Source organism: Coregonus lavaretus (genome assembly GCF_964263955.1).
Source record: "Coregonus lavaretus genome assembly, chromosome: 27".
Classification (NCBI taxonomy): Eukaryota; Metazoa; Chordata; class Actinopteri; order Salmoniformes; family Salmonidae; genus Coregonus; species Coregonus lavaretus.
In genome coordinates, this window is record NC_140014.1 from 4,648,092 (window position 1) to 4,792,270 (window position 144,179).

General features: G+C 42.9%; 2 protein-coding genes across 5 annotated transcripts; one reads left to right on the forward strand and one right to left on the reverse strand.

Moving 5' to 3' along the window:
• The first annotated feature begins 20,151 nt into the window (after positions 1-20,151).
• Positions 20,152-30,395, forward strand: LOC311103115 (ERO1-like protein alpha). Its single transcript, XM_084144651.1, is given in 16 exon segments — positions 20,152-20,376; positions 21,633-21,752; positions 21,843-21,926; positions 22,141-22,185; positions 22,327-22,397; positions 24,134-24,207; positions 24,491-24,611; positions 24,821-24,868; positions 24,870-24,877; positions 25,130-25,156; positions 25,573-25,665; positions 27,515-27,761; positions 28,445-28,514; positions 28,668-28,754; positions 28,957-29,093; positions 29,270-30,395. Coding segments are annotated over 16 exon segments (1,377 nt in total). The 5' UTR covers positions 20,152-20,292; the 3' UTR covers positions 29,331-30,395.
• Positions 29,717-102,144, reverse strand: LOC311103116 (G protein-coupled receptor 137Ba-like). Of its 4 annotated transcripts, XR_014610062.1 has the most exons (9): positions 101,472-102,144; positions 72,386-72,435; positions 70,435-70,675; positions 65,519-65,668; positions 52,145-52,270; positions 51,025-51,226; positions 50,706-50,877; positions 41,940-41,995; positions 38,101-40,293 (listed from the first exon to the last, which is right to left on the reverse strand). XR_014610062.1 is itself a non-coding variant. In XM_084144654.1 (8 exons), exons 1-7 carry the CDS (start codon positions 101,856-101,858, stop codon positions 41,976-41,978), a joined length of 1,176 nt encoding a protein of 391 aa, XP_084000780.1. In that variant the 5' UTR covers positions 101,859-102,144; the 3' UTR covers positions 38,101-40,293; positions 41,940-41,975. The 4 variants fall into 4 exon arrangements, 3 of the variants coding, with proteins under 3 accessions (XP_084000779.1, XP_084000778.1, XP_084000780.1); XM_084144654.1 differs by lacking the exon at positions 50,706-50,877; XM_084144653.1 differs by lacking the exons at positions 41,940-41,995; positions 50,706-50,877; positions 51,025-51,226 and adding an exon at positions 29,717-36,032 and having other exon boundaries at positions 38,064-38,188.
• Between the last annotated feature and the right edge of the window lie 42,035 nt (positions 102,145-144,179).

A 144,179-nucleotide genomic window follows, 5' to 3' on the forward strand; every position in this document is an offset into this window, starting at 1 on the left:
ATAAAGCGAAAACAGGTTTTTAGAAATGTTTGCAAATGTATTAAAAATAAAAAACAGAACTACCTTATTTACACAAGTATTCAGACCATTTTGTTTCAGGGAGGTGACCAAGAACCCGATGGTCACTCTGACAGAGCTCCAGAGTTCCTCTGTTGAGATGGGAGAACCTTCCAGAAGGACAACCATCTCTGCAGCACTCCACCAATCAGGCCTTTATGGTAGAGTGGCCAGACGGAAGCCACTCCTCAGCAAAAGGCACATGACAGCCCGCTTGGAGTTTGCCAAAAAGCACCTAATGGACTCTCAGATCATGAGAAACAAGATTCTCTGGTCTGATGAAACCAAGATTGAACTCTTTGGCCTGAATGCCAAGTATCATGTCTGGAGGAAACCTGGCACCATCCCTATGGTGAAGCATGGTGGTGGCAGCATCATGCTGTGGGGACTAGTCAGGATCGAGGCAAAGATGAACGGAGCAAAGTACAGAGAGATCCTTGTTGAAAACCTGCTCCAGAGCACTCAGGATCTCAGACTGGGGTGAAGGTTCACCTTCCAACAGGACAATGACCCTAAGCACACAGCCAAGACAACACAGGAGTGGCTTCGGGACAAGTCTTTGAATGTCCTTGAGTGGCCCAGCCAGAGCCCGGACTTGAACCTGATCTAACATCTCTAGAGAGACCTGAAAATAGCTGTGCAGCGTCGTTCCCCATCCAACCTGACAGACCTTGAGAGGATCTGCAGAGAAGAATGGGAGAAACTCCCCAAATACAGGTGGGCCAAGCTTGTAGTGTCATATCCAAGAAGACTTGAGGCTGTAATCGCTGCCAAAGGTGCTTCATCAAAGTACTGAATACTTATGTAAATGTGATATCCGTTTCTATTTTGAATAAATTGGCAAATTTAAAACCTGTTTTTGCTTCATCATTATGGGGCATTGTGTGTAGATTGATGAGGGGGAAAAAACAATTTAATCAATTTTAGAATAAGGCTGTAATGTAACTAAATGTGGTAAAAGATAAGGGGTCTGAATACTTTTAGAATGCACTGTAAATATAGCTCTGTAAAGTAATGAGCAACCATTTTAGAAAATCATGGGACATATAGTCTGGATGTTTGCTATTTTATGTCAATAGTATTGCTGCTTGTAGCCTATAACTGATGCTTTGTGGTCTTATGCTGCTATCTATTGGAAATGTTTAGCAATTAAAAGTTATTAATTAACATAACAACATTGGCGAGGGAGCAGAGAAATAAAGTGTATTTGTCTTATTAATTCCTGAGATCAGTCTCAAACCTGCCCCACCTATCCCCCGCCAATTGCTGATTACTAGGTCACACCCAGTTCAAACCACATTTGAAAAAGAAAACAGAAAATGTGGCTTGTTTATCAAGTGTTCTGCCTGTCAATAATAAATATAATAAAATAACTAATAGCAAAACAAACATGTAACATGCTATAATAACTATAATGGTATTTACTAACATAATATGATTACTAAAATAGTTTCTAAAAGTGTTCTAGGCTACCCTACCCTAGAATTAGGGTGAGGGGTTAGGGTTAAGGCTAAAATAGGTTATACCTAGGGTCAGGGCTAAAATAGGTTATACCTAGGGCTAAGGCTAAAATAGGTTATACATAGGGTTAGGTTTAGGGTTTTTAAGGCAAATAAACAGTATGGGTTTATAGCTCTGTTTCTCCTCCCTGTGGCCTTCTGCAGGTACTACATACCTAATTCGCAACACTTGCTAGAGCCTAGATAGCAACTGTGTCCGATCTACAAATCAATGAGCTAGATCGATCCATTTCGTTTGCAACTCAGTGAACCTGCGCAGCATTTGCTCAATCCGATGCCTACGAACAAACAGATTTTGACGCATATCAAATTACCCAGCAGCCATTTAGAAACAACACATTTCTTAATAAAAAAATGTATTCTGGCTGTTTTTATCGGACAGGGACGCATTTTGTTTAGGTTTTACACATTTTTCAAAACAAAAAAAACATAACCAGAAAATGTTTAAAGTTTGATGGCCTGGTCAACCCTGCTGCCTCTGATCTGACGGACTCACTAAACACATGCTTCGTTTGTAAATGATGTCTGAGTGTTGGAGCGTGCCCCTGGCTATCTGTAAATTCAAAAAACAAGAAAATGGTGCCGTCTGGTTTGCTTAATATAAGGAATTTGAAATAATGTATACTTTTACTTTTGATACTTAAGTATATTTTAGCAATTACATTTACTTTTGATACTTAAGTATATTTAAAACGAAATACTTTTAGATTTTTACTCAAGCAGGATTTTACTGGGTGACTTTCTCTTTTACTTGAGTCATTTTCTATTACTTTACTTTTACTCAAGTATGACAATTGGGTACTTTTTCCACCACTGATGCTGAGTGTGAATTCAGAGCCATTCAGTGTCTAGCCACACTAAAATTTTACCACAACATACCCGAGAGTGTCCTGTTTAGCAAGGGGTGGACTGTGTTTAATTTCATTGTGTTTAAAAAACACAGTTTGAGATCATTATGAGGGGATTTCGCCGGTTTTATGATATTGATGATTTGTCGCCACCACAACTAGAGATAGTCTGTTTAAATTTCTACAATTGTAGCTAGATGGAGGACTACAGCTCCATCTAGGGTGCGTTCGTAAATTCATTTTGGCTATCTACTCTGCGCTCTGGCAATGTCGTTTGAGTGTGCCAGAGTGCAGAATAACTGATGCATTTATGAACGCGCAACACCCGTTGAATATGACAGGTGTCAGTACATCCAGACACAAATGAGAGAACACCTCACTCTGACCATTTTACTCACCCTAGCAGAGGTGGTTAGGCTGTTTTCATGTTATCTAGAGCGTTGGTGAATGTAACTGTGCTGCTGGAAACAATTCAATTGTTATTTATTTATTTATTTATTTATTTAACCTTAATTTAACTAGGCAAGTTAGTTAAGAACAAATTCTTATTTACAATGACGGCCTACCAAAAGGCAAAAGGACTCCTGCGTGGACAAAAAAAAAGAAATAGGACAAAACACACATCATGAGAAGAGAGACACCACAACAGTACATAAAGAGAGACCTAAGACAACAACATAGCATGGCAGCAACACATGACAACACAGCATGGAAGCAACACAACATAGCAGCAGCACAACATGGTAGCAGCACAAAACATGGTACAAACATTATTGAGCACAGACTACAGCACAAAGAAGATAGAGACAACAATACATCATGCGAAGCAGTGATTGAGTCCATGATTGAGTCCATGATTGAGTCTTTGAATGAAGAGATGGAGATAAAACTGTCCAGTTTGAGTGTTTTTTTGTAGCTCGTTCCAGTCGCTAGCTGCAGCAAACTGAAAAGAGGAGCGACCCAGGGATGTGTGTGCTTTGGGGACCTTTAACAGAATGTGACTGGCAGAACAGGTGTTGTATGTGGAGGATGAGAGCTGCAGTAGGAATCTCAGATAGGGGGGAGTGAGGCCTAAGAGGGTTTTATAAATAAGCATCAACCGACGTTTAAGAACACCGGTCATATTCAACAGGTGTTGCCTGTTCGTAAATTAATCAGTTATTCTGCGTTCTGTCACACTCAGACTAGAATGCTTAGAAATCGGAGTAGATAGCCAGAGTGAATTTACGAACGCACCCTTGGCCAGACCATTCAGTGTGCGCTCCAAGATTGAACCGCTCTGAATTTACTAACGGACAATCTGACAACACTCTGAATTTACGTTAATTTACGAATGCACCCCTAGTGGTCGCGTTGGAGACAACAGTTGTTGACCACTGTAGTATTGCAGCTAACCCTAACCTTTTTCCTAACCTTAACCTCTTTCTCCTAACCTGCTACATTAATTCACCTAACCTGCTGTCTCGACCTCAATGCTCGGCTATGAAAAGCCAACTGACATTTACTCCTGAGGTGTTGACCTGTTGCACCCTCTACAACCACTGTGATTATTATTTTACCCTGCTGGTCATCTATGAACATTTGAACATCTTGAAGAACGATCTGGCCTTAATGGCCATGTACTCTTATAATCTCCATCCGGCACAGCCAGAAGAGGACTGGACACCCCTTAGAGCCTCGTTTCTTCCTAGGTTCCTGCCTTTCAAGGGAGTTTTTCCTAGCCACCATGCTTCTACATCTGCTTTATAAATTCAATTGATTGATCATTAATTCTAACTTGTCACGCTAATTCACCTAACCTGACGTTAATTATCCTAATCTGCCACCTTAGTTATCCTAACCTGCTATGTAAACAAACCATCTGTGGCGACAAATCATCAGTATCACCATACTTGTAAAATGTTGTCCGAGGTTGCAATAGTAACCAAGGAGGGTGGGGCTTAGCAAAGGGTCAAATTGACCAGTCCTTTATCAACATTTGGTTGTTCTTGTATTTCCACAACTACATTTCTTTAAAAAAGAAGACCCTACCTGTTAATCGGTGTTGCCATTATTTTGTGAAGGTCACAACTGTAGGCATGTTCAATGGTAGAAATGAAGGCTATGCTTCTTGCTCCAATGGTTCTTCCTGGATATGTAGTTGAAGAGGTAAATTGGTGTTGAGATCTGATTGGCCAGGTAAATTACTGTACACATATGATTAGTCAATTGCATTTGATTGGCGTGTGACCAAATGAGTACAGTTCCTACCAATGGTTCTTGCACTCTGTAGAATGTAGTCTCCATCCCTTTTCTGCCTGAGCAGAATGTTACATTTGTTGCTGGATCATGACCTCTACGTGCATTACGGAGTATAATTTGCTGGTGTCAAACTATATATGAAAACATGATACATCTTTTGAAAGCGCGCTTTCGAATGACATGACATACAATAGCATCCAATCAATCAAATTGTAATCAGTCAAGAAAAAACACCTGTGAAAATGTGAATTTTATACAAAAATCGCTGCTTTTTTCAGATAGGGGGCAGAAAATGTCTACATTTGTGGACAAGATGCTGAGGGAGGTCTTGGAAATCAATGCTTTGGTCATGGAGAGGGCCCACAGAACGGCACCTGCAGCCCAGAGTAGGCCTGGAGCGAATGACACACAGAGGCCCAGCGCTATCATCGTGCTCCTTCTCAACTTCTCAACGAAACAGGAGATAATGCAGCTGTTGAGAACTATTCTACAAGGACAAGCGCGTATCTATCTTCAATGACTATTCTGCAGAGCTGTTGCGGAAGAGAAAAGATTACGACGGGATCAAGAGAGAATTGGCAGCCAAAAACATCACATGCTCTGATGTTCCCTGCGAAGCTGCGCGTCGCCCATGAGAGCAAGAGCCACATCTTTGATTCTGTACCTGATGCCGAGTACTTCATGCGCTCCGTTGGGATTACAACACCTTCCAGACCCGAGGACAGGGTCCGAAAAAATATGCAGACTATGTGGCAAATTGTTGGTCCTAGAAGGAGTGAGAGAGAAGGACTCAAGGCCCAAGAAGTAACAGTAGCCTAAATCTACCACGGAACATTGTCCAGTCCACATTGACTACTGAAGCGACCCCTTCTTCTTAAGGACTTGAAACTACCTGGATTTATGATCATAATTGGGACCTTATTGCTGGACTAATTCATAAATCGTTGACCTACAGTTTGTCGGGATGATAAGGTAATTATTTAATATGGAAAAAACAGAATAGCCTGCTTTCCTTATTCCCACTTTCTCTTTTAGTAGGCTATAGAGTAAAGATACTTTGTTTTATGACAATTACATATAGGCTACCCAAGTGTAGGTTACTGAAAATATTAGCCTAACATTTGCTGAGCCTTTATTGATTTAGACAAAGCTTTTGGATTACATATAATTCCAGCATTTAACCCTTACTGTTTTGGACAGCCTGCTTTGGAACGAGAGACAGTTACTACGACTGCCCGCATATGCTTGTATAAATAAATAAAAAGCGTTCTGTTTTCTTATAGCCTAATATTATTTGAGTTGGGAAAACATTTAATAGGCTATGGGGCTATATTTCATAGTTTATAACAGAGTGCAGGGAATGTCTCATCCATGCAGGTTTGTTTATGGGCTCTTCCCCTTTTTTTGTTTCTTATTGATTTATTTTTGCATCTAGGCTACTCTTTAAATGATAGGTCGCTGAAGTGAAATTGTCTAGTGATAAATATTAGGTCAGATATACTATAATATAGGCCAAAATATCACTTAGTTTCCACAATTGCCCCACTATTGGGTCTTGTGAGGAACCCCCCTTGTTTAAAGAACACCACCCCACCAAGATCTGCCACCCAGGAATGTGGTAGTCTTATGTGTTATACTTTTAATTTCACTGTTTGGGCTCCCTTCGTTCTAGTGGAGACACTTATTTTTGTGTTGATGTTCTTGTTGTTTCTGTGTGTGTTCTGTATTGAAATGAAAAACAAAGGAGCATTCTGTCTGCAGTTATTGGTATAAGGAAAAGGTCAATTCAAATCAAGGTCTGTAGAGTTTTATATTGACACTTTATACTGACAAGGAAATCACTTAACATTTTGATTTATAATGTGAAGGGCTTAAATCATGTGATTAAATGGGGAAAAATATTGACACAGCTAAAACAAATGGATGTGACATTGCCCTCCTCCAGGCGACCCACTTATCAGACGAGGAGCACAAAAAGCTTAAACGGGAATGGGTAGGTCAGTCTTTTACATTGAAAGATAAGGTAACTAAGGCCTCCCGAGCGGCGCAGCGGTCTAAGGCACTGCATCGCAGTGCTAGAGGCGTCACTACAGACCCGGGTTCGATCCCGGGCTGTATCACAACCGGCCTTGATCGGGAGTCCCATAGGGCGGCGCACAATTGGCCCAGCGTCGTCTGGGTTAGGGGAGGGTTTGGCCGGGGGGCTTTACTTGCCTCATTGCGCTCTAGCGACTCCTTGTGGCGGGCCGGGCGACTGCAAGCTTACCTCAGTCGTCAGGTGAACAGTGTTTCCTCCGACACATTGGTGCGGGCGGGTGTTAAGAATCGCGGTTTGGCGGGTCATGTTTCGTTGGGGAGTTGCAGCGGATACAACATCGAAATTGGGGAGAAAAAGGGTTATTATTCAGTGCCTATTATTTGGCATAAATTGTACTTTTGCTAATTTGTATGCACCAAATGATGATTCCCCGCAATGAATTAATAGATGTTTCTTAGAGATTGCTAAGCATTCAAATACACATTGTGTAGTTGGAGGTGACTTTAATTGCACATTATCTCCACATTTGGACAAGTCACGACCAGGTGGTCCCATATTAAAAATGTCTAGAGCAGTTCAATTTCACTGTGATTGATATTTGGAGAAAGTTAAACCCAACAACAAAATATTATACTTTCTTTTCAAGTCCTCATGGCACTCTTTTTTCTCATCACTCAGACCTTAGCTCATCAGGTAGAAAACGGTATTATTAATAACATCACCATCTCAGATCATAGTCCGGTATCCCTAAAATTAAAGTTAAAAGATCGACAACCTGGTGGAGGCTAAACGCTTCTCTTCTTGGATAAACTTGTTTTCAAAAGGTTATTCAAGCTGAACTTACAATGTTTTTGGAATTTAACTCAACAGAAGGTATCAGCCCAACCCTTTTATGGGAGAGTGCTAAGGCTTATCTTAGGGGTCAAATCATAGCCTATACATCTCTGCTCAAAAAAGTATGTATGCAAAAACAAGAGAAGATTTCTCTCTCTATCTCCCAATTAGAAGAAAGACATAAGAAACAAGGGGATGGGGACACTAATTCAGTTGACTCAGTGAAAGGGCAGCTTAATACGCTTCTTCCTTATAAAGCTTAGGGTTCTATACGATTTGCCCGAAATAAATACTATAGTCAGGGAGACAAACCAGGGAAACTTCTTGCACTGCAACTTAGAAAGGATGCAGCTGAACTAAGTATTCCCAATATCAGAACTGTGCAGGGCAAAGTTACTTATTGTCCCAAATAAATAAATAAGACATTTGCTGAGTACTACGAGACCCTATATAAGAAACCTAAAGATGTTTCCTCTCCGGAGGACTTTCACACATTTGAAGCTGCCAGAGCTATCGCATGAAAATAAGGAAATGATAGACGCCCCCATTACTGCCTCTGAGATAGAAGCAGCCATCAGAAGCATGCAAAAAGGGAACTGTCTGGGTCCCGACGGGTTCCCCTGTGAGTTCTATAAAACATTCAGTATAGAACTAATACCGCTGATCAGAGGGGTTCTTCATGAGGTTATAGAGCGCAATAAATACCCAGATACAGTGGGGGGAAAAAGTATTTAGTCAGCCACCAATTGTGCAAGGTCTCCCACTTAAAAAGATGAGAGAGGCCTGTAATTTTCATCATAGGTACACGTCAACTATGACAAACAAATTGAGGGGAAAAAAATCCAGAAAATCACATTGTAGGATTTTTTATGAATTTATTTGCAAATTATGGTGGAAAATAAGTATTTGGTCAATAACATTTTTTTTTCTCATTTTGTCTGTCATAGTTGACGTGTACCTATGATGAAAATTACAGGCCTCTCTCATCTTTTTAAGTGGGAGAACTTGCGCAATTGGTGGCTGACTAAATACTTTTTTCCCCCACTGTACTTGGTGTGAAGCAACCAGTTAAAGAAGCCAGGTAAGGACCAACTAGACTGTGGTTCCCATAGACCAGTACATTTACTAAATTGTGACTCTAAAATCCTTACTAAGAATTTAACAAAAAATATTTGAGGAGGTAGTAACAAAATTAATCAATCCAGATCAAACCGGGTTCATTAAAGGACATCACTCAACGTTGAATATAAGACGACTTCTGAATATGATCAATTACTCTAAGACCCAACTCAAAACAAACAGTTATACTATCTCTCAATGCTGAAAAGGCATTTGACCGCGTCGACGGTGTCTTTTAGCAACGTTAAAGAAGTTTGGTTTTGGGGAACACTTTTTGAAATGGATAGAGTTGATATATTCAAGTCCAAAATCATCTGTTAGAACGAATGGGAATAAGTCTCATTCCTTTTTTTGCTACAATGAGGAAATCGTCAAGGAGATTGTCTCTCGCCACTGTTATTTGCCCTTAGTATAGAACCTCTGATGGAAGCTATTCGAAGTGCCATAAACATTCATGGTCTGCAGGTGGGACCAAATGAACACAAGATATCTCTGTAAGCAGACGATGTCATCCTGTACATAACAGAGGCTGAATATATTCAGATGAATAGGTGAATATGGTGCAGTGCATATATGAAGTTGGTAAAACTATTGCAATGATGACATTTGGGGATGTACACTCAAGTATCAAAGACAACTACGCATTTAAGTGGACGTCAGACTATGGGAAACTATATGCGTTGAACTACCCCCGTGATTAGTAAAATCACTGAAGATCTAGACCGTTGGATGCCCATCCATATATCTCTAGCTGGATGGGTTGCTTCAGTGAATATGAATGTCTTAAAACAGTCTTGGTATCTGTTTTCAATGCTTCCAGTTAAAATTCCTGCTAAAAACTTTACTTGCTTAATGCAGCAATAGGCACATTTTTATGGCAAAATAAGAAGGCTCGTATTAGTTATAAAAACTACAGCTGTTCAAAGAATTGGGTGGGCTTGGCCTCCCTAACCTTAAATCATATTACTGGGCGGCGCAACTTAATCACATAGCATCATGGATTCAACAACCGAAGGATTTGTCATGGCTTGAAATTGAGTCAATATTGTGATATGCCTTTACATTGTCTTCTCTTTATAGCAGACCCTATTTCTATTGACAGGATTAAACAAAACCCAAGTATTACTCTTACATTGAAGACATGGAGTGAGGTTAAACAGCCAATATAAACTGAGCAATGACATTTCTAGACACTCGCCTATATTCCACAACCCAGCCTTCTTCCTGCTACTATGTTCCAAGTATTTAGGGAATGGAAAGAGAGAGGGGTTTGTAGTCTCTCAACTAACTATTCAAATGCTCAATTTTTAAATAATTTCAAGAAATCCAGGAGGAATTAATTATATAGGTACCTTCAAGTAAGGCAATTCATTATTTAAAAAAGATTGTTACAAAAAATGACTGAGCCGCTTACGCCTATTGACGAGATGATTTAATTACTTTATCAAGGGGAAAACATTGGAACCGTTGCAAATTTTTATCACAATATCCTTAACATGCAAATATTATCTTTAGATAATCTTAGGAACTCATGGCAGGTTGAATTACAGGTGCAGATGTCAGAGGAGAGTTGGGGGAGTATATGGAAAACACTATGTAAAGCCACTACAAAGGGAGTTGTAACTGAACAAGGGTGTTTCAATTCAAAGTACTACATTGTTTTTTTATGAGCCCTGATAAACTTAATAAAATGAAAAAAGGAATATCCGCTACGTATTGGAGGCAGTGTTGACAAATAGGTACTTTATCACATATTTTGGCAATGTCCGAAAATCCAGTCTTTTTGGTGTGAAATTCTCCATGTTATACAGTACATCACAGGTATTATTATTCAACCAGACCCATATCATCTCCTTCTAGGTATTGTTCCCGTGGATACATTCCAATCCTCTCCACTTAAATTGATAGATTATCTTTTAGCAGCAGCAAGGACATGAGTAACAAAATGCTGGAAAAATGAACATGCACCCTCAGAATATATGTGGTTAGGTCTATGCAGGGAACTTGCTGACATGGAGAGAATTACATCAATCTTGCAACATAGACAGCATAGGAATGAAGGTGTTTGGTCAGAGTTCCTGACATATCGTACTGGTCTTATCCTGTAATTTCTGGGGTTTTTGTTTGTTTCTGTTGTTTTTCTGTGGCTTTATCCATATTGTATTCTTATTCAAGCTCTTGAAATATTTGCTCTATACAGCCAAAATGTTCCCTTAACATGTGAATGTAATTACGCTGTTTTGTAATGACAGCAAAGATATGTTGTGTATGTATGGTACATGTTCTTTACAAGCTCAAATAAAAATGTATAAAAATAAAATTAAAATACCTTTTACTGTGAACAATTTACAGCTGTTTAAGTGGCTGATGGTATTGTTCCGTGAATAGACACTTTCTTATATGGGTGGTATATTTAACACATCTGCACCAAAACAAATTACGAATGGTAATTAGTCTTACGAATGATAAGGAAAGACAAACAAGTAACATAACTTTATTGAAAGAATAAGGTTAGGGGAATACACTGTCATTCAAACCTGAAAACAAAGTGCAAGTTACATCGCTGTCATAACCATAACATTATACAACATTCATCTCAGGGATATTGTAATGAAAATGGATTTGGAATGACATAACATGATAAGAATAAGGCATTTAATAACAATAATTGGCATTTACATGGCTGTTCATCCATTCCACTAGGCCTATAGCCTTTTACATGAAGAGTCAGAACGGGAAGAATTTAAAAGCCGAACTCTATTTTAGTCTTTACATTTCCAAGGCCATGAGTCATGAATGAAACATTCTGGCATGCAGGTTGTATGGGATAAAGAAGGGAAACAAACAAACACACACACACACACACACACACACACACACACACACACACAGTGTGCATTCGGAAAGTATTCAGACCCCTTCCCTTTTTCCAAATTTTATTACGTTACAGCCTTATTCTAAAATTGATTAAATTATTATTTTTTCTCAATCTACACAAACAATACCCCATAATGTCAAAGTGAAAACTTCTTGCAAATGTATTAAAAATAAAAAACAGAAATACCTTATTTACATAAGTATTCAGACCCTTTTATGAGACTCGAAATTTAGCTCAGGTGCATCCTGTTTCCATTGATCATCCTTGAGATGTTTCTACAACTTGATTGGAGTCCACCTGTAGTAAATTCAATTGATTGGACATGATTTGGAAAAGAACACAACTGTCTATATAAGGTCCCACAGTTGACAGTGCATGTCAGAGCAAAAACCAAGCCATGAGGTCGAAGGAATTGTCCATAGAACTCGGAGACAGGATTGTGTCGAAGCACAGATCTGGGGAAGGGTATGAAACAAATTATGCAGCATTGAAGGTCCCCAAGAACACAGTGGCCTCCATCATCCTTAAATGAAAGAAGTTTGTAACCACCAATACTCTTCCTAGAGCTGGCCACCCGACCAAACTGAGCAATCGGGGAAGAAGGGCCTTGGTCAGGGAGGTGACCAAGAACCCGATGGTCACTCTGACAGAGCTCCAGAGTTCCTCTGTGGAGATGGGAGAAACTTCCAGAAGGACAACCATCTCTGCAGCACTCCACCAATCAGGCCTTTATGGTAGAGTGGTCAGACGGAAGCAACTCCTCAGTAAAAGGCACATGACAGTTCGCTTGGAGTTTGCCAAAAGGCACCTAAAGGACTCTCAGACCATGAGAAACAAGATTCTCTGGTCTGATGAAACCAAGATTGAACTCTTTGGCCTGAATGCCAAGCGTCACGTCTGGAGGAAACCTGGCACCATCCCTACGGTGAAGCATGGTGGTGGCAGCATCATGCTGTGGGGAGGTTTTTCAGTGGCAGGGACTGGGAGACTAGTCAGGATCGAGGGGAAATATGAACAGAGCAAAGTACAGAGAGATCCTTGATGAAAACCTGTTCCAGAGCGCTCAGGACCTCAGACTGGGGCGAAGGTTCACCTTCCAACAGGATAACGACCCTAAGCACACAGCCAAGACAACGCAGGAGTGGCTTCGGGACAAGTCTCTGAATGTCCTTGAGTGGCCCAGCCAGAGCCCGGACATGAACCTGATCGAACATCTCTGGAGATACCTAAAAATAGCTGTGCAGCGACGCTCCCCATCCAACCTGACAGAGCTTGAGAGGATCTGCAGAGAAGAATGGGAGAAACTCCCCAAATACAGGTGTGCCAAGCTTGTAGCGTCATACCCAAGAAGACTTGAGGCTGTAATCACTGCCAAAGGTGCTTCAACAACGTACTGAGTAAATGGTCTGAATACTTATGTAAATGTGATATTTCAGTTAATTTTTTTATTTCTAAAAACCTGTTTTTGCTTTGAGATTATGGGGTGTTGTGTGTAGATTGAGGAAAAAATACAATTTAATCCATTTTAGATAAGGCTGTAACGTAACAAAATGTGGAATAAGTCAAGGGGTCTGAATACTTTCCGAAGGCACTCTATACTTTCCCATCTCTCTCGCTCTCTCTGTAGGACAGTGTGGTGGACCGTTGTGAGGAAACTGTAGACATGTCACCTGTGCACCAGGTAGTCAATAGAAGCTGTCCCTATGGTGACATGCTGCAGACAGGGCTGACCTCACAGGACAAACTCTCACAGCCCAGGTGAGCATAATACAATAAGCCAGGGTAACAGGACAGGCAGGTGAATATTGACTGGCACACTTTTAGGAAAAAAAGTGTGGGGAACCCTTTTTGGTGCTAGGTAGAACCCTCTGCAAAGGGTTCTACTTAGAACCCTCTATGTAGGGTTCTTCATAGAAGCCCATGTACAGTGGGGGGAAAAAGTATTTAGTCACCCACCAATTGTGCAAGTTCTCCCACTTAAAAAGATGAGAGAGGCCTGTAATTTTCATCATAGGTACACGTCAACTATGACAGACAAAATGTGGAATCCAGAAAATCACATCGTAGGATTTTTAATGAATTTATTTGCAAATTATGGTGGAAAATAAGTATTTGGTCAATAACAAAAGTTTCTCAATACTTTGTTATATACCCTTTGTTGGCAATGACACAGGTCAAACGTTTTCTGTAAGTCTTCACAAGGTTTTCACACACTGTTGCTGGTATTTTGGCCCATTCCTCCATGCAGATCTCCTCTAGAGCAGTGATGTTTTGGGGCTGTCGCTGGGCAACACAGACTTTCAACTCCCTCCAAAGATTTTCTATGGGGTTGAGATCTGGAGACTGGCTAGGCCACTCCAGCACCTTGAAATGCTTCTTACGAAGCCACTCCTTCGTTGCCCGGGCGGTGTGTTTGGGATCATTGTCATGCTGAAAGACCCAGCCACGTTTCATCTTCAATGCCCTTGCTGATGGAAGGAGGTTTTCACTCAAAATCTCACGATACATGGCCCCATTCATTCTTTCCTTTACACGGATCAGTCGTCCTGGTCCCTTTGCAGAAAAACAGCCCCAAAGCATGTGTTTCCACCCCCATGCTTCACAGTAGGTATGGTGTTCTTTGGATGCAATTCAGCATTCTTTGTCCTCCAAACACGACCAGTTGAGTTTTTACCAAAAAGTTCTATTTTGGTTTCATCTGACCATATGACATTCTCCCAATCCTCTTCTGGATCGTCCAAATGCACTCTAGCAAACTTCAGACGGGCCTGGACATGTATTGGCTTAAGCAGGGGGACACATCTGGCACTGCAGGATTTGAGTCCCTGGCGGCGTAGTGTGTTACTGATGGTAGGCTTTGTTACTTTGGTCCCAGCTCTCTGCAGGTCATTCACTAGGTCCCCCTGTGTGGTTCTGGGATTTTTGCTCACTATTCTTGTGATCATTTTGACCCCACGGGGTGAGATCTTGCGTGGAGCCCCAGATCGAGGGAGATTATCAGTGGTCTTGTATGTCTTTCATTTGCTAATAATTGCTCCCACAGTTGATTTCTTCAAACCAAGCTGCTTACCTATTGCAGATTCAGTCTTCCCAGCCTGGTGCAGGTCTACAATTTTGTTTCTGGTGTCCTTTGACAGCTCTTTGGTCTTGGCCATAGTGGAGTTTGGAGTGTGACTGTTTGAGGTTGTGGACAGGTGTCTTTTATACTGATAACAAGTTCAAACAGGTGCCATTAATACAGGTAACGAGCGGAGGACAGAGGAGCCTCTTAAAGAAGAAGTTACAGGTCTGTGAGAGCCAGAAATCTTGCTTGTTTGTAGGTGACCAAATACTTATTTTCCACCATAATTTGCAAATAAATTCATTAAAAATCCTACAATGTGATTTTCTGGAATTTTTTTCCTCAATTTGTTTGGTACCCTTCCCCAGATCTGTGCCTCAACACAATCCTGTCTCCGAGCTCTACAGACAATAACTTTGACCTCATGGCTTGGTTTTTGCTCTGACATGCACTGTCAACTGTGGGACCTTATATAGACAGGTGTGTGCCTTTCCAAATCATGTCCAATCAATTGAATTTACACAGGTGGACTCCAATCAAGTGTAGAGACAACTCAAGGATGATCAATGGAAACAGGATGCACCTGAGCTCAATTTCGAATCTCATAGCAAAGGGTCTGAATAGTTACGTAAATAAGGTATCTGTTTTTTATTTGTAATAATTTAGCAAAAATTTCTAAAAACCTGTTTTCACTTTGTCATTATGGTTTATTGTGTGTAGATTGCTGAGGATTATTTTAAAAAAAATCTATTTTAGAATAAGGCTGTAACGTAACACAATGTGGAAAAAGTCAACGGGTCTGAATACTTTCCGAAGGCACTATATAATATACACTGAGTGTACAAAACACCTTCCTAATATTGAGTTGCCGCCCCCTGCACTCAGAAAAGCCTCAATTCGTTGGGGCATGGACTCTGCATGGTGTCGAAAGCCCATGTTGACTTCAATGCTTCCAAAAGTTGTGTTAAATTGGCTGGATGTCCTTTGGGTGGTGGACCATTCTTGATACACAAAGGAAACTGTAGAGCTTTAAAAACCTGCCAGCGTTGCAATTCTTGACACAAACCGGTGCACCTGGCACCTACTACCATACCCCGTTCAAAGGAACTAAAATATTTTGTCTTGCCCATTCACCCTCTGAATCGCACACATACACAATCCATGTCTCAAGGCTTAAAAATCCTTATTTAGCCTGTCTCCTCCCCTTCATCGACACTGATTGAAGTGGATTTAACAAGTGACATCAATAAGGGATCATAGCTTTCACCTGGTCAGTCGATGACATAGAAAGAGCAGGTGTTCATAATGTTGTGTGTTCACAAACACATATAAATAATTTTCCATACACACAAAAAGTTTATTTCTCTCAAATTGTGTGCACTAATTTGTTTACATCCCTGTTAATAATCCATCCACCTGATAGGTGAGGCATATCAAGAAGCTGATTAAACAGCATGATCATTACACAGGTGCACCTTGTGCTGGGGACACTAAAAGGCCACTAAATTCTGCAGTTTTGTCACACAAAACAATGCCACAGATGTCTCAAGTTTTGAGGGAGTGTGCAATTGACATGCTGACTGTAGGAATGTCCACCAGAGCTGTTGCCAGAGAATGTATTGGTAATTTCTCTAGCATAAGCCGCCCCCCAACAACGTTTTAGAGAATTTGGCAGTACGTCCATCCGGTCACACAACCGCAGACCACGTGTATGACATCATGTGGGTGAGCGGTTTGCTCATGTCAACATTGTGAACAGAGTGCCCCATGGTGCCGGTGGGGTTATGGTATGGGCAGGCATAAGCTACAGGCAATGAACACAAATGCATTTTATCAATGGCAATTTGAATGCACAGAGATACCGTGACGAGATCCTGAGGCCCATTGTCGTGCCATTCATCTGCCGCCATCACCTTGTGTTTCAGCATGATAATGCACAGCCCCATGTCGCAAGGATCTGTACACAATTCCTGGAAGCTGAAAATGTCCCAGTTCTTCTATGGCCTGCATACTCACCAGACATGTCACCCATTGAAGCATGTTTGGGATGCTCTGGATCGACGTCTGCGACAGCGTGTTCCAGTTCCCGCCAATATCCAGCAACTTCGCACAGCCATTGAAGAGGAGTGGGACAACATTTCACAAGCAACAGCCTGATCAACTCTATGCGAAGGAGATGTTTCACGCTGCATGAGGCAAATGGTGGTCTTGCTCCCTCAACGTGAGCAAGACAAAGGAGCCGATTGTGGACTACAGGAAAAGGAGGGACGAACTCGCCCCCATTCACATCGACGGGGCTGTAATGGAGCGGGTCGAGAGCTTCAAGTTTCTTGGTGTCCACATCACCAACAAACTATCATGGTCCAAACACACCAAGACAGTCGTGAAGAGGGCATGACAATGCCTATTCCCCCTCAGGAGACGGAAAAGATTTGGCATAGGTCCCCAGATCCTCAAAATGTTATACAGCTGCATCATCCAGAGCATCCTGACCAGTTGCAACACCACCTGGTACAGTGGGTAGTGCGTACGGCCCAGTACATCACTGGGGCCTAGCTTCCTGCCATCCAGGACCTCTATACTAGACGGTGTCAGAGGAAGGCCCAAAACATTTTCAAAAACTCCAGCAACTCAAGTCATAGACTGTTCTCTCTGCTAACGCACGGCAAGCGGTACCGGAGCACCAAGTCTAGGTACAAAAGGCTCTAACAGCTTCTACCACCAAGCCATAAGACTAATGAACAATTAACAAATGGCTACCTGGACTATTTACATTGACCCCCCCCCCCCCGTTTTTTTTTGTTACACTACTGCTACTCGCTGTTTATTACATTTACATTTTACATTTACATCATTTAGCATCTATGCATAGTCACTTTACCCCTACCTACATGTACATATTACCTCAATTACCTCGACTAACCTGTACCCCCGCACATTGACTCGGTACCGGTACCTCCTGTATATAGCCTCGTTATAGTTATTGTGTTACTTTTTTAACTTTATTTATTTAGCTAATATTTTCATAACTCTTATTTTCTTAAAACTGCATTGTTGGTTAAGAGCTTGTAAGTACGCATTTCACTGTAAGGTCTACACCTGTTGTATTCAGCGCAAGTGACAAATACAATTTGATTTGACAACTGATCACTTAGCTATATCTCATTATAAGAATGTGTCATGACGTGTCGCCATGCATCAATTACAGTATTGTGATATTGTGACTTGAATCATTAGTGCTGTAACCTTTCTGTGTCAACCCAGTAAACTGTGTGCGTGGGTATAACTCCTGAGTGGCGCAGTGGTCTAAGGCACTGCATCGCAGTGCTAACTGTGCCACTAGATCCTGGTTCGAATCCAGGCTCTGTCGCAGCCGGCCGCGACCGGGAGACTCATGGGCGGCGCACAATTGGCCCAGCGTCGTCCAGGGTAGGGGAGGGAATGGCCGGCAGGGCTGTAGCTCAGTTGATAGAGCATGGCGTTTGCAACGCCACGGTTGTGGGTTCAATTCCCACTGGGGGCCAGTAAAAAAAAATAATATATATTCACTAACTGTAAGTCGCTCTGGATAAGAGCGTCTGCTAAATGACTAAAATGTAAATGTAATGTATCTCCTGTAGAAAATGGCCCTCATGTTGAACTCTAGCTTTACATTTACATTTTAGTCATTTAGGGTTAAGTGCCTTGCTCAAGGGCACATCGACAGATTTTTTCACCTAGTCAGCTCAGGGATTAGAACCAGCGACCTTTCGGTTACTGGTACAACGCTCTTAACCACTAAGCTACCTGCCGCCCCTAAGCTTTCCATCCTCCTTGAACCCATCTGTTCTTATGGTGTCGTCCTCACATCGGATCACAGCATACTAATTTGGTGCGACACAACACAGACAATACAATTAGTCTCAATTTCACTGGAAAGATGGAAATCAAGGTTTGCACAGAATAAGATCAAATGTGATCAGTCAATGCAGATACAACCACCATTCTGTAAGGTGGTCATGTCCGTTAATGATAATATAATAACAATGTCCCAGTGATGTGTATACCCGTCTGTTTAGGCTGGCTGATTCCAGAGGAAGGTGGTCATTAGACTGGGCTGGGAAAGACACTGTAATTTATGTTCTGGAATCATCTCAGGTATCTTCCACTATAAAAATATAACACAAAGACAGAAACACAACTGATAAGTTAGCTTAGCTATACCTCATAAGAATGTCATAAGTCTCCATGCATAAATTACAGTATTGTGATAAGCAGATTCCATGTGAGGCTAAGTTATCATGCTATCACAACATCCGACCTCTTACCTTCTTTTCCATTCTGTCCCCCGACTACACTAGCTAGCCATTCGACCACATGCGCATCCACTCAACCTTCCATAGCAGTCTGCGCAGTGCGCTGTAGCTACACATTGTGCCTCCACTTCTCCACAGCAGTGTTGCCAACTCCTCAGTAAGGAAAGTAGTTATTGGCTGTCCTAAAAGTCGCTAGAAGTCGCTAAATGACGTCATCACATAATTTGCATAATTGGCCATGTGCATGTACTTGTGATGGATGCTTTAGGAGAGAGGAATAAAAAAAAAACTAAATATGTTTAGAACTACAAATGAACTTTCTTCTGCCGATTCATGTTTTACATTTACATCCCACCCTGAATGTAAGCCAGGGCGGGATCAGCCAGCGGCGGCTTCCCGCATGCGCGATTCATTTGCAGTCTGGACGTGGAGGGGTGAACATCTCCTGCTCTGACTGCAGCTGGGAGGGACTGCTGCGTGAGGACTGGGCCGCCTGTGAGTGCTTTGGGACGGGGGTGACGGCAGCACCCGCTGCTCGTTGAGAAGAGTAAAAACGATACGTGCTTTCACGTCAGTCTCCAAAAGTCGCCAATAATACCAGAAAAAGTCGCTAGATTTGTCACTAGTCGATTTTTTGAAAATGTGTCGCTAGAGGGGTCTGAATACACGCTAAATATAGCGACAAAGTCGCTAAATTGGCAACACTGGTTTGCACTGATATTTCCAGTTACAATCGTCCACTCTGCTCCCCTAGACCTAGCAATCGGCGCTTCTGGTTCTCGCTAAATGAGCAGTTTGATTCTTCCGTTACAATTGACAAACGTCACATATAACGCCTCATACAAATGGTCACGTAATTCACGTAGTCGAGTGAGGCAAGCAAGCTTCCGGTTGCCTCACTCGACTACGTGAATTACGTGACCATTTGGTCCACAATAGTTTAAACAATGTCAGATATCCTGAGGTTGTTGGAGATATGTACAGGTGAGCCTTTTCCATTGTATGCAGTGAATATTACAACTTCAACGGATAACCAATAAGAAAAGCGTCTACTAAACGCCAGTCAATTGCTCATAACAGAGAGGAAGAGGCGAAGCGAGAGATTTCACTATAGCCAAAATCTGTCCAAAAATAAGCCCAATGTGTTTCTATGGGTTTATTTTTGGACCTGATCTTGTAGCCTGCCTTCCTGCCTTTGGGACAATGACTCCCATTGTTAGGGCGGAGACATGAGCGTCTTGTCATTATATAAAATAATCTATGAGCATGGGATGAATCATACCCTTATCTCGGTGTGGCCGGATCATTTTCCTCAAAATTAACTGCAACAGCAACGTTAGGCTTCAATCTCTTTTAAAACGTTTTAAAAGTGTGGAGGATTACAACTATATTTGCAACGGAATGACGCTGTGTGTTTTTCTGGGTGTTCTTTCAATGTATTACCTGCAGGTGTCGAGCTCTGCTGAGCACGGGTGTTTCTGCCAGGTAATCAATGTTATACGGCTTCCAATATTTTGCTGCTGTCTGCTAGACATTTCTATTTGTTCGATTTTTGTTGTGCTATGACGAATGCCTCCGAAACTTCACTTTTATGACACATTCTGGGATATTTTCTGATTTTCAATTAATAGCCTACCCATTGATTCTTGAGGAATATAACATATAAATGAGCTGGTACAACTACTGTCTTACTATATAATAACCTAAAATAGGTTGTATGACTCCCATTATGTTTTGTTGTTCTTAGAGTCGCTGTAAACAATGTATAACTTAAAAATATGTTTACAACAGGGATGGGCAACTGATCAATCAACAGTTAAAGGAAAACTCCACCCCCAAAATATTTTGCATCATAAGGGGATGATTTCTGTATTTTGAAAGTTACACAACTTTATTGCTGATAAGCTAAACATTTCGGGACTATGTCAACAATGGACTAATGAAACAAATACCAGAATATCGTTTTTGGGTGGAATCGTCCTTTAAAATAGTAGAATACACAAGGTGCAATTTTGGTTGTGCATCAGCTGTTTTTCTCGTAAGGTCAGTCACTGACAGTCACTCAATTAGCCCATGTCAGCAAAACATGTTTTATAGATTGGTAAATTAGTCTAGCCAGCTATCTAAACTTGTAGTAATCATGGTCGAATTACTGACCAGGAGGGCTCCCATTGATTTTGTTAGTCACTCTCACACATATATATATATATATATATATAACATAACATTTCTCTCCACCCTATGGCAAAATGTGTAAAATTGCAGGAAATTAGCTTTAAAACAGAAACATTTGATCTGCGCCCCATGACAAAATGAGTAGAATTGCATGAAATTAATTAGAAAATTGCTAAATCTTCTCTCTGCCCCATGGCAAAATGTGTAGAATTGTAGCAAACTTGCCTCATGGCCCAATTTTTTTTTATCAACTGTCAAGAGGGGGGCCTCTAAAATATTTTTCTCGCAAGGTGGGTGCCTCCTCCTTAACAAAATTTCACTTAGGGCCCCCAAAAGGCTAGGAACGGCTCTGACAGCATGTGTGAGTATGCAGACCAGTGAGCCACTGCGGCCCATCATGAGTTCCAATTTTTTTGGGGGGGCCCCCACCCCCATTAAAGTTGTTAATACCTGGTTTACAACTATCATGTTTACATCATGGACTGGCAGTAGTCTATGAATTATAGGCCCTACAGTTGAAGTAGGCCTACAGTTTATGAAGTACACATTCTTTATTTTAACCACAGGTGACCGGTAGCTTGGATGACTGTGCTTGTGATGTGGAGACAATTGATGCTTTCAACAATGAGCAACTCTTCCCCAAACTTCAGAAGCTACTTGAGTCCGACTATTTCAGGTTTTATAAGGTAAGTCAGACTTCTCACACCTGCCATTTCATGTGTCCCAACTACAGAATGTCATGATAAAATCTCTATGATATCTACGCCTTTGTTTAGGTGAACCTGAATAAGCCATGTCCATTCTGGACAGACAAGGGCCTCTGTGGTCATAAGAACTGTGCTGTGATACCATGTACACCAGTGAGTATCTTTCTAACATTGGCCTACCTCTGTCACTGATCAAATACGGATTCATATAAGTTGAGTGCATAGCAATAGAACGGATCTACCGCTTATTAGACTTGCTTTCAATGAGAATGACTGATCTATAACTCACATTTCTATGTGCATTTGGTCGGGTCGCCCATAAAGATGCATAGTGGACCTTTTTTAAGATTGTACTCCTGCTCCACAGAATGAGGTTCCAGAGGGACTCAAAACAAATGGCCACCACAGTAAGGTAATATGATTAGGAACTTAATGAAGGGGAATTATTTGAAATGATTAAAAGGGTCATATCACATAGCTACTGTAGTGCACTTAGGCAATTTAAATATGCTAAAACAGTTGAACTAAGTGTTTTGTCTGTGTATGCGCGCAGTACTCAGCTGAAGCGAACAACCAGGAGTGTGAGAAGGCTGAGAAGCTTGGAGCAGTGGACAGCTCCCTCAGGTAAGTCACGAGTTTTATGCCGAGTCTGATGTAGCGTGGCGGCAGATTGACGAGGGCGGCATTTTAAATAATAAAACCTCACATAATTCTTCCCCAAAACAATGACAATTTCTCTCAACCAGTGGCATATGGGCTTTTTAGGTGAGCGCTGATGTCGCTCTGTGATAAGCAGGGGCGCAAAATATTTTGCTTGTCCATTCCCAGCGTGCCGCTCCAGGGTGCTGTTGGAGAGACTCATCGCTGCGGTGCTCTACCAACGTTTCGGCAATTTTTTTTAATCAAACATAAATCATGTAGCAGATATAGGATATGGTAGAAAGAGGATATGGCCTTTTCTGTAGCCTACAGGCTGGAGATAAAATGTATGCCAATGTAATGAGACAGACACTTTTTACATCATGCAGGTTTCGCCGATCAAATAGCCTAACCTAAATGGCGCCCAATCAAATAAAAAATGCGCTGGGCCTCCCGAGTGGTGCAGCGGTCTAAGGCATTGCAGTGCTTGAGGCGTCAATACAGACCCGGGTTCGATCCCAGGCTGTGTCACAACTGGCCGTGACCGGGAGTCCCATAGGGCGGCGCAACAATTGGCCCAGCGTCGTGCAGGTTAGGGTAGGGTTTGGCCGGGGGGGCTTTACTTGGCTCATCGCGCTCTAGCGACTCCTTGTGGCGGGCTGGGCGCCTGCAGGCTGACTTCGGTCGTCAGTTGAACGGTGTTTCCTCCGACACATTGGTGCAGCTGGCTTCCGGGTTAAGCGGGCGGGTGTTAAGAAGCGCGGTTTGGCGGGTCATGTTTCGGAGGACGCATGACTCGAGCCTCTCCCGAGCCCGTTGAGAAGTTGCAGCGATGAGACAAGCTCGTAATTGGATCGCAATTAGATATTACGAAATTGGGAAGAAAAAGGTGTGCTGACATGTTAACAATCAACATATCCTAAAACCAGGTCAAAGTAAAATGGACAAATGGAATGGACAATCAGGCAACTCGCAACTGCTGTCCAGGAGTTTCAGCCTGTGGGTTAAATTGTCATGACCAGTAGTTTAAAGTTTGTATCTGTACATTCTTGACAAGCTTATCATAGCGAAAAAGAATATACTTCTGCATTTCCCGCTGTGTAAACACATTGATTCTCATTGCAAATATGCTCAGGATAACTCCTGATTTAAGTTGGGTAGCTGATATTCAGAGATTAAATAGCCATATTGATTAGTCACAGTAATCAGGACTAATAAAGCCAATGCAACTGCCTGTTTTAGAAACGGTGGGCCTACCACATGGATGGGCATTCATAAAATTCTATTGCGGGCCAACACTGTAGGCTACACCCCAGTAAGCACAGACAGACGTCTTTTGGACATAGATTTTTTGTTCTGGTCTGGACCAAATCTGAACCAATCATGGATGTCTATGTTTGGTTCAGATGTCTATAAATTACGTCTTTTCAACTTTCATTCAGAACCGAAAATGAACCTAACTTCAACATCCGGAAAATACTTATTTTTCAACATCCGTAAAATACGTATTTTCACCTTTCATTCAAAACCTAAAATGAACCTAACTTCAACATCTGGAAAATACGTATTTGGCTTATTGGGACTATTCTAGTTTTGCGGAAGGCAGCTATTATTTTTTGTCTCTCCTAGGGCGGCAGAGCGGCCAGGACCGGGCCTGATACTACTTCACCCCTTGTGTTGGATCAATAGCTTGACATCCCTGTGGTTGTTTCTCTGTGCAGCGAGGAGACCAGGCAGGCCCTTGTGGAATGGAACAAGCATGATGACGAAGCAGAGCGATTCTGTGTGATTGACGGTAAGCTAAACATGTTCTCTTCTCAGTGAAGGATTTTGTAGAATTTAAATATTTTGAACGTTAAACTTGTCCAACTATCTGTGAAGGACTGCTAGACTTTTAACATTTATTTGTGCCTGCGGCAACAGCCTTTCATTCAAGAGGGATGTTAAAGGGAAGACATTTTAACATAAATCTTCCATCCTCTTAGCATCCTCTTGTGCTGTAGGCTACAGTATGGTAGAATAGATGCAACAGACTCATCCTCTTAATGAAGGTTAATTCATATGCTGTTTATTCTAAGATGAGGAGTCTCCTGATTCCCAGTATGTGGATCTACTGCTAAATCCAGAGCGCTTCACTGGATACAAGGGGCCGGAAGCCTGGCAAATCTGGAACAGCATCTATGAGGAGAACTGCTTCAAGTAAGACTTGGTTACACGTTATAATAACTTTCATGAATAAGTCATTTTAAATGCTTTATACATGTCATACATGCTTATGAGTTGTAATGCTTATAAATGTTCATAAATGCTTCTCTTGGATGTGAATCAGTTGCCTCTTAAACAATGAAACGGCATTGCAATTTAGATTTTGGATGTTTACAGTAGGCTACAATATGATTTTTCCTCAGACCATACACTGTGAAGCGACCTCTAAATCCTATGGTATCTTACAGTGGTAAGTCCACGTGATTTACCCACTGTAGTAATTCCATGATCTCCAAATGCAATAAATACCTTTAAAGAATAAGTGTCAAGAATATACAGTATATATTTTGTGTTGCAACCAAAGACGTTCATTTATCTTTGTTTCTTTCCACTCACAGGAACTGATGGTAAGTATCATGTTGTTTACAATTATAGTTATTTTGGACCATGGAATGTTTGTTCATTGAGCTCAATGAGTATCCCATAAAATCAATAATCTCATGTCTTTGCAGGGAAGACATTTTACAGTTGGCTGGAAGGTAAGCATTTAAACACTTGTAACATTGACCAAAACTCCTTCTAAACCATTATCAGGAGAGCGGCAGGTAGCCTAGCGGATAGAGAGGTTTGAATCCCAGAGCCGACAAGGTGAAAAATCAGCCGATGTGCCCTTGAGCAAGGCACTTAACCCTAATTGCTGTGGATAAGAGCGTCTGCTAAATGACTTAAATGTAAATTAATGACTTCCACTCTTTGGCCTATGAATATCATGAAGGACAATGTTCTGACACATTTACCCCTTTCACACTATTGTGCCGTGCCGAGCTATCTTGGTTACGCATCTACCGTGCTGGAAAAGGACAGTATGAAAAGAAAATATCAGAAGTCAACCTCATAGTGTGAAAAGGGCTGCTAGGTTGACTGACCAATGAGCCTCAGTTGTCTATCCTCCCAGGCCAGTGTGTGGAGAAGAGGGCTTTCTTTAGGCTGGTCTCTGGGCTCCACTCCAGCATCAACATACACCTGAGTGCCCGGTACCTCCTGGATGGTGAGTCACTCACACACACACACGCAAACACACACACACACACACACACCTCCAGAGAGAGGAAGCTGGTTGGTACACTACATGACCAAAAGTATGTGGACACCTGCTCGTCGAACATCTCACTACAAAATCATGGGCATTAATATGGAGTTGGTCCCCCCCCCCTTTGCTGCTATAACAGCCTCCACTCTTCTGGGAAGGCTTTCCACTAGATGTTGAAACATTGCTGCGGGGACTTGTTTCCATTCAGCCACAAGAGCATTAGTGAGGTCGGGCACTGATGTTGGGCGATTAGGCCTGGCTCGCAGTCGGTGTTCCAATTCATCCCAAAGGTGTTCAATGGAGTTGAGGTCATGGATCTGTGCAGGCCAGTCAAGTTCTTCCACACCGATCTCGACAAACCATTTCTGTATGGACCTTGCTTTGTGCACGCGGGCATTGTCATGCTGAAACAGGAAAGGGCCTTCCGCAAACTGTTGCCACAAAGTTGGAAATGCAGAATCGTCTAGAATGTCATTGTATGCTGTAGCGTTAAGATTTCCTGTCACTGAAACTAAGGGGCCTAGCCCGAATCATGGAAAAACAGCCCCAGATCATTATTCCTCCTCCACCAAACTTTACAGTAGGCACTATGCATTGGGACAGGTAGCGTTCTCCTGGCATCTGCCAAACCCAGATTTGTCCGTTGGACTGCCAGATGGTGAAGCGTGATTCATCACTCCAGAGAACTCGTTTCCACTGTTCCAGAGTCCAATGGCGGCGAGCTTTACACCACTCCAGCCGACACTTGGCATTGCGCATGGTGATCTTAGGCTTGTGTGCGGCTGCTCGGCCATGGAAACCCATTTCATGAAGCTCCCGACGAACAGTTGTTGTGCTGACATTGCTTCCAGAGGCAGTTTGGAGTGTTGCAACCGAGGACAGACGATTTTTACTACGTGCTTCAGCACTCGGCGGTCCCATTCTGTGAGCTTGTGTGGCCTACCACTTCGCGGCTGAGCCATTGTTGCTCCTAGACGTTTCCACTTCACAATAACAGCACTTACAGTTAATCGGGGCAGCTCTAGCAAGGCAGAAATTTGATGAACTGACTTGTTGGAAAGGTGGCATCCTATGGCGGTGCCACGTTGAAAGTCACTGAGCTCTTCAGTAAGGCCATTCTACTGCCAATGTTTGTCTATGGAGATTGCATGGCTGTGTGCTCGATTTTATACACCTGTCAGCAACAGGTGTGGCTGAAATAGCAGAATCCACTAATTTGAAGGGCTGTCCACATACTTTTGTGTGTGTGTGTGTATGTATATATATATATATATATATATATATATATATATATATATATTTGGATTTGTTATTTTAGTCCTTCTCATTCTTCAATGCAGTAGTTTTCTTCTCCCTATAACTTTATTCAATCCGAACCGCTATGTGGATTTTAGGGGTAAACTTATGGATACTTGTTTTGCCTTTTGGTTAAATACCTAATCCAGTTCCTATTGAATCTTTAATCGACGTTTCTGCATGTTGCCCAGATGAACTGTTATGCACATATTTACTTTTCACCTCTTTTTGTCTGCAATGGAAATATTCCATGGGAATATATATTGCAATATGTCCATTGATGAGGGGTGTATCAAAGAACCTGTAAAGAAACAACTGCTAGCCCCAAACCCCTCCCCCCTAGACAGATAGATCTGAGAGGATTGGACAAGATGTAAGCAAGCCTATCAGAGGGCAAGGTGGAGCTATACTGCTTAAATCAAATCATCTCAGCTCTACAAGTGTCTAGGGGGTATTGGATAGTGGTTGTTTCTGGACAGGGCCAAAGTCTCACCTCCCTCCTCCTCCTCAGACAACTGGTTCCAGAAGAAGTGGGGTCACAACGTCTCCGAGTTCCAGCAACGTTTTGATGCCCAGCTGACCAACGGTGAGGGCCCAAAGAGGCTGCGCAACATCTACTTCCTCTACCTGATCGAGCTGCGTGCCCTGGCCAAAGTCCTGCCTCTTCTCCAGCGCCCCTCCTTCCAGCTGTACACTGGCCAACCCACCCAGGACAGACGACACAAACGCCTGCTCCTAGAGCTCCTCCAGGTGGCCAAGTGAGTGTACAGCAGGCAAAGAATTACTGGGTCAATCCAATTATGTACAACCACTATACAGAATGTATAAATATGTCTTTGGTTTCCAGATGAATTAACAGTATATTGATACACCATGTTAAACAAACAACATTATACTATAGCAGGGTTCCCCAACTGGTGGACTGCGGACCACATTTTTTCAGCAGGTGGTTTTATTTGGCACCCCTAGTTTTCGGATAAAAAAATATTAAAAAAAAAAAAGAAATATGTTGGACATAAAAGACATAAAAACACCAGGAAATCAGTTTCAAGTGATTGTCATTTTAAGAAATATCTTCCCAAGTGTTCCCACGCATAATAGAGACAAGTGATCATAAACAAAGGTAAGCAAGGTTTGAAATGATTGTTTTAGTCAAACATATCGGTTTGGGCTTCTTGCGGTCAATTTGCAATCTACAAATTATTTGTAATTATGTTCCGGCCCCCTGACCATCTGCTCAAGAAACAAATTGGCCCCGCGGCTGAATCTAGTTGATAATCTCTGTACTATACAGTATTATTCATGCAGTCTTCACAAGCACTCCATATATGCTTCATAAATCATGTGTAAGCAAAATCATATTACATAAAAGGTGATGTACTCTAAAGGGTATGTGCTTGTGTTGTATCATCGCAGTGAAACACTCTTAACACCCCTTCAGGTCTTTCCCTTTGCACTTTGACGAGACGTCTCTGTTTGCTGGGAATAAGGAGGAATCTGCCAATCTCAAGGTCAGTATGCTATAGGCCTACAGTATAGTACTCTTAGAACACATTTAACTCTCTGGACGTTATGTAGTCATGTCTGTTGAACTACTCAACCACTATCTGTGCTTCTCTTTCTGTTGTTATTTCTCTCTCTCTTTTTCTTTTCGTTGACGTCAGGAGGATTTCAGGCTGACCTTCCGCAACATCTCCAGGATCATGGACTGTGTGGGATGCTTTAAGTGCAGGCTCTGGGGCAAACTACAGGCGAGTGAACAGGAGAGTCCTCTTAACTGTGTGTGTGATATTTGACTGCTCAGACCTTTATTGTGGTGATACAAAGATCTATTTTAGTTAGTGAGGTAATGTTGTTATTATACTGTATTGTAGAGACCTCGACCAATGTAGAGGGATTGAGGTGACTTGGGTTGTTATGAATGCTATAAGTATGCTCTCTCACTCCATGCAGACTCAGGGGTTAGGCACAGCCCTGAAGATCTTGTTTTCCGAGCGACAGATCGAGGCTCTGCCCAAATCCAGCAGTGCCCGGCTCACTTTCCAGCTCAGTCGCCAAGAGATAGTGTCCCTCCTCAATGCCTTTGGAAGGTACAATAGTCCCTGGCATAGAATTAGATATACTAGAAAAGACATGCCAGTTCAAATCAACATAATATATATGGCCCCCAGTCCTTTTAACTTTCAACCACTCTTAACTCTACTCAAACCCATTTCATACAGCAACTTCCCTGTGTAAAATAAAAGGTTTACATTTTGTTTTTCAGGATTTCAACAAGCATCAGAGAGTTGGAGAACTTCCGATCACTGCTGTCTAAGGTCCGGTAGCCTGAACCCACACATCCCTACAGAGAGCCACATACCCACAAAAGAATGACCAGGCTGATTTGAAATTATTCAAAATGCAACAACCGCATCAGCATGTAGCTGCGGTGTTTGGGGCTGCTGAAAGACACAAGTGAAAGTCCTGACAAGTGACTTACAAGGGATCTAACTAAACAAACAAAGGAACATGGACAGTAGCCAATCCCCTTTGAGCTACTTGGCAATTAGGGTGTTTTCACACCTAGTTTTGAGCTACAGTTCGAATCAGAGTTCGAGTATTTGTTCCATTGTATTTTTTTAATTTGGTCCTGTTGGTTTCATTGCCAAATGTCAAATGAACTAAAATTCCTAAACAAAACCACCTGTCCATGCAAGTCATTTGTTTATTGGACAAAGATGCTCACGTTAAATCAATCTATGATTATCATGAAGCATCACTTGTGTGTCCCAATCTTCATATTATTTTCACTTTGGTCTTCCAAAAACATGCAGCAATAGCTGCTCTAACTGCTATGTGAATAGGCAATATTCAGGAGCCTATATCCCCAGTATAGCCCCATCTACCCTAATCTGCATCAGATGCACTCATAAATGCGCTGCAACTCAGAGAATGTTTCAGAGATAACAAGTTGTGATGATGCGTGCATTTCATCAAATGGTCGCAGTCAAACAACCATGAATAGTGCGCGACTCTGGTTATTTTCCTGTGTTTGGTCTGGACTGCGTTCTCACCTGCAGCGAACCTCACCACGGTACGAATTGAATCGGAAAAACCGCTCCAAACCAATTGAGTGTGAAAGCACCCATAGATACTGTATCAGGGTAAAAAAAATATATATACTTTGCACCATTTTGCTTCCACAATGGGTTTATTGGCGAGTGGTTGACTATGTTGCCCACATCAAACATACATATGTAAAACACATTGACCAATCATTGATAGAAGTTTGACACTCCTCAGGGCCTTTCTAAGTGCTTATCCACTTGTTTCTCAATAGCCGATTGGCTGTAAGGCAACTGAATGTAATGTCATGTTTTCTTTGAAAAAATAAACATTGGCGTGTCCTACACCGTCTACATAAAGAGTGCACACCCTTTTGGTGAGGGAAAAGATAATATACAAATGAAAAAGAAAGTTGCACACATCTCTTCTTGCTGTAAGAGTAAGTAGCTTTGTCAGAAAGGCCCCGATCTCCTGTTTCTGTAGCAGTTTGATGAACAAGTAGACCCGCTGGACAGGACGCTAGTCTATCACAGGGACTTATGCTGAGTGCCAAGTAGAGAGCCATCCGGTCCTATTTCTAGAGTCTTTGGTTATGGCTTGCTCAGTGATTGAACTCCCAACCTTCCAATCTCAGGGAGGACACTCTAACCACAAGGCCACTGAGTGGTGATCCACTTGCTGTGGATTTATTGAATCACTTTTTCAGATAAGAGCCTTCATCAGGGTGACACTGGATTAACCAAGGCTCTTTAGCCGAAATGTTGGTCAAATAAATCCACAGCAAGAAGATGAATGTGCGACTATCTGTTCCCTATCAAGGTCAGCACCATGGGTAGCCTTTGAAATTATACACATTTATCAATGCCGTTTCCAGTCCTCCAGCACGTCAATAATTATACAGCGAGCTCCAAAAGTATTGGGACAGTGACACATTTGGTGTCGTTTTGGCTCTGTACTCCAGCACTTTGGATTTGAAATGATACAATGATTATGAGGTTAAAGTGCAGACTTTCAGCTCATTTGAGGATATTTTCATCCATATCGAGTGAACAGTTTCAAAATTACAGCACTTTTTGTACATAGTCCCCCCATGTTAGGGGCCACAAGGGTTTTTCTTTATTTTTAGTATGTTCTACATTGTAGAATAATAGTGAAGACATCAAAACTATGAAATAACACATATGGAATCATGTAGTAAACAAAATAAAATATTTTAGATTCTTCAAAGTAGCCACCATTTGCCTTGATGACAGCTTTGCACACTCTTGGCATTCTCTCAACCAGCTTCATGAGGTAGTCACCTGGAATGCATTTCAATTAACAGGTGTGCCTTAAAAGTTAATTTGTGGAATTTCTTTCCTTCTTAATGCGTTTGAGCCAATTAGTTGTGTTGTGACAAGGTATAAAGAAGATAGCCCTATTTGGTAAAAGACAAGTCCATATTATGGCAAGAACAGCTCAAATAAGCAAAGACAAAAGACACTCCATCATTACTTTAAGACATGTTTAACACTTTTTTGGTTACATGATTCCATATGTGTTATTTTATAGTTTTGATGTCTTCACTATTATTCTACAATGTAGAAAATAGTTTAAAAAAATAAAGAAAACCCTGGAATGAGTAGGTGTGTCCAAACCATTGACTGGTACTGTAAGTTAATTTGTCCCAATACTTTTGGTCCCTTCAAAAGGGGGGACTATGTACAAAAGTGCTGTAATTTCAAAGCGGTTCACCCGATATGGATGAAAATACCCTAAAAATAAAGCTGACAGTCTGCGCTTTAACCTCTAGTGGATTTGAAATGATACAATGCCTAAGTGCTGGAGTACAAAGCCAAATCATAAAATGTGTCACTGTCCCAATACTTTTGGAGCTCACATTTGTTTTTCACCAGTACACAAACACATTTGTTTTTTTTATAATGCATTCCACTGCTAATCTGCTGTGGGTTTCCTCTGTTCCAAGTGACGCAAATGCTGTCTTTGATAACCCCTCACACTGACTGTATTGACCACATGCTTAGGAATCCTCGTGAAGGACGTTAATTGTGTTTCTGGATCAGAGAGGAATGGGAAAACAACAGTCGATTGAAAGGCCGTCTTCTGTGTCAAAACACACGGGAGCTCGAGCCCGATCTGATTTAAAACACAGATAATTCAATAATAGTCGAGGAGGGTTCAGCCAAGACACAAAACCCGATTTCGACGTCCAGTCGTCCACAGGCGAAAGAACTATGTGAGCGGTTAACGTTGGTCAGTACTAAGGAATGCAAACCGTTAACTCCTACCGCACCGGTTATGGTTGGCACCATCAGAGAAAGTGGTCGATTTATATTTATGGTTGATTTATCAGTCGCAGTGACAACCAGAGGATTCTTGAGCCTTGAGAACTGGGTCATGTTCATTAGACACAGAAGAATACACACTGAAACGGGATGAAACTACCTGGACATCCAATAAGAAATGCTAATTTTCGTTTTCCGTTGCAAAACAATTTAAAACAGCCATTACATGTCCTGATTAACACGACCCTGATTTGCTCTTTTTCTACGTGTTGTGCTCTTGAATGCAGCCTCGTTCTGTATGGGAGATCTGTTTTTATACTGTTTCCAAATGAGGTCAGAAACAGGTGACCTCTGATAGATACCACAGCCATATTTAACAAAGACCAATGGGCAAAGTCATTTATTGAAGAAATTGCCAAGAGCCTTTCCAGTCTAAAAGCAGTTTGGCCAACTAATACGGGCTGGTAAAAATAAAAGGTATTTGTGGAGAAAATCATGATATTTGCTGCTGCAGGGCTTTTTAGATGTCAAAAACATATCTTAGATTCATGTGAAGACAGCTCTCATTGCCTCTCATGCCATTTCACTCACATCCTCAAAATACTGACCAATAGCCGAAAGGGTCAAGTACTATGACCCCTTCACCTCTATCAAATCCTTTTACTGTTCGATTGGGGGTGGATTAACCAAGGTTGACCTTAAGAACATACACGCACACGCATAGTTTTGTTTTTTAAACAGTGCAGTAAAACTTTATTTTAACATGGTAGTGCTTGCATATACATCTTTAGTTATCTATGAAAGATAGGTAAACGTGTTATATTCATTGGCCACCAACAAAGAATAAGAGACAATTTATAATTATTATAAAAGGCTAAACATGCTCTTTGCGAGACAAGAGCTGAGATGGCAATATATTTCACAGAAACAAAATAAGATTAATAAAAATACAATACTTTCAACTCCTACATTTGAATGCAGTATCTCCCCAATCGTTGCTGTTAAAGGGTAATTTGTGTTCATGCTGGATAGAATGCTTGATGTTCTTGGATATGAGGGTCAAAATAAAAAGGTTTTCAGAGAACCTCTGTCAGTATTTTCCCATTGATTATAGCTGCCTGCTCACTTCTGCTTACTAACAGATTTGCTGCAACCGTCACACACGTATGCTACACATAAGCTAACAGCAACAACAAAATAACAACTTAGTTTGAGACTCCAAAGCAGGTTAAGGGAAAGATTATTTAAACCATCTGTTTGTTACTACTCCCAAATCCATGACCCTGCGGAATCCACCTCTAAAATGATTATAAAAAATAAAAAAAACAGGCTAGCTGGAATTGGCTTTTGGCCCTGGGAGGGTGAGAGAAAGTTCAACCTGAGGTTACACTTTCTCACTTACAGTCCCACTGAACACTTCCTGTATGAACACCAAAGGCCAAAGGTGCCATTAGCCCCAAACACAGATGTGATTGCATTTGCCCACTGATTGTGTTTGTCAGCTGATATTCATGGAAGGTAAGAAAACAAAATATAAAAATCACATTTTTAGAGAGCAATTCCCCTTGCCCTCTCTGAACAAGTTCTTGCAAACAATACAAAACCCTGTTCAACAGCGAAAAACAAAGGAAAGACAACCAAGAGATTTCTTACCTCCTACCTAAACCATTGATGTGCATATAAGCAAGTTTAGCAAACACATACTCACACAGAGACGAACACACAAACACACACACACTTGCCCTGTACACCTGGGCAGTACCACTAAATCGACATAAAACAATTCTAAATTAGTAGCCATGGGGTATAACAAAAACAAACATGGAATTCAGTTTAAATGGAAATAAGTAGAATGACATATATACAGCATTTTGTGCTAGACGTTTTCCAGGTGGAAAAACATTTACAGTAACATAATGGCACATTTCCAGGTGTCCCTGTATGATAGTGTAACCTGGTCATAGATCTGTCTGCGCTGTCCTACTAACTCTTATGGCCAATGGCTTGAATATGACCAGAGGAGTTGGCAAGACAGCACAAACACATTAGGGACTAATGATGGTGAGCTTGATGGCGTAAACAAGCACATGGATACAGCTACTGTATACTATTATTATTATGTTAGGGGAGACTGAGGGATATATTATAGTCAAGATAGAGAGGGAGGGTGTATTTAAGCCTGTCTATCCCTCTCTGATGCCGATTAGCCTGGCCCCAGTTCTGTTTGTGCTGTCTAGTGACAAGAAGAGTTGGCAAGACAGCACAAACAGATCTATAAAACATGTTGATCCGATCCACATTTGGTCCGTACGTTCACTTTACTGGGTCCAGAGCAGAACATTCATTCAGAAACATTATGTTCCCCCAAAGTCTATGCTCCATCAAGGGCCTCTCACCAAAACGGAGGCCCCCAGGAGCAGGTGTACCATCCTGGGATTGTCCTGCTAGGCAAGCTGGAGGCTCGAGACTCGTTTTTAGGCCCGGCTCTAAATCTGTGCGCGCTTTGGAAAAAGTGGCCTTCCTCTTTCACAGTCTTTGACAGCGGTGAAAGATTGAAACGCACAGTGTTAACACTTCCCACGGTGTCCCAGTGCACGTTAGGTTTGAATACCGAGGGCATTGCCCATGATTATAGCCTCGATTGGTGTTGGTTTGGAAGGGCATCGTCATGGATGGCTCATTGCACAGGTATCAACTAATCTTCTACAGGGAAGTGAGTCAGGGTCTAGAGAACACACAGGAACATCATGATAGTCAGATTGTATTAGGAGCCGAGTCTCCAGGATCTTGTCCTCAGAGTGTGAAGTGAGGGGATTTTTTAAGTGCAAATGTCACCTCCAGACTCATGGAGGGGAGTCTATGTGCAAAGGTGAGGCGGGGAGAACTGTCCAGTGGACCGAACCAAAATAGGCAAGGGATAAGGGGACTAAAACATAAGTGCTGGTCCACGCACTTGTCTGGTCCCTGAGAGTGATAGAGGACTTAATATTCGGTCTGATGTCCGACAAAATACAGTATGTGTGTGTGGAAAAGCTGAGATGCACAATCCACAATTCTTTCCATACAGACACTTACTTATTTTCCTCTACAGACTCTCCCCAGTTTTCAGGAATAGTAGAATGTTCCAGGACTATGGAATTAGAAACATTGGAAAGCTTTTTTAATAAAATAAATATCACTTAACTGACCACTCCCTAACCACCGCTGACCTCAAATGACCTCCCCTCGTCTGGGCCCGTCTGACCCCAGAAACACCAACTTCGTCGCCATGGCTACAACAAGCTGAGCAGGTAAGTAGAGCTGGTGGGGGAGGGGACAGGTCGATAGCTGGAATGAGGAAGTCACACAGTGTCAGTCACAGGGTCGCCAGGGTAACCAAGGGTCGTAGCCATGTAGCTGAAGGTCAGGACCGGCCCTTTCCTGAGTGAAGGATTGTTTTCAGGGGTATCTACTGGGGCCGGTGGGAGTGGTTAGTTCTGAGGAGTGCAGTAGTGATTTTGGGGGGTGAAATAGTAGTTCTGGGGGGTGGAGTAATAGTTATGGTGCTGGTCGGTCTGGATGTTTCCGTAGGCTAAGAGGAGGGGGGCAGTGGAGGTCTGGGGGCCGTTGGGGAGTTGGGGGACCCCCGTCAGGCTGCCGTTCCTCTGGGTGGAGCCGTACCAGCTGGGGCCCAACTGGGGCGTCGAGGACAGGACACTACTGTGGGATGGAAGAGACAAAGTTAACTCAGCATTGTATGGGAGATTTAGGATGTGACAGGTGTCTGTAGGGGGGATATACTGTAGGTTGTTATAGCTGACTGTGGCTGGAATGTAGGGTGTTATGTCTGTGTGTGGGATATATGATGTTAGGGGAGACTGAGGGATAAAGGATGTTAGGTGACTGTTTGGGGATATAGGTTGTTACAGGTTACTGTACAGGCGATATAGAATGGTTTTAGGTGAATGTATACGGACAATATAGGATGCAATATAGATGACTGTGTACAGGGGATATATACTGAACAAAAATATAAACGCAACATCAAGTTTGCAGACGACACAACAGTAGTAGGCCTGATTACCAACAATGACGAGACAGCCTACAGGGAGGAGGTGAGGGCCCTGGCGGAGTTGTGCCAGGAACATAACCTCTCCCTCAACGACAACAAAACGAAGGAGCTGATCGTGGACTTCAGGAGACAGCAGAGAAACCACGCCCCCCATCCACATCAACGGGACCGCAGTGGAGAAGGTGAAAAGCTTCAAGTTCCTCGGCGTACACATCACTGACAATCTGAAATGGTCTACCCACACAGATAGTGTGGTGAAGAAGGTGCAATAGCGCCTCTTCAACCTCAGGAGGATGAAGAAATTTGTCTTGGCCCCTAAGACCTTCAAAAACTTTTACAGATGCCTGCCCTCCAGGACACCTACAGCACCCGATGTCACAGGAAGGCCAAAAAGATCATCAAGGACATCAACCACCCGAGACACGGCCTGTTCACCCCGCTATCATCCAGAAGGCGAGGTCAGTACAGGTGCATCAAAGCTGGAACTGAAAGACTGAAAAACAGCTTCTTCTCAAGGCCATCAGACTGTTAAATAGCCATCACTAGCCGGCTACTACCCGGTTACTCAACCCTGCACCTTAAAGGCTGCTGTCCTATGTACATAGACATGGAATCACTGGTCACTTTAATAATGGAACACTAGTCACTTTAATCATGTTTACATACTGTTAAACTCATTTCATATGTATATAGTGTATTCTAGTCAATGCCACTCCGACATTGCTCGTCCTAATATTTATATATTTCATAATTATATTATTTTACTTTTAGATTTGTGTGTATTTTTCGATACTACTGCACTGTTGGCGCTAGGAACACAAGCATTTCGCTACACCCGCAATAACATCTGCTAAATATGCGTATGTGACCAATACAATTTCATTTGATTTGTAAAGTGTTGGTCCCATGTTTCATGAGCTGGAATAAAAATACCCCTACATTTCCATACGCACAAAAACCTTATTTCTCTCAGATTTTGTGCAAAGATTTGTTTACATCCCTGTTAATGAGCATTTTATCCTTTGTCAAGATAATCCATCCACCTGACAGGTGTGGCATATCAAGAAGCTGATTAAACAGCATGATCATTACAGAGATGCACCTTGTGCTGGGGGTAATAAAAGGCCACTCTAAAATGTGCAGTTTTGTCACACAACACAATGCCACAGATTTGTTTTGATGATGAAGTTTTGAGGGCTTATGCAATTGGCATGCTGACTGCAGGAATGTCCACCAGAGATGTAATGTTAATTTCTGTGCCATAACCCGCCTCCAACGTCATTTTAGAGAACTTGGCAGTACGTCAAATTGGCCTCACAACCGCAGACCACACCAGCCCAGGACCTCCACATCCGGCTTCTTCACCTGCGGGATCGTCTGAGACCAGCCACCCGGACAGCTGATGAAACTGAGGCATATTTCTGTCTGTCATGAAGCCCTTTTGTGGGGAAAAATTCATTCTGATTGGCTAGGCCTGAGGCCCCTGCCCAGTAATGTGAAATCTATAGATTAGGGCCTAATGAATTTATTTAAATTGATTGATTTCCTTATATGAACTGAAACTCAACAAAATCTTTAAACATGTTGCCCTTATATTTTTGTTAAGTATATGATGTTATAGGTGACTGAATTGACAATATAGGTTGTTATAGGTGATAAAGTAGCCTGTTACCCACCTCGGTCGATCTGCTCTGCAGTTGATGCTCCTGGAGAGGTCGTCATCGCTGTCATATCTCCGGGGGTTGTCAAAGAAATAGGCCCTGGAACTGAAGCTGTTGCTGTTGATCATTCCTCCTGGTGCCTGGGGAAAAGGACACACTTTCAGTTTAATAAGTACTTTCTGACAAGAAAAACATGCCTTTATATAGACTATGTGCTTACACCATAGTAATAACACTTGAATTATCCTTGTAAGTACATCGTTTTCGGTACATGTATATGGGACCAAATCGTTTCCTACTCATTTGTGTTTCGAAGTTAGTGTAGTTGTAACTTTCACCTGTCTGGTAAATTAATGTTTTCAAACTAGATGAGATAAGCGGATAACAACTTTAAAATAAAGGCCCCTTAGAACCCCATGCTGTTTTAAACTACCCTGAACTGAGGCAGGCAAACATTTGACTAATGTGCATTCAAACACATATATGATTCATGTGAGCTCCTTGATTGGCTGGTTTACACAAAGTCAATGGCCGTACTTCACTTTTACGTCACAACGTAAACACCACGTTGCACTCTGGGATCGATAGGGGTGTAAATTCTTAACATCTGCGGTAAACACTGAGGTGAAACTCGTGGTCCGGAGCCGACACAACAGCATGCCCAAAGTAAACTGCTGTTTACCGTACTGGTCGGTCAGACTCCAAACGACACAACGTTACATTTCACCGACTACTCCAAAACAGCAAGCAATTTGGAACACTAATTCGGAACGACAGACTAAAAAGTAGTAAAGTTATGTAGCCTGTATTTTGAGCAGGGTGCCAGGTCATACGACCAGAATACGCCAACAATATTTCCCTGGTCCAAAGATTAGCCTGACATAATAGAAACACACAACCTGACCTACCCCAATGCACAAATTTCCCTGACTGAACCCCAACTTGACCCATCGACTGTAAAAGGATGCAGCTGCGCCCAGACAAAGAGGGCGATCTGAGGTAAGTTAGTTTAACTGCTTGCTGCTGTTAGTTAGCTAGCTAACATATATATTTGTACCTAACCAGGTTGCTTAAGATGCTCCTTTTGCAGCCAACAATATTATTAAAACACGCATCATGAAGCGGGTGTTTTTGCTTTATCCAGCCCAGTACCTGAACGTGGATTGTGCCTGGCTTTATCAATGATTGAGCTGCCTTACAATACACAGCTTCCAAACCACATTTTCTTTATTTTTCACAAATGTTGAGTAATGACCAAGAACTGCAAGAGAATGATTAGGTAACTAGCTAGGTACTCTGAAAATAACAGGCTATTCTAGTCCACACGTTATGGTGACTTACCTTTAGTGACTTACCTGGCTTTAGAGTAGTTCATGAGTGAAGAGAGGCTGTCATAATAGTGCCATACAGAAAACTGTCTGAGGCAGGGATGTGCAGCCCCCATTTTGAAGGCCCTCGGATCAGTCTAGGTCTCAACTTACTGTTGCGAGTTAGGATAGTGCATTAGCAGTTTCTCTTGTTATATCAGTCATTGATAGTCAGTCAATTAGCCCATGTCAGCTAACCTGTTTTAGATTGCTAAGTTAGTTTAGCGGCCAGCTATCTAAACTTGTTATCATGCTTGAATTACTATCCGGGTGGCCCCCATTGACTTTGTTAGTCAAATATCATTAAAAACTGCAAACATTTCTCTCCAGCCTATGGCCAAATTTGCAGAATTGCAGGAAATTAGCTGTAAAACAGCTCATTTTCCTCTCAGCCCCAAGGCAAAATAAGTAGAACTGCACAAAATGAACTCTAAATCTTAAGAAATGTATCTCCGCTGTCAAGAGGAGGCCACTAAAATGTTTTGCTACGCATTCATGAAGTCATGCTACCTATCACACCTCAAAAAGCAGGCTGGACAATGTGACTTTCATGAGTTCGGGGTGTTGATGTGCAGGTCTCAGGTTTGATTCCAGTTTGGGGCAAGGACGAGATTCTTGTCTGTTTCACATGCATTCGTTATTACCAAAGTCGTTAAAAGGGAAATAGGATTAGGCCCAAGCCTCGTAGGCCTAATAACTTACCTCTATAATAACACCTTGTGGTGTAGGTCATTTGTGTGCACATGCACATGCATCTGTGTATATTATATTAGTGACCTAGTGTTATTGATTCTGAGAGAAGCAAGAATAATATCTCCTCAATCTCTTTCAGGCTCCTCCTGGTTCCGTGCAGACAGTGGGAGAAGGCACCTCAAGTGCTGTGGAGACAGTAAATGATGTAAGATCAGTTAAACATTAATTGTACTGTACTACAGGTATGTTGCAGGTTGTATTTTCCTAATTGCAGTGTAAAGTATTTGAAATAGCTTCTGTTCTCACTCAGAACTGGTGTGTGTGTATGTGAGAGAGAAACTGGTGAGAATTGGTGTTATTGTTTCTGAGAGGAGCAGAAGAGGAACACCTTCTGTAACTTTCAGGCTCATCCAGGATCATTGCACACAGTGGGAGAAGGTACCACAAGCGCCATGGAGAATGTGAAGGACGTAAGAACCGTTAATCATTGTTTTCTGACTATACAATGCAAAATGAAAAGGATCAAACTTACATAAGGAGTCTAATTAGTTGAATCAAGGCCCTTAATCTCTTTTTTTAGGCTGATGTACGCTACTACCCCTCCACAAAGCTACGGGTCAGCGACGACCTACACCAGCTGCTGAACAGCATCATGACCTCCTTGACTGCCGCAGAGTGTCTAGATGACATTTCGAACTGAAATAACTGTTGGTGGTAACCAAGCTGTTAATGGGGGTAAAAGAACAGCTTGACACTGTCCACTCCATATTTGATTGCTGGCACACTCTCTAACCGGGATGTCCTGATGTAAATGATGCTCCTGATTAACCCTGCACTCTTCTCCTTTCCTGCACATCTTTTGGCTAAGCTTGTTGATATCCTTCCTTTCTTGTTCTGGAACCAAAGCCTGTTTCTTGCCTGGCCAATGGTGTCGTTTCGAATCTTATCCCTTTGCTCCCTTGTCACCTACGAATACAGTGAACACCATTTTTTTAAGGACACCAAATGTCCATGGTACATAAAGGTGTGGCTTGCATGATCTACTACATTTACATTGACATTTTAGTCATTTAGCAGACGCTCTTATCCAGAGCGACTTACAGTTAGTGAATGCATACATGTTTTTTCTTCATACTGGCCCCCCGTGGGAAACTAACCCACATCCCTGCCGGCCAAACCCTCCCCTACCTTGGACGACGCTGGACCAATTGTGCACCACCCATGGGTCTCCCGGTCGCGGCCGGCTGCGACAGAGCCTGGACTCGAACCAGGATCTCTAGTGGCACAGCCTTAGACCACTGCGCCACTCGGGAGTTACTACACAGCTCTACTGTGTCCTAGCTAAATTCCCAACATGTCCCTAATCATCCCCCACATTCCTAATTGGCAAATATCACTCCTCATCTCTCCACCTGATAGCTGATGTGTGGTGAGCATTCTGGCACAAAATGGTTGCCGTGCATTGCCCAGGTGGGTGGCACACATTGGTAGTGTATGAGGTGAGTTTCCCAGTAACTATGTAAAGCGCTTTATGTACCTCAGTTGGAAGAAAGGCACTATATAAATCCAATCCATTATTATTATTATTATTATTATTATTATTGTGTGTGGCAACTCCACACCTGAACCACAGTGCAATGTGCCTGCTAAGTCTTGTCTTATTGAATAGTCACTGGTCTGCATTCCATTGTGGTAAAGGTGTGGAGGTGAATAATGTTTAATCAAGCAAGCCACACCTTTATGCACCGTAGCCATTATGCATCTCCAAGAACAGTGTTAAATGGGTCAATTATCCCTGTGTTGGATGTCAAACTAAATGGAGTTCACTAACCTGTAACTAGTCTTAATCTCTCCTTTGCTGGCAGGGTCAGTGCTTGAGTTCAGGATCTGATAGAAGAAACACATGTTAATATTTCATCACTTTAGTTAAAAGGGATACTTCGGAATTTTGGCAATGAGGTCATGTATCTATTTCCCCAGAGTCAGATGAGCTTTGGCTCGCAAAACTACCTCTAACTTCCTTCATACTGGACACAGAGACATACAAATGGTATCCACAAATTCATCTGACTCTGGGGAAGTAGATAAAGGGCCTCATTGCCAACATCCCGAAGTATTCTGTGATGGAAATGTGTATGTTTGTGCTTTTCTATTAACCAATTTCTGTGTTCTGTTTGTGCTTTTACATAACCAATTTCTGTGTTCATGCAAGTGACTGATTGAACGCCTGGGAGAAATCCTCACTGTAGTATCTGCAATTTGTCAGTACGCCCAGACCCTTGTTTTGAGAATGATATCTCAGTTTCAAGGTCTCAGCTTGGAGAGAAGAAGCCTTGTGAGGTATTGGTCTGCCACATGCATGAACCAGTATTGGTCGGTCACATGAATGATAGCAAACGTTAATGATAAATGAATTATGAATAATGAATAAGGTAAATCATGCAAATATGACTTTCCGTGTAAGTATATAAGAGAACTAACGGGACTGCCCCGTGAGAGCTCCTGATCGACATGTGTACATATGGTGCATTGAGTTGGTTGTAACCTCTCCCGCATGTTGATAATAAACAATGATTCATTTAAGATTGACTTTGAGTGTCCCTGTGTGTAAGAATTTCCACAACAATTTGGCATCATGAAAAGAACAAGATGATTGATTATGCCTGCGGATCTTTCCAGTGGGGGTCTGCAAGGAAAACCGGTGGCGCTTTTATGAAATGTGAGGGAAATTCCCGTCTGACCAAAAGATGATGAGACCCTCCCAGACCAGACCCTTTAGTGAGCTTCCCAGGAGGAGACACATCATCCGCAGACAATTGAGGCACGGCAACTGATTTCAGTAAGTCCATTTAAATGAATCTGTATAAAAATTAAAATATATGATACAAAATAAAATCAAGGTGAGTAAAGCATAAAAAGGTACCTATTGTCTTATAGAGAGAAGGCTATTCACCAGTCTTATGAGAAGACTAGAGCGAGGGCGTAACGGTACCATGGAAAGCCCCGCTGACAGCTGTCTGTAGACATAAGAAATGTCTACGTGGTCTGCAGCCACTATAAATAACACAAGGTGTTTTTGAATACGGGCTGTTATTTATATGTAGAGGAAGTAGCGGCAAAATAACCATTGAAGATACATATGGTACATAGCAAGTAACGACAAGAGAATTGTTGAAGATGCACATGAATAATAAGGGAGATTACCGAGTGTGTTTGGGAATAGTACTAAGTGAATGTGAAGGTTGTGTGATTGTGAGATATTACATATTAAGCTGATTGAAATTTGGATAATAAATGGATTGAAATGAGTACTATTAAGATAGAAATTTGGATTGAAAGTTGGAAATTAAGCTGATTGAAATTTGGATAACAAGATTGAAATATGGATAATAAGCTGATTGAAAATTGGATAATAAGAGATTGAAATGTAGCTATAAATTACTTAGTGAATAAGAGCTGTCAGGGTACTAGCTCACGTGTGAAAGAGGTGACTGAATACCCCAACCAGTTCTGTGTGAGCTAAGTTTTTCGATCTGTAACGTTATCTAGGGCTCTGTCCAACACTGCCCGTTGGATCTACAGGTAGAGGATAACATGTTTCAGAAATCTCATTAGAGTTGTCTCAGAGGATAACATGTCTCGATTAGTGACGAGGATAACATGATAACATGTCTCATTAGAAGATAACATGGCTCATGACTTTAGATTACATGAGGATAACATGACTCATCAGTGGAGTTTGATGGTATAACATTATGTATTTGGAGATATGAAAGGAGAAAGTACTATTCCCGAATATGCTGTTAAATAGAACACTAGAGTGAATATTCAAACCCCTGTATGAATAGAACACTGGTGTAGAGGGGGAATTTGTGATGTAACACAAATGTATACTGGGTTACTAGAGATAAAGTAACATAACATTGAGTATAATGGGTTACTAGAGATCTGATGAAGTAACAATTGAAAAAAAAAAAAATATATATATATATATATATATACATTCAACTTGCACACCCACACGTAGACGTATGTAAGTGGTGTAAAAAGTATTCTGAGAAATGTTCAGGGTGGTCCCGTTTATCATTTGATAAAGATAAGGTTATGGCATTTTACAGGACTTGATTTACCCTAACCAATAAAACTATAAATAGAACCAATGAATGTTGAGCATGATTTTCTGTTAACTAAACTTAAGGCTACAATTTATTGTACTCCCAATGGCGTTTTAGTTGATATCCCAAATGATGACGTTCTAAACCAATTTGTCAGTAGGCAAAATGGAATGCTCCATCTACAGGGGACTGATAGAGAGTGCCAACCCAGTTAATACATATTGATCCCTCCAAAGCATTACATGTTAATCTTAAAATAATATACATTTAATAAGTGGAAGCAGAAAGTGAATATCCAACAGAAATGTGAAATAAATATATAGAGTAACATTGTTAGTGTAGACTAAAATGAAAACAATGCCTTCCAATATAAAGAAAGTTATTATGTTTGTGTTGTTTTGTTTTAAACCTTGCAATAGGGGAAAAAGCAGAACATTGTTTGAGAGTGATCCAGGTGTATTAGCAGTAGTGATTGAGGTCTTCCTATTGGGAAGAAGGGAGTCCTAGTTGAAGGAAACAAATATGGAGACTAGTGAAAGTAACAAAGTCAATGGTAATTGGCTTTCAGATAGCATTCTAATAATGCGATGTCTTAGTAATTTGAAGAAGTAAATGTTTCAATATAAGGTCACAGCATTCTAATAATGCAATGTCTTAGTAATTTGAAGAAGCAAATGTTTCAATATAAGGTCACATGACGAACAGAGGGATTGAGCATTGGGACTGATATTAAATTAGAGGTCGCTCACTCTTCAAGGCCTGGTCCACTGCTCTCGTGTTTAAGTCATCTGTTGTTTGGGTTAGAGATAAGCTTCCTGTGGAACAATAGATAGCCACCAGTACACACTGAACTCAAACAAGCTGTAAGAGAGACAGTGGGAAAATTTGGGACAGAGGTATGAATAATTGAATAAGACACGTTTTTCACAATTTACTTCTCAATTCTATAGTTTGGGTAGGACCAGTGATTTAAGAAAGAAGGTAACATCATCTAAACCAATAATCTGTTTCCATTACGTAGAACTGTGTCCAGTGATTTAAGTAAGTAATGTCATCTAAAACAATAATCTATTTCCATTACGTGGAACTGTGTCCAGAATAAAGTAGATCCAAGTAAATGTTTTAAGTACAGAATATTGAGCTGATAAGCCAGCACCAACTTTTTGAAGGTCCTAGCAGATTTGTTACACTACAGGTTCATTTTCTGACTAGTTTATGTCCCAAGGACAGTTTGTACAGAATTGTATTTCAATGCAACAGGTCAAACTGCCAATTATTACAAGAGAGGGGCTCTGGGATTGTTTACTTTAGAAGGTGCCTATTCAGCTTGACGGGACACTGTATCATCTGATATCTGAAGTATAATTCTGTATACGACTGATTGAATGTCCGCTACCAAGTTCTCTTTCATTTTTATCAATGATTCTGTATCTCTCCCTTTGAAAGTCTTCCAGCTGTTAAGGGAGCACCCAAATTAAGTAAGGCCTAGCCATTTTGTTTGTGTTTACCCTACAAATTTTACCACACACATGCCAGCACCCACACACAACCCACCTGTTAATGAATATTTGTTAGTGGTTAATACTCGGTTTGAATTATTGTGTGGGGTCTTTTAATTTTGGGAGGTTTTAGTGGGTTTTTCACGGGTTAGAAAGGATGCTTTACACAAATGAAATTGTCTGAAGTTTCTATTGTCAGAGTTTTGGTCGCACACATGTAAATTCTCTTGACAAGAAATGTACTGAAAAACCCAATGTAAACCTGTTACACAAATGTTTGAAATATCTTTCAATAATGTCTGAGGTACAGGAAAACAAACACTCACTTAATAGGGCTGACTGACCTCTGACCTCTGTTCTGACTTCCTGGTGAGGCCTGATCACCCTCACTAGAAAGACTGGACACTTTGGGTGATTTAAATGGGCTATGTAAACACTAATAATTAGAAGAAGTTTAGAATTTATCAATAGTCCTATGTGTGATTCGGACCACGAGATGGACAGAGAGAGAGCGCTGCCCCTGAATGAGGGACACCTGTCTCTAGTGTATTTTACCATTACCTTACGGGATACAATTATTTCCTTATGGAGTTATCAAGAGTTGTAATTCTAATTTGATTTGTTATTCTAATTTGTTTATTTTTGATTTTACAGGCAGTGTTGTTTTTTTGGAGCATGACTCATGATGTGAATCATGTCTCCAAAAGCGGGAATTACCAGTCCCCTGGGGCCCTGGCACTTTGCCACCTCGAGTGATATAAACTCAGCAAAAAAAGAAACGTCCTCTCACTGTCAACTGCATTTATTTTCAGCAAACTTAACATGTGTAAATATTTGTATGAACATAACAAGATTCAACAACTGAGACATAAACTGAACAAGTTCCACAGACATGAGACTAACAGAAATGGAATAATGTGTCCCTGAACAATTCAAAAGTAACAGTCAGTTTCTGGTGTGGCCACCAGCTGCATTAAGGACTGCAGTGCATCTCCTCCTCATGTACTGCACAAGATTTGCCAGTTCTTGCTGTGAGATGTTACCCCACTCTTCCACCATGGCACCTGCAAGTTCCTGGACATTTCTGGGGGAAATGGCCCTAGCCCTCACCCTCCGATTCAACAGGTCCCAGACGTGCTCAATGGGATTGAGATCCGGGCTCTTCGCTGGCCATGGCAGAACACTGACATTCCTGTCTTGCAGGAAATCACGCACAGAACGAGCAGTATGGCTGGTAGCATTGTCATGCTGGAGGGTCATGTCAGGATGAGCCTGCAGGAAGGGTACCACATGAGGGAGGAGGATGTATTCCCTGTAATGCACAGCGTTGAGATTGCCTGCAATGACAACAAGCTCAGTCCGATGATGCTGTGACACACCGACCCAGACCATGACGGACCCTCCACCTCCAAATCGATCCCGCTCCAGAGTACAGGCCTCAGTGTAATGCTTATTCCTTCGATGATAAATGCGAATCCGACCATCACCCCTGGTGAGACAAAACCACTACTCGTCAGTGAAGACCACTTTTTGCCAGTCCTGTCTGGTCCAGCGACGGTGGGTTTGTGCCCATAGGCGACGTTGTTGCCGGTGATGTCTGGTGAGGACCTGCCTTTCAACAGGCCTACAAGCCCTCAGTCCAGCCTCACTCAGCCTATTGCGGACAGTCTGAGCACTGATGGAGGGATTGTGCGTTCCTGGTGTAACTCGGGCAGTTGTTGTTGCCATCCTGTACCTGTCCCGCAGGTGTGATGTTCGGATGTACCGATCCTGTGCAGGTGTTGTTACACGTGGTCTGCCACTGCGAGGACGATCAGCTGTCCATCCTGTATCTCTGTAGCGCTGTCTTAGGCATCTCACAGTACGGACAATGCAATTTATTGCCCTGGCCACATCTGCAGTCCTCATGCCTCCTTGCAGCATGCCTAAGGCACGTTCACACAGATGAGCAGGGACCCTGGGCATCTTTATTTTGGTGTTTTTCAGCGTCAGTAGAAAGGCCTCTTTAGTGTCCTTAGTTTTCATAAGTGTGACCTTAATTGCCTACCGTCTGTAAGCTGTTAGTGTCTTAACGACCGTTCCACAGGTGCATGTTCATTCATTGTTTATGGTTCATTGAACAAGCATGGGAAACAGTGTTTAAACCCTTTATAATGAAGATCTGTGAAGTTATTTGGATTTTTACGAATTATCTTTGAAAGACAGGGTCCTGAAAAAGGGACGTTTTTGCTTAGTTTATGTGTATTGCTGTTGTTGTTTTCTTTTCTTTGTTTTTGTCTTTCTTTGTTTTTGCCAGATTGGGTCTGCTGGATGGTCGGGATTTCTCCCTAAGGATTAGCCCTCTAACTCCCTGACCCTGTAAATCTGCGGTGAGATCGCCATGATGATAGGGGAGTATAAGCCAATTTTGGGAATAAAAATGGTTTCAACTGTGTGTTGTTATTCTCTTTGTTATTCTCTTTCTCTTTATTTGTTTTAGAAATCTGTATTAAGAATATTGGTAGTAGTAATAATTTGTCATACAGTAAATAATTTGTCTGGATTTCCTGAATCAGGTAGTAGTAATAATTTGTCATACAGTAAATAATTTGTCTGGATTTCCTGAATCAGAAATGCCCTAAACTAAACTGTTGTTCTGGTCTGTCCTCTCTCGAGGTAATGGCGAAGGTGACCACAGATGGTATCTAGATGCATGGAAGGGATAATTTGACCAAGAACAGTGTGAACCTCCAACCCCCCTACCCAGCTGAAGCAATGGCGACAATGGCGTTCAGTATGGTCCTTCAACACTTCTACCGTGAGACCTGAGTCTGAGCCAGCAACCTGTACACAGCATCCAGTCAAAATTATCAACTGCCTTTTCTCTCATGCTTTTTCTCTCAGGAGTGCGACATGAGTCCACGTGGAGTGAGCATGGAGAGAGATCCTGTCAAAACTTGCTGGTGTACTGGTAGGAAAATGGACAAGACATAATGGACTGTAAAGGACAGTGGCGGCTGAGGTGAGAGACATTATCAAGGGCCATCCCCTTTAAACATGTGCCATTGGGAGGACGAACTGAAACAGTATCTGAAGAAGAACATGAAGAAACGCCAGAAGGATGAGTGCCGGGAAGGAGGGGTGTGGTCAACCTTGCCCGTAATTGATTTGGCTCATCCAAAATGGTTTATTTGGGGTATCAGGTTGATTGTGGAGGTCTGCACAATGCGAAATGTATAGTAATTTAGACTAAGAATGCATTGAGATACCAATCTGTTATTACCACAAGTGATGAGAAAAGTTAACGCTACATTTCATTTACATTTCAGTCATTTAGCAGACGCTCTTATCCAGAGCGACTTACATGAGCAATTAGGGTTAAGTGCCTTGCTTAAGGGCACATCGACAGATGCCCTTTCACCTAGTCGGCTCGGGGATTAGAACCAGCGACCTTTCGGTTACTGGCACAACGCTCTTACTCACTAAGCTACCTGCCGCCCATGCTAGAAATATAAGATGAATATACTGTATGTCAATGTAAATGTACATCCTGCCAGTATCGGTGTGTGCTAAGTTGAGGGTCTTAAATTAAAGTGATAGAACCAACGTGAAGCACTAAGGACTGTCATTCTGAATTTGGGTTGGATAATTTATCAATAGTTATAATTATGATTTGGAAAGGTGAGGCTTCTAGAGACAGAGCTATGCCCCTAAAATGTGAGGAGAGCCACTAGATTGTAGCTTGGGCTAACCTTGCTCCAATCTCATTCTTATCAAGGTTGGTATGAAACTTTTATAACGTGTTCTCTCTCTCTTCCCTGTGAAAGTCAATAGACCAAATTCAGGAGATCTCTAGAAACGTAGAGAAAATTGCAAATGCTAAAAGAATTGCGTAAATTGGCTCTGCAAATCGGGAGGCTCTTGACTATCTTTTGGCAGGTCAAGGAGGCACTTGTGCAATCATTGGCGATGTATGTTGTACTTTTGTCCCAGATCACTCTTCTAATATGACTGATCTCGCCGAATACATTGCCACCGTTGTTAAGAATAATTCCCACAACCAAGAGTGGACGCCTGCAACTTGGTTGGAATCCCTGTTTGGAAGTTGGGGATCCCAAATTGCCAAATGGGCTGCAGCGTGTGTGTTTGTCTAAATTGTGTTATTTAACATGCTGTGTATGTGTGTGATAAATTCACTCCTGTTAATAGAAGTATAACTTTTATTATGATGATAGTATTACCATACTAATTAGATTGTATAACCCAGTATGAAGGGTTTGAAATGATGAAGTGTCTGGTTTTTTTCTGTGTTGATTTCCCTTACTTTAATAGGAGTATAGAATATTTTGATATAGAAGCTAAAATCTAAATGCTTACATTAAAATGTAATGATTATTATCAAACAAGTGATAAGAGGATGGAATGTGATGGACATTTTTATGTTTGTGCTTTTCTATTAACCAATTTCTGTGTTCTGTTTGTGCTTTTCTAATAACCAATTGCTGTGTTCATGCAAGCGACAGATTGAACGCCTGGGAGAAATCCTCACTGTAGCATCTGCAATTTGGCAGTACGCCCAGACCCTTGTTTTGAAAACGATATCTCAGTTTCAAGGTCTCAGCTTGGAGAGAAGAAGCCTAATGAGGTATTGGTCTGCCACATGCATGAACCAGTATTGGTCACATGAATGATAGCAAACATTACTTATAAATTAATTATGAATAATGAATAAGCGAAATCATGCAATTATGACTTTCTGTGTAAGTATATAAGAGAACTAACGGGACTCCCCCGTGAGAGCTCCTGATCGACATGTGTACATATGGTGCATTGAGTTGGTTAGAACCTCTCCAGCATGATGATAATAAACAATGATTCATTTAAGATTGACTTCGAGTGTCCCTGTGTGTAGGAATTTCCACGACAATCCCTTTAAATAAATTACAACGTCTTAAACTTCACCAGGAAGCAATTTGATGGGACAAGATGAGATAGTAGTCTTACATAGAGTAGTCCGGTGTCATGGTGTTTTGTCTTTAGGATCCACAAGGCCTCTGTTGTTTTGGTCATGTTAGGCCTTGGTCATTTACAGGCTTTGTACTGGCTGTACCCCTCCGATGCCCTTTTCCTGACCACTGTCAGGCCATACACACATGTTCATGCACATGTCGCGCGCCTAAAATAATGGAAATTAAAAGAGGACATTCTTACAATATTTTTGTATGATTAGCCTATTTGTAGTTTGCTAGGATGTGGGCCGGCCCAATCAATATTACTATATTTACTGTATAGGAAAATCACTGACGCAGGTCAGGAGACTTACCTATTCTTACTAGTATTACTAGTATTTTTCTTCGCCTTTCTGGAGGGCTGGTGCCATCTCTGCTCCTGGGAAGTGCAGCTTGGGGGTGCAGTGTTGATGTCGGTGCTGATTGTATCCAGAAGGCCAAACAGAAGTCCAGCCACATGATTGCACTTCTCACCTGCCCCAGCCACACTGGTACAGTGGGCCCTTGCCACTGATCCTGTGTTATGGATGACCAGTCCAGTTTGGTAGTTTTTTTCTTTAAATGAGGCAAGGACTTTGGCCCTGCCATGAGTAGCATCCTGCACATTGTTGAGTTCCACCTCACTCACATGGGTTGACCTAAATACATTGTACCCCTCCTGAGAGGCTTCTCCGCCACAGGTAAAAACACAACATTTACATCACTCTCCTCCCCAGACTTAACTTCCTCCTCCTTGATTCCTATCATTCTCTTTGTGAGGAAGTCCACTATTGAGCTTTAGGAGAATTAGTCTGGGATGTTCAATGTATTACCCCCCCCAATTCCCTGCCTTTGGAGGGGGTATACTGTCCTTGGCATAGGGGTAGCTTATCTCCTTATCTGGATCAACAATACAGAGGGGCAGGCCACTATTCTCAAGATCCCCTACTCTAAAATACCAGATACAGAATACTTAGCTAGGCTATTTGCTATGGCTTGTGTTTAAGTCTATAACATTGGACCTGGGTATAAGACAGAATTGTGTTGGACAAATGGTAGGTAGAGTGAGAAGACAACCGTTCATTGGTAAAGTTAGCTAGCAAGCTGGCAACGGTGAACTCCGTTAGATAACGTTAGCTAGCTAGCTACGCTACCAGTATAATCAACCAGCTAACCTTGTTACTAAACATTTATTAGACTCGCTTTTCAACTATGAAATCCCTCTACATTGTAGCCAACGTATGAGACACTTGTCATCATGATCTTCTCTAACTGGTGTTGGAAGGGATCCCCCTTCATGTCTTTTTCTCAAAGTCTTAGCGCAGACATTTCAGCTACCTATTGAATTGCTCTGTTTACCTTTTGAATTTGATGGAATTTACCCCCCTATCGATCCTAGAGTGCAACGCGTTGTTGACATTATGATGTAAAAGTGAAATAAGGCTTTTGTCTTACTAGGTTCTGATTGGGCCTCTGTACCCTGAAGAAGACCACAACCAGACTGGTGGGCAGCAGCTCCCAGAAAAAGAGGATGATCCCAAAGATAATGTAGGCCTCTCCACTGATCTTCTCTATGTCTGCCTGTTATGACAACACACATATATCCAGCAATTAGAGAAATGAAACAGACAAACACACACACGCACACACCAACCAGAAAGATTAAACACAGAAAGAGGCAGATGTTGGGGGACAACAAGACAGCGACACTGACAGAGATTGACAGCATGTATACAGAGGGATTACCATGATGACAGGATATTTACACAGACACAGTGATGAGAGTGATGAGCATGTATACAGCTTAGAGCAAGGATAAAGACGTAGACAAGTATGTCGACTGAGAACAAAATATACCTTAAGATTATCCCTCAGATAATCACAAATACACACACTGACACAATGGTGTATACTACAGCCTGATAAATTCAATCAAACCAAGATGGATAGATTAGATAGTAGACAGAGAAACAGAAACAAAGACACATGAGTGTGTGTGTGCTTAAATGTGTCAGACAGACACATTTAAACTACATTTAAAGCAATAAACCAAGACAGACAGTCAACCAAACACACAGTGGCCCCAGATGACCTATGGGAAATATGGAAACCTCCAGTACAGGGGTTGAGCCCAGATCTAGGTCACTAGCACCAGGCAGCCCTGGGCTGTGCTCCCCCTATAGACAAACAAACAAAGAGCCCATATCCTCCCAAATCCCCTCAAATGGATTGTTGCTGCAGCAGCCACAGAGCTCTCAGCCACTCAGCAAACAGATCTGGATAGAATGGCTCTGTCATCAAAGCCTGATGGACTGAGTGAAATCAAGCCAAGTGTCAATTTAGAAGGGAGACAAGGGAGAATGGTCGTAAATATGGGATATATGTACAGATTCACACAGAGGGACCCATATACACATACTGTACATACAGTGCCTTCAGAAAGTCTTCACAGCCCTTGACTTTTTCCACATTCTGTTGTGTTACAGCCTGAATTTACAATGGATTAAATTGAGATTGTGTCACTGCCTACACACAATACCGCATAATGTCAAAGTGGAATTATGTTTTAAGAAATGTTTACAAATTAATAAAAAATGAAAAGCTGAAATGTCTTGAGTCGATAAGTATTCAACCCCTTTGTTATGGCAAACCTAAATACGTTCAGGAGTAAAAATGTGCTTAACGAGTCACATAATAAGTTGCATGGACTCACTCTGTGTGCAATAATAGTGTTTAACACAATTTTTGAATGAATACCTAATTTCTGTACCCCACACAATTATCTGTAAGTTCCCTCAGTCGAGCAGTGAATTTCAAACACAGATTCAACCACAAAGACCAGGGAGATCCCGAGTTGAACTCATAGTTGACCAAAGTTACCTCGCTAACTTCCGGTAGACAAGATGGCGTATTGAATACACAACGGTGCGAATCACCTCAAGATAAAAACATAATATTCAATATCAGTAAGATAGACTAAATATTAGCACTTCATACACTACCGTTCAAAATTTGGGGTCACTTAGAAATGTCCTTGTTTTTGAAAGAAAAACTATTTTTTTGTCCATTAAAATAACATCAAATTGATGAGAAATACAGTGTAGACATTGTTAATGTTGTAAATGGCTATTGTAGCTGGAAACGACTGATTTCTAATGGAATATCTACATAGGCGTACAGAGGCCCATTATCAGCAACCATCAGTCCTGTGTTCCAATGGCGCGATGTGTTAGCTAATCCAAGTTTATTATTTTAAAAGGCTAATTGATCATTAGAAAACCCTTTTGCAATTATGTTAGCACAGCTGAAAACTGTTGTGCTGATTAAAGAAGTAATAAAACTGGCTATAACCAGAATAGAAAGAGGAGTGGAAGGCCCCGGTGCACAACTGAGCAAGAGGACAAATACATTAGTGTCTAGTTTGAGAAACAGGCACCTCACAGGTCCTCAACTGGCAGCTTCATTAAATAGTACTAGCAAAACACCAGTCTCAACGTCAAGGCGACTCCGGGATGTTATAGGTAACAATCCTACGCATGAACTGCCAACATTATTACGCATTTAATTGATAATGATGGAAATTAAGATATGCAAGATATTTGAATAGATATATATTTTTAAAATAGCTATATATATATAGCTGCTCAAAAAAATAAAGGGAACACTAAAATAACACATACTAGATCTGAATGAATGAAATAATCTTATTAAATACTTTTTTCTTTACATAGTTGAATGTGCTGACAACAAAATCACACAAAAATTATCAATGGAAATCAAATTTATCAACCCATGGACGTCTGGATTTGGAGTCACCCTCAAAATTAAAGTGGAAAACCACACTACAGGCTGATCCAACTTTGATGTAATGTCCTTAAAACAAATCAAAATGAGGCTCAGTAGTGTGTGTGGCCTCCACGTGCCCGTATGACCTCCCTACAATGCCTGGGCATGCTCCTGATGGGGTGGCGGATGGTCTCCTGAGGGATCTCCTCCCAGACCTGGACTAAAGCATCCGCCAACTCCTGGACAGTCTGTGGTGCAACGTGCCGTTGGTGGATGGAGCGAGACATGATGTCCCAGATGTGCTCAATTGGATTCAGGTCTGGGGAACGGGCGGGCCAGTCCATAGCATCAATGCCTTCCTCTTGCAGGAACTGCTGACACACTCCAGCCACATGAGGTCTAGCATTGTCTTGCATTAGGAGGAACCCAGGGCCAACCGCACCAGCATATGGTCTCACAAGGGGTCTGAGGTTCTCATCTCGGTACCTAATGGCAGTCAGGCTACCTCTGGCGAGCACATGGAGGGCTGTGCGGCCCCCCAAAGAAATGCCACCCCAAACCATGACTGACCCACCGCCAAACCGGTCATGCTGGAGGATGTTGCAGGCAGCAGAACGTTCTCCACGGCGTCTCCAGACTCTGTCACGTCTGTCACATGTGCTCAGTGTGAACCTGCTTTCATCTGTGAAGAGCACAGGGCACCAGTGGCGAATTTGCCAATCTTGGTGTTCTCTGGCAAATGCCAAACGTCCTGCACGGTGTTGGGCTGTAAGCACAACCCCCACCTGTGGATGTCGGACCCTCATACCACCCTCATGGAGTCTGTTTCTGACCATTTGAGCAGACACATGCACATTTGTGGCATGCTGGAGGTCATTTTGCAGGGCTCTGGCAGTGCTCCTCCTGCTCCTCCTTGCACAAAGGCGGAGGTAGCAGTCCTGCTGCTGGGTTGTTGCCCTCCTACGGCCTCCTCCACGTCTCCTGATGTACTGGCCTGTCTCCTGGTAGCGCCTCCATGCTCTGGACACTACGCTGACAGACACAGCAAACCTTCTTGCCACAGCTCGCATTGATGTGCCATCATGGATGAGCTGCACTACCTGAGCCACTTGTGTGGGTTGTAGACTCGAGTGAAAGCACCGCCAGCATTCAAAAGTGACCAGAACATCAGCCAGGAAGCATAGGAACTGAGAAGTGGTCTGTGGTCACCACCTGCAAAACCAGTCCTTTATTGGGGGTGTCTTGCTAATTGCCTATAATTTCCACCTGTTGTCTATTCCATTTGCACAACAGCATGTGAAATGTATTGTCAATCAGTGTTGCTTCCTAAGTGGACAGTTTGATTTCACAGAAGTGTGATTGACTTGGAGTTACATTGTGTTGTTTAAGTGTTCCCTTAATTTTTTTTAGCAGTGTATATTGAGGTGAGAGCATTGGAAATGCTTTTGGCGGTTGACCTGCTTCTGTTTTGTGGGTGGCACTGTGTGCTGTTTTCGATGGATGGGTCCTGGCCTCTCGGGGGGCCTAGGAATCCGGGGGGACGGGGGTGGTATGCCGATCACTGGGATGACGGCCCAATTTGGGATGGGGAGGGGCTTTAGCAGGGGGAATAGTGGAGAACAATTGGAGGGTTACTTAGTAGCAATGCAAATATCATGGTACAGCTATATGGACACTCAATCACTATGGTATTTTTTATTGGTAAATTTACAAACATATATAATGATGAATAGATTTGAAACTTGTAGGTCATTATGGTATGTGGTGAAATAAGTATAGCCAGTTATAATTGTAATGGTTTAGCAGATAATAACAAAAGAAGAACAATATTTACATGGCTCAAAGAGAAGAAATATAATATCTATTGTTTACAGGAAACTCATTCAACAATTCTAGATGAAGTTGCGTGGAAAAATGAATGGGGGGGGGGCAAATATACTTTTCCCATGGGCAAAGAAACTCAAAAGGGGTGATGATATTAATTAACAGTATTTTAATGGACCATAAACAAATATGGCTCATTAACCTTTACTGTCACGTTCGTTGAAGGACGGGTCAGACCAAGGCGCAGCGTGAAATGCGTACATGTTTATTAAATGATAAACACACGACAAAACAACAAACCAACGAAACGTGAAGTCCTAAGGCTAAACACAAAACAAGCCTACTCACGGAACAAGATCCCACAACTAATGCATGCCAACAGGCTGCAAGTATGCTCCCCAATCAGAGACAACGAGCGACAGCTGCCTCTGATTGGGAACCACACCGGCCAACATAGAACTATACATACTAGATCCCACACATAGAAAAAGCACAACAAGGAATATACACACCCTGACTCAACATATAAGCGTCCCCTGAGTCAGGGCGTGACAGTACCCCCCCCCCCCCCCCCAAAGGTGCGGACTCCGACCGCACAACATAAACATAACAGGGTAGGGGCCGGGTGGGCATTCCGCCTCGGAGGCGGATCCGGCTCGGGGCGTGACGACCTCTCACTCTCCGCCTCCCTGTTGTGCCCCTGGTCTGGTCTGGACCTCGGCGCGCTGCTTCCCCTCTCCTTCCTCCCACGATACGCCAGGCCCTGTCTGGACCCTGGTGTGGGAGACCCCGAACCTGGAGAGGGGCTGACATCATGGTCAGGACTGGAGCCGCTGACCGGAGCTGGATCAGGCACCGGTGGAGCGGACTGCTCTGGCTCCGGAGTGGAGCCGCTGACCGGAGCTGGACTGGACCCCGGTGGAGCGGACTGCTCTGGTTCCGGAGTGGCGCAGCTGACCGGAGCTGGATCAGGCAGCGGTGGAGTGGGCACGGGCCGTGCCGGACTGGACAAACGCACCACTGGTCTGGTGCGAGGAGCAGGCACGGGCCGGACTAGGAACATGCACCACTGTCTTGGTGCGAGGGGCAGGAACGGGCCGGGCCGGGCCGGCGACGCGCACCACTGGCTTGGTGCGAGGAGCAGGAACGGGCCGGGCCGGCGACGCGCACCACTGGCTTGGTGCGAGGAGCAGGAACGGGCCGGGCCGGCGACGCGCACCACTGGCTTGGTGCGAGGAGCAGGAACGGGCCGGGCCGGCGACGCGCACCACTGGCTTGGTGCGAGGAGCAGGAACGGGCCGGGCCGGGCCGGCGACGCGCACCACTGGCTTGGTGCCAATAGGCTGCCTAAGTATGGTCCCCAATCAGAGACAACGAGCGACAGCTGCCTCTGATTGGGAACCACACCGTCCAACATAGAACTATACATACTAGATCCCACACATAGAAAAAGCACAACAAGGAATATACACACCCTGACTCAACATATAAGCGTCCCGAGTCAGGGCACATTTATGGACCAAATAATGATGATCCACACTTCTTTTACAATATATATAATAAATTATCCACCTTGAAAGCAATAAAAGACTCTATTATTATGGTGGGAGATTATAATACTGTTTTAAAATAGCTCAATGGACCGTAAAGGAAATCACACTAAAACTATCATCCTCATGTTCTTGAGGAAATTGTGAATGTCATGGATACATTAGAACTAGTAGATATATGGAGGCTTAAATATCCTGATCTAGTGAGATATACATGGCGGAGACTCAATCAAGCTAGTCATCTTGACTTCTTTCTTATGTCATTCTCATTGGCACCAAAAGTTTTAAAAGTGTTGATAGGGGACAGAATGCGGTTGGACCATCATATAATTGACATATCGTCAGTCGTGGTCAAAAGTTTTACGAATGACACAAATATTAATTTTCACAAAGTCTGCTGCCTCAGTTTTTATGATGGCAATTTGCATATACTCCAGAATGTTATGAAGAGTGATCAGATGAATTGCAATTAATTGCAAAGTCCCTCTTTGCCATGAAAATGAATTTATCCCCCAAAAAACATTTCCACTGCATTTCAGCCCTGCCACAAAAGGACCAGCTGACATCATGTCAGTGATTCTCTCGTTAACACAGGTGAGAGTGTTGACGAGGACAAGGCTGGAGATCACTCTGTCATGTTGATTGAGTTAGAATAACAGACTGGAAGCTTTAAAAAGGAGGGAGGTGCTTGAAATCATTGTTCTTCCTCTGTTAACCATGGTTACCTGCAAGGAAACACGTGCCATCATCATTGCTTTGCACAAAAAGGGCTTCACAGGCAAGGATATTGCTGCTAGTAAGATTGCACCTGAATCAACCATTTATTGGATCATCAAGAACTTCAAGGAGAGAGGTTCAATTGTTGTGAAGAAGGCTTCAGGGCGCCCAAGAAAGTCCAGCAAGCACCAGGACCGTCTCCTAAAGTTCATTCAGCGGCGGGATCGGGGCACCACCAGTGCAGAGCTTGCTCAGGAATGGCAGCAGGCAGGTGTGAGTGCATCTGCACGCACAGTGAGGCGAATACTTTTGGAGGATGGCCTGGTGTCAAGAAGGGCAGCGAGGAAGCCACTTCTCTCCAGGAAAAACATCAGGGACAGACTCATATTCTGCAAAACGTACAGGGATTAGACTGCTGAGGACTGGGGTAAAGTCATTTTCTCTGATGAATCCCCTTTCCGATTGTTTGGGGCATCCGGAAAAAGCTTGTCCGGAGAAGACAAGGTGAGCGCTACCATCAGTCCTGTGTCATGCCAACAGTAAAGCATCCTGAGACCAATCATGTGTGGGGTTGCTTCTCAGCCAAGGGAGTGGGCTCAATCACAATTTTGCCTAAGAACACAGCCATGAATAAAGAATGGTACCAACACATCCTCCAAGAGCAACTTCTCCCAACCATCCAAGAACAGTTTGGTGACGAACAATGCCTTTTCCAGCATGATGGAGAACTTGTGGTCAATCCTCAAGAGGCGGGTGGACAAACAAAAACCCACAAATTCTGACAAATTCCAAGCATTGATTATGCAAGAATGGGCTGCCATCAGTCAGGATGTGGCCCAGAAGTTAATTGACAGCATGCCAGAGCAGATTGCAGAGGTCTTGAAAAAGAAGGGTCAACACTGCAAATATTGACTCTTTGCATAAACTTAATGTAATTGTCAATAAAAGCCTTATGGAATGCTTGTAATTATACTTCAGTATACCATAGTAACATCTGACAAAAATATCTAAAAACACTGAAGCAGCAAACTTTGTGAAGACCAATAGTTGTGTCATTCTCAAAACTTTTGACCACGACTGTACATTACTCTTACAGAATTTCCACGTGGGCGAGGATATTGGAAATTTAATCAAAGCCTATTGGATGATAACTTGTTTTTATCTAGGACAGAGGAAATTATAACAGATTTTTTCCGACATAACATAGGTACAGCAAATCCCCTTATTGTATGGGACACTTTTAAAATGTGCCTTTAGAGGCCATGCAATTCAGTACTCATCTCGAAAACAAAAAGCAATTTAGGTCAAAAGAGTCCATACAAACAAAGGAAATAGAAGGTCTAACAGAACAGATAGATAGCAATAAAAACAGTAAGATAGAGACTCAGAATAAATTAGAGGAAAAACTAAAAGAATTTGAGAAACTTATTCAACAAAGATCAAGTGTAATATATTATAAAAAATAAAGCAAACTGGATGGAATATGGGGAAAAATGCAACATAGAAATGCTACCAAAAATAATTTACTGAAACTGGTTACAAATGACGGATTTACCAAATTATATTTTGAAGGAGGAAGCGAAGAACTTTAAGCATATGTTTCGTTTCAGTTGCCTCAATCTCCTCTAACTGAAGCTAATTGTAGAGATATTTTTTCTATTGATAATGTAAAATTAACAGCCATACAGAAAGACTCATGTGAAGGTGAAATTATAGAGGAGGAAATTCTGGATGCAATTAAAGACTTTAAGTCCGGGAAAACTCCAGGGTTGGATAGCATACCAGTCGAGGTATACCAAACCTTTTTTGATATACTCAGAGGACTGTTATTAGCATGTTTTAACCACTCCTATGTAAATGGTAGATTATCAGACACTCAAGAAGAAGGTCTGATTTCATTATTACTGAAACAGGATACAAGTGGAAGATATAAAGATCCAGTCCATAAAAAAAATTGGAGGCCCCTTACACTTCAGTGTTGTGATGCAAAATGTATAGTGAATAGAATTAAAAAGGTATTGTTGGACGTTATTCATTCTAATCAGACAGGTTTTTTACATGGACGATACAATGGAGATAATATAAGGCAAGTACTGGAAACATTGGGACAAATCTGGGAAACCAGGCCTGCTAGTCATAGCAGACTTTGAAAAGGCATTTGATAAAGTATGACTGGGGTTAATATATAAATACCTGGAGCATTTCAATTTTGGAGAATCTCTTATAAAATGGGTTAAAATCATGTATAGTAACCCTAGGTGTAAAATAGTAAATAATGGCTATTTCTCCGAAAGCTTTAAACTGTCAAGAGGAGTGAAACAAGGTTGTCCACTATCGGCATATCTATTTATTATGGCCATCGAAATGTTAGCTATTAAAATCAGATCCAACAATAATATCAAGGGATTAGAAATCCAGGGTTTAAAAACAAAGGTGTCATTGTACGCTGATGATTCATGTTTCCTTTTAAATCCACAACTTGAATCCCTCAACAGCCTCATAGAGGATCTAGATACATTTTCTAACCTCTCTGGATTACAACCAAATTATGATAAATGTACTATACGTATTGGATCACTAAAAACTACAATTTTTACATTACCATGTAGTTTACCAATACAATGGTCTGATGGTGATGTGAATATACTCGGAAAAAATTCAGATTACAACCTCTCACTTTCAGTTATTTGAAAAGGAAATCATCTCTCAAATATCACTATTTCTAAAGAAATCCATAGAAAATTGGTTGCAATTTCAATTTAATCCTCTTGAAATGACAGAAGAAAATTATGCAACAAATAGTGGTTGAACTCAAATATACTAATTCATAGAAAATGTTTAAAAAAGGTATAATCTTCATAAATTATATCTTAGGTAGGACAGGTGGAGTTGTGTCGCACATGCAGCTAACAAAAACATATCGAAATGTCTGCTCTACCCAAAATTACAAACAAATAATTGCAGCATTACCGCAAAATGGAAGAGGAAAGTGGAAGGTGGGAAAAAGTAAGGAACTTGTCTGTCGGCCCTGCATTAAAGAACATAATTGGGATAAATAAAAAAGTATAACAGTTTCATTTCAGGACCAAAGGATTGACAGCCGTCCCATATAGATTGCATGTCACGATCGTTGAGAAACGGGTCAGACCAAGGTGCAGCGTGAAAAGCGTACATGTTTATTTAACTCAATAAACATAAACAAAACAAGAAACAACGTAACATGAAGTCCTCAGGCTAAACACATACAAGGCTAACACGGAACAAGATCCCACAACTAAGGTAGGCAAACAGGCTACTTAAGAATGATCCCCAATCAGAGACAACGAGCGACAGCTGTCTCTGATTGGGAATCACACCCGGCCAAACATAGAAACAACACATCTAGATCCTAAACATAGAAATTTTAACATAGATCCTCACGCCCTGACCAAACCAACTAAAGACAACCAGCTTCTCAAGGCCAGGGCGTGACATTGCAAAATAGTTGGGAAGAGATTTTTGACGTACCGATTCCAGGGCAAAGTGTTTATGAACTGATGCGCAAAACGAAGCCGGATTCAAAACTTACAATTTTTCATTTTTAATTATTATACAAAATTCTTGCTACCAATAGAATGTCATTTATATGGGGGATACAATCTTCCCAGCTCTGCAGATTTTGCTGCGAAGAGTCATTAGATCATTTGTTTTGGTACTTTCCATTTGTAGCTTGTTTTTGGACACAGGTCCAGGAATGGCTTAAAGATTGCAGTATTTACCTGGAGCTAACCCTGCAGATAGCACTACTGGGTGATCTGAAAAGTCATAGTCAATCGATCAATAATATAATAATACTTTTAGCAAAAATGTTTCTTTTTCATTTACAATCTGTAGAAACAATGAGAATAGATGGGTTCAGAACTTTTGTAAAACATCACAGTACAGTTGAAAAATATATGGCAAATAGAAATCCAATATGGATGGTGTTAAGAGATAGATGGGAGGTGTTGAATGGAGTTGAAGGATGGGACTAATAACAACTAACAACAACAAGATAACTAATGTAAAGCATACTGTGTCCATAATAAGTATATAGGTTATAGTTTGAGAGCTTTTGTGAAAGAGCACAGTTGGAAAGATATAGCATATAGAAGCAAACCGGATGGACATCATGAAAATGATCGGAGAGGTTGAGGGTAGTGGAAGTTCAGGAGTAAAAATAAATAAATAAATAGAATTCTTGTAAAATTGACTGTGTCCATAAAATATATATAGTATGTATAAGCTGGAAGTAGAGGCCTAAGCATTGTTGTTCACTAGTTTACTCCAATTAGGGAAGGGGTGGTGGGGTTGGAAAGTAATAAAGGGAAATATATTTTTTAAAAGGATATGTATGTATGTATGTATGTACAGTGGGGAAAAAAAGTATTTAGTCAGCCACCAATTGTGCAAGTTCTCCCACTTAAAAAGATGAGAGAGGCCTGTAATTTTCATCATAGGTACACGTCAACTATGACAGACACATTGAGATTTTTTTCTCCAGAAAATCACATTGTAGGATTTTTAATGAATTTATTTGCAAATTATGGTGGAAAATAAGTATTTGGTCACCTACAAACAAGCAAGATTTCTGGCTCTCACAGACCTGTAACTTCTTCTTTAAGAGGCTCCTCTGTCCTCCACTCGTTACCTGTATTAATGGCACCTGTTTGAACTTGTTATCAGTATAAAAAGACACCTACCTGTCCACAACCTCAAACAGTCACACTCCAAACTCCACTATGGCCAAGACCAAAGAGCTGTCAAAGGACACCAGAAACAAAATTGTAGACCTGCACCAGGCTGGGAAGACTGAATCTACAATAGGTAAGCAGCTTGGTTTGAAGAAATCAACTGTGGGAGCAATTATTAGGAAATGGAAGACATACAAGACCACTGATAATCTGGGGCTCCACGCAAGATCTCACCCCGTGGGGTCAAAATGATCACAAGAACGGTGAGCAAAAATCCCAGAACCACACGGGGGGACCTAGTGAATGACCTGCAGAGAGCTGGGACCAAAGTAAAAAAGCCTACCATCAGTAACACACTACGCCGCAAGGGACTCAAATCCTGCAGTACAAAACGTGTCCCCCTGCTTAAGCCAGTACATGTCCAGGCCCGTCTGAAGTTTGCTAGAGTGCATTTGGATGATCCAGAAGAGGATTGGGAGAATGTCATATGGTCAGATGAAACCAAAATAGAACTTTTTGGTAAAAACTCAACTGGTCGTGTTTGGAGGACAAAGAATGCTGAGTTGCATCCAAAGAACACCATATCTACTGTGAAGCATGGGGGTGGAAACATCATGCTTTGGGGCTGTTTTTCCTGCAAAGGGACCAGGACGACTGATCCGTGTAAAGGAAAGAATGAATTGGGCCATGTATCGTGAGATTTTGAGTGAAAACCTCCTTCCATCAGCAAGGGCATTGAAGATGAAACGTGGCTGGGTCTTTCAGCATGACAATGATCCCAAACACACCGCCCGGGCAACGAAGGCGGCATGGTGGCGGCTGCATCATGTTATGGGTATGCTTGTCATCGGCAAGGACTAGGGAGTTTTTTGGGATAAAAATAAACAGAATAGAGCTAAGCACAACAGGCAAAATCCTGGTTCAGTCCGCTTTCAAACAGACACTGGGAGGCAAATTCACCTTTCAGCAGGACAGGCCAAATAAACACTGGAGTTGCTTACCAAGATGACATTGAATGTTGCTGTTGCTTAGTTATTACAGTTTTGACTTAAATTGCCTTGAAAATCTATTGCAAGACTTGAAAATAGCTGTCTAGTCATGATCCACAACCAACTTGACAGAGCTTGAAGAATGTTTAAAAGAATAATGTGCAAATATAGTACAATCCAGTTGTTCAAAGTTCTTAGAGAATTACCCAGAAAGACTCACAGCTGTAATCGCTGCCAAAGCTGATTCTAACATGTACAAACTCAGGGGTGTGAATACTTACAGTACCAGTCAAAAGTTTGGACACACCTACTCATTCAAGGGTTTTTCTTTATTTTTACTATTTTCTACATTGTAGAATAATAGTGAAGACATCAAAACTACGAAATAACACATGGAATCATGTAGTAACCCAAAAAGTGTTAAACAAATCAAAATATATTTTATATTTGAGATTCTTCAAATAGCCACCCTTTGCCTTGATGACTGCTGTGCACACTCTTGGCATTCTCTCAACCAGCTTCACCAGCTTCACCAAGTGCTTAGAGTGTTACCATTTACATTTACATTATCCAGAGCGACTTACAAATTGGTGCATTCACCCTATAGCCAGTGGGATAACCACTTTACAATAAATAAATAAATAAAAAAATAAAAATATTTTTTTTACCAGACACAAAACACACACACAGAGCCATGTAAAGCCAGACATATTATATAAGCATGAACACACACAAACGAGTACACATATGCACATTGCACACACATGGACTCTTAAATTGGGAATACACGTGTGCACAGTTAAGAAACAGCAAAAACCAAAACAATCATGGAGATGTGTGTGAAAAATCAACCATGCAACTACTGCAGAATGAATGTGACTGCCGATTAGTTACAGACATAGGCTAATCACACACACACACAGACACACACACACACACACACACACACACACAGAGTGTTTGCAGACTAATCAGCCCTATAATAGATGATTAAATATGTCAGACAGCAGTTGTATGTGTGTCTGTGTGTCTGTATGCGTGTGTTTGGCAGGCAGCACAGCACAGCACTGTGAGCTTTGGATATCTAGGACAGCAGGGTTCACTGAAGGTTTAACAGGCCTGACTCACACATGCCCCTAGTCCTGTCACAGTGACTTAACTTGAACTATCTTCATGATCATCATTATCACCATTTTACGTGTGTGTCTGCATGCATGCTTGTGAGGGTGCGTGGGTGTGTGGTTATCCTACCTGGTCAGAGACGTTGTACCAGCTGTAGTTGAAGGGGCTGGGCCGGTCCTCTGGAGAGAGAGCCACCACCACCAGGTTATAGCAGGCCCTGGACGTGTACAGGAGGATGACTGCAGCACCTATGGCTGTAGCCTGGCACACTGACGTACCCTACAGGGCGAGGCAGGAAGGAAGGAGATGGGGAGAAAGAGAGAGAAGTAGAGTGAGTATTGTTCATGTACTGTATGTTACACCTCTAGCGCATAGGTATGTATGTACAGTTCCTTCAGAAAGTATTCATACCCCTTGACTTATTCAAAATGTTGTTGTGTTACAGGCTGAATTCAAAATTGATTACATTAAAATGTTTTACCAATCTACATACAATACCCCATAATGACAAAGTGAAAACATGTTTTTAGAAATGTTTGCAAGTTTATTGAAAATTAAATACAGAAATATTTAATTTACATAAGTATTTACATCCCTGAGTCAATACATGTTAGAATCACCTTTGACAGCGATTACAACTGTGAGTCTTTCTGGGTGTCTAAGAGCTTTGCACACCTGGATTGTACAATATTTGCACATTGTTCTTAAAAAAAGTATTGTCTTGCCATAGATTTTCAAGCCAATTTAATCAAAACTGTAACTTGGCCACTCAGGAACATTCAATGTCGTCTTGGTAAGCAACTCCAGTGTATATTCGGCCTTGTGTTTTAGGATATTGTCCTGCTGAAAGGTGAATTTGTCTACCAGTGTCTGTTGGAAAGCAGTGCTTAGCTTTTTGCATGTGCTTAGCTTTATTCCGTTTCTTTTTATCCTAAAAAAACTCCCTAGTCCTTGCCGATGACAAGCATACCCATAACATGATGCAGCCACCACCATGCTTTGAAATATGAAGAGAGGTACTCAGTGATGTGTGGTGTCAGGTCCTGGACTGTCTTAACAGAAATTAAACCAAAATATTTAGGCTGACTTCATCCAGTGTCCAGAGAAATGGATTTGTGCAATATGCAAATATGTGCATATTTAATGAGATATCACCTAATTTCAGTATTATATTTGTGTCTACATTCAACTGGTAAAAGTTGATAGTGATATGATTAAGGGGAAAAAATTACCCTATGAGGGTGTGGTGCCTGGCCTGAAGTAATTGTCTCTTCCAATTTTGTGGCAGAGCCGTGATGAGTTGGTTATCATTTTGTAATATATAAAATATTATACCCTTCTTGGAAAACAAAATCTGTACATATTATTTGCTGTAATACTAGATCAGCCTTTTCTGGAGGATGAAATTGAAATTGTAGCCAACTCTGTATGACTTCATTTAAAAAGGAGGATACTTTAAACAGGGATCCATTGTCAGTCCACCGAAAATGTAAGGTTTTAATCTGCAAAAAGGCAAAGAGCCCACTCTTAAACATATTGTAGGATGGGCCTCTCTTAGTAGCTTGATAGAAAACCTCCTGAGGCCCTTTTTAAGGTCAACGGCATCATTTACTTTACCAGGACATTTAGGTCAAAAACCTGGTTGCCTCTGCGAGCAGGCTGAAGCATGATCATAAGTGGATCTTCCTAGCACTAGGGATGTAACAATTCACCGATACGCATTGGTCCCCGATTCAAATGTTTAAGATACAAGTGCATCGGTCAGCTGACCCCATTGGTCAGAAAATCGATTCAAACATTACGAATCGGCAGTTCAAATGTTTTTGCTCATATTACATGAATTCTACCCTCTGAAAATACCTCTCATCTTTTGTGACAACTGATGCATCCTCTCCTTCAGTGTTGAACTGCATTTAACTGTATTGACAGTCATTGATCTACAAGTCATTTTGCATACCAAACAACCCCAGGCATATCAGTAGCCTAGTCAAACTGCACACCGTGCCCAGCTTCGCGCTGACCAACGCGAGATATGCGGCCTGTTCCTGATCTCCACGGCACCTTCAGCATTCAAATGCTAAAATGGCTTGAGTGATATTAGGCTTCATTAGTTGAGTAACAACCTTTGTAATTTGCTAGGATATTGTTATCTATGCTCTGTTGAAAATTGTGTTTTACCGGAAAAGTAAGCTACCATAGACAACGCTCATCTGGCTATAACTCTGCTGAACAGTGTTTACAATAGCTTTTATTTTGATTGTTCAGGTTCACAATCAGCAATAGTTTTGGTAGTTTTGCTTTAAACAATCAGTGCATTCGGAAAGTATTTACACACAATACCCAAGCAAAAAAAGGGTTTTAGAAAAGTTTGCAAATGTATTACAAATAAAAAACGGAAATATCACATTTACATAAATATCTTTCCCCATTCTTCTCTACAGATCCTCTCAAGCTCTGTCAGGTTGGATGGGGAGCGTCGCTGCACAGCTATTTTCAGGTCTCTCCAGAGATGTTCAATCGGATTCAAGTCTGGGCTCTGGCTGGGCCAGTCAAGGACATTCAGAGACTTGTCACGAAGCCACTCCTGCGTTGTCTTGGCTGTGTGCTTAGGGTCGTTGTCCTGTTAAAATGTAAACCTTTGCCCCAGTCTGAGGTCCTGAGCACTCTAGACCAGGATTTCATCAAGGATCTCTGTACTTTGCTCTGTTCAGCATTCTCTCGATCCTTACTAGTCTCCCAGTTCCTGCCACTGAAAAACATCCCCACAGCATGATGCTGCCACCACCATGCTTCACCGTAGGGGTGGTGCCAGGTTTCCTCCAAACGTGGACCTTGGTATTCAGGCCAAAGAGTTCAATCTTGGTTTCATCAGACCAGAGAATCTTGTTTCTCATGGTCTGAGAGTCCTTTAGGTGCCTTTTGGCAAACTCCAAGTGGGCGGTCATGTGCCTTTTACTGAGGAGTGGCTTCCGTCTGGCCACTCTACCATAAACGCCTGATTGGTGGAGTGCTGCAAAGATTGTTGTCCTTCTGGAAGGTTCTCTCATCTCCACAGAGGAACTCTGAAGCTCTGTCAGAGTGACCATCAGGTTCTTGGTCACCTCCCTGACCAAGGCCCTTCTCCCCCGATTGCTCAGTTTAGCCGGGTGGCCAGCTCTAGGAAGATTGGTGATCCCAAACTTCTTCCATCTAAGATTGATGGAGGCCACTGTGTTCATGGAGACCTACAATGCTGCAGAAATGTTTTTGTACCCTTCCCCAGATCTGTGCCTCGACACAATCCTGTCTCGGAGCTCTACGGACAATTCCTTCGACCTCATGGCTTGGTTTTTGCTCTGACATGCTCTGTCAACAGTAGGACCTTATATAGACAGGTGTGTGTCTTTCCAAATCATGTCCAATCAATTGAATTAACCACAGCTGGACTCCAATGAAGTTGTAGAAACATCTCAAGGATGATCAATGGAAACAGGATGCATCTGAACTCAATTTCAAGTCTCATAGCAAAGGGTCTGAATACTTATGTAAATAAGGTATCTGTTTTTTGTTTTAAATAAAAAAAAATACATTTCTAAAAACCTGTTTTCGGTTTGTCATTATGGGGTATTGTGTGTAGATTGATGAGGAAATGGTTTTATTTAATCAATTTTAGAATAAGGCTGTAATGTAACAAAATGTGGAAAAAGTCAAGCAGTCTGAATACTTTCCGAATGCACTGTATATGGCCATTTTTAGATATACAGGGTAAAGTTGATAATTTCAAATTGAGGACAGCAATCACTTTTGCGAGGCACACTGCATGGCCGAAGCGAGAGGAGAAGAGAAGATCATTCCGTAAAAACTTCCAAACAGTGAAAACCATTTGATTTTGAGATCCAAAGTTGTGCTATATATTCGTTGGCTACGTCATAGCTCATATATAAACGGTAAATATTGATACATTACTAGCTCAAACACTTAATCTGAACAAAGACCAGGGAGGTTTTTCAATGCCTCACAAAGAAGGGCACGATTGGAAGATATGTAAAAAAAATAAAAAAATAAACGCAGACGCTGAATATCTCTTTGAGCATGGCAAAGTTATTAATTCGGCTTTGGATGCACCCAGTCACTACAAAAATACAAGTGTCCTTCATAACTCAGTTGCCAGAGAGGAATGAAACTGCTCAGGGATTTCACCATGAGGCCAATGGTGATTTTAAACCAGTTACAGAGTTTAATGGTTGTGATATGAGAAAACTGAGGATGGATCAACAACATTGTAGTTACTCCACAATACTAACCTAAATGACAGAATGAAAATAAGGAAGACTGCACAGAATAAAAATATTCAAAATCATGCATCCTTTTTGCAACAAGGCACTTAAGTAATACTGAAAAAAAAAATGCCAAAGAAATTAACCTTTTGTCCTGAATACAAAGCATTATGTTTGGGGCAAATGCAACACAACACATCACTGAGTACCACTCTTCATATCGTCAAGCATGGTGGTGGCTGCATCATGTTATGGGTATGCTTGTCATCAGCAAAGACTAGGGATTTTATATTTTTACAAATTAATGGAATACAGCTATAAGCACAGGCAAAATCCTAGAGGATTTCTAGCAATGATCAAAATCAACTTGTCAGAGCTTGAATAATGTTTTTAACAATAATGGGCAAATATTGTACAATCGAGGTTTGCAAAGCTCTTAGAGACTTGCCCAAAAGGACTCCCAGCTGTAATTGCCGCCAAAGGTGCATCTACAAAGTATCGACTTAGGAATACTTATGTAAATGAGATATTTCTGTATTTCATTTTCAATACATTTGCTACAATTTCTAAAAACATGTTTTCACTTTGTCATAATGGGGTATTGTGTGAAGTATATATATTTAATACATTTTGAACTCAGGCTGTAACACAACAAAATGTGGAATAAGTCAAGGGGTTTGTGACTCATTTGTTAGTTGGTTAAGTGGCTAATTGGTTGATTGATTAAACTATGTATTAGTTAGTTTGTTGATTGATTGATTAAATGACTGATTGAGGACGGTCCAGTACCTTGGACTCGAGGTAGACATTGGCAGAGGACATCTTGGCGATCTTGAAGATGCACACGGCCAGCAAGATGGCACAGAGTACGAAGAGAGTGTCATTGACCAGCACCCGGGCCAGCACCACCTGCCGCACCTCTGCCTTGCCCACGTCGCCCCCAATGCCACCCTGCACCAGCATGGCGCATGTTAGGTTCACCACAAGGAAGAAAAGGCTGGCAAAGATGAACGCCAGACGAATGAGCACCCTGTGGAAAAAAAAAACCAATTTTAGGTGGTACACTAGTTTACTACACACACAGGGCTCTAAAGTACGACAAAATATGTACTTGTTATAATGATAAGACTTCCCTGTAGCATTGTTTCCTGAGCGCAGATTCATTAGTGTCACACAAACAGTTCAAGATATCTGACCCATATTACCGGGGCAATATATATATATATTTTCACCTTGTTTAGTCATGTTTGGTACCTCATTAGCTAGCTAGCTAACAACCTGGTAACTTCATCAGTATAGCCAAACATTTGGAGGCACAGAGAAAAAAAAGGAAAAGGGATAGCTTCTTCGGGAGAGAGGTCTCATCACAAACATGACTCTCTTATAGACAGTGTACGATTTTCAATGCAATGCATCTCAATATGAAAATAGTGCTTTTACATAATGTAGAAACCTAATATTCCATAAATGACTAATTTCAATGACAGGTATTTATTTGTATCAACATTTTAGCTTTTTATAATAAGCTAATGTATTTACAGGGTTACACATATGAGTTTCTAGGGCACAGCATGTGCTTTAGAAGTAGCTAGAATTAATACAGGCTGTATTTCAAACGATTTTGGGAGCACCAGTGCTATCAATTCATGTTTTTTAATTAGAGCCCTGTACATACAACGTTACAATAATACTACACAACAACAAAATTGACCATAAACTTGAAACACCCCAAACCCAATCCCATCCTACTGCATTGGCTCACTCAATCTTCCCAGTTCCCCCTCTCTCCTTCTCCCCTTCCTGTTCTCCCCTCTTCCTTTACACCCTCCCCCCTTGCAGGATGTGTGTGTGTGTGTGTGTGTGTGTGTGTATATGAGTGACTGTGTGTGTGTGCGTGCATGTGTATTTGTGTGTGTGTGTGTATTAGTGTGGTGTGTGTGAGTGAAGCGGGGGATTGTAGAGTACTGGGATGGAAATTGGGGAGGAGTTTTGTGTGGTGGATTTGGGGATTTGAGCTCGCAGCTTTTCACTCCGCATCAGACATTAAATCGGCTGATCAAAGTGCTTATTAGTCCAGACATTTTGACCCCACCTTCCCCGTCCACATCTAAAAGCCCAGGGTGGAGACAGCTGAGACGAAGCTCAGGGGGCATTATTCGATTTCATCAAGGTTATAGGGCACTCTGTTCCACTGTCTCTACAGTAATACCCTTCAGTCGTACAGTGGAAGCCAGAGTCATAGATACTGTACACACAGAGCTTGGCCAACTTGGTTTTGTATCTAGGGCTTGGAGTATCTGAATGAGAGCCATGTTGGCACCAAAGGTTTGAAAGATCCCATTCTAGTAAGAATGTATCAGAATGTTGTTGTCATGTTATGTTAGTCCCATAGAGTGATTTGCAATTGGCAGAAATGGTAGCAACTGCAATGCATCTACCTTTTTTCACTTTTAGTAACAGATGACCAGTACATTTTGGGAGGTTCCGAGGGGGTTTGACAAGGTCCCACATAAGACTTAACTGTTGTGTGTTGCTTCAAACAGCCATTGCATTTCAACTCTCATTTCTTTTTCACCAAAAAACAACATCCATTCTAATACACCAGCTTTGAGTTGGGTTATTGGACATTTGATGCCCCCCTGCCCAACATCCTCTCTCCTACTTTGTCCCTCGCCCCACCCCACTCATCAAAAACCCATTTAGACTAACACAGATACTGACTCAGCAGAATTCCACTTACTTGTATTTGTTAAGCTCCGGAGAATATTTGGCTTTGGCTTTAAACATTATCTGGGGAGACAGAGTGGGAGGGGGGAGGGACACATTGTTATTAACAGTTTACTCAAAATTAAATATTCACACATTGATATTACTGAGGAGAACAGAAAAGCATGTGCGACTGGCCGATATGTGGTGGCAGCAGTCTGACTCAAAATGGCCGCCAATGTGAATCACAAAGATGGGTGCCGGGCTGGTGGGCTCAATGACTGTATACATGAATGGACAAAGCCATCGATAATGTGACACCATTCGTTCCTATTTGAAAACTCAATAGTGCATTTGAAGGCCAGGAAGTCGCTTAAGATGGTGTCTCATGTGGGAGATTTATGTAGACATAACATGCGCTGTTTGAGCTACTCCAGGAAGTGACGTTGCAGGTTAGCTCAGTGCTGCCCCCTCTCATTGAGTATCTCAAGTTGAAGGCCGACTGGGTACTGCAGGCTGCCATTAGCAACTAAATTATCCCTATAACTTCTTCTGTGTGCAATTTTAAAATAATTGGTTCAAGGGCATACATCTGGTGTAATATAAGTAATTATTGGTACCATGATTGTCTTCGTAATTTTTATTTATTTCCATGAAGATTGACCACGAAAATTGCCATTTTCACATTCACTATAATGAGGGATCCTGTTTTCTGCAAACAATGCCTGTAATACCGCGGCCATCCTTGAACTTTGTGGCTTCAATGAGAGGGGGCAGTCATTGTCCCCTGGGTGGGCTACACACATTGGTTGTGGACGAAAGGGGGTAAAATGTTAAGCGTTAAATACATGCAATCTGTATCAGGTCTTCAAAGGACTTTTCACACTACTGAGCCGAACAGAGCCAAGTCCAACCAAGCTGTACTGAGCTGGCCTGATTACGCATCCACCATGGTTGCTGACAATGTGAAAAGAAAATATCCGAACCAACTCAGTTTGGGATGGCACAATTGTGTGAAAAGGGTACAATTCTGTGGACAAAGGAGACCCCAACATCTGCGGACCAACTGTGTCTGGATGTCGGGGGACGCAGGCACCGATGGGGTTAAGGTCTCTGCTGACAATGCCTTGGCGGTCTGCCACAGAGGCTTGTTGAGAAATTACCAGTCAGCGTCTATAACCGAGGTTGTGCCCAGATAGGCCTAAAATCTGGGCTAAATCTGTGGGGCTGGCTGGAAGCTTAATGAAGAGTGGGGGATCAGCAGGGGATACAGACTCTACTCCTCTTCCCTCCCCTCCACCTCTGAACCGCTGTGTCCCTATCTTTCTTTCTAATTTTTGCACTTCGCACAATTCTTTTGCACTAAGAAAATGTTGCCCTGAATCTCTAACAGAGTTTTAAAATCCTATAGTGTATATCGTATTTCATTGCATACCATTTACAATGTCAGAATACTAAGAGACCAACAACATATCACCAAAAAAGCCACAAAAAAAGCAGCCATCATGATGAAAGAGATCCAGAAAACGTTCGCTCAGAGATGCACCTCCCATATCAATGGTCTTCAAAGCAGGCCATCTCACACTGTTGTCATCAGTAACACTGGTCCCCCTGGCAGAGCTCTGTCTGGGGGACCATTGATATTTGACTGATTAGTTGTGAAGTTCCTGTACAATGGAGTTCCCAACACTGGTCCCCCTTGCGGAGCTCTATCTGTGTGTGTGTGTGTGTGTGTGTGTGTGTGTGTGTGTGTGCGTGCAAGAGAGAGAGACACAGAGAGAGAGAGATAATGTGTGAGCGAAAGAGAGGGAGTATATGTGTCTGAGATGGTTAGTATTGATAACATGCACCATGTGGGTTGTCCTTGCACAAGCATTTCGCTGCTAAACCAATAACATGTTATTTTATTTTATTTGTCATTGAGGCTGTGGACAGCTGAGTGACACGCCTTAATAGATGTTTGACACATTGTGCTGGTCCCTTGAGTGAATCAACAGCCATCTCTAATCTAGAATCATAGCTGACCACACACACACACACACACACACACACACACACACTCCTTCAGGGTTTCAATATTCACACAAACACACACCACCTGCTCTGTGTGAGCTGCTGTACCCACCACACTGGAAGTGTAAAACAAACAAAAGGCACATGCAGGCTCTCCCTTTTTAACTCTCCATTTGCATCTGATTACTATTCCCCGCACTACTTGTTGACAGCTTCACAAGCACTCAGCTCTCGTCATTGTGTTTTCATTTGTGTTTCTCTTGATAGTCATCCCCATACAAGGGACCATGATTCGAATTAAAATCTACAAATTGACTCTTGAAAGTGCAATAAAAAATGTGGGTTGGACACACATTTATATTATAACACATATAGGGGCGTCTACAAAATCAGCAGGGGATCAAATACTTTTTTCCCCTCACTGTATATGTACAGTATATGATTTCAATAGGTTTCCTATGGAGGATTGAGTATAATTTAAAACAACAGATATGACCATTCAAGTCAACACGCTCAGATGTCTGTACCTCCAACCATCTTTGTTGTACCATTTGAAAGTTAACATTTCAATTGTATTCCCATTTTAGTACATTTATCAGCCAAAACATGGCACCCACAGTGTATTCAACAGCATGCTGTGTCTCAACTGATGGCGGACACAACACAAAAACCTCAGATGATGTAAAATAGGCTCTAAGCTACAACATATGTGAATACATAATTTTAAAAAAGGCAATTTACGCTTATTTAGATCATGAAATCGTTAGAACGTTAAAAAATTACAATTTTCATATAAAAAAACAGTTTTTTCAAGGAATTATTAAGTAGTTTCAAAACCCTGTTTCTAAGCTTTTAAATTAGATCAAACTAAACTGTTTATCTTTTCTTGTGATGAAGACATGGATGTCTCATGGTATGGTGGGGTACGCAAACGGATTCAACTTTGAGCACTTATCTCTTTAATGTTTTGGCATTCATGTCCAAAAATAACTTCTACAAATATGTATGGAAGGTTTCGTTCAAATCAAAAGGGGTGCTGTCGAAAAGTGATTGAATTCAAATGGATTTACCTGGCACTGAACTCTAAACATCACCTGATGCTGCTGACAGTTATTTACTGGAGAGGGCATAGTTATACGTTTGTGTGTTTGTGTGTGTGTGAGTGTAAATGTGGTCTGAAAGACATACTTTGGAAACAACCAGGTTCAGAGTTAATGAGCACGCAGTTTGTGTGTGTGTGTGTGTGTGTGTGTGTCTGTCTGTTGGTGTGTGTGCAATGTAATAATGTGTTGAAAAGTTCAGAGAACATGTACCAGTTTATGTGTGTGTCTATGGGTGCATCTGAATGTTCATCTTCATGTGTGTGTCAGTGTGTATGTCAGTTAGTGTCAGTGTATTGAGGGGGTTGGGGGAAGGATTAACACCCGTGTAGTGGAATGAATGTCAGAAAATGTCTGGGTTTCCCAGCCTCTCCAGCCAGCCAGTCAGCCAACCATGCAGAAAGCCTGGTTGCTAATCTCATTGCAGACTAAGGCTGGACTGTGCCAGACAGAGAGAGGGCTAAAGTAGGGGAGGCAGGCCAGGACACAGAGCTGGGAAAGGAGGATTAATCATTCTTGCTTGTCCCTTTTTTCTATTAGGCTGGATGCCAACTAGCCTGAAATCCTCACTGAATATTGTTAATCATTCAATTTTGAGAGTGAAACAATTGCGAAACAGAGCAATAATTAGTTTGTATTTCAGGGTGGGAGCCAGACTGATACTAAATTCTAAGACTCCTGGGCTCGGCCTACTCATCTACACAACTGGGTATTGGTTTGTTGGTATTGTTACAGTAGACATTGTCTGTCTAACACTACATTCATTGAGGTGTCAATAAGTTCAGCAGTAACCTGATTTCTAGCATAGGTGGTAGGCTTTTTTACAATCAGAACTGAAACATGCTGTGAATAGATCCATTAGAGAGCACCACTAAGCTACTAGGATGATAGTGAGAAGTACACTGCTCAAAAAAAATAAAGGGAACACTAAAATAACACATTCTAGATCTGAATGAATGAAATAATCTTATTAAATAATTTTTTCATTACATAGTTGAATGTGCTGACAACAAAATCAAAAAAATTATCAATGGAAATCAAATGTATCAACCCATGGAGGTCTGGATTTGGAGTCACCCTCAAAATTAAAGTGGAAAACCACACTACAGGCTGATCCAACTTTGATGTAATGTCCTTAAAACAAGTCAAAATGAGGCTCAGTAGTGTGTGTGGCCTCCACGTGCCTGTATGACCTCCCTACAACGCCTGGGCATGCTCCTGATGAGGTGGCGGACGGTCTCCTGAGGGATCTCCTCCCAGACCTGGACTAAAGCATCCGCCAACTCCTGGACAGTCTGTGGTGCAACGTGCCGTTGGTGGATGGAGCGAGACATGATGTCCCAGATGTGCTCAATTGGATTCAGGTCTGGGGAACGGGCGGTCCATAGCATCAATGCCTTCCTCTTGCAGGAACTGCTGACACACTCCAGCCACATGAGGTCTAGCATTGTCTTGCATTAGGAGGAACCCAGGGCCAACCGCACCAGCATATGGTCTCACAAGGGGTCTGAGGATCTCATCTTGGTACCTAATGGCAGTTAGGCTACCTCTGGCGAGCACATGGAGGGCTGTGCGGCCCCCCAAAGAAATGCCACCCCACACCATGACTGACCCACCGCCAAACCGGTCATGCTGGAGGATGTTGCAGGCAGCAGAACGTTCTCCACGGCGTCTCCAGACTCTGTCATGTCTGTCACATGTGCTCAGTGTGAACCTGCTTTCATCTGTGAAGAGCACAGGGCGCCAGTGGCGAATTTGCCAATAATGGTGTTCTCTGGCAAATGCCAAACGTCCTGCACGGTGTTGGGCTGTAAGCACAACCCCCACCTGTGGACGTCGGGCCCTCATACCACCCTCATGGAGTCTGTTTCTGACCGTTTGAGCAGACACATGCACATTTGTGGCCAGCTGGAGGTCACTTTGCAGGGCTCTGGCGGTGCTCCTCCTTGCACACAGGCGGAGGTAGCGGTCCTGCTGCTGGGTTGTTGCCCTCCTACGGCCTCCTCCACGTCTCCTGATGTACTGGCCTGTCTCCTGGTAGCGCCTCCATGCTCTGGACACTACGCTGACAGACACAGCAAACCTTCTTGCCACAGCTCGCATTGATGTGCCATCCTGGATGAGCTGCACTACCTGAGCCACTTGTGTGGGTTGTAGACTCCGTCTCATGCTACCACTAGAATGAAAGCACCGCCAGCATTCAAAAGTGACCAAAATATCAGCCAGGAAGCATAGGAACTGAGAAGTGGTCTGTGGTCACCACCTGCAAAACCAGTCCTTTATTGGGGGTGTCTTGCTAATTGCCTATAATTTCCACCTGTTGTCTATTCCATTTGCACAACAGCATGTGGAATTTATTGTCAATCAGTGTTGATTCCTAAGTGGACAGTTTGATTTCACAGAAGTGTGATTGACTTGGAGTTACATTGTGTTGTTTAAGTGTTCCCTTAATTTTTTTTGAGCAGTGTATAATTGAAATGGGGTCATAAAAGGACTGGGTGGGCATAGTGGTCAGGACTAGCAATCCCATGACAAAATATATTTGTATCTCAATTGGGCTAACTCAGATAAACAGTGAGAAAACTGGAGAAAAAAAAGAGAGAGAAAACATAGAAAGCAATAGAAAACTGAGAGCAGGGAGAGATATGTTCGAGAGATGTCAGGATTCAGGAATCTAGCGCTAGAGGACCAGTGGACTGCCCACTTCACTGGATCAAGGTTGATATGTTTATGGAAGCTAGATTATGGGGACTGACAGTCTAAAAAGAGATAGTGGAAGATACTGTGTGTGTGTGTGTGTGTGCATGCGTGCATGTGCGTGTGTGTGTGTGCGCGCGTGTCATGCTGCAACCATAGAGATCCTATTAAAGTATTCTATTTCCTAATTCTATGGCTGCAACAAAGCAGAACCCGAACAACAGTTCAGTAGAGAGCCCAGTTATCTAGGTCTAGCTCTTGATATCACTCTGACTGGATCCAATCCGACAGCAGTGAAACACACAGCCCTTCTCCTGGGAAATGAAGTATTAATGTGGAGGAAAACAGACCAATATAAACAGTGAAACTGTGCTGTTGTTTCTAATGTCCCTGGAGATGGCCAGAGGGTGTGTGGGTGTGTGTCTGTAATAATAAATTGAAAAACAAACTGAAGATGTGTACCAGTTTGTGCGTTTCTGTGTGTGTGTGTGTGTGTGTGTGTGTGTGTGTGTGTGTGTGTGTGTGTGTGTGTGTGTGTGTGTATATACACAGTGGGGAGAACAAGTATTTGATACACTGCCAATTTTGCAGGTTTTCCTACATACAAAGCATGTAGAGGTCTGTCATTTTTATCATAGGTACACTTCAACTGTGAGAGACGGAATCTAAAACAAAAATCCATAAAATCAGATTTTGTGATTTTTAAGTAATTCATTTGCATTTTATTGCATGACATTAGTATTTGATACATCAGAAAAGCAGAACTTAATATTTGGTACAGAAACCTTTGTTTGCAATTACAGAGATCATACGTTTCCTGTAGGTCTTGACCAGGTTTGCACACACTGCAGCAGGGATTTTGGCCCACTCCTCCATATAGACCTTCTCCAGATCCTTCAGGTTTGGGGCTGTTGCTGGGCAATACGGACTTTCAGCTCCCTCCAAAGATTTTCTTTTGGGTTCAGGTCTGGAGACTGGCTAGGCCACTCCAGGACCTTGAGATGCTTCTTACGGAGCCACTCCTTAGTTGCCCTGGCTGTGTGTTTCGGGTCGTTGTCATGCTGGAAGACCCAGCCACGACCCATCTTCAATGCTCTTACTGAGGGAAGGAGGTTGTTCGCCAAGATCTCGTGATACATGGCCCCATCCATCCTCCCCTCAATACGGTGCAGTCGTCCTGTCCCCTTTGCAGAAAAGCATCCCCAAATAATGATGTTTCCACCTCCATGCTTCAAGGTTGGGATGGTGTTCTTAGGGTTGTACTCATCCTTCTTCTTCCTCCAAACACGGCGAGTGGAGTTTAGACCAAAAAGCTCTATTTTTGTCTCATCAGACCACATGACCTTCTCCCATTCCTCCTCTGGATCAGCCAGATGGTCATTGGCAAACTTCAGACGGGCCTGGACATGCGCTAGCTGGAGCAGGGGGACCTTGCGTGTGCTGCAGGATTTTAATCCTACTAATGGTTTTCTTTGAGACTGTGGTCCCAGCTCTCTTCAGGTCATTGACCAGGTCCTGCCGTGTAGTTCTGGGCTGATCCCTCACCTTCCTCATGATCATTGATGCCCCACGAGGTGAGATCTTGCATGGAGCCCCAGACCGAGGGTGATTGACCATCATCTTGAACTTCTTCCATCTTCTAATAATTGCGCCAACAGTTGTTGCCTTCTCACCAAGCTGATTGCCTATTGTCCTGTAGGCCATCAAAGCCTTGTGCAGGTCTACAATTTTATCCCTGATGTCCTTACACAGCTCTCTGGTCTTGGCCATTGTGGAGAGGTTGGAGTCTGTTTGATTGAGTGTGTGGACAGGTGTCTTTTATAGAGGTAACGAGTTCAAACAGGTGCAGTTAATACAGGTAATGAGTGGAGAACAGGAGGGCTTCTTAAAGAAAAACGAACAGGTCTGTGAGAGCCGGAATTCGTACTGGTTGGTAGGTGATCAAATACTTATGTCATGCAATAAAATGTAAATTAATTACTTAAAAATCATACAATGTGATTTTGTGGATTTTTGTTTTAGATTAAGTCTCTCACAGTTGAAGTGTACATATGATAAAAATTACAGACCTCTACATGCTTTGTAAGTAGGAAAACATGCAAAATCGGCAGTGTATCAAATACTTGTTCTCCCCACTCTATGTGTGCCATGCTGCCCCTGCCTCCAGCTATCTATCCCCTGTACAGGACACACTGAGAACTAAAAGCTGACTACTCAACCTACCCCCACTATCCTGTAGCCTAAACAACCCTATGGAAACAGAAGGACAGATTTCTCTTACATCTTGATTCTGAACTTTGACCCATGAAAATGGAGACACACACACTGTCTCACACACACACACACACCGCTTTTGTGCTAGTGCCGAGAGAATAAAGAGTGTGGCCAAAAGCATTAACCTGTAACCTACATTTGAGAAGAGAAAATCAACAAGCTGCAGCCTGTGTGTGTGTGTGTGAGAGAGAGAGAGAGCGCAACGGGGAGAGTGTGTGTGTGCATTTGGGGAGTGACAGACAGGAGTGTGTTTGTGCGCACAAAATGTAAACACATGACTCCCAGAAGCAGGTCAGTGAGACACACAACACTGTGTGTGTGTGTGTGTGTGTGTGTGTGTGTGTGTGTGTGTGTGTGAGTGAGTGAGAGTGTGAGAGAGAGAGAGAGAGAGAGAGAGAGAGAGAGGTGGGGGGGAGGGCGTGTGTGTGTGTTGTTTACTAGATCTGAATGTCAGCAGTGAATATAATTCAGCTTAGGCAATGTCGATACAGACGTTTTAGGTGTCAAGCAAAGCATTTAAGAAGACTCACCACAAGCATACCAAAGTTTTGGATGCACTTCTCTCCTCATATCTTTTTCTCTTCCTCTTAAGTTATTCTTAAAGGGAAAGTTCACTGCTAGACACTATTTGGAGTGTTTTTTCCAAACTCCCTATAAAAAAAGGTGTTTCAGACATGAGCCTGCTGTCTGATGTATAAATGAATGGAGTCATGTGTGGTTGCAAGTATTGTGGCCTTTGTGTTTCGCTGATTGCACGATGACGCTAGCAGCGATTAGATATGGTTGTCTTTGTTCAATTGAGCCATTCAATCTGCCAGGACATTGCAGGATATCTAAGTTGACTCATTTTCCATGGCTTTGTAAAGACTACAGCCTGACGGGTGCCCTACTTCCTTGTCCAATTGTGTTCCCACCCTCAAAGGTGGGCTTTTCAAAACGGGGGCTGCACTAGCTTCTACAGGTTGACGGGAGATATGTTACCGTGCACTGATTACCCAAGATTGCTCAATAATTACAATGGCTGCTTCTGATGATTCCTTTTTCCAAGAAAAGCTGGAAAGAGGAATCTTTTACATAGAGACATACAGTCACCGGACAGTTTATTAGGTACACCTATCTAGTACCGGACCGGACCCCCTTTGCCTCCAGAAAAGCCTGAATTATTCAGGGCATTCTACAAGGTGTCAGAAACGTTTGTTTCTCAATTGGTATTAAGGGGCCTAACCTGTGCCAGGAAAACATTCCCCACACCAGTACACCACCGCCAATCTGCTTGCACGATTCTTGCCATTCTCCTTCGACCTCTCTCATCAACGAGCTGTTTTTTCGGCCACAGGTCTGCCGCTGACTGGATTTATTTTGTTTGTCGCACCATTCTCAGTAAACCCTAGACACTGTCATGCGTGAAAAGCCCAGGAGGTCAGGCCTCCCGAGTGGCGCAGCGGTCTAAGGCACTGCATCGCAGTGTTGCGGCGTCACTACAGCCTCGGGTTCAATCCCAGGCTGTGTCACAACAGGCTGTGACCCATAGGGCAGCGCACAATTGGCCCAGCGTCATCCGTGTTAGAGTGGGGTTTGGCCGGGGGGCTTTACTTGGCTCATCGCGCTCTAGCAACTCCTTGTGGCGGGCCGGGCGCATGCAGGCTGACTTCGGTCGTCAATTGAAAGGTGTTTCCTCCGACACATTGGTGCAGCTGGCTTCTGGGTCAAGCGAGCGGGTGTTAAGAAGCGCGGTTTGGCGGGTCATGTTTCGGAGGACGCATGACTCGACCTTCGCCTCTCCTGAGCCCGTTGGGGAGTTGCAGCGATGAGACAAGATTGTAATTGGATCGCAATTGGATATCGCGAAATTGGGGAGAAAAAGGGGGTAAAATTACAACAACAACAGCGGCCATTTCTGCGATACTGGTTACAGCGTGCCTGGCACCGACGATCATACCACACTCAATGTCGCATAGGTCAATCGTATTGCCCATTCTGAAGTGTTCAATCGAACAGTAACTGAATGCCTCGATGCCCGTCTGCCTGATTTACAGTGAGGGAAAAAAGTATTTTGCTTAGTTTGCCCACTGACAAAGAAATTATCAGTCTATAATTTTAAATGGTAGTGGTTTCATATTCTGCATCGTTCTGCTACAGTAGGAATACAGGCAGTACACAACGATTGCCCACGAAAGTCTAATTGCATTGCTTTCAATCCCTCACAGACAATACCGCTTGGTGGCCTACAGATTATTCTTGGGAGTTTGTTCTACGTGGGGAGAAGCTAGGCAGAGGACACCAAATCTCATTTCCTGCTTGTGTTGTTGGAGCCATTTGAGCAATGAAAGGTCCCATAACAAATCACCCCTTGTATCAAAGTGACTCAGAACACCTCACTGCAACCCCCAAACACACCATATGCAAATTTGCTTTGTATAACTGTAGTATTTATTATAGGCGTTAGTAGTATATTTTTCTTGTACTGTATACAGTGCCTTCAGAAAGTATTCATACCCCTTGGCTTATTCCAAATTTTGTTGTGTTACAGCACAGGTGTCAAACTCCCACGGAGGGCTGAGTGTCTGCGGCTTTTCCCTCCTCCCTTGTACTCCACTGTGTTACAGCCTGAATTCAAAATTGATTAAATATGTTTTTTCTCACCCATCTACACACAAGACCCCATAATGACAAAGTGAAAACATATTTTAATAACTTCATCATGTTCAAAGGGATATTCAATGTCTGCTTTTTTACCCATCTACCAATAGGTGCCCTTCTTTGCGAGGCATTGGAAAACCTCCCTGGTCTTTGTGGTTGAACCTGTGTTTAAAATTCACTACTCAACTGAGGGGCCTTAAAGATCATTGTATGTGTGGGGTACAGAGATGAGAACATTATGATTTGATTACTTTCGGAAGGCACTGTATACAGTGTATTCGTAAAGTATTCAGACCCCCTTGACTTTTTCCACATTTTGTTACGTTACAGCCTTATTCTAAAATATATTAAATTACTTTTTTTCCTCATCAATCTACACACAATACCCCATAATGAAAAAGCAAAAACAGGTGTTTATAAATTACTGCAAAGATAATAACAATACAAAACGGAAAAAAGTATTCAGATTTGAAATTGAGGTCAGGCGCATCCTGTTTCCATTGATCACCCTTGAGATGTTTCTACAACTTGATTGGAGTCCACCTGTTGTAAATTGATTGGACATGATTTGGAAAGGCACACACCTGTCTCTATATAAGGTCCCACAGCTGACAATGCGTGTCAGAGCAAAAACCAAGCCATGAAGTCAAAGGAATTGTCCGTAGAGCTCCGAAACAGGATTGTGTCGAGGCACAGATCTGGGGAAGGGTACCAAAAAATGTCTGCAGCATTGAAGGTCCGCAAGAACACAGTGTCCTCCATCAGTCTTAAATGGAAGAAGATTGGAACCACAAAGACTCTTCCTAGAGCTGGCCGCCGGCCAAACTGAGCAATCGGGGGAGAAGGGCCTTGGTCAGGGAGGTGACCAAGAACCTGATGGTCACTCTGACAGAGCTCCAGAGTTCCTCTGTGGAGATGGGAGAACCTTCCAGAAGGACAACCATCTCTGCAGCACTCCACCAATCAGGCCTTTATGGTAGCGTGGCCAGACGGAAGCCACTCTTCAGTAAAAGGCACATGACAGCCCACTTGGAGTTTGCCAAAAGGCACCTAAAGGACTCTCAGACCATGAGAAACAAGATTCTCTGTTCTGATGAAACCAAGATTGAACTCTTTGGCCTGAATACCAAGCGTCAAGTCTGGACGAAACCTGGCACCAGCCCTACGGTGAAGCATGGTGGTGGCAGCATCATGCTGTGGGGATGTTTTTCAGTGGCAGGGCCTGGGAGACAGGTCAGAATCAAGGGAAAGATGACCAGAGCAAAAGTACAGAGAGATCCTTGATGAAATCCTGCTCCAGAGCGCTCAGGACCTCAGACTGGGGTGAAGGTTCACCTTCCAACAGGACAACGACACTAAGCACACAGCCAAGACAACACAGGAGTGTTGAACGTCCTTGAGTGGCCCAGCCAGAGCCCGGACTTGAACCCAATCTAACATCTCTGGAGAGACCTGATAATAGTTGTGCAGCGACGCTTCCCATCCAACCTGACAGAGCTTGAGAGGATCTGCAAAGAATGGGAGACTCCCCAAATACAGGTGTGCCACGCTTGTAGCGTCATACCCATTACCATAACTGTTCCTGCATTCTGCTGTGTAAACTCACCTCGGTCTCCAGAGCAAATAAACTTAGTCTTGAATACAAGCCTTTACTACTTATTTGCTATACTGACGGACTAATCTGTTTTATTGAAACATGTTTACTTGCCAACAAATGACAGATAAAAGGATACACTAACTGCATCATTTGCTTTAACAGCAGCAGGATTGTAGTGAGTTACTTCCAAATACATTTCATGAATATCACAATGAATTCATCCAGAAGTTGAATTTAACACTTTATTGGTTTCTGATGCAGCTGGAATGGTCACTTGTCAGTACACTTGTAAAATATATTATATAAAACATTTTATCACACACCAATATATACATATGTACAAAAGATAGCAATATCTATACCACAATGCAGTTGTGAGCATACTAGACATTCTATAATATTATATTATACTACATCATTCAACTGAATATGGATGTTCTGTTGGCTGAATGTTACAGGCAGGTTCCAGTATGTTCTTCAGCTGGTTAACCTCGTCTTGTGTCGGGCAATGGCAGCTGGTTTAGCAGGCTGTGGCGATGTTGGCAGGGATGTTGGGTTTGGGGAACTGTGACTCTGGCTGCCAGACAACCGTCTGGTCCTTTCTGCGCTCCACAGCCAGGTGGACAAGCCTTTCCCTGAAGTGGTGGGTTCTGGGCTCGTACACTTTCTTCACCACCCATTGCCTAGACCTCTTGCAGAAGATTTGTTTATACTACAAGTAACCTGGAAAGACATGACATGTGGTCCTATGTGCTGTAGCTCAGTTGGCAGAGCATGGCGCTTGTAACACCAGGGTAATGGGTTCAAATCCCGAGACCACCCAGGGTCTCCATTACACCTTGCTGCACACCAAAACATGTGGTTTCGTGAGGGAGCATATCCAGGGACAAAAGGCCTCATTCCCTCGCTTCTTGGCCTTCAGCAGAAGTTTCTTTTAGAGTCCTGTTTAAAAAATATATGTGACTGACTATTCAAACGTTTGTAAACAACACATTGATCATCACTTCTTGATACTATGACAGAAAGCAGTGTGTGCAATTTCTGATACCAAATAAATAGTATTGTTAGGTCGGGTTCTACAGTACTAACCTTTCACTGTATGCCACACATCAAGCTAATGGAGGATGTCAGAGAAGAGCCTCATCATCTTGCGAATAGATGGGAAACAGTCGGTTGTGACCACATTTACGTGGAGACCCATGTCCAACAGCTCTGTCGGGGCCCGTTTGAAGCCAATTACCTCCATCGCAACAGAGCTGGGTGCCTCCATGACCTGTAACAGGCAAAAGTAAAACAGAATTACAGCCAGTCACCAGGTGTGATAATACAACAACATACTGTAAACAATGTACCGTAGCTGTATCAGTTCGCTCTGCACAATCTTGTTGGTGTCATTGGTCATAGATGGTGTATTTGGCACTATAGAGAGAGAGAGTATAGAGTAGTACTTTATTGATCCCAAATTGGGAAATTGTTTTATCACTTAGCATCACCATAAAAACTACAAAAGATAAGATCTGTATCAATGAAAAAACAACAAAAAACTAATACTAAACACACATAAGAAGGCACCTGCACGCTAAATAGCAATACAAAAATAGAAACCTGTAGCCCGGACTGTCGCTGCTTGCATCCCCAGACAGCTGTGCTCCAACACCATTTTCCTCCTGATCCCGGAACAGTCTTGCCAAAATAGCGATCCTTCGTTCCCCAACCTCTGCATTTATGACTGGAAACAGATAAGTATTCTGAATGTCATAGAAGGTGGTGCTGCAAAACATCTTCAGGTTCACGGTCTGAGCCCAGTCCTGCAGCTCGGTGTAAGTGCCTCCTGAAAACAGCACAGACGCAGCTGTGAGAAGATAAACCTCGGACATTTCCCGAATGTCCCTGTGTGTCCACCATTACAGACCCACTTCATTTTCATCCTATGAAATGTGAGACGATTGGCTGTCCACATATCTGGCAGAACTTCATGAGCTCCATGAGCTTGGACTCAGACTACACACTTTGGCTCTTGCCAGCCCCATGCAGTATTTTCCTCTTCCGAGTCAGATGGATGTTGACCTTGAGTTTGTTTCCAGCTGAAAGCTTTCATCCAATGGGTCTACAGGATCTGTACTACTAAAGCTGGTGTCAAGGTCATCGTCATCATCAGCAGCAGGATTAGTCTGTAGAACACACAGTGGTCAATGATCAGCAAACATTGTCCCCATCAATACACACTCAAACAAGGTACTACAGTATATCCACCCATCCCTCTCATTTCAATAGATAATGCATACAAACCTTCACACACGATACCCACCCCCAACATTCACCTGTCAGTCACCCACACCATCCCCTCCTTAGTAATACCTCTGCTTTTCTCTGATTTAGACTTCAAGCTTTGCATAAACAATCAACTAAGCCTTCATAATACAGAGAAAACTACTGTAGAGGTTGTAGCCTACTTGTAAACACACCAACTATGACAACATGACACAGACCATGTTTATGCCTAGCTCCAGTATATTTATTTACTCATCATGGAAAGATTTTGCAAAAGTGACTTACACTAGTTCCTGGTGCTATGCTTGATGTTGATGCCGCTGCAGATGTTGATGGGATCGGACTCTGTAAATAGAACACAGTCATGTTAGCATCTGCTGACCAACTAGCTAGCTACTGGTTAGATACGGTCCGGTAGGCTGTAGCTAACGTAACCTAACGCAGCTAACGTTAGATTGCAAAGTTACAAATCATATCACCAGATAGCAGCTGGCTAATTACATTGATTTGCTTTGGAATGTCTAGCCAGCGTATTATGAAAGCTAGCTAGCTAGACTTTGGTTTAGATAAATAAATGTAGTTCGCTAGCTAGGTAGCTAGTTACATTACCTCATCTCAACTTCTTTTCTGCTGCACTCATGTTGGCTGATCGGATGCCTTCCTCTTTGAAGTGAAAGGGAAAATCGATGGAATAGCCTCACTTTTCAACATCTGACGACCTGGCGACACCATCAGTTGAGACTAGGGCTGTCCCCGACTAACAAAAATCTTGGTCGACCAAGAGTCGTCTGTTCTTTCAACCAATCGATTGGTCTACATTTTTAAACGTGTATTTTTCCATATATAGAAACACCCTATGTTTAAATAAAATCAACTATATGTAGGCTACTGAGCTTGTCTGATGCTTTAAGAGCTGCAATTAAAAATTAAGACACAAGAGGGAACCAGAGATTAATATAGCCTAACCAGAAGAAAATCTGCTGCAGGCCTTCGCAGATTCTGCCTTTACACTCCTGAAGTTGCCGGTAATAGGCTACACCAGTGGTCTGCAAGCTGGTGCCAAGTTATCATACCATTTCTACTGATCTGCGTGCTGATGATTTATTTACTGATGATTTTCATATGCACATTTTCGTGGAACAGTTTAATTTAATTTTTAATAAAAAGTCGTCATATCCCAAATTCAATGTCATGTGGTAAATCAAAATTATATCTAAATGAAAATTATACAAATCTAAAAGTAACTTAAATTGCCATTGCCAAAATGTAAAAATAGCCTACATAAAGTCAACAAATAAATACATTGCAGCCCGCAGTTTGAAAATATCCTGATAAAAATAAAGATCAGAGTATGACATTCTTTCCCCCTTTGATGCTGTGTGGTTATTGAAGAGGAGAGAGATGGAAAGATTTTTCAAATAGGCAACGTTGAGGAACTATTGTCATTCTTAATGGATGTAAAAACAGACTTTGTTTACTTGCTTTTTGAGGTGAAGAAAACATTACTTTGACAAGCTCCACAGTGATGGTGAGTTAAGACAATCAGAAATAGTATCAGATCCCCAGGTAGCCTAGGCCTACTTCTTTGCGTAATCAAGTGTGTCCTTACTCGAGATTGTCAGGAGCGCTCCAAACAAAAGACAATGAATAAATTGACATCTCGTAAATGGAATGAAATTAACCAACACTTTTTTCTCACAGGTGTAGCCTAGGTTGTGCGCTCTGCAAACAACGAGTCCACTCCTACAATGACAATGGTAAGACTGTAATAATATATTGAATGCATTAACAGACATTTCCGTAACCAAACAAACATTGTAGATGAGAGATTATGGTAATTAACGGTAAATGTACTACTGGTGAGCCATCCCCGCAGCCTCCGCAATGGATTAGTCCACTCAAAAAGACGGGTGTGTATATATTTGCCACTGCTCGACAAAAAAACTCTCAGTCGGCTAAATGGGGTCAGCCCTACTTGAGAGATCCTCTGGCTGAAAGTGCTGGCTATAAACACAGACATTTGGATATTTATCCACAGGAGTTTCACATCATAGGCAGTATTCTTTATTGCCTCCAGCCATTGTCGGCTCCGAGGAATATCTCTGAAAGAATAACCAATGAAATGTTACCCCAGCAGCCTATGTTAGCTTGTAGTTTGCATATCCAGGTACTGAGCACCACACCATGACTTAACTTTACAGTTGTTGTCGAAAAAAGAAAATAGTTATTTGCAATTCGATGTTCTGTGAACGAGTGGCTGGTCCAGTGAGTAACGTTAGTTAGTTATAGTTGGGAGGCGTGTTGGCTAGGACAGTAGCGAGCTACCCGTTGACACCCATTCTCAACTGGATCCACCTCCACCAGGGCGGTACTACCAAAGACAGTACAGTATGAAGATAGGCAGAAACTGCTTCTCCAATAAAAATCCCAGATCACACTTGTAGGCGATGCCAGGTGACGTTGGCTAGCTAAGTTCATGTGCAGAAACAAGTCATCTGGTCTAACGGTCATCTTGCGCCGAACTGCGCATCTGCAGGCCGTCAAATGAAAGGCACTCCTTCGATATGAAGTTGTTTTTAATGAAAATTAAAACATGTCAGTTTGTAACTTTCACAAGTTTGGAGTAATAACACGTTCAACTACTTAAGACGTTGGCTCGAATCTAGGTTGTGCCTTTAGATTGAGAAAATTAACAACTTAGGAAGAATTTTTCACTTTTCTCATTGACTTCTCAAACCCCAAACCCCGGCCTGCTTGGTCTGTTTCGCAAGCGTTCCCGGAAGTCTCGCGATGTTGCGCCTCTTGGTTTAGAAACTACATCCTGAAATCACTATGAATTCTGGATATTGTGGTTTGCTCACAACCAGGAAATGTATATGACCCGTTTCTACCGGTGAGATGCTGAAACGCTCATATTTGCGTGTAATGAGGAAATTCTAGATTTTTCTGACATGTTAATAACATTAAATGGACATATACAGTGAAAGAGCAGCGGTGAAATTTCCCTTGGTTTATCCTTCCTCTACTTCTCTCTTTGGCCACATAGCACAGATTTATTTATTTGCTTCACAGCACTGTCACGTGTGTGTGGGGTCACCTCTGCAGTACCTCAGGGTTAACTTGACCCTCCCCTCCAAAGGTGTGTGTGTTCTCACCTCCACAGTTGCCAATTACTAAAAAACCAATGTCAAGAGGTCCCCTGTGCAGTACCTCAGGGTTACCTTGACCTCATGTCCCCTCCACGGTACGAACATCTCTCCCTCTCCCACTCCTTTGTCACCCTTTCTGTCTCTCAATCACTTCCAACTACCACAGATAAGAGGCACTTTTACTATTGTGAAACCCAGATAGCATCTATATATCTTCTGCGATAAAATCAACTTCTGACAATGATGAGTAGTCATACAAAAAGGTTTGCTACGACTCTGCAAAAAAAGGCCCTATTTTCTTTGGTGTCACTAGGCAGGGAGCCTTGGCATAACGTAATATATGGTTGAAGTCGGAAGTTTACATACACTTAGGTTGGAGTCATTAAAACTTGTTTTTCAACCACTCCACAAATATCTTGTTAACAAACTATAGTTTTGGCAAGTCTGTTAGGACATCTACTTTGTGCATGACACAAGTAATTTTTCCAACAATTGTTTACAGACAGATTATGTCACTTATAATTCACTGTATCACAATTCCAGTGGGTCAGCAGTGTACATACACTAAGTTCACTGTGCCTTTAAACATCTTGGAAAATTCCAGAAAATGATGTAATGGCTTTAGAAGCTTCTGATAGGCTAATTGACATAATTTGAGTCAATTGGAGGTGTACCTGTGGATGTAAATGTTTACTTTCAAACTCTGTGACTCTTTGCTTGACATCATGGGAAAATCAAGCCAAGACCTCAGAAAAACAATTGTAGACATCCACAAGTCTGGTTCACCATTGGGAGCAATTTTCAAACACCTGAAGGTACCATGTTCATCTGTACAAACAATAGCACGCAAGTATAAACACCATGGGACCACGCAGCCGTCATAGCGCTCAGGAAGGAGACCCGTTCTGTCTCCTAGAGATTAATGTACTTTTGTGCGAAAAGTGAAAATCAATCCCAGAACAACAGCAAAGGACCTTGTGAAGATGCTGGAGGAAACAGATACAAAAGTGTCTATATCCACAGTAAAACAAGTCCTATATCGACATAACCTGAAAGGCCGCTCAGCAAGGAAGAAGCCATTACTCCAAAACCGCCATTAAAAAGCTGACTACGGTTTGCAACTGCACATGGGGACAAAGATCATACTTTTTGGAGAAATGTCCTCTGGTCTGACAAAACAAAAAAATAGAACTGTTTGGCCATAATGACCATCGTTATGTTTGGAGGAAAAAGGGGAAAGCTCGCAAGCCGAAGAACACCATCCCAACTGTGAAGCACGGGGGTGGCAGCATCATGCTGTGGGGGTGCTTTACTGCAGGAGGGAATGGTGCACTTCACAAAATAGATGGCATCATGAGGAAGGAAAATGATGTGGATATATTGAAGCAACATCTCAAGACATCAGTCAGGAAGTTAAAGCTTGGTCGCAAATGGGTCTTCCAAATGGACAATGACCCCAAGCATCCTTCCAAAGTTGTGGCAAAATGGCTTAAGGACAACAAAGTCAAGGTATTGGAGTGGCCATCACAAAGCCCTGACCTCAATCCTATAGAACATTTGTGGGCAGAACTGAAAAAGCGTGTGTGAGCCAGGAGGCCTACAAACCTGACTCAGTTACACCAGCTCTGTCAGGAGGAATGGGCCAAAATTCACCCAACTTATTGTGGGAAGCTTGTGGAAGGCTACCCAAAACTTTTGACCCACGTCAAACAATTTAAAAGGCAATGCTACCAAATACTAATTAAGTGTATGTAATCTTCTGACCCACTGGGAATGTGATGAAATAAATAAAAGCTTAAATAAATCATTCTCTCTATTATTATTCTAACATTTCATATTCTTAAAATAAAGTGTTAATCCTAACTGACCTAAAACAGGGAATTCTTACTAGGATTAAATGTCAGGAATTATGAAAAACTGAGTTTAAATGTATTTGGCAAAGGTGTATGTAAACTTCCAACTTCAACTGTAACTGTTATATGGGATGACCGTGAGATAGCCCACAGACACACTCCTGGTAATGTGTGTGTGTCTGTCATTCTGTCTGTGTGATGACTTGACTCAAAACAACGAAGCTAAATTACCCTCTTTATCCCTTGCAGGCTCTGTGGTTCACTGGCAGGTTTACAAGGGCTAAACACATCATTTCCTGTTTACCTCTCCCTCTCTATGAGGATAAACAACCCACTTAGAACTGGAAAAGCATCTCTTAATGAAATGTAATCCTTCAGTCAATCACAGGTAAAGATCCATGTATATGGAGGTATCAAATCTGGGAGATGTTGGATCAATGCATCTGTGTCATGTTCAGTAGGACACACTGTTGCCAAACGCTTTGCAAAAAAGAAAAAAGAAGAGGTGTTCTTATTGAAGACGTTCATGTACCTCCTCATTTGACTGTTTAATAACGTTTTGTCCCTAGGGTCATTCCATTTCAGCAAGCCATGACACCCACCATCTCAGATTGTTCTGAAATGGTTTATGTAGATACGAACAGATAACAAAATAATGTTCCAGGAATGCTTATGTTAAAAGACTATTTGAACTCTGAGAAATTAAGCCAACTGATTGCACCCAAATTGGCCACTTCAATTTACAGGATTCATAATGTTCAACAAATATAGTACCCAACGTCCAATTTGGACCAAACCTCTTCTTAACAACAACTAAAACATGAGAAATACAAATAATTGGTCAAAAGCCAAACTGAAATCAGTCTTACCTCATTTCTACCAGCATGTCACCTGTGCAACTAGAGGCAAAAAAAACTCTAGATCGCCTTTACTCCACACACAGAAATGCATACAAAGCTCTCCCTTGCCCTCCATTTGGCAAATCTGACCATAACTCTATCCTCCTGATTCCTGCTTACAAGCAAAAACTCAAACAGGAAGTACCAGTAACTCGTTTCTACGGAAGGGATCCGATAAAGCGGATGCTAAGCTACAGGACTGTTTCGCTAGCACAGATCTGCAATAAGTTACGGGAATCACCCGATGGCATTGAGCAGCTTAACACATCAGTCACCAGCTTTATTAATAAGTACATCAACGACGCCGTCCCCACGGTGACCGTACATACAGTGGGGAGAACAAGTATTTGATACACTGCCGATTTTGCAGGTTTTCCTACTTACAAAGCATGTAGAGGTCTGTAATTTTTATCATAGGTACACTTCAACTGTGAGAGACGGAATCTAAAACAAAAATCCAGAAAATCACATTGTATGATTTTTAAGTAATTAATTTGCATTTTATTGCATGACATAAGTATTTGATCACCTACCAACCAGTAAGAATTCCGGCTCTCACAGACCTGTTAGTTTTTTTTAAGAAGCCCTCCTGTTCTCCACTCATTACCTGTATTAACTGCACCTGTTTGAACTCGTTACCTGTATAAAAGACACCTGTCCACACACTCAATCAAACAGACTCCAACCTCTCCACAATGGCCAAGACCAGAGAGCTGTGTAAGGAAATCAGTGATAAAATTGTAGACCTGCACAAGGCTGGGATGGGCTAAAGGACAATAGGCAAACAGCTTGGTGAGAAGGCAACAACTGTTGGCACAATTATTAGAAAATGGAAGAAGTTCAAGATGACGGTCAATCACCCTCGGTCTGGGGCTCCATGCAAGATCTCACCTCGTGGGGCATCAATGATCATGAGGAAGGTGAGGGATCAGCCCAGAACTACACGGCAGGACCTGGTCAATGACCTGAAGAGAGCTGGGACAACAGTCTCAAAGAAAACCATTAGTAACACAATACGCCGTCATGGATTAAAATCCTGCAGCGCACGCAAGGTCCCCCTGCTCAAGCCAGCGCATGTCCAGGTCCGTCTGAAGTTTGCCAATGACCATCTGGATGATCCAGAGGAGGAATGGGAGAAGGTCATGTGGTCTGATGAGACAAAAATATAGCTTTTTGGTCTAAACTCCACTCGCCGTGTTTGGGGGAAGAAGAAGGATGAGTACAACCCCAAGAACACCATTCCAACCGTGAAGCATGGAGGTGGAAACATCATTCTTTGGGGATGCTTTTCTGCAAAGGGGACAGGACAACTGCACCGTATTGAGGGGAGGGTGGATGGGGCCATGTATCGCAAGATCTTGGCCAACAACCTCCTTCCCTCAGTAAGAGCATTGAAGATGGGTCGTGGCTGGGTCTTCCAGCATGACAACAACCCGAAACACACAGCCAGGGCAACTAAGGAGTGGCTCCGTAAGAAGCATCTCAAGGTCCTGGAGTGGCCTAGACAGTCTCCAGACCTGAACCCAATAGAAAATCTTTGGAGGGAGCTGAAAGTCCGTATTGCCCAGCGACAGCCCCGAAACCTGAAGGATCTGGAGAAGGTCTGTATGGAGGAGTGGGCAAAAATCCCTGCTGCAGTGTGTGCAAACCTGGTCAAGACCTACAGGAAACGTATGATCTCTGTAATTGCAAACAAAGGTTTCTGTACCAAATATTAAGTTCTGCTTTTCTGATGTATCAAATACTTATGTCATGCAATAAAATGCAAATTAATTACTTAAAAATCATACGTGATTTTCTGGATTTTTTGTTTTAGATTCCGTCTCTCACAGTTGAAGTGTACCTATGATAAAAATTACAGACCTCTACATGCTTTGTAAGTAGGAAAACCTGCAAAATTGGCAGTGTATCAGATACTTGTTCTCCCCACTGTACATACCCTAATCAGAAGCCATTAATTACAGGCATTGAGCTAAAGGCTAATCCTGCCGCTTTCAAGTAGGGGGCACTAATCCAGACGCTTATTAGAAATACCGCTATGCCCTCCAACAAACCATCAAACAGGCAAAGCATCAACACAAGATTAAGATCGAATCCTACTACACCGGCTCTGACACTCGTCGGATGATGGCAGGACTTGCAAACTATCACAGATTACAAAGGGAAACCCAGCCGTGAGCTGCCCTGTGACGCGAGCCTACCAGGCTAGTTAAATGCCTTCTATGTTCGCTCTGAGGCAAGCAACACTGAACCATGCATGAGAGCACCAGCTTGTCCGGACGACTGTGTGATCACGATCTCCGTAGCCGATGTGAGTAAGACAGTAAAACAGTTTAACATTCACAAGGCCGCATGGCCAGACAGATTACCACGATACGTACTCAGAGCATGCGCTGATCAACTGGAAAGTGTCTTCACTTACATTTTCAACCTCTCCCTGACCCAGTCTGTAATACCTACATGTTTCAAGCAGACCACCACAGTCCCTGTGCCCAAGAACACCAAGGTAACCTGTCTAAATCACTATCGCCCCGTAGCTTTTACATCTGTAGCCATGAAATACTTTGAAAGTCATGGCCCACATCAACACCATCATCCCAGACACGCTGGACCCACTCCAATTCGCACACTGCCCCAACAGATCCACACCGCCCTTTCCCACCTGGAAAAGAGGAAGACCTATGTGAGAATTCTATTCATTGACTACAGCTCAGCGTTCAACACCATAGTACCCTCCAAGCTCATCACTAAGCTAAGGACCCTGGGACTGAACACCTCCATATGGAACTGGATCCTGGACTTCCTGACGGGCCACCCCAGGTGGTGAGGGTAGGCATCAACACATCCGCCATGCTGACCCTTAACACGGGGGCCCCCTCAGGGGTGTGTGTTTAGTCCCCTACTGTATTCCCTGTTCACCCATGACTGCCTGGCCGCACATGACTCCAACACCAAGTTTGCATTCCTGAATCCTTGTATTCCGAACGAAACAAACAATATCGGTGAATCAGCGCTCTGTTGGACTGGCCTGGTTACCCACTTCCACTGTGTATGTAGGGTGAAGTTGCCCTAAGACACTGATCTTGAGTCAGTTTTGTATTTTCCCCAGTTATGGTTAAGGTTAGGATTAGGGGAGGGGAAGCTGATCATAGATCCTAGACCAGTCCAACCCCAGAGCGTATCCCACAGCCACATCTGTAGAATTCAGAGGGCTCTGGCTGCCAATACTGTGCCATGGTGCCAACTCTGGCCTAGATGGTTACACATTACTTCACAATACCACTTTGAACACCACTCCAATCAGAGTAAACAACGGTGGTGAAAAAAATCTTCATGACAACACTCGTTGAATCTTGAAGTTCTTATTGAATCTTCTGTGCTCAGATCATCAATATCATCAGGGCTTGCATGCCGAATCTGCCTGAGCAGATGGAGTCAAAAGATTAAACCTCTGCCTTTCCTGAAATCCCAAAATCTAAGATCTTGGATATCCACAGTCGGAACTCATTATCTTTGCAAGGAGACACCAGCTAACTTGTTGACACTTGTTTATTTTCAGGTGTCTGAAAAAGAGTGTATCCCATGAGAGTTGTAAGGCGGCTTTTTAGCATCTGAATCAATATTTCTCAGTTTGGGCTGAGAATGACATGCCTTTTGATAACAAAGAGTCTGTAGTCAAGAAGGTACCATTTAGCTCGCTCTCTCCCTCCTCTTTCTTTCTCTGTCTGCCCTTTTTTAACATTGCTCTCTCTCTTTTTCAATTTTGCTTTCTCTCCCTTTCTCTGTGCTTCTTTTCACCGTTGCAAACGCCACATGTCAGCTGAACTGTAATAGCACACAGCAGCCAGTAGGGCTCCAGTAATGCATGCATCTGCTAAAATTTTTAATTAAAATACAAAAATCGTCAGGCCTGACGACAACTTGCACAGATCTCATGCATCTGGGAATGGCTGTTTAATGTAAACAGTTGGTAGTCAAGGCACAGCGAGCCATAATGCATTTCTGCCACGCAGCCATGAGAGCTGCTGAAAGTGTAATCTGAAAAATATATTGGTCATCACTTAGCCCCTATCTCCTGGGATTAGGTAGGAGGGGAGGAGGTAGAGAATTTGACAAGGGGAACATAAACACACATGACACCTTATGCATGGCTGTATTGTTGAAAAAGAGGACAAGTAGGCCTTGACACCTGACCTTTCTGTGGAAGTGTGGGGGCTGCGCACGTACATGCACGAGTATGGACGCAACACACACACACACACACACAGACAACAACACACAAACACCTTTTGGAAGGAACTCCAGCCCTAGCTTGCCCTTGATGGAATGTGATGTTAGAAAAAGAACAGAAATGAGCCAAATCACCAACTGGGCTGGATTACCACAATTATCATTTTACAAATATTTCAACTAGAAGAACTGTTGTCATATGGACAAACAAACACAAATCATCAACTAATTGGGGCATGTGTGATTTGCAAATTGCAACAGCAGGTACCAACTCATGATGAACATCCATTGAACAGATTATGAATAATTGGCGCATCCCTCTTTGAGGTCATTGCCAATGGCAACGTAATGCTTCCAGGTGAGATCTAACGCTTCCCTCACACAACAACCACCCAATCCACTATGAACATCCTTATCCATCTTTACAAGAAAGTGTCTGTATTTTGCCAATACATTTGAGAAACTTAAGATGATTTATATTTATGTGAGAACGCTTTACTTCTTCGCTCCTATACTGCAAACCCCATTTGCTGTGCCTGGAATAGGCCTAGTACAGGACTGAGAAAGGGGGTGATGTAATGATCCTGCAGGTCCTTCTGATTGGCTACCGCGTTTAAATGCACAGCCCTGGCAGTATCAGTGCACTCGCAGCCTCTCGCTTGAGCAACAACAGCTTGGCTTGCTGAGACTCAGCGAGAAAAAAAACACTCGAACACCCCTCTCTTTGCTCCTCTCCAAGCGAAACACTGTCAAATAAACACAAAGTCAGCCTGGACAGGACAGCTGCAATGAACATAGGCCTATGCCACACAGAGGCTGCCAGTACTGCTCTGGGACACAGTAGGGATTGTCCTAAAGGTTTGAGGGGTGCTGTTGTTGCTGTGCGCAGTGAGTCAGTGCACAGTGGAACAAAGACAAGCGAGAGGGAGTGTGAGAGGGACTGCTGTGGCCTACATTGAGAAGAAAATCTGACGGGAACCGATCAAAGTATTTTCAGATGTGAGAGTCACTTTAGACAAACAAGCTAGGTTTGGGCTGTGGGAACCAGGGGAATAGTCTAGTGATTGTGAGGAGATTTTCATGATTGGAGGGTTGGCTTTTGATTCTGCAATCTACTCTTTTGAATGGGATTTGCCTATACATAACTATAGACTATACACTGAGTATACAAAACATTAGAACACCTACTCTTTCCATGACATAGACTGACCAGGGGAATCCAGGTGAAAGCTATGATCCCTCATTGATGTCACTTCAATCAGTGTAGATGAAGGGGAAGAGACAGGTTAAAGAATAATTTTTAAGCCTTGAGACATGTATTGTGTATGTGTGTCATTCAGAGGGTGAATAGACAAGACAAAAGATTGAAGTGCCTTTGAACAGGCTATGGTAGTAGGTGCCAGGCGCACCGGTTTATGTCAAGAACTGCAACGCTACTGGCTTTTTCCCACTCAACAGTTTCCCGTGCGTATCAAGAATGATCCACCACCCAATGGACATCCAGCCAACTTGACAACTGTGGGAAGCATTGGGGTCAACATGGGCCAGTATCCCTGTGGAACGCTTTCGACACCCTGTAGAGTCCATGCCCCAAATGTATTGAGGCTGTTCTGAGGACAAAAGGGGGGGTGCAACTCAATATTAGGATTGTGTTCTTAATGTTTTGTACACTCAGTGCACATGACATGATTTTAGCTTCTCTACACTGGCTACCAGTCACTTTTATTATAGGTTAGTTTTGAGAGTGCAAGACCATGTCCATGCCGGAATACCCATACATGCGTCCTAAATAGTAGGCCGTTTGAGTATGAGAAAACATTTAGTTTATTAGTCTGCGACATGTCGAAAATCGAGTATACTTTAAACGCCCGGCTGTCATACTAATTTCAGCTTTGACAACAGCTGGTCAATTAGATATGGGGATGCGCTACCGAAATCTATGAATAGCGGGAAACAACGCAATCACGCTTAAAGCATTCTCAGTATGGGTAAATAGAATGTTTAATAGTATGCGACATTTCGAAAATTGAGTACGGTTTTAATGCCAGGATGTTATACTTATTTAGGCCCTTCATCTAGTAGAATTCGATGCACACTTTTCCACAATGCATTGGAAGAGGTGAGCTGTGAGTGATAGGCCCTAGTTCTCTTCAAGTAGCCAACAACAAAACTAAGCTACTTATTTGGGAAGATGCTCGAAGCTTCTGCGATGGTGTTCTAATGTAGGCTAAGTCGTTTTTGTTCTCCTTAAAATGATCCCAAGTACATCTTTGAGAACAGAAGAAAAAAAAATCTACATTTTTTACCCAAATTGGATTTCTGTTCTCACTGAAAAGTGTTTATTGTTCTCTTGGCCTTCGTCAGAGCTTTTAAACTAAATACTAAACCACCTTTTGATTTCTGAATGTGTCGACACCGGGGACTCGGGATGTGGCTGGGTTATTGATGTCATGTTAATCAGGCCTTTTAATTTGAACATATGGATTGTTTTAGTTGTGTAGGCTAGCTACATAATTATTTAACTTATGGATCAAGCCTTAGCAGTCATTCTGATTTTGTTCCCAATGATCAGTGCTTTAGTTAATTATGTTGCTGTCCAGCGGTTCTGAATTTGCGATGTCCACGTTTTTCTGTGCAATAGCCTTTTGATTTGAACATTTGAAAAGTTTTCGTGTGTACTAGGCAATTTTATTTCATTTATATACAGTACCAGTCAAAGGTTTGGACACACCTACTCATTCCAGGGGTTCTTTATTTTGACTATTTTCTATAGTAGAATAATAGTGAAGACTTCAAAACAATGAAATAACACATATGGAATCATGTAGTAACCAAAAAAGTATTAAACAAATCAAAATATATTTTATATTTGAGATTCTTCAAAGAAGCCACCATTTGCCTTGATGACAGCTTTGCACATTCTTGGTATTCTCTCAACCAGCTTCATGAGGAATGCTTTTCCAACAGTCTTGAAGGAGTTCCCACATATGCTGAGCATTTGTTGGCTGCTTTTCCTTCACTCTGAGGTTGGGTGATTTTGGATGCCAGGTCATCGGATGCAGCACTCCGTGGCATACATTTTACTAAACAGTACCTTCTAAATAGTATGCGACGATGAGTAAATAGTATGTAGTTTAAGTATGTAGTATGCAACAACAACAAAATCAGCTAACTTTTTTCATTTCGGTTTTTTAGCCCATAGATAGTTGTAATTTCTTTAGTCACTCAAATATCACATTAATACACATTAGACATCGCAAAATGTATAGAATCACAAGAAAATTAGCTTTACAACTGCTACATTTTCTTTGCACCCCATGACAAAATGTGTAGCATTTCTGGAAATAAGCTTTAAACCTGCAAAATTATCTCCGCCAACAAGAGGGGTGTGAACAGTTCTTGTGCCCATAGAAATAGACGTGGCGTGCATGTGCGCACGCGAAGGGGGGCCCCGAGTGAAAACGTTTGGGAACTCCTGGGCTAGCCTACTTGGTCTAGATTAGAAATCTGATGAAGACCTCATTTGAATAAAGCAAACATCTACCAGACTAACACACACTTTTCACTTATGACTCACATGATGTTGTGAAATCTCTGTCAATTATGACAGGGGGCAATACTATGTGTGCAATCTGGTGTGTTAATCACAAAAGGCACAATTCCTTCCAAATCTGCCTCCTAGCTGCCCCACTATATAAAATGTGTTTCTGATTCTGGCAAGAGTCCCAGAGAAGGTGAAGAAGTGTGAGGCATTAATGGACCGAATGGAGTCCCAGGAGGACTGATCAGGTTGTGAGAGGCTGAGAGGGGCTGAGAGCACAGTGGGTCTTGGGGGTACTAGTGAATGTCACCCCCAGCTGTGAGCTTCTGTTCTTGCCCCAGAAACATATGATATGACTGTCTCAAGAGATGATCAGATACTGGGCATTTGCTGTTGTGAACAACAGCACTGACTGACTGAGTAGGCTGCAAGATGTTGTTGTTCACTTTTGCAGAAATATAAGAAAACAGCCAGGACGGGATTCATGATAAAGTGACATTGGCAGGACAATAGAAGGAGTTGTTTGGCAAAGCTATTCATCTGAGCATTGTAGATCACTGAATCAATATAATGTTAGGTCTTGTAAGTGTTTTTAAGGCACAACAACAAGACATGTCTGCACCATCCAAGGCTAAGGGATGAATTGCCATTATATGCATACTGTCTACTACAGACAATCTTCACTCATAAATAACCATGAAACTACATGTACAAAAAAAAGTATAATCATGTTTAGGTGATAGGCCTATAATAAAGATGAATTTTGACCGACGTGTCATTGTGTGGCAGGCAACATGGAAAATCATGACTTTGCAACATCTGAAACCACTTGTATCAATATAGAACATGCACTTACCTGTGCAAAATAAAGATTGAGCAGACACAGAGTGAAAAATTGGAGGCATACTGGAAAACAGTACAAAAGCCAGTAAGGCAAAGGCTGCAACTGGTTCGCTTGGACAACGTTCTTAAAGTAGAATGAAAATAATGTCGTCCTTAGCGCTGACCACAGCAAACAGAGAAAATGAAAGACGCTCTGGTAGCTGAAGCGCTTGTGTCCATAGTGCAAAATGAGCCAAAGTTGCAAGTAAACAAACACAAAAAGCAGCGAATATAGGATGGTATACACAATGGTGAGTCCAAGCTCCACAGACGGAAGAACCGCAACTCGAATCGGTTCATCACTTGAGTCCGTTACAGACGTGAAAACACTAAGGCTGACCTGGTTTTCTGTCAACAACATAGCGAACGGATAAATCTAACATCGACGACTTAAATAAGCATATCTAATGTTTTATTCTAAAAGAATAAAAGGGTCCAACTTTTGATGTTTAAAAAAAATACATTTAGATAAACGTCCACTTAAAAACAATAGCTCGAGCGCATAAAAACAACTACCCTAACTATATATACCTACATAAAACCGTTGGTTAGTGCCAGCATGGGTGACTTTCCAACATGGATGACTTTACAGCTAGGTATAAAACAGACAAACAAGAAAACACTCCAGAGGATCGCCCCCATCTCTGCAAAACAGCTCCTCTGTGCACAAAAAATAAAACTCTGGGAAAAAAGGGGGCGTGATGCAGGGAGCGCGCAGCTGAGTGAAGCGGTTGTCACTAGTTACCACAGCCACAAAGTCATAATTGGCTACATAGTAAATATTCATAAAAACAAAAATGAGCTTTTTGGTCTTGATTTGAGGTTAGGGTTAGGCATAGTGTTTAGTGTGGTTAAGGTTAGGTTTAAGGTTAGGGTTAGGTTTAAAATAACATTTTAGGAAGATAAATTGTACAAATGGGCGGGGTTTATGACTTGGTGGCTGTGGTAACTGGTGACGACGGAGTGACGCGGCAGTTTAGGGGCGGCCTCCTGACCAATAAGATGCAACTATGCACTGGCTCTCTTCCAACGCCATCTTGGCTCCGTTTTGATCACATTCTGCAGTTGAAATGCCTCGATGTAGAACCACAATGGTGTCCAATTTCTGCCGACGTTCCCTTCTAGAAGTCTCCCTCCACCCACTACTTCATCATTGGTCAGCGTGGTGCCCAACCTCCAGAATCTTTATTTTTAATTGGTATGCAATGATGTCAGTTCTAAAGGTACAGCCCTCTTATTTTTCGATTGGCTGTAAACAGCTTTTAAAAAATCCATCACTCTGATCGGATAGTTAATTGGGACACAGGAAGATAAACAGCAAAAAAATTATAATGCATCTCTCTCATGTGGGTAGTTTATCTACATAATTTCACCAAAAGCAAGTAAAAAAATACAGCTCGTTACCAGGTTGTGTAAGTTGTTGAAAAGCTAGTTATATAAAAAAAAATCTGCAATTTACTAGAGTGCCAATATCACGGCATTGAATTTAAATGCCCCTTGCCTGGCTAGCTAACTAACTAGCAATGTTAACAATAACAAATTACTTTGAATTCTTCTAAAGTATTCAAGTTATCTCTACTAGATTGTGTCAGTTGTTTGAGCTACATGCTCGAGCCTTCATCCCCGGGACCATGGCTGTGTTTCAAACACTTAAAAGACACACCCTCCTCCACTTACCCTCGCCTTATGCCCTTGGGGGAATCCCCGCGGCCATCTTTGCCGTCGGTCAAAACAATTAGCCAAGCAAGGGAAGTTGGCAACGTAAACCCCTCAGCCCTCGTTTGTGATCGAGTGTGCGAGTGTACAATTCTGTTCACTCTGGGGTCTGAAACACCCCATAATTCAATTCGCGATTATTGTACATCCGCTAAGAAAGGTCTGCCAAAACTTAAAACCAACATCAATATGGAGACGTCAACATACAATTGTAAGTAAAAATGAATGTAAATCATTTAGAAATTGTGCTGCTAATGCACATGATGGCACAAACACGTATCGTAAAAGTAATGTTGTTTTCGTTTGGTTCGCTCTCGGAAACGTTAGCTAGCGCATACAACTTTCCCTGACATCACACTTATACATTGTAATTTTCGATTGACCTGATATTGTCAGATGGCTAGTATTCGATGTATGCGGATGCGTTGTCTTCTAGCCAAGATATGAAATGCAATCATAACTGACTGTAGAACATATAAAGTACACACAACAGCTACCGGTGGTTCCATGATGACTGAAAACACAACCTTGGGATGAACGAGTGACACATTTCCAGGCAAGGGCTATCCATTTAAAATGAATTCATTCTTTCCTCGCCCCTTGCCCTGCAAGTGTCAATTCATCATACGTTATCAGAAGTGTCCACTTAATTTGAGGGCTGAGGGGAGAGGGTGTATCTTTTACGTGTTTGGAATGCAGCCGATGTTCCCTGGGCCTTATGTTCCCTGGGCCTTATGTTCCCTGGGCCTTATGTTCCCTGGGCCTTACGTTTCCTCAGCCCTATGTTTCCTCAGCCCTATGTTTCCTCAGCCCTATGTTCCCTCAGCCCTATGTTGCCTGGGCCCTATGTTCCCTCAGCCCTATGTTCCCTTAGCCCTATGGGGGGTATTTCTGTAACATGTTTTTGAAATAAGTATTTCAAATACTTTAGAGTATTTTGTAATTTGTATTTCACTGGCCTGAACTACAATGCAATGTAGTTTGTAATAAGTTACACAATTTCAAAATACTTGTCAATACAATTTTTTATAGCAGCTCACAATTTTGTGGCCGCCTAACAGGGTTGGGTAGGTTACTTTCTAAATATAATCCATTACAGTTACCTGTAATCAGTAACGTAACTTTTGGATTACCCAAACTCAGTAACGTAATCTGATTACTTTCAGTTACTTTTAGATGATTTAACCCTTAAGAGGTATTAAAAGAAGACAGGATAAATAGAGTTTACATAGCTGGCCATAAATGGATGTTGCATTTTACTTTATGGGTTATAGGCTTCTTCATACCCACACCTTTTCCTTTAATACAGATAATAATACTATTAGGCTATATCTTTACATTAAAAACCAAAGTATGTCAGATTTCCAGCCATTCCAATTAATTTAAAATCCCTTGATCTTCAAGAATAGGACTTGAAAATATATTAATAAATAAAATAATTAGGTGGGTACTTATATTTGTCTTACTATGTACAAGTGCGTATTAATTGAGACACCATTGGAGAGTGGGATCACGACCATGGTCTGCCATTATCAATGGCAACCCTGGAGATATTAAGTGCCTTGCTCAAGGACACATTGTTATCCTTGGGTATTCAAACTAGCGACCTTTTGGTTACTGGCCCAACGCTCTAACTGCTAGGCTTCCTGCCGCTACCTGGAAGTATAGATTAGCCAAATTGTTTTACCTGAGCATAACCCCAAAACTAAGGACTTATTAGCCTACTATATTGTTTATGATTGTGTTGTCATGGAGGACTGATTGAGCTGATTGTGTTGAGTTGAAAAATAAATGCTGCTCTCATGGAATGGCTTTGAGCACTACCGAAAAGTGTTATTTTGATGTGAAAAATGAATGCCATATACTGAATTTGCTATAGGCCTACTATTGTTTACATTTTTGTTAATGACACATTCGATATATCGGTAATTTGCAGCTGTTTAAGTCTATACAAGTTTGAGAATGTGTCCATTAGGCCTATGAACAAATTGTTTAAATCAGCACGAATTAGATTAAGCAATAAAAGCCACACTTGTGGTCTTCTTAAATTAAACTAGTTTTTGACAGTATGTGGAGCACAAAACCACAGAGGAGTTTAGAAGGGAGGAACTCCCTCAAACTTTTATTCCTGGGATCCGCACTTATGCAGCTGTTGCAAGAGTGCATTTTTCACTGTCTTGTCCACTGGTGGCAAAAACAATGATTGATAGGCAACTTAAACTTATTCAATTAAACCATTATTGGGTTAAAATAGACATAGGCCTATACATTTGTGAACAGCCATCCATAACATCCACAAACCTTAAAGCCAAATGAGAGAGCAGCAGTGTGAATCACATCATTGCGCTATGTAGATATCCATAATAGGTTAAAGAATTATCGGCTACACCACTGCTGTCATTCTTACCTCCAAGCGTTTATTCAAGTTGAATGTATAATCTTTGGATGCCGACAGCAGTTGCATCTTTGGAAGACATAGCTTGGACTGTAGCCTACAAAAGCCTATTGTCACGGATTCTGCCGAGACTGCTCCTCCTCCTGGTTCGGGCAGGCTTCGGCGTTCGCCGTCCCCGGAGTACTAGCTGCCACCGCTCGATGTTTCTTGGTGTGATTGCTTTCGTCTGTCTTTTACACCTGTGTCCGTTTGTGTGTTGATTACTTGTCCTATAAGTTCCTTGTTTTGCTTAGGCTAGATTGTGTGTTGTTTTTTGCCTGTCCGTTGTGCTGCGTGTTTTGTTCCTGTTTTCGTGTCATTTTGTTTTACGCACTGTTTGCGTATTTACTCGCCTCTGTTTTTTGTTGAGGCCGTTCTCTGTATTTTGCCATTTGGATTACTTCAGTAAACTTTGTTGGACTAGCTTCGGTGTCCTGCGCCTGACTTCCACACACCATACACCTCAGCCCTTGACAGAACAACACACCACGTTATGGAGTCAGCAGGAGCAGTGGCGGCACCCAAGTCGCTGGAGGATCGGATCTGCGATCAAGACACCATGATCCGGCAACTTGGGGCCGCCATGAACGAGGTGTCCAACACTCTGCGCCGGTTGGTGACTGGAGAGGTGCCCACGCCTTCTCACACCATCCCATCACCAACGGCCAGTCCTCCTCTCTCAGCACCGGAACCCAGTGGCATACGGCTCTCGCTCCCGAGGGCATATGACGGTTCTGCAGCCGGGTGTCAGGGGTTCCTCCTGCAGGTGGAACTTTACCTGGCTACCATACACCCAGCGCCCTCGGGGTACGAGAGCGTCTCCGCCCTCATCTCCTATCTATCCGGCAAGGCGTTGGAGTGGGCCAACGCCGAATGGAGGGGAATAGACGCCGCTACCATCACCTACGCGGAGTTCTCCCGCCGCTTCAGGGCTGTCTTCGATCACCCACCTGAGGGGAAGGCGGCGGGGGAGCGTCTGTTCCACCTCCGACAGGGGAAGAGGAGCGCACAGGAGTTCGCCCTGGAGTTCCGGACTCTAGCGGCGGATGCGGGGTGGAATGAGAGGGCCCTCATCGACCATTACCGGTGTAGTCTACGAGAGGACGTTCGTCGTGAGCTGGCCTGCAGGGACACCAACCTTTCCTTCGACCAGTTGGTAGACATCTCCATCCGTCTAGACACCCTGCTGGCTACCCGCGGACGTCCCGAGTGGGGGTCGTCCATTCCACCCTCCAGCACCTCCGAGCCGGTTCCCATGGAGCTCGGGGGTGCTGGCACTAGAGAGAGGAGGAGAGAGAACCCGAGGGGGGCCATCCCCCTGCACCAACTGTGGCCGTGGAGGACACACCGCGGCCAGGTGCTGGGGAGGGTCGCCTGGGAGAGGGGACAACAGGTCACGCACTGGGGAGTCATTTCAGGTGAGTAGGCGCCCCACTTACCCAGAGCTCTCTGTTGGTCACATGAGTATACCTGTGAGATTTCCACAGGTGGCACCTCATTCCCAGCATAAGGCGCTAGTAGATTCAGGCGCAGCTGGGAATTTTGTTGATCGAGCTTTTTGTTATAAGTTAGGAATTCCCCTTCGGCCGGTAGAAGCCCCCTTTCCTGTTCACGCCCTAGACAGCCGGCCGTTGGGGTCGGGGCTGATCAGAGAAGTCACAGCACCACTTAAGATGACGACGCAGGGGGGTCATGAGGAGACCATTCAGTTTTATCTGATTGACTCTCCTGCGTATCCCGTGGTGCTGGGGCTTCCCTGGTTAAGCACTCATGATCCTACCATTGCGTGGCAACAGAGGGCTCTTATGGAGTGGTCTGCCCAGTGTGTAGGGAGATGTCTAGGTGTTTCCTTAGGGGCGACCTTGGTAGAGAGTCCGAACCAAGTGCCCGCAATGCACATTCCCCCTGAGTATGAGGATCTAGCACTTGTGTTCAGTAAGACGAGGGCTACACGGCTACCACCTCATAGACAGGGGGATTGTGCGATAGATCTCCAAACAGGAGCGGCACTTCCGCGGAGCCGTATGTATCCACTGTCTCAAGAGGAGACAGCGGCTATGGAAACTTACATAGCCGAGTCATTGGCACAGGGATACATACGGTCCTCTACTTCCCCGGTTTCCTCGAGTTTCTTCTTTGTGAAGAAGAAGGACGGGGGTTTGCGCCCGTGTATTGACTATCGTAGTCTCAATCAGATCACGGTTAAGTACAGTTACCCTCTTCCGCTGATTGCGACTATGACAGAATCATTACGCGGAGCGCAGTTCTTCACAAAGTTGGATCTCAGGAGCGCGTACAATCTGGTACGCATTAGGGAGGGGGACGAATGGAAGACCGCATTTAGCACCACCTCGGGTCATTACGAGTATCTCGTCATGCCATACGGGTTAATGAATGCTCCTTCAGTTTTCCAATCCTTTGTTGACGAGATTTTCCGGGACATGCATGGGCAGGGTGTGGTAGTATACATCGACGACATCCTAGTGTACTCTTCCACCCGAGCCGAGCATGTAGCCCTGGTGCGCCGAGTGTTGAGAAGACTGTTGGAGCATGACTTGTATGTCAAGGCAGAGAAATGCCTGTTCTTCCAGGAGTCCGTCTCATTTTTGGGTTACCGGTTGTCCGCGTCTGGTGTGGAGATAGAGGTAGACCGTGTGTCGGCCGTGCGTAATTGGCAAACTCCAACTACTGTCAAAGAGGTGCAGCAGTTCTTGGGTTTTGCTAATTACTACCGGAGGTTTATCCGGGGCTTTGGACAGGTAACAGCTCCCATTACGTCCTTGCTAAAGGGGGGTCCGGTTCGGTTGCAGTGGTCAGCTGAGGCGGACAGGGCATTTGCCAAACTGAAGAACCTGTTCACCTCGGCCCCGGTGCTGGCGCATCCGGATCCCTCTTTACCATTCCAAGTAGAGGTAGACGCGTCCGAGGCCGGCATTGGGGCAGTCCTGTCACAACGGTCCGGCACGCCACCTAAGCTCCGCCCCTGTGCGTTCTACTCCAAGAAGCTCAGCTCGGCGGAGCGAAACTATGACGTTGGGGACAGGGAGCTGTTAGCTGTAGTCCAGGCCCTAAAGGTGTGGAGGCATTGGCTTGAGGGGGCTCAACACCCTTTCCTCATTCTGACTGATCACCGTAACCTGGAGTACATCAGGGCAGCTAGGAGATTGAACCCTCGTCAGGCTAGGTGGATCATGTTCCTGACCCGGTTTGTTTTTAAGATCACATACATCCCAGGGTCCCAGAACGGTAAGGCAGACGCCCTGTCCCGGCTGTATGACACAGAGGAGAGGTCCATTGGGCCTACTTCCATACTGCCGGAGTCTTGTTTGGTGGCACCGGTGGTGTGGGAGGTCGATGCGGAAATCGAGCGGGCACTGCGTACCGACCCTACTCCCCCCGAGTGTCCTGTGGGGCGGACGTACGTCCCGCTCGAGGTTCGTGATCGCCTGATTTATTGGGCTCATACATCACCCTCCTCTGGACATCCAGGTATTGGCCGGACAGTGCACTGCCTTAGCGTGAAATATTGGTGGCCAACGTTAGCTAGGGATGTGAGGGTTTATGTCTCCTCCTGCTCGGTGTGCGCCCAGTGTAAGGCGCCTAGACATTTGCCCAGGGGTAAGTTACATCCCCTGCCCGTTCCACAACGACCATGGTCCCACCTATCGGTGGATTTTGTGACCGACCTACCCCCCTCCCAGGGGAATACCACCATTTTGGTCGTTGTGGATCGGTTTTCCAAGGCCTGTCGTCTCCTCCCAATGCCGGGTCTCCCTACTGCCCTACAGACCGCTGAGGCCCTATTTACCCATGTGTTCCGGCACTATGGGGTCCCCGAGGATATTGTGTCTGACCGAGGTCCCCAGTTCACCTCCAGAGTTTGGGGGGCGTTCATGGAACGCTTGGGGGTCTCGGTAAGCCTTACCTCGGGGTACCACCCAGAGAGCAATGGGCAGGTTGAACGTGTCAACCAGGATGTGGGTAGGTTTTTGAGGTCCTATTGCCGGGACCGGCCGGAGGAGTGGTCTAGGTTCATCCCCTGGGCAGAGATGGCCCAGAACTCTCTCCGCCACTCCTCCACCAATCTAACACCTTTCCAGTGTGTTTTAGGTTATCAGCCGGTCCTGGCACCATGGCACGAGAGCCAGATCGAGGCCCCTGCGGTGGACGAGTGGATTCGGCGCTCGGAGGAGACGTGGGACGCTGCCCATGTCCATCTGCAGCGTGCCATCCGTCAACAAAAGGCGAGCGCCGATCGCCACCGCAGTGAGGGACCGGTGTACGCACCGGGAGATCGAGTCTGGCTCTCGACTCGAAACCTGCCCCTCCGCCTGCCCTGCCGGAAGCTGGGTCGGCGGTTTGTGGGGCCCTTCAAAGTCCTAAAAGATTGAACGAGGTGTGTTACAGGTTACAACTACCTATTGAGTACAAAAATATTAACCCCTCGTTCCATGTGTCTCTTCTCAGGCCGGTGGTAGCTGGCCCACTCCAAGAAGATGAGATAGGAGAGACCCCTCCGCCCCCTTTGGACATCGAGGGGGCCCCGGCGTACAGGGTCCGGACCATCTTGGACTCGAGGCGCCGGATGAGTGGTCTCCAGTATCTCGTGGAGTGGGAGGGGTACGGTCCGGAGGAACGGTGCTGGGTGCCCAGGAGGGACATCCTCGATCCATCCCTCCTGACTGAGTTCCACCGTGGGCATCCCACGCGCCCGGGTCCGCGTCCTCCTGGCCGTCCCCGAGGCCGGGGTCGGCGCACGGCTGGAGCCGCGCGTCAAGGGGGGGGGGGGGGGGGGTACTGTCACGGATTCTGCCGAGACTGCTCCTCCTCCTGGTTCGGGCAGGCTTCGGCGTTCGCCGTCCCCGGAGTACTAGCTGCCACCGCTCAATGTTTCTTGGTGTGATTGCTTTCGTCTGTCTTTTACACCTGTGTCTGTTTGTGTGTTGATTACTTGTCCTATAAGTTCCTTGTTTTGCTTAGGCTAGATTGTGTGTTGTTTTTTGCCTGTCCGTTGTGCTGCGTGTTTTGTTCCTGTTTTCGTGTCATTTTGTTTTACGCACTGTTTGCGTATTTACTCGCCTCTGTTTTTTGTTGAGGCCGTTCTCTGTATTTTGCCATTTGGATTACTTCAGTAAACTTTGTTGGACTAGCTTCGGTGTCCTGCGCCTGACTTCCACACACCATACACCTCAGCCCTTGACACCTATTCCTGCTCTTTTCCCGCGATCCATCAAACCCATTTTGTGTGTCATCATACTGGTCTCTGACTAGTGGTCAGACTCGCTCAGGCAGAACAAACTTAAACATGGCCTTTTTTCAATGATGATTTGAATGTGGTTGAGAAAACCTCCTTTCTGAAATTAAAAGTAATCCTATAATTCATTATCTAGTTTTTCAAAAGTATCTGTAATCCGATTACAATATTTTTGCTGGTAACAATGGATTATAGTTCGTATTTTTGTAATCTGTTACATGTAGCGGATTACGTTTAATCCGTTACTCCCCAACCCTGCACCCCTATTTACTGCATTGGTATCAGAAGTGTGATGGCACTATGGTGTGATAAAAGCGTCTGCTAAATGAACAATGTTATGTGAAAATGAACATTTGCAAAGCACACTGGGCATTATTATAATGATCTTCGTCCCAAACAAGGCCAAATTTGATTACAATACAAATGATTTGGACAGTAAAAAGTGAAATTAAAAAAATAACTTGTTTCAAAAAATTTGAATAAATAAATAATGGAAAAGTGGTGCAACTAAATAAGATCTGGTGCAACCAATTACCTTCAGAAGTCACATAATTAGTTAAATAAAGTCCACCTGTGTGCAATCTAAGTGTCATTTGATCTCAGTATATATACACCTGTTCTGAAAGGCCCCAGTCTGCAACACCACTAAGCAAGGGGCACCACCAAGCAAGCGGCACCATGAAGAGCAAGGAGCTCTCCAAACAGGTCAGGGACAATGCTGTGGAGAAGTACAGATCAGGGTTGGGTTCTAAAAAAATATCAGAAACTTTGAACATCCCAAAGAACACCATTAAATCCATTATAAAAAAATGTAAAGAATATGGCACCACAACAAACCTGCCAAGAGAGGCCTGCCCACCAAAACTCATGGCACAGGCAAGGAGGATATTAATCAGAGAGGCAACAAAGAGGCCAAAGATAACCCTGAAGGAGCTGCAAAGCTCCACAGCGGAGATTGGATTATCTGTCCATAGGACCACTTTAAGCCGTACACACCACAGAGCTGGGCTTTACGGAAGAGTGGCCAGAAAAAAGCCATTGCTTAAAGAAAAAAATTAGCAAACACGTTTGGTGTTCGCCAAAAGGCATGTGGGAGACTCCCCAAACATATGGAAGAAGGTACTCTGGTCAGATGAGACTAAAATTGAGCTTTTTGGCCATTAAGTAAAACGCTATGTCTGGCGCAAACCCAAAACCTCTCATCACCCCGAGAATACCATCCCCACAGTGAAGCATGGTGGTGGTAGCATCATGCTGTGGGGATGTTTTTCATCGGCAGGGACTTGGAAACTGGTCAGAATTGAAGGAATGATGTATGGCGCTAAATACAGGGAAATCCTTGAGGGAAACCTGTCTTCCAGAGATTTGAGACTGGGACGGAGGTTCACCTTCCAGCAGGACAATGACCCTAAGCATACTGCTAAACCAACACTCAAGTGGTTTAAGGGGAAACATTTACATTTCTTGGAATGGCCTAGTCAAAGCCCAGACCTCAATCCAATTGAGAATCTGTGGTAGGACTTAAAGACTGCTGTACACCAGCGGAACCCATCCAACTTGAAGGAGCTGGAGCAGTTTTGCCTTGAAGAATGGGCAAAAAAACAGTAGCTAGATGTGTCAAGCTTATAGAGACATACCCCAAAAAGACAAAGTATTGACTTTGGGGGGGGTGAATAGTTATGCATGCTCAAGTTTTCAGTTTTTCTGTTTTTTTTGTCTTATTTCATGTTTGTTTCACCCCAAAAAATATTTTGCATGTTAAGTGGTAGGCATGTTGTGTAAATCAAATGATACAAACCCCCAAAAAATCCATTTTAATTCCAGGTTGTAAGGCAACAAAATAGGACAAATGTCAAGGAGGGTGAATACTTTCGCAAGCCACTGTAGGTTAGGCTACTATGGTGAGCAAGCGTTGCGCCTTTTCATTTTCAATACCCATTTATTTGTCTCTGCTTGCAAATCGTCCTCCTAAAAGGTAGGCTATATCCTATAGGACTATGCAAAACGTAGCAAGTGTCGCTGTCATCATTCTTGCTGCTTCCAGTTCAGTAGCCATACCTGCGAGATCAGGTGCGCGTGTGGTCTCAAATAAATAGAGTAGGCTATAGCCTATGTACAGTTTACATGGGCGGAGAAGCACGGGCAGTTATCTTTCCAAGGAAATGTACTTCCTAAATAGCCTATGATTAGGCTATAGTTTACTACATTGCCTAGTAATAGGCCTAAATATTGATCACCCATATTTCTCAGTCTAAAAATCTTCTCACTCCTTAAAAGGTAGGCTATAAAAATAGCTCAAGAGAAAGTGCAAGTCTCTCCAACTCTGCTTTATTCAAACTACATCTAGCATATTGGCTGATATAGCACAGTAATATAATGTAAGGGCCATGTGAGAATCTCTGGTAATTTAACCTATTTCTTAAGTTATTTTTGCGCATTTGATAATGCCTATAGAGCGCAAAATTGCTGGGACCATGGCTGGCAAGGGAGCGGCGTCACATACGCCTAGAATAACATTGCGGGACTGCGGTTGGGTTTGGGACCAGTTCTTGCGGTAATGGGTGGGAGTCAGACAGAAAACCAGTGGGTGGGAGCGGGATGAAGAAATCGGTACCGCACAGACCTCCACTGTGCACCATGACAGTGAAGCCTGTAATGTTAGAGCTGTTTATTACTGTGTCAGTGTGAAAAGTAGGGAATTAGCTCAGGAAACTGAAAGATCAATAAGGTTACATTGACATACTGACTAATATCGGCGATGTCATTTACAAAATAGCCTCCAACACTCTACTCAGCAAATTGGATGTAGTCTATCACAGTGCCATCCGTTTTGTCTCCAAAGCCCCATATAATACCCACCACTGTGACCTGTACGCTCTTGTTGGCTGGTCCTCACTACATATTCGTCGCCAAACCCACTGGCTCCAGGCCATCTATAAATCACTGCTAGGCAAATCCCCGCCTTATCTTAGCTCATTGGTCACCATAGCAACACCCACCCATAGTCTGCGCTCCAGCGGGTATATCTCACTGGTCATCCCCAAAGCCAACACCTCCTTTGGCCGCAATTCCTTCCAGTTCTCTGCTGCCAATGACTGGAACAAATTGCAAAAATCTCTGAAGCTGGAGACACTTATCTCCCTCACTAACTTTAAGCATCAGTTGTCAGAGCACCTTACCGATCACTGCACCTGTACACAGCCCATCTGAAATTAGCCCGCCCAACTACCTCATCCCTATATTGTTATTTATTTTGCTCATTTGTACCCCAGTATCACTATTTGCACATCATCTCTTGCACATCTATCATTCCAGTGTTAATACTAATTGTAATTATTTTGCACTATAGCCTATTTTATTGCCTTACCTCCATAACTTGCTAAATTTGCACACACTGTATACAGTGATCCCTCGCCACTTCGCGGTTCACTTATCGCGGATTCGCTATTTCGCGGATTTTCATAATGCATTTTTTTTTTTTTTTTGGTGCATTGTGCTCTGCATTCTGATTCGCTAAAAACTCACTCCCGCTTCTTGTATCAAAACATGCTACGAATTGTGCTATCATTTTGTCGTCTCGTGCAGTTATGTGTACGTACATAAAACAGCTTGGCAAATTTACATTAAGTTGGCCAAATTATCTTGTAATTTCGAACATCTTCTAAACCCATAATGTCGACGAAACGGCCTACACGTGAGTCACTGTATTTGTATACATGTAATAGTTGCTAATTGTAAAAAAAAAAAAAGTTTTCTATTTCGCGGATTTCACTTATCACGGGTCATTTTCGGAACGTAACCCCCGCGATAAACGAGGGATTACTGTATATATGTATTTCTGTTGTATTTTTTTTGACTTTGTTTTGTTTTACCCCATATGTAACTCTGTGTTGTTGTTTTTATCGCACTGCTTTGCTTTATCTTGGCCAGGTCGCAGTTGTAAATGAGAACTTGTTCTCAACTGGTTTACCTGGTTAAATAAAGGTGAAATAAAATAAAATAAAAATAAAAAATACAACTCACATTGCACTGAAAAAACGACAGAATATCAATCTTCAATCTTTTGGCCGATGGTTTCATCGTTTGATTCAGGTCTAGTTTGATTGAGGCAAAAATAATAGCTAATTTAAGCTAACTTTTTGCCAGCTCTCTCTCTAACGGTACATCAACTGGCGAAAGCTTGCCAAGTTCATTTACTTCTGAAACATGACAAAAAAAGGCTACAAAACATTTCCATACAAACAACTGCTGTTAGATAGTAATAATAGCCACCTCATATCGCTGACAGATAACTAGAGGCTAGAGCTGACCTGGCTGTGGTAGCTACTCACTAGCGTAGCTTATTCATTCACCTCAGTCGAGAGGGGATGAAACATTAGATAACGTTACATGTCAGTTACAATACTAGCTCAGCACTGCGAATAAGTTTTTTTTCTGTTAAGTTAAACAGTAGTTACCTTGCCAGCTACATCAGTCAACTAAAGAGTAGCCAGTTTCTGTTCTGCTTCCTTTTACAACTTGGTGAAAGAGCGCAACAAGTACACACTATGTTCAACTCTCCCGTGCTTGTCCAGCCAGCCTTCCAGAAACTTTGCCTTCGCACACCCTGTCAGCCCACTCTGTGGTGTCCGTGCGGTCCTAAATCCAGTCGGTTAAACACTCCAAACAGCCTACCTGACCACTCGGAGGCATCCGCCTGGTCCTAAAGCACACCATTGCCACGTTTTGTATCAGATTCCAATGATAAAACTGGGGGGGGGGGACAGAAATGCAATTTCAGAATGTAGGGGGGATATGTCCCACCCGTCCCCAGTGAGAGTTGCGCCCCTGGGTTTTCCAATATCTCTTAAAGAAGGGCAGACATTGAATATCCCTTTGAGCATTGTGAGTTATGAATTACACTTTGGATGGTGTATTAATACACCCAGTCACTACAAAGACACAGGCATTCTTCCTAACCGGAGAGGAGAGGAAGGAAGTCACTGGGATTTAACCATGAGGCCAATGGTGACTTTAAAACAGTTTCAGTTTAATGGCTGTGAAAGGAGAAAACTGAGGATGGATCAACAACATTGTAGTCACTCCACATTACTAACCTTATTGACAGAGTGAAAAGAAGGAAGCCTGTACATAATAAATATATTCCAAAACATGCATGCTGTTTGCAACAAGGCACTAAATAATACAGCAAAAATGTGGCAAAGCAATTTACTTTTTGTCCTGAATACAAAGTGTTATGTTTGGGGCAAATCCAATACAACACATTACTGAGTACCACTCTCCATATTTTCAAGAATAGTGGTGGCTGCATCATGTTATGTGAATGCTTGTAATCGTTAAGGACTGGGGAGTTTTTCGGCATAAAAAAATTAACGGAATGGAGCTAAGCACAGGCAAAATCCTAGAGGAAAACCTACTTCAGTCTGCTTTCCATCAGACACTGGGAGAAGAATTCACCTTTCAGCAGGACAATAACCTAAAACACAAAGACAAATCTACACTGGAGTGCTTACCAAGAAGACAATGGATGTTCCTGAGTGGCCGAGTTACACTTTTTACTTAAATCTACTTGAAAATATATGGCAAGACATGAAAATAGTTGAATAGCAATGATCCACAACAAATTTGACAGAGCTTGAATAATTTTGAAAATAATAATATGCAAATGTTGCACAATCCAGGTGTGGAAAGCTCTTAGAGACTTACCCGGAAAGACTCACAGCTCTAATCGCTGCCAAAGGTGCTTCTACAAAGTATTGACTCTATTTCATTTTTAATACATTTGCAAAAATGTCTAAAAACATGTTTACACTTTGTCATTATGGGGTATTGTGTGTAGATGGGTGAGAAAAAAATATATTGAATCCATTTTGAAATCAGGCTGTAACAACAAAATGTGGAATAAGTCAATGGGTATGAATATTTTCTTTACCCCCTCTTACATGTGCGGTCTTTGTAAATATCTCAGAGAGCATTTTTCTTTCTCCCTACTGACCTGCACCACTGTCTCTAAGTTATTCTTATTTGCCCATATGAGGGAGCCAAACCAGGCAACTAAACTTAATGTTAAGACAGGCTCAATAACGCATATGTAAAAGGATTGTAAAACAGATTGATTAACACTCAAGGTCTTTGGTCATGGTGGCATTAGGGCTGTGGCGGTCATGCAAATAACTGCTGGTTTCCACGGTAATAGACTGTTAATAAACATAAACACGTTTAGCATCTCTGGGCTTCCACGCATAGCCTACAAACCACTTATGCGGACCTTTGGTTGTGATACAAACCTTAGGCTATGTGTTTTGATTTCTAATACATTCTAAGGCTGCATGATGCGACTCTAATTTGAAAAAAGTTGCATGAAAGGCTCTGCTCTGTTTCTTGCACAGGCTGCACACACTCATCCACAATTTGACAAACACTTTATAATAATAATAATAATTTATAATAATTCTCACCCATCAGACTATTCTCAATGTAATCTGTTCTTTACATATAGCTTACTAATAGTTATTGTTAATTTAGAATGGCCCACAAAAAAAAAATACTGTACGTCATCCATAGGATGCACGCGAACAGATTCTTCTTCTTCTTCTTCTTCTTTGGTATAATGACGTTCGCAAAAATTACAGTGCATTCGGAAAGTATTCAGACCCCTTGACTTTTTCCACATTTTGTTACCTTACAGCCTTATTCTAAAATTGATTAAATTATTTTTTCCCCTCATCAACCTACACACAATAACCCATAATGACAAAGCAAAAACAGGTTTTTAGAACATTTAGCAAAAAACAGAAATACCTTATTTACATAAGTATTCAGACCCTTTGCTATGAGACTCGAAATTGAGCTCAGGTGCATCCTGTTTCCATTGGTCATCCTTGAGCTGTTTCCACAACATGATTGGAGTCCACTTGTGGTAAATGATTTGGAAAGGCACACACCTGTCTATATAAGATCCCACAGTTGACAGTGCATGTCAGAGCAAAAACCAAGCTATGAGGTCGAAGGAATTGTACGTAGAGCTCCAAGACATGATTGTGTCGAGGCACAGATCTGTGGAAGGGTACCAAAACATTTCTGGGTTTGGCGGATGCCAGGAGAACGCTACCTGCCCGAATGCATAATGCCAACTGTAAAGTTTGGTGGAGGAGGAATAAGGATCTGGGGCTGGTTCGGGCTAGGCCCCTTAGTTCCAGTGAAGGGAACTCTTAACAATACAGCATACAATGACATTCTAGACGCTTCTGTGCTTCCAACTTTGTGGCAACAGAGGGGGAACCAAATCCATATTAATGCCCATGCTTTTGGAATGACGAGCAGGTGTCCACATACTTCTGGTCATGTCGTGTATACAGTATATATACTAGGGAAAAAACAGGACAACGACCCTAAGCACACAGCCAAGACAACGCAGGGGTGGCTTCGGGACAAGTCTCTGAATGTCCTTGAGTGGCCCAGCCAGAGCCCAGACTTGAACCCGATTGAACATCTCTGGAGAGACCTGAAAATAGTTGTGCAGCGACGCTCACCATCCAACCTGACAGGCTTCAGAGGATCTGCAGAGAAGAATGGGAGAAAATCCCCAAATACAGGTGTGCCAAGCTTGTAGCGTCATACCCTAGAAGCCTCAAGGTTGTAATCGCTGCCAAAGGTACTTCAACAAAGTACTAAGTAAAGGGTCTGAACACTTATGTAAATGTGATATTTTTATTCTAAAATTGGCAAACATTTCTGCAAACCTGTTTTTTGCTTTGTCATTATGGGGAATTGTGTGTAGATTGATGAGGCGTGAAAAACTATTTAATCTATTTTAGAATAAGGCTGTAACCTAACAAAATGTGGGAAAAGTGAAGGGGTCTGAATATTGAACAAAAATATAAACGCAACATGCAACACTTTCAAACATTTTAATGAGTTACAATTCATAGAAGGAAATAAGTCAATTTAAATTAATTTATTAGGCCCTAATCTATGTATTTCACATGACTGGGTAGGGGCGCAGCCATGGGTTGGCCTGGGAGGGCATAGGCCCACCCACTGGGGAGCCAGGCCCAGCCAATCAGAATGAGTTTTTCCCCACAAAAGGGCTTTATTACAGACAGACATACTTCTCATTATCTTGGCAAAAGAGAAATGCTCACTAACAGGGATGTAAACAAATACAAACATTTTAGAGAAATAATATTTTTGTGTGTATGGAACTTTTCTGGGATCTTTTATTTCAGCTCATGAAACATGGAACCAACACTTAACATGTTGTGTTTATATTTTTGTTCAGTGTATTTTATTTTTTGGATATATGGTTCTTGTCGGGCCCTAGAAATCGAGAACCTATCCCCACCCTCTCTATATGTTGTCTTGTCTGTCTTTCCCCTCCTTATTTTGTTCCATAGCAGTAGTCCTTTAGAGGGGTTGGCAGAGCAGTGCCAAGGGTGGGGTCCCATATTGTGTGCAGCACCAGAGTGAGATTGTAATGCCTCTCACCATATTGTTTGCAGTGCCTTCCCTTAGAATAACTATCTTGTTGCAGTGTTATATCAGAATGATGCCGTGTGTTGCAGTGTCACCTACCTGATAAAATCAAATCAAATGTATTGGTCACAGACACATGGTTAGCAGATGTAATTGCGAGTGTAGCGAAATGCTTGTGCTTCTAGTTCGGACAGTGCAGCAATATCTAGCAAGTAATATCTAACAGTTCCACAACAAATACCTAATACCCACAAATCTAAGTAAAGGAATGGAATAAGAATATATAAATATATGGATGAGCAATGTCATTGTCAGAGCGGCATAGGCTAAGATGCAATAGATAGTATAGAATTCAATATATACATATGAGATGGGTAATGCAAGATATGTAAACATTATTAAAGTGGCATTATTAAAGTGAGTAGTGTTCCATTTATTAAAGTGGCCAGTGATTTTCTAGTCTGTATGTAGGCAGCAGTCTCTCTGTGCTAGTGATGGCTGTTTAACAGTCTGATGGCCTTGAGATAGAAGCTGTTTTTCAGTCTCTCGGTCCCAGCTTTGATGCACCTGTACTGACCTCGCCTTCTGGATGATAAAGGGGTGAAGAGGCAGTGGCTCGGGTGGTAGTTGTCCTTGATGATCTTTTTGGCCTTCCTGTGTCATTGGGTGCTGTAGGTGTCCTGGAGGGCAGGTAGTTTGACCCCGGTGATGCGTTGTGCAGACCGCACCACCCTCTGGAGAGCCGTACCAGGCGGTGATACAGCCCGACAGGATGCTCTCAATTGTGCATCTGTAAAGGTTTGTGAGGGTATTAGGTGACAGGCCACATTTCTTCAGCCTCCTGAGGTTGAAGAGACACTGTTGTGCCTTCTTCCCCACACTGTCTGTGTGTGTGGACCATTTCACAGTTTGTCAGTGATATGTACACCGAGGAACTTAAAACTTTCTACCTTCTCCACTGCTGTCCCATCGATGTGGATAGGGGGGTACTCCCTCTGCTGTTTCCTGAAGTCCACGATCACCTCCTTTGTTTTGTTGACGTTGAGTGAGAGGTTATTTTCCTGACACCACACTCTGAGAGCCCTCACCTCCTTCCTGTAGGCTGTCTCATCGTTGTTGGTAATCAAGCCTACTACTGTTGTGTCGTCTGCAAACTTGATGATTGAGTTGGAGGCGTGCATGACTACGCAGTCATGGGTGAACAGGGAGTACAGGAGGGGGATAAGCACATACCCTTGTGGGGCCCCAGTGTTGAGGATCAGCGAAGTGGAGATGTTGTTTCCTACCTTCACCACCTGGGGGCGGCCCGTCAGGAAGTCCAGGACCCAAAAGACCCAGGGTCTCAAGCTTAACGATGAGTTTGGAGGGTACTATGGTGTTGAATGCTGAGCTATAGTCAATGAACAGCATTCTTACATAGGTATTCCTCTTGTCCAGATGGCATAGGGCAGTGTGATGGCGATTGCATCGTCTGTGGACCTATTGGGGCGGTAAGCAAATTGAAGTGGGTCTAGAGTGACAGGTAAGGTGGAGGCGATATGATCCTTGACTAGTCTCACAAAGCACTTCATGATGACAGAAGTGAGTGCTACGGGGCGATAGTCATTTAGTTCAGTTACCTTTACATTCTTGGGTACAGGAACAATGGTGGCCATCTTGAAGCATGTGGGGACAGCAGACTTGGATATGGAGTGATTGAATATGTCCGTAAACACACCAGCCAGCTGGTCTGCACATGCTCTGAGGATGCGGCTAGGATTGCCGTCTGGGCCGGCAGCCTTGCGAGGGATAACACGTTTAAATGTCTTACTCATGTCGGCTACGGAGAAGGAGAGCCCACAGTCCTTGGTAGCTGGCCAGTTCGGTGGCACTGTGTTATCCTCAAAGCAGGCAAAGAACTTGTTAATTTGTCTGGCAGCAAGACGTTGGTGTCCACGACGTGGCTGGTTTTCCTATTGTAGTCCGTGATTGTCTGTAAACCCTGCCACATACGTCTCATGTCTGAGCCGTTGAATTCTGATGTTTTGCCTGTTTGATTGCCTTGTGGCGGGAACGACCACTCTGTTTGTATTCTGCCATATTTCCCGTCACCTTGCCATGCTCCGCATGCGGTGGTTCATGCATTCAGCGAATGCTGCCATCTATCCATGGTTTCTGGTTAGGGTAGATTTTAATATTCACAGTGGGTACAACATCTCCAATACACTTCCTTATAAACCCACTCAACTAATCAGCGTATATGTCTATATTATTTTCAGAGGCTACCCGGAACATATCCCAGTCCACGTGATCAAAACAATCTTGAAGCGTGGATTCCGATTGGTCAGACCAGCGTTGCATAGTCCTTAGCACGGTTTCTTCCTGTTTGAGATTCTGCCTATAGGAAGGGAGGAGCAAATGGAGTCGTGGTCAGATTTGCCAAAAGGAGGGAGGGGGAGGCCTTGTATGCATCGCGGAAGTGAGTGTATCAATGGTCCAGTGTTTTTTCAGGGCGAGTGCTACAGTCAATATGCTGATAGAATTTAGGTAGCCTTTTTCTCAAATTTGCTTTGTTAAAATCCCCAGCTACAAGAAATGCAGCCTCAGGATACATGGTTTCCAGTTTGCATAAAGTCCAGTGAAGTTCCTTGAGGGCCGTCTTGGTATCGGCTTATAGTTAGTGCATACATTATTATTATATATATTTTTTTTATATACTGGCCCCCCATGGGAATCAAACCCACAACCCTGGCGTTGCAAACGCCATGCTCTACCAACTGAGCTACCTCCCTGCCGGCCATTCCCTCCCCTACCCTGGACGACGCTGGGCCAATTGTGCGCCGCCCCATTGGTCTCCCGGTTGCGGCCGGCTACAGCAGAGCCTGGATTCGAACCAGGATCTCTAGTGGCACAGCTAGCACTGCGATGCAGTGCCTTAGACCACTGCGCCACTCGGGTGACCAATGGTAGCCTAAATCATAAAATACATTTGAACATGATGATAATCAAAGACAATCGAAATACGTTTTAAATGCATTGTATCCACAGTTGTGGTTGTATTGTATATTTAAATTGTCAAATAAAATCTATCAACAAAGGAAATTTGGTAGAATGTTTCAATTTAGAATGTTTGGATGAAACAGTTTAGACACATTCTATTGAATTTTCTGGCATCAGCTACACAGGTATTTTTTTTTAAATCAATCTGATTTCACATTTACTTATGATCACTTTCTTTACATTCCACCTCTCCCCAGCCTGTGCAGGCGGTCAGCCAGAGTTTCTGGGAGTGCAAGCAGTACTGGAGGTACGAGCTCAGAAACATAGCCATGATCAGCTGGCAAATTCAGCACCTGCCTGAGCTGGAGCAACTCTGCCTGGCTGACTGGCATATGGAGGTGGAGCGCAGGGTTCACTATTATAGTGTGACAGTGAGAGAGACCCAGGGCAGCCTCATCAGAGAGATCCAAGAGAGCGAGGAGTGGAGAAAGTATTGGGAGTGTGAGGACTGAATGGACTGTACCCACTGAAAGTTCCGCTACCACAACAGCACGTGCCTGAGCAGGTGAAACGCTGTCTGTTCCACAAGAACATGGAGATTACGCTCAAGATTACGTTTTACAGGAGAGTGAGGAGGGAATTCTGTGAGGATGCCGCTTTACAAGTCTTTTCTGATGAAGAAACTGGAAGTCTATTCAGGGTTTTTGGAGTTGGCTGCTGAGATGGCTTTCTGTGAATCTCTGATTTATTTTGTAAAAGTAATAGTAAAATAAGATAGGATTGGTCGGTATAGTAAGTTTGATTGTAAGTTGTCTTTTTTTATAACAATACAAATGAATCATATTTTAAGTATCCAAATTGTGATGTGTCTTTTTTTAGGTGTGTGCCACAGACAAAAAAAGCAGAACAGACTGCATCTTTAAACCTCATGTAGAACAATATAAAAGCAAGTTGCTCACATTTTACGTAAAACAGCACCACTGCGAGGTCACTCTCTGCCACTGCGCAGTGGAAGGTGTCAGCGGTGAGTTCTGAGATGGCCTCCATGTCCAGACTCTGACCCCTGTCTCTTGCCGCGTTCAAGTGCTAGTCGGAACTAGACTTGCTAACTGGTTGTAGTTATACACGTGCCGCGTTCAACCAGTTAGCACGTCTGACATTTCTGAGTTTCCTAGTTCCGACTAGCATACGGAACGCGGCATCTGTACACAGACTCTGCCAACTCGTCTCGTGACAAAGACACAATCAACCAATCAGTCCAGAAATACAACAGTGGGAGTAAAAAGCTATAAAACCTTTCATTTAATGCACAAACATACACATTCATACACAATCTTCATATCAGGGAAGAAGAATGGCGCCGGAGGAGATGGCTGCCATTTTACAGGCTCCTAACCAATTGTGCTATTATGTGGGTTTTTTCACGTTATTTGTAACTTATTTTGTACATAATGTTTCTGCCGCCGTCTCCTATGACCGAAAAGAGCTTCTGGATATCAGGACAGCGATTACTCACCTCGTACTGGACGAAGATGTTTTCTTTAACGAGTCGGACGCGAAGGATATTCTTCAGATATCCGACAAGGCCCAAATTCTCGTCATTCGCATGAGAAAGAGACGGAGATATCGGGGACGTAGGTTGGGGTGCCTTGTAAGGATCCAACGGTGAGTGGGTAATCTGCCTCTACCATCAGTCCTATTAGCCAACATACAATCATTGGATAACAAAATAGACAAACTACGATCACGGATATCCTACCAACAGGACATTAAAAACTGTAATATCTTATGTTTCACCAAGTCGTGGCTGTACGACGACATGGATAACATACAGCTGGCGGGATATATGCTGCATCGGCAAGATAGAAAAGCTGCCTCTGGTAAGACAAGGGGTGGCGGTCTTTGTATATTTGTAAACAACAGCTGGTGCACAAAATCTAATATTAAGGAAGTCTCGAGGTTTTGCTCGCCTGAGGTAGAGTATCTCATGATAAGCTGTAGACCATACTATTTACCAAGAGAGTTTTGATCTATATTTTTCGTAGCTGTCTATTTACCACCACAAACGATGCTGGCATTAAGACCGCACTCAATGAGCTGTACAAGGCCATAAACAAACAGGAAAACGCTCATCCAGAGATGGCGCTCCTAGTGGCCGGGAACTTTAATGCAGGGAAACTTAAATCCATTTTACCTCATTTCTACCAGCATGTTAAATGTGCAACCAGAGGAAAAAAAATCTCTAGAACACATTTACTCAACACATAGAGACGCGTACAAAGCTCTCCCTCACCCTCCTTTTGGCAAATCTGACCATAACGCTATCCTCCTGATTCCTGCTTACAAGCAAAAACTAAAGCAGGAAGCACCAGTGACTCGGTCAATAAGGAATTGGTCAGATGACACAGATGCTAAGCTACAGGACTGTTTTGCTAGCACAGACTGGAATATGTTCCGGGATTTTTCTGATGGCAATGAGGAGTACACCACATCAGTCAATGGCTTCATCAATAAGTGCATCGATGACGTCGTTCCCACAGTGACTGTACGTACATACCCCAACCAGAAGCCATGGATTACAGGCAACATCCGCACTGAGCTAAAGGGAGTGGGACTCTAACCCGGACGCTTATAAGAAATCCAACTATGCCCTCCGACGAACCATCAAACAGGCAAAGCGTAAATACAGGACTAAGAGTGAATCGTACTACCATGCCTCCAACGCTTGTCAGATGTGGCAGGGCTTGCAAACATTTACAGACTACAAAGGGAAGCACAGCCGCGAGCTGCCCAGTGACACGAGCCTACCAGATGAGCTAAATTACTTCTATGAAGCATGCATGAGAGCATCAGCTGTTCCGGCCGACTGTGATCACGCTCTCCGTAGTTTATATTCATGTTTACCAATACTGATACCTGTTACGTTTGGGCCCTGTCTAATTTTTTCTGCAAGCAGTTCAATTGCCAGCGCAAACAGGAGGGGGGGAGAGGGGACATCCCTGTCTTGTGCCCCTTTCTAAAGCAATTTCATCAGATAATGTATTATTTGTGTATATTTTTGATTTAGGACATTTATACAGTATTTGTATTAAATGTATTATTTCAGCTGGAAAGTTAAAAGCTTTTCAGCATCAACAAACATTATTGATACATCTATATCTTGTTTTTTTGTGTATTGTATTAAACTGAAACATGTTCTTGGATTTGTTTGTAATTGTCTATTTCTGAAGCATTTCCAGTGGTGCATTGCCCAACTTTTGTGCACAGCAAAATATGAAGACACATATGAACCATGCCATGGTTGATGAGGGGTCCACCCTATGTTCCCTCAGCCGTATGTTCCCTAGGCCCTATGTTCCATCAACCTATGTTCCTTCTGCCTTACAGTGGCTTGCGAAAGTATTCACCCACCTTGGCATTTTTCCTATTTTGTTGCCTTACAACCTGGAATTAAAATGGATTTTTGTAGGGTTTGTATCATTTAATTTACACAACATGCCTACCATTTTGAAGATGCCAAATATTTTATATTGTGAAACAAACAAGAAATAAGACAAAAAAAACAGAAAACTTGAGCGTGCATAACTATTCACCCCCCCAAAGTCAATTATTTGTAGAACCATCTTTTACAGCAATTACAGCTGCAAGTCTGGCGGCAGGTAGCTTAGTGGTTAAGAGCGTTGTAACAGTAACCGAAAGGTCGCTGGTTCTAATCCCTGTTGCCGACTAGGTGAAAAATCTGTTGATGTGCCCAGAGCAAGGCACTTAACCCTAATTGCTCCTGTAAGTCACTCTGGGTAAGAGCGTCTGCTAAATGACTAAAATGTCAAATGTAAAGTCTCTTGGGGTATGTCTCTATAAGCTTGGCACATCTAGCCACTTGGATTTTTGCCCATTCTTCAAGGCAAAACTGCTCCAGCTCCTTCAAATTGGATGGGTTCCACTGGTGTACAGCAATCTTTAAGTCATACCACAGATTCTCAATTGGATTGAAGTCGGGGCTTTGACTAGGCCGTTCCAAGAAATGTAAATGTTTCCCCTTAAACCACTCAAATGTTGCTTTAGCAGTATGCTTAGGGTCATTGTCCTGCTGGAAGGTGAACCTCCGTCCCAGTCTCAAATCTCTGGAAGACTGAAACATGTTTCCCTCAAGAGTTTCCCTGTATTTAGCACCATCCATCATTCCTTCAATTCTGACCAGTTTCCCAGTCCCTGCCGATGAAAAACATCCCCACAGCATGATGCTACCACCACCATGCTTCACTGTGGGGATGGTGTTCTCGGGGTGATGAGAGGTGTTGGGTTTGCGCCAGACATAGCATTTTCCTTGATGGCCAAAAATCTCAATATTAGTCTCATCTGACCAGAGTACCTTCTTCCATATGTTTGGAGAGTCTCCCACATGCCTTTTGGCGAACACCAAACGTGATTGCTTATTATTTTCTTTAAGCAATGGCTTTTTTTTCCTGGCCACTCTTCCGTAAAGCCCAGCTCTGTGGAGTGTACGACTTAAAGTGGTCCTATGGACAGATAATCCAATCTCCGCTGTGGAGCTTTGCAGCTCCTTCAGGGTTATCTTTGGCCTCTTTGTTGCCTCTCTGATTAATATCCTCCTTGCCTGGGCCATGAGTTTTGGTGGGCAGCCCTCTCTTGGCAGGTTTGTTGTGGTGCCATATTCTTTCCATTTTTTAATAATGGATTTAATGGTGTTCTGTGGGATGTTCAAAGTTTTGGATATTTTTTTATAACCCAACCCTGATCTGTACTTCTCCACAGGGCCCATGTTTCTACAAGACCCTTTCTAATTTAATTTAATAAAGGCATGAAATGAAAAGGAAGAACGTTTAGGGGTAATGAAACCTTGTAAGAGAGCAGAGAACTGGAAGTGAATTTCACTAACCCTTCCTTTTCTTTCATTTTTATTTACTGTCACTGTTTTGTTTTCTATTAGTTATGGTAGGGGGCCAGTATAAAAAAAATAATAATAATATGTAAGTCGCTCTGGATAAGAGCGTCTGCTAAATGACTAAAATGTAATGTATGTAAATGTTATGTTTTATGTAATCTTGTTGGTATTCAAATATATGTACACATGTACAAGTTGTCCATGATGTTTACCTGAAACAAGGAAAATGTAATAATACAAATATATATCTACGACAAGAACCCTTCTTACCAAGAGTGGCCCAGTTATCATCTTTTCTTCCTCCCCTTCCTCCTCCTCTTCATTGGGAGAGCTCTCATCTCTGAATAGGTCGATAACATTCTCTAGGTTGTTCAGAGTCAGGTGCTTGACCTCTGAACCCTAACAAACACAGCATGTGGTTAGTGTTTTATTGTGTGTACAGTGAGGGAAAAAAGTATTTGATCCCCTGCTGATTTTGTATGTTTGCCCACTGACAAAGAAATGATCAGTCTATAATTTTAATGGTAGGTTTATTTGAACAGTGAGAGACAGAATAACAACAAAAAAATCCAGAGAAATGCATGTCAAAAATGTTATAAATTGATTTGCATTTTAATGAGGGAAATAAGTATTTGACCCCCTTTCAATCAGAAAGATTTCTGTCTCCCAGGTGTCTTTTATACAGGTAATGAGCTGAGATTAGGAGCACACTCTTAAAGGGAGTGCTCCTAATCTCAGCTTGTTACCTGTATAAAAGACACCTGTCCACAGAAGCAATCAATCAATCAGATTCCAAACTCTCCACCATGGCCAAGACCAAAGAGCTCTCCAAGGATGTCAAAGACAAGATTGTAGACCTACACAAGGCTGGAATGGGCTACAAGACCATCGCCAAGCAACTTGGTGAGAAGGTGACAATAGTTGGTGCGATTATTCGCAAATGGAAGAAACACAAAATAACTGTCAATCTCCCTCGGCCTGGGGCTCCATGCAAGATCTCACCTCGTGGAGTTGCAATGATCATGAGAACGGTGAGGAATCAGCCCAGAACTACACGGGAGGATCTTGTCAATGATCTCAAGGCAGCTGGGACCGTAGTCACCAAGAAAACAAATGGTAACACACCATGCCGTTTAGGACTGAAATCCTGCAGCGCCCGCAAGGTCCCCCTGCTCAAGAAAGCACATATACAGGCCCGTCTGAAGTTTGCCAATGAACATCTGAATGATTCAGAGGAGAACTGGGTGAAAGTATTGTGGTCAGATGAGACCAAAATCGAGCTCTTTGCATCAACTCAACTCGCCGTGTTTGGAGGAGGAGGAATGCTGCCTATGACCCCAAGAACACCATCCCCACCGTCAAACATGGAGGTGGAAACATTATGCTTTGGGGGTGTTTTTCTGCTAAGGGGACAGGACAACTTCACCGCATCAAAGGGACGATGGACGGGGCCATGTACCGTCAAATCTTGGGTGAGAACCTCCTTCCCTCAGCCAGGGCATTGGAAATGGGTCGTGGATTGGTATTCCAGCATGACAATGACCCAAAACACACGGCCAAGGCAACAAAGGAGTGGCTCAAGAAGAAGCACATTTTTTTTATTATTTAACCTTTATTTAACCAGGTAAGCCAGTTGAGAACAAGTTCTCATTTACAACTGCGACCTGGCCTAGCCAGTCTCCAGATCTTAATCCCATAGAAAATCTGTGGAGGGAGCTGAAGGTTCGAGTTGCCAACCTGGTGGCCAACTGCAAGAAACATCTGACATCTGTGATTGCCAACAAGGGTTTTGCCACCAAGTACTAAGTCATGTTTTGCAGAGGGGTCAAATACTTTACATTTACATTTTTGTCATTTAGCAGACGCTCTTATCCAGAGCGACTTACATGAGCAATTAGGGTTAAGTGCCTTGCTTAAGGGCACATCAACAGATTTTTCACCTAGTTGGCTCAGGGATTAGAACCGGCGACCTTTCGGTTACTGGCACAACGCTCTTACCCACTAAGCTACCTGCCGCCCTAAATACTTATTTCCCTCATTAAAATGCAAATCAATTTATAACATTTTGACATGTGTTTTTCTGGATTTTGTTGTTGTTATTCTGTCTCTCACTGTTCAAATAAACCTACCATAAAAATGATAGACTGATCATGTCTTTGTCAGTGGGCAAACGTACAAAATCAGCAGGGGTCAAATAATTTTTTCCCTCACTGTATGTGACTTTGTATGTAACTTCTAAGCTGTGGAAAAAAAAAATTATTGAAGGACAAAAAACATCAATCAATATACTTAAGTTGAAAATGAGGCAATTTTCATTGTAAACTACTCTGGTAATAAACAGGACTTCTTTATCCCATATAACTAAAACTGGTCATATGGCCATCACAAATTATATTTTGTTGGGAGAAATTGATTGTTTTCTAGCTATCTATGTAAGCTAAATGATAAAGCAACTCTCATGGTAGTTTGTAAGCAGCATTGTATTCCAGTGGGGTTTTTACATCAGGACTTTCCCTGCCACAGATAGGAACGAATAGTCAGTTTACTGGAATGTCTTTACTTGTGTTGTCGAAATAGAGTATATTAATTCAATGGTCAGAATTACTAGTCCTTTTCATTGGCCTTGTCCCTGCCTCCTAGTCACTTCCAAGTAATTCTGAAAGGATTTTATAGGTATACACAATATGGGGAAAGTTTAGTGCCAAGCCTATCAGAAGGCAAGTTGGAGCTGCTACTATATTGCTCATACCCTACAAATCCTTTCAGATCTCTATGAGTGCATAGGGGGTAAAGATCAAGGACCAAGCCATAGTGCATTTCAATAGATAGGAACTAGGAACCCATTGTCATGACTGTCCTGGGAGGAATCCAAATGGGCAGATCAGGTTTGCAGGGAGAGGTTCCTCCAGACCCCCTCCCACCCGCAGAGGGGGAGGAGGGAACTGTGGGGTTTTGACACCTCACAGCCTGTCGTAAATTTAAGGAGCAGGAGACTCTCTCCCCCCTCCAGTATTAACGAAAGGAATGTCTTTGTTAACAGAGAGCGTGTCAGCCTGACGGAACAGCCCCTTTTGACCAGAGTGCATAAAGGCTTGGTAGAGAAATTAACCTTTAGACCAGAAAGACGTGAAGCAGCCGCTACACATAAAAAATGGTTGGAACATATGAGACCAGAAGGATGACGAGCTGCAGCTCACGTTCAAAGTGATAAGTCACCTCCTGGGCAATCACTGGTACGGCTGATTAGCTGTTCTGGGCAAAGTATCTAGAAAAGCAAATTTAAGTGGGACCATTATACTACTCTATCCAAACCATCCTACTAAGCTACTCTCATCACCCCACTGGGGAACCATTGACAGGGCTGGCTAGCCTATCTTCAAATAACCAATCTTTCAGAACAAGTGAAAGGTAAATCCATTCTGTAGTTCTGTTTAGGACTACATGACAAGTCACCGGACCTCGGACAACTACAGAGGACCACAACAGTGGAAGACTTGTTGTAACTGTTGGACAATCAGAGCCTTAAGAGCGACCAACTCCCTTCCCAGGGCGGCCAGGTTCCAAACGCTACACAGCGGCATCTCAGGTAAATACATTCATGATTTCTTACTCCAAGCGGGCGGTAGTTCATGTGCAGAATATATGATAACTGTGAGAGTTGTTTCCAAATGTATCAAAGTGTTGTGCCTCTCTCTCTCTCTCTCTCTCTCTCTCTCTCTCTCTCTCTCTCTCTCTCTCTCTCTCTCTCTCTCTCTCTCTCTCTCTCTCTCTCTCTCTCTCTCTCTCTCTCTCCTCTTTTGTAACAAGCAGTCATGTTGTTGTCAGTCCGCTAGGGACCTGTTGTTAATGTATTAAGTGTGTATGTTTATCCTGTGTTATTATTTAGTTAGCTAGTAAATAAATAATTAAACCAATTTGTGTAGTACTGAATCATAAGTAAGGCTGGGTTTTTTGCAGATGCAAGGAGGATACGACTTTCAGAATGGTGATATGATGAGGTTATGATTAATAAATTGACTGTTTATTGATGTGATAGGTATAGACCTTCTAGAGTTTAATTCGGGAGATGGTAACTCTTTAAACAACCGCTCTCATGGTGCCCCAAATCCTAATGAGTTAATTGTTACATTATTAATTGAATCATGTCAGCCTTGCCTTGCCCACAATGTCAGCCTTGCCTTTAGCTGCCCTCTCCACTGCCTGCATCTCAGCAGCTGTATGCGCATACCACATCTTGTCAAAAAGCACAGTACACAGCAATTTTCGAGTCTTGCCATAGAATTTCAAGCAGATTTAAGTCAGAACTGTAACTTGGCCACTCAGGAACATTCACTGTCTTCTTGGTAAGCAACTCCAGTGTAGATTTGGCTTTGTGTTTTAGGTTATTGTCCTGCTGAAAGGTGAATTTGTCTCCCAGTGTCTGGTGGAATGCAGACTGAAGTAGGTTTTCCACTAGGATTTTGCCTGTGCTTAGCTCCATCCCGTTTCCTTTTATTCTGTAAGAAAACACAGTCTTTGCCGATGTCAATCATACCCATACTATGATGCAGCCACCACCATTCTTGAAAATAAGGAGGCAGTTAGTCAGTGATGTGTTGTGTTGGATTTGCCCCAAACATAAGGCTTTGCATTTAGGCCAAAAAGTGTATTCCTTTGCAGTGTTTGATGCATTTTATTCTGTATATTTGTATTCTTCTTTTCACTCTGTCATTTAGGTCATTATTGTGGAGTAACTACAATATTGTTGCTCCATCCTCAGTTTTCTCCCATCACAGCCATTGAACTCTGTAATTGTATTAAAATCACCAATGGCCTCATCCCTGAGCAGATTCCTTCCTGTCCTGCAGCTCAGTTCAGAAGGACGACTGTTTAGTTGTTGTGTCAGGGTGGTTTAATACATCATCCAAACCATAATTATTAACTTGACCATGCTTAAAGAGATATCCAATATCTGATTTGCTATTATTACCCATGTACCAATCACTGCCTTTCTTTATGAGGGTTTCAAAAAGCTTTGTAGTTTAATCTTTGCTTGAAATTCAATAGAGGAAGGGGTAGTCATTCAAAAATCATGTAAATCTCTATCATTTCACACAGAGTGAGTCCATGTAACTTCTGTGATTTGTTAAAATATATATACACTACGGTTTAAAAGTTTGGGGTCACTGAGAAATGTCCTTGTTTTCGAAAGAAAAGCAATTTTTTTGTCCATTAAAATAACATCAAATTGATCAGAAATACAGTGTAGACATTGTTAATGTTGTAAATGGCTATTGTAGCTGGAAACTGCTGATTTTTTATGGAATATCTACATAGGCGTACAGAGGCCCAATATCAGCAACCATCAGTCCTGTGTTCCAATGGCACGTTGTGTATGCTAATCCAAATTTATCATTTTAAAAGGCTAATTGATCATTAGAAACCCCTTTTGCAATTATGTTATCACAGCTGAAAACTGTTGTGCTGATTAAAAAAGCAATAAAACTGGCCTTCTTGAGACTAGTTGTGTATCTGGAGCATCAGCAATTGTGGGTTCGATTACAGGCTCAAAATGGTTAGAAACAAATAACTTTTTTTGTGAAACTCGTCAGTCTATTCTTGTTCTGAGAAATGAAAGCTATTCCATGCGGGAAATTACCAAGAAATGGAAGATCTCGTACAACGCTGTGTACTACTCCCTTCACAGAACAGCGCAAACTGGCTCTAACCAGAATAGAAAGAGGAGTGGGAGGCCCCGGTGCACAACTGAGCAAGAGGACAAATACATTAGAATGTCTAGTTTGAGAAACAGACGCCTCACAGGTCCTCAACTGACAGCTTCATTAAATAGTACCCGCAAAACACCAGTTTCAACGTCATCAGTGAAGAGGCGACTCCGGGATGCTGACCTTCTAGGCAGAGTTGCAAAGAAAAAGCCATATCTCAGACTGGCCAATAAAAAGAAAAGATTAAGATGGGCAAAAGAACACAGACACTGGACAGAGGAAGATTGGAAAAAAGTGTTATGGACAGACTAATCGAAGTTTGAGGTGTTCGGATCACAAAGAAGAACATTTGTGAGACGCAGACCAAATGAAAAGATGCTGGAGGAGTGTTTGATGCCATCTGTCAAGCATGGTGGAGGCTACGTGATGGTCTGGGGGTGCTTTGGTGGTGGTAAAGTGGGAGATTTGTACAGGGTAAAAGCACAGCTCCAAACTATGCAATAACTATTTAGGGAAGAAGCAGTCAGCTGGTATTCTGTCTATAATGGAGTGGCCAGCACAGTCACCGGATCTCAACCCTATTGAGCTGTTGTGGGAGCAGCTTGACCCTATGGTACGTAAGAAGTGCCCATCAAGCCAATCCAACTTGTGGGAGGTGCTTCAGGAAGCATGGGGTGAAATCTCTTCAGATTACCTCAACAAATTGACAACTAGAATGCCAAAGGTCTGCAAGGCTGTAATTGCTGCAAATGGAGGATTCTTTGACGAAAGCTAAGTTTGAAGGACACAATTATTATTTCAATTAAAAATAATTATTTCTAACCTTGTCAATGACTACATTTCCTATTCATTTTGCTATATTTTCTATTCAAACTAATTTCATGTATGTTTTCATGGAAAACAAGGACATTTCTAAGTGACCCCAAACTTTTGAACGGTAGTGTATATTTAACCTTTATTTTGACAGGGAAGTCATACTGATACTATGGTCTATTTTATAGATGATCCCTGCATAAATACATAAAACATATACAATATACAAAATTACAAAACATATTAAGAATTGCAGTCAAAAATGTGATTTTCCTGTGGTTTATATATATTTCCACACTATGAGGATGGAATAATATTGTGAAAATTGTGATAATGACCTTTTAGTGTAAGAGCTGTTTGAAAAGACCGCCTGAAATTTCAGCCTGTTTTGGTGGGATGGAGTTTTGGCCTGCCTGGTGACATCATCAGGCGGTGAATTAGTTAATAGACCAATAAGAAAGAGAGTTCCAAACCCCTCTGCCAATAACAGCTAGTTTTCAGTTTTCCCCTCCCCACTCAGACCACTCCCAGACAGTCCTAGCAAAATTTGTAATTGAGAAATTGATCTTTGATAAGAAGCTATTTAGTTTATTTTTAGCCATTTTAATTGAAAACAATCACAGTAAGGTACTTAATTGTTACCCAGAAATGATTTGATATTGAGATAAAAACGTCTGCATTGGAACTTTAAGACACATTTAGGCTTGTCTAAACAAAGGGGGTGAATACGTATGGAATGACTATATTTTTGGTATTTAATTTGTATTAATTTGTAAACATTTGTAGAATTGTCTTTTCACTTTGACATTATGGAGTATTTTGTGTAGATCAATGACAAAAAAAATCACAATTAAATGTAGGGATGTAGCTCAGTTGATAGAGCATGGCGTTTGCAACGCCAGGGTTGTGGGTTCGATTCCCACGGGGGGCCAGTATAAAACAATATGTATTCACAAACTGTAAGTCGCTCTGGATAAGAGCGTCTGCTAAATGACTAAAATGTAAATGTATTTCAAACCCACTTTGTAAAACAATAAAATGTGAATACTTATGATACCCATTGTACACTAAGATAATAATATATGGACATTCAAATAATGTACACTACCAGTCAAAAGTTTGGACACACCTACTCATTCAAGGGATTTTCTTTATTGTTACTATTTTTTACATTGTAGAATAATAGCGAAGACATCAAAACTATGAAATAACACATATGGAATCATGTAGTAACCAAAAAAGTCTTAAACAAATCAAAATATATTTTATATTTGAGATTCTTCAAATAGCCACTGTTTGCCTTGATGAAAGCGTTGCACACTCTTGGCATTCTCTCAACCAGCTTCACCTGGAATGCTTTTCCAACAGTCTTGAAGGAGTTCCCACATATGCTGAGCACTTGTTGGCTGCTTTTCCTTCACTCTGCGGTCATCCCAAACCATCTCAATTTGGTTGAAGTCCTCTGTAGCTCAATTGGTAGAGCATGGCGCTTGTAACGCCAGGGTAGTGGGTACGATCCCCGGGACCACCCATTCGTAAAAATGTATGCACAAATGACTGTAAGTCGCTTTGGATAAAAGCGTCTGCGAAATGGCATATTATTATTATTAAGTGTAAATTGTGAAGGCAAGGTCATCTGATGCAGCACTCCATCACTCTCCTTCTTGGTCAAATAGCCCTTACACAGCCTGTAGGTGTGTTGGGTCATTGCCCTGTTGAAAAACAAATTATAGCCCCACTAAGCCCAAACCAGATGGGATGGCATATCGCTGCAGAATGCTGTGGTAGCCATGCTGGTTAAGTGTGCCTTGAATTCTAAATCAATCACAGACAGTGTCACTAGCAAAGCACCCACACACCATCACACCTCTCCTCCATGCTTTACGGTGGGAAATATACATGCAGAGATCATCCGTTCACCCACACGCCTCTCACATAGACACAGTGGTTGGAAGCAAAAAACTCCAATTTGGACTCCAGACCAAAGCACAAATCTCCACCGGTCTAATGTCCATTTCTCGTGTTTCTTGGCCCAAGCAAGTCTCTTCTTCTTTTTGGTGTCCTTTAGTAGTGGTTTCTTTGCAGCAATTCGACCATGAAGGCCTGATTCACACAGTCTCCTCTGAACAGTTGATGTTGAGATGTGTCTTTTACTTGAACTCTGTGAAGCATTTATTTGGGCTGCAATTTCTGAGGCTGGTAACTCTAATGAACTTATCCTCTGCAGCAGTGGTAAGTCTGGGTCTTCCATTCCCATGGCGGTCCTCATGAGAGCCAGTTTCGTCTTAGCGCTTGATGGGTTTGTCACGCCCTGACTCAGGGGACTCGTATATGTTGAGTCAGGGTGTGTATATTCTTTGTTGTGTATATTCTATGTGGGGTATCTAGTATGTATAGATCTATGTTGGCCGGTGTGGTTCCCAATCAGAGGCAGCTGTCGCTCGTTGTCTCTGATTGGGGATCATAATTAGGCAGCCGATTGGCACTGTTTAGTTGTGGGATCTTGTTCCGTGTAAGGTTTGTTGTTTGTTCAACCTTTGGACTTCACATTTCGGTTCCTTTGTTGTTTTGTTGTGTGTTTATAAGTTAAATAAACATGTACGCATATCACGCTACGCCTTGGTCTGACCCGTCATTGAACGGACGTGACAGAAGATCCCACCACATGAGGACCAAGCAGCGTGCCCAGGCGGAGCGAATAGCCATGTCACAGGTGGGCAATTTGTGGTCATGGGAAGAGATATTTGTGGGGAAAGGACCATGGGCTAAGGTAGATGCCCAGGCAGGAGAGGTGCAATGGGAAGCAGCCCCAATAACATTTTTTTTGGGGGGGGCACACGGGGTGGTTGGCAGAGCCTAGTGTCAGAGCAGAGCCAACTCCCCGTACTCACGCGAGGAAGCGTGTGACTGGGCAGGCTCCGTGTTATGCGGAGCTACGTACTGTGTCGCCAGTGCGCCGGCACAGTCCTGTACGTCCTGTGCTTGCACCACACATGTGCCATGGGAAGATGGGCATTCAGCCAGGACGGGGTGTGCCGGCTCAACGCTCCTGGTCTCCAGTGCGCCTCCTTGGTCCCGCATATCCTGCGCCGGTTCTACGAACTGTATCGCCAGTGCGCGTGCACAGCCCAGTGCGTCCTGTGCTGATGCCTCACACATACTGTGCGGAAGTAGGCATCCAGCCAGGACGGGTTGTGCCAGCTCTCCGCTCCTGACCTCCAGTCCGCCTCCACAGTCCGGTACGGCCCGTACCTGCTCCCCGCACCAAGCCAGTGGTGCGCGTCGCCAGTCCGGCCCGGCCTGTTCCTGCTCCTCGCACCAAGACAGTGGTGCATGTCGCCAGTCCGGCCCGGCCTGTTCCTGCTCCTCGCACCAAGCCTGTGGTGCGCGTCGCCAGTCCGGCCCGGCCCGTTCCTACTCCTCGCACCAAGCTAGTGGTGCGTGTTCCCAGTCCGGTACGGCCCGTGCCTGCTCTCCGCACCAAGCCAGTAGTGCGCGTCGCCAGTCCGGCCCGGCCCGTTCCTGCTCCTCGGACCAGGCCAGTGGTGCGTGTTCCTAGTCCGGTCCGGCCCGTGCCTGCTCCTCGCACCAGACCAGTGGTGCGTGTGTCCAGTCCGGCACGGCCCGTGCCCGTTCCACCGGTGCCTGGTCCGGCACCGGTCAGCGGCTTCACTCCGGAGCCAGAGCAGTCCGCTCCACCGGTGCCTGATCCAGCTCTGGTCAGCTGCTCCACTCCGGAGCCAGAGCAGTCCGCTCCACCGGTGCCTAGTCCAGCTCCGGTCAGCGGCTCCACTCCGGAGCCAGAGCAGTCCGCTCCACCGGTGCCTGATACAGCTCCGGTCAGCTGCTCCACTCCGGAGCCAGAGCAGTCCGCTCCACCGGGGTTCAGTCCTACTCCGGTCAGTGGCTCCACTCCGGAGCCAGAGCAGTCCGCTCCACCGGTGCCAAGTCCAGCTCCGGTCAGTGGCTCCACTCCGGAGCCTGAGCAGCCTGCTCCACCGTCGTCTGGTCCAGCTCCGGCCAGCGGCTCCAGTCCAGACCCAGACGTCAGCCCCTCTCCAGGTTTGGGGTCTCCCACACCAGGGTCCAGACAGGGCCTGGAGTATCGTGGGAGGAAGGAGAGGGGAAGCAGTGCGCCGAGGTCCAGACCAGACCAGGGGCGCAACAGGGAGGCGGAGAGTAAGAGGTCGTCACGCCCGGAGCCGGATCTGTTAGGTGAAGGTTGTGCGGTCAGAGTCCGCACCTTTGGGGGGGGGGGGGGTACTGTCACACTCGTATATGTTGAGTCAGGGTGTGTATATTCTTTGTTGTGTATATTCTATGTGGGGTATCTAGTATGTATAGATCTATGTTGGCCGGTATGGTTCCCAATCAGAGGCAGCTGTCGCTCGTTGTCTCTGATTGGGGATCATACTTAGGCAGCCGATTGGCACTGTTTAGTTGTGGGATCTTGTTCCGTGTAAGGTTTGTTGTTTGTTCAACCTTTGGACTTCACGTTTCGTTTCCTTTGTTGTTTTGTCGTGTGTTTATTTAGTTTAATAAACATGTACACATATCACGCTGCGCCTTGGTCTGACCCGTCATTGAACGGACGTGACAGTTTTTGCTACTTTACTTGATGAAACTTTAAAAGTTCTTGAAATGTTCCATATTGACTGACCTTCATGTCTTAAAGTAATGATGGACTGTCGTTTCTCTTTGCTTATTTGAGCTGTTCTTGCCACAATATGGACTATCTTCTGTATCCCCCCCATGTCTTGTCACAACACAACTGATTGGCTCAAATGCATTAAGAAGGAAAGAAATTCCACAAATTAACTTTTAAGACCCAAACGAGAGCACTATGTTCATCCACCTCTGGCCTGCTAGCTCCCCTACCTCTACAGAAGCACAGTTCCCGCTTAGCCCAGTCAAAGCTATTTGCTGCTCTGGCACCCCAATGGTGGAACAAGCTCCCCCACGACGCCAGGACAGCAGAGTCACTGACCACCTTCCGGAGACACTTGATACCCTACCTCTTTAAGGAATACCTGGAATAGTATAAAGTAATCCTTCTACCCCCCCCCCCCCCCCCAATGTAGAAAATAGTCAAAATAAAGAAAAACCCTTGAATGAGAAGGTGTGTCCAAACTTTTGACTGGTGCTGTACATATATACATACATATATATATATATATATATGTATATATATATACAGTAATCCCTCGTTTATCGCGGGGGTTACGTTCCGAAAATGACCCGCGATAAGTGAAATCCGCGAAATAGAAAACTTTTTTTTTTTACAATTAGCAACTATTACATGTATACAAATACAGTGACTCACGTGTAGGCCGTTTCACTGCTCTTCAGACTGGGCCGCTGCATCCTGACTGCGCTCTGCAGTGTTCTCTTCTTCTGAAGCCCGCGGTGCAGGTGTGTTTGTTCGGGAGAAGAACATAGTGATAGGCAGCTGTTGTCGCTCTTTTTTCTTCTTTGCAAAAAGATCCTTGTACACCGACATGCCACCATCGATTACGTTGGAGAACTGTAATGAACGGCTCATCAAAGGGTCCCATTCCTCAGCTACTCGCTTAAGTTCAGTGGCCATTCGCACCATGGTTGCTAAGCGACCAAGCGTTAGTCCTTCCTCCTCATTGACTGCTGCTGTCGTCCTTATGTTTTTTTCCTCCTTCTTTATGTAACGAACGGAAGATTCATTGATTCCGTAATGGCGAGCAACGGCTGCATAGCTTTTACCTTCCCTTAGCATGTCCAGAAGTTTAACTTTATCTGAGATAGGTAGCATCTTCCGCCGTTAGGGCCCATCCGCAGGTGCTTTTGTCGGTCCAGGCCGTTTCGTCGACATTATGGGTTTAGGAGATGTTCGAAATTACAAGATAATTTGGCCAACTTAATGTAAATTTGCCAAGCTGTTTTATGTACGTACACATAACTGCACGAGACGACAAAATGATAGCACAATTCGTAGCATGTTTTGATACAAGAAGCGGGAGTGAGTTTTTAGCGAATCAGAATGCAGAGCACAATGCACCAAAAAAAAAAAAATGCATTATGAAAATCCGCGAAATAGCGAATCCGCGATAAGTGAACCGCGAAGTGGCGAGGGATCACTGTATACAGTTTATGGAATAATATATGGCCTCACCTAGCAGGGGCTATGGTTACTGTACACAAATGACTGAAATGTGAAATGCATTCGTAGTTGTTCGTGTTCCATTGTGCAACAGAACTCAAGATTTACTCAACCCTACAGGGTCGTTTTACCTCAAAAAGCACAAGAAAGAGTCAATTTTAGATTCATTTAATATTGAATAAATATAGTACATAGCATCCAATTTGGACCCAAAACAATTATAACAACGAGTAAGACATGAGGATGATTCCAAAGAAATGGTCAAAAGCCACCAACGGACCCCCGCACCCCAGGCCAATCCCAACCCAACAACGAGGGTACAGTATCAGTTCTCTATGTTTGATAAGTAGTATGCAGCTGTGGCTCAGAGTATTGTTTCTTCATCCTATGTAATGCATTCTCAGTGAATTTTCTCAGTGGTAAAACAACAACAACAACAAAAAACTAATAGCAGGAACAGCACCATCTAGTGGTCAGATTCGAGCAATATCAGGATGTAGGATGGGACATAAACCGAACAACTTCAATAACTAATTTTTCTGAACAAGGAAAAACCCCCCACCAAATTCACTGAGATAATTCACTGAGAATGTATTACATAGGATGAAGAAACAATACTCAGAGCAACAGCTCCATACTATTTGTCAAACATAGAGTACTGATACTGTATACTCGTTGTTGTGTTGGGATTGGCGTGAGGTGACCGTGGCAGTCTTTTGACAATTTCTTAGGAATCCTCATGTCTTACTCATTATTTGAATTTTTTTGGGTCCAAATCGGATCTTATGTACTATATTTATTGAATATTATACACTGAGTGTACAAAACATTATGCTCTTTCCATGACATAGACTGACCAGGGGAATCCAGGTGAAAGCTATAATCCCTTATTGATGTCACTTGTTAAATTCACTTCAATCAGTGTAGATGAAGGGGAGGAGACAGGTTAAAGAAGGATTTAAAGCCTTGAGACAATTGAGACGTGGATTGTGTATGTGTGCCATTCAGAGGGTGAATGGGCAAGACAAAATATTTAAGTGCCTTTGAAGGGGGTATGGTAGTAGGTGCCAGGGGTTTTTCACCCTCAAATGTTTGCTGTGGTCCACCACCCAAAGTACATCCAGCCAACTTGACACTACAGTGGGAAGCATGGGAGTTAACATGGGCCATGTACATTTCAGTTAACATGTACATTTCAGTCATTTAGCGATTTACAGGAGCAATTAGGGTTAAGTGCCTTAAGGGGGGAGATCAAATTATATTTCAACAAAATTATGTTGCAGGAATGCTAATCTTATCTGTTTCTAACAACAAAAAATGATTTCCGAACAATTTCAGATGGTGGGTGTCAAGCCTACAGGTTATTTGTAGGTGGGCTACATGCAACACAATAGTTCAAATTAATAGATTGTCCCTTCACATTTAGCCTCTTTTAGAATCTGAGAGTGTAATACTTACTCTCGTCTCTAACATGTAGGCTCAGCATTCCCAAGCAGTCCCATTACAAGTCAGAATGTTCAACAAACTTCATTTTGTCGTGAAGAGGGCACGACAAAGCCTATTCCCCCTCAGGAGGGAGACTGAAAAGATTTGGCATGGGTCCTCAGCTCCTCAGAAAGTTATACAGCTGCTCCATCGAGAGCATCCTGACTGGTTGCATCACTGCCTGGTATGGCAATTGCTCAGCCTCCGACCGCAAGGCACTACTGAGGGTAGTGCGTACGGCCCAGTACATCACTGGGGCCAAGCTTCCTGCCATCCAGGACCTCTATACCAGGCGGTGTCAGAGAAAGGCCCTAAAAATTGTCAAAAACTCCAGCCACCCTAGTCAGACTGTTCACAAGCGGTACCGGAGCGCCAAGTCTAGGTCCAAAAGGCTTCTTAACAGCTTCTACCCCCAAGCCATAAGACTCCTGAACAGCTAATCAAACGTCTACCCGGAATATTTGCATTGTTTCACTGTAAGGTCTACACCTGTTGTATTCGGCGCATGTGACAAATACAATTTTATTTTATTTTATTTTATTTCCATTTATTTTACCTGATGTCTGCTGATTTTGTCCCTATGTCGGAGGTAATCCACAGGGAAGCTTTATCAACCCGAGCTTCCGTATGCTGGTCTGTATATCGGTATTTCCGGTTTTTATTTTCAATACTGAAGCAATTCACATGCTACATGAGCCTAACCGAACCACAGACCAAACGTTGTTCCACGCAATCAGCTGGTACATTTTCCAAACACTTCCAGCTGATTGCGAGAAAACATGCTTTAATCGACTACGTTCGGTTACATTCAGCTGTTGTTTACATATTGTGCATCCCATGGAATGTGTCAGGAGATTGAAAATACAAGCAACAGAACCTACTGGTGCCGCAAAAAGTCAGGTAAACAACAATTTCCTGTAGATACCCTATCTCCACCTCCTACCGTCAAAAGGTCCAACAGCATGTAGAACCGGTAAAGTAAATGTAAATATCAGTTTATTCAACATTCTGGCTTGTAGAGACTCTTGAGTCTTTTTTATGAGAACTTATTTCAGACTGAATATCCATGGGGTAACCATTGTAATAGTCTGATGTTAAGGCAACTTCACACTGTGCTTTCAAAGGGTATAATTTGACTGTGCGTCACACAAAAGCACAATCAATAAGAGAGACTTTGCAAGCATAGTGTGCAGGAGTTTTCCATTATGAACATACAAATAAAAAACGCTATGGTTATTTGTCAGTGTGTTGTATATTGGACATGTTGAATTAAAGTGAGCTGTCATTTCTGGATGCACAAACTTCCACAGTTATGTCAAGCTCAAAGTATTGATTAGCTCAAATGACCCATCAATCCATCAGTTGCCTCCATTATATGTTACCTGGAGAGTGGAGACACACTATCTACAAAGACATTGACTCTGCAGAGTTATCAGAGTTCCAAAGGTGAGAGTTGATAGGAGGAACCTTGATTGACCCCTAGGTGAGCAACTGTACTCACATCTCAAGGTAGAAGTTGATCCTAACCACAGATCTAGGATCAGATTACCCTACCCTTAATTATAACCTTAACCACTATAGAGGTTATAAAATATCTGACCCTGTATTAGTGTTTAGGTAGCCTGGTCCCAGATTGGTTTGTGCTTTTGCCTACTCCATTGTCATTGTCAAGCCAAACATATTTTTCATGACAATTCAATGAGGAATTGGCAAGAGAGCAGAAGCAGACTGGCACCCAGGCGAGTGTTTAGGGGCAATGTTACAAACTCTGTACTCACAAGAGAATGTGATACACTATGGCGTTCACGTCTAAGACGTGGTCCTCTGTAGCTCAGCTGGTAGAGCACGGCGCTTGTAACGCCAGGGTAGTGGGTTCGATCCCCGGGACCACCCATACACAAAAATGTATGCACACATGACTGTAAGTCGCTTTGGATAAAAGCGTCTGCTAAATGGCATATTATATTATTATATTATAAGACAAGGTCTGTGTCGAAGCTCTTCAGGACTTTAGCACCCCTACAAGGCAACATAGAATAGATACTTTATTGTCCATTTACTGAGATACATACATTTGACTTCTGCCCATCTCAAAACACAGGCTGTTTTAATACTACATTGTATACTGTAGATGTGTAATAATATGCATACAGTTAGGGCAAGAGTAAATCAAGATGCTTACAATCCAAGATGGATATACAATCCACACTTGAGCAAATAAGCTTTCTTCATCAGCTTCTCTCCAGTGCAGTACTTGGCTACATGTTCATTAGTACAATTCACCTGCAAACATGCATAGACATCGAAAACTATTAATTTCTCAAAACACAGAGGTTTGTTTACTTTGCGCGCCACATAAGTGTACTTGTAGTGCAAAACCGATCAAAGTGATCAAATAATATACCTGGAGTCTGAGTCTCTCTAACATGAGCCTTTTCGCAGCCAGCGATCCAAACTATAGCCGACAACAAGCCTGTACAGTCCTTTCCAAAACTCATACCATTTCTTATAATAATCTGTCAGTGACGGTTTGTCTTATTTGTTACTATTGTGGAGTGAACAACAAAAGCGGGTCAAATGTTTAAGTAGAATCAACAATGTGCTATCCACAAAGCAAATGCTGTGTTCTCAAACAATCCGGCACTCGAGCGATGTCAAAATACAAGTATATTTTGAAAGTAAGATATAATAATCTCCCAAGGTTCCCATCAATATCTAATTTCTCCTTTTGCAACATTGACTCAGCAAAAGCCACAGTGGAGCTTTGAGCAAGTAAAGGGAT

Excerpts from the sequence above, each read along its gene's own strand:
- LOC311103116 (XM_084144652.1), bottom strand. The coding sequence starts at position 101,858 with ATGTTGTTGACAGAAAACCAGGTCAGCCTTAGTGTTTTCACGTCTGTA. Across the intron at positions 70,676-72,385 it reads CCGGAGCTTAACAAATACAA|GGTGCTCATTCGTCTGGCGT; the intron begins GTAAGTGGAATT and ends TTTTTTCCACAG. Across the intron at positions 36,036-38,063 it reads TGCAGAGCAGATCGACCGAG|TAGTGTCCTGTCCTCGACGC; the intron begins GTGGGTAACAGG and ends TCCATCCCACAG.